This window comes from Blennius ocellaris (assembly GCF_963422515.1).
Source record: "Blennius ocellaris genome assembly, chromosome: 16".
NCBI lineage: Eukaryota > Metazoa > Chordata > Actinopteri > Blenniiformes > Blenniidae > Blennius > Blennius ocellaris.
In genome coordinates, this window is record NC_137665.1 from 18,146,874 (window position 1) to 18,291,052 (window position 144,179).

The 144,179-nt window shown below is 41.6% G+C and overlaps 4 protein-coding genes across 10 annotated transcripts in view; 2 read left to right on the forward strand and 2 right to left on the reverse strand.

Annotated features, from left to right (window-relative positions):
- The first annotated feature begins 16,789 nt into the window (after positions 1–16,789).
- On the forward strand, positions 16,790–102,792 carry rbfox1 (RNA binding fox-1 homolog 1). 7 transcript variants are annotated; one of them, XM_080511527.1, is made up of 12 exons: positions 16,790–16,831; positions 24,491–24,784; positions 39,537–39,683; positions 39,796–39,849; positions 41,807–41,899; positions 47,211–47,271; positions 50,148–50,201; positions 54,914–55,049; positions 61,987–62,026; positions 75,718–75,782; positions 92,766–92,841; positions 100,151–102,792. In XM_080511527.1, exons 1-12 carry the CDS (start codon positions 16,793–16,795, stop codon positions 100,271–100,273), a joined length of 1,182 nt encoding a protein of 393 aa, XP_080367653.1. In that variant the 5' UTR covers positions 16,790–16,792; the 3' UTR covers positions 100,274–102,792. The 7 variants fall into 7 exon arrangements, with proteins under 7 accessions (XP_080367653.1, XP_080367651.1, XP_080367652.1 ...); XM_080511525.1 differs by having other exon boundaries at positions 100,173–102,792; XM_080511526.1 differs by having other exon boundaries at positions 39,540–39,683; positions 100,173–102,792.
- Positions 102,793–120,611: 17,819 nt separating this feature from the next.
- LOC308141922 (pyruvate dehydrogenase (acetyl-transferring) kinase isozyme 2, mitochondrial-like) lies at positions 120,612–128,055 on the forward strand. The gene is made up of 11 exons (XM_080512181.1): positions 120,612–120,789; positions 121,462–121,603; positions 122,677–122,748; positions 122,839–123,026; positions 123,147–123,236; positions 124,150–124,227; positions 124,329–124,405; positions 126,109–126,207; positions 126,874–126,984; positions 127,064–127,177; positions 127,762–128,055. The coding sequence occupies exons 1-11, from the start codon at positions 120,666–120,668 to the stop codon at positions 127,903–127,905; spliced, it is 1,239 nt and encodes a 412-aa protein (XP_080368307.1). The 5' UTR covers positions 120,612–120,665; the 3' UTR covers positions 127,906–128,055.
- A 4,297-nt stretch (positions 128,056–132,352) lies between these two features.
- ube2z (ubiquitin-conjugating enzyme E2Z) lies at positions 132,353–140,759 on the reverse strand. The gene is made up of 7 exons (XM_080512167.1): positions 139,996–140,759; positions 138,457–138,529; positions 137,410–137,597; positions 137,194–137,305; positions 135,067–135,179; positions 134,888–134,978; positions 132,353–133,419 (listed from the first exon to the last, which is right to left on the reverse strand). Exons 1-7 carry the CDS (start codon positions 140,427–140,429, stop codon positions 133,237–133,239), a joined length of 1,194 nt encoding a protein of 397 aa, XP_080368293.1. The 5' UTR covers positions 140,430–140,759; the 3' UTR covers positions 132,353–133,236.
- Positions 140,760–142,802: 2,043 nt separating this feature from the next.
- atp5mc1 (ATP synthase membrane subunit c locus 1) overlaps positions 142,803–144,179 on the reverse strand; it is a 6,073-nt gene continuing 4,696 nt past the window's right edge. The window contains exon 5 of the mRNA XM_080510960.1: positions 142,803–143,221. Within this exon, the coding sequence (XP_080367086.1) occupies positions 143,107–143,221 (115 nt within the window). The 3' untranslated portion in view covers positions 142,803–143,106. The remainder of the gene's footprint in view (positions 143,222–144,179) is intronic.

Genomic DNA, 144,179 nt, shown 5'->3' on the forward strand with positions numbered 1-144,179 from the left:
TTGTTGCACGGTGCCGGGCTCAAGCCTTTGAGTTTATTAAACACCCGCAGCATTAAAACAAACAGCAGGACTTTAGTGTGTCTTTCCCAGCTGAGGAAGTTTTCCACACGAGGCATCGCCCTCCAAAACCTCTAGAATTCATTACATCGTGATTTAAATCAGTCAAGCCCCAACTGAAGACTACATCTTCTCCTAACAACGTGTACTTAGCAGCTGAAATGTCTCCCCCTGGAGTTTCAGCATCAGTGCAGGTGTGTGCTCATTATGCTTTACGAGCATTCGGACCATTCCGGGTTGCAGAATCCAATTCCGTCGGTGTGTTATAATCTCGGCTGTTTTCATCTCCATCCCCTCCTTTGCAAGTGAAGCCCATCTAATAACTCCGCTAGCCTGGTAATTCTGCTAATGCAATGCTAATTGTATTCTCCATTGCATCAGCCAGAGTCAATATTGTGGGCCTGTAATGCCGGCGGAGTTACTTAATAAGAGAGCGTCTGAACGAGCGAATGGACATCGCCGAGCCGAATGCAGGACCTCAGCAGATGTTTGCAGTTCCCAGTGAATCACGCAAACTGCTGATTGAAGCGCAGGCGTCCTCGTCTCACACTTCATTTGCCGATAGGTTTTAGACAGAGCGCGGCCTCGTGCTCGCAGCCTCTCCGAAGACGACCGGGTTTCTTTTCACAGCTTGATTCTCTGAGCCTGTTTGAGCTCGAAAATGCCACGATCAGCAGCCGGTGCGGGAGTTTTCCGTACAGAAGCAGTCATACTAGCACTCGAGTACAACTCAGGTCAATGGATTCAAATCGATGTGTTTATTTGAGGACATTCTCAAGCTGCCAGGCAAAGAACTGAAACCAAGTGTGACTTACCTTGCTGAGGGCTGCTAACCTGCTGCACCGCTGCAGAATATTAAACCGAGCACAAAGATTCTCTCTGAATATTGAATCCCTTTCTTTCCTGCTTATTTTGGGAGATTTGCCTGAGATCTCTGTATTACACATTCTGCTGGTGGCTCGACGAGAGCAACACTTTTCGAACACGATAGCTGCGGCTCGACACAATCAGCCAGCGTTTAACCAGCATTTCTGTATTCACCCGGTGCTTTTTCATGGCTGTACGTTATTCTCATTGGCAAACTGCTGACAGCCGCCTCACAAAGCTCTGTGCACAGCTCAGTGTGTTCGCAGTGTCACCTGAGGAGAAATCATAAAAAATATAATGAAAATGTGTATGATAAAAGTACTTCATATTTCATTAGAGCACATATCTTATTTGATGAACGTAGGCTAAGCTACTTAGCATGAGGCTAAAGCTAGCTGCGGATTTCACACCATTTCACGCAACCGCATCGTTTTTCTTCAACCGACACGGCGCAGCGTTTTAGGAGCCTGAAATTGGAGCTGTTTTGAAAACAGATTCCGGAGTGGAGCAATGTCAAAATGCCACCTCGGTTGTGGGAAAGACACACGTCAGCTGAAAATGATGATGTCATCACCCCACCTCTCGACCCGATCACACCGCCACCCTCTCTGTGGCGTCACTTACCAACAACAATGGAAGCCAGTGATGCTATTTGCTTTAATAATTCTGTGTTTTTGGTGTATTTCTGTGGTAGAGTTACAGTGTCACCTAGAGGCCTGGCATATATATATATATATATATATATATATATATATATATATATATATATATATATAAGTATATAGAGTATTTTAAAATGTGGGGTATTTGGGGGGAAATCGCGTGTATCACACGAGCAGGCAAACACACTGTGGAGTGTAAAATTTAGTGATCAGTCACTAATATGATCAATATAACTCTTTATCGGAACTGATCAAGATTTCCATTTGAGACAGTGTTGTCTTGGTTTTTGTTCAAGCACAAATATTATTTAATTAACTACACTGCACAAAAATACAAATGAGCTGAACTCAAATATCTAAGACTTTTTCCATGTACGCACGCACGCGCGTGTGTGTGTCTGTGTGTTTGTGTGTGTACTAGTTAGAGCCTCGCCTGCACTTCTTGGGAACCCTTCTGTGGGTGTTTGCACATGCACAGCGGGCCGGCTCCATTCGTCGCAGCCGTTGCGTAACGTTAGCGGGTCCCGTGTGTCTGCGGGGCTTCGGCGGCGTGCGGCTAGCGCTGTTCGCTTTCTGCCGCGGTCTGACTCTGTTGGAGGGACACTGTGTGTGCAAGTTAGTATGTGAAGCAGCGAGAGCTTCACATACTTCAAATAGCATTTGACTAAGCATGTCTCCATGATCCATGCACTGGACCTCCTTGATAATATTTGGTATATTTCAAATTAACTTTCAGTTTTAAATTATATTTAAAAATGTTCCTTCACACACCACCAGTTTGACAAATGTTTTCTTTTCTTTTTTTAAAGTGAAACTGTTTCTTGTCATTGCGTTCTCATAAAATCTCAACACATGGGGTCTAATCACTTACTAGAAATTAACATCAATATCACAAGGATTTCACTAAAGAAGGAACCCTGGGGGGGGGCAAAGGGGCCAGATCCCTCAACCTTTAAAAAGCAGAGAATTAGTTGAATCGTAATTGAAACAATTACTGGGAGTAATAAGATGAAAAAATATCTGTTTGTGTGATCGCTGTAGTGACTGAATCATTTCAATTAAGTGTGTTTCTACATAAAAAATGTTGCATGTATAGTTATTTATTTAGTTTTAAAGGCTACAAATCACATGATTACAGCAAACACTGAATAACTGAAGTCATTGGCAGCAATAAAGTGACCAGTGTGTCCTTTTAGAGAGTGAAATCATTTAAAATCGTGCTGAAAACGCCGCCGCCAGTCTTTAAACCGTGCAGACGAAGTCTCAGGTCCTATACACATGAGCCAAAACCATCTTGTTTCCCCTCGTCGTTCTTACAAAGTTTCCTATCCTCGCGGCATCAGTGCAGGAAATATCTTTGTCCACGATGACAACGACTCTAAACAATGTAGTACATAAGCCAGGCATATAGGTGGCGTGTAGCGCTGCCACAGAAAGACACTAAAAACAGAGACACAGAGTATGAAAATTTGGAGAAATTGACAAATATCTGGCCTTATTAAAACAAATAGCATCAGCAGCTTCTGCAGCTCGACCTGGAGCAGGTAGTCCGCCATTGTTGTTGCTAAGCGACGTCATATAGAAGGTCGCGGTGCTTGTCGGGTCGAGAGGCGGGGCGATGACGTCATCGTTTTTTAGCTGACATGCGTCTTGTCCACCCACACGTCCAATTTCTCCACTCTGGAACCCGTTTTCAAAAACAACGTTTTCAGGCTCTGGAAACGCGACGTTTTTATAGTGGATTCTCCCTTCTCTTTTGAGGAATACGAAACATGTTTCTGATATATTTTTCACATACAGTGAAGGGACGGGAGCGTGCGCTCCGAGCGTTCTGTCAGAAAGGGTCCGGGGTGAGTCAGAAAAGCTAATTGGTTGGACGTCTGAGAGGCTTTCTGGGAGAGAGAGAGAGAGGCCTGAACTTCCGCCGTGGCTTCGTGCGGCAGCTCTGGGCTGCGGATGAACTGTACACGAGATGATGTTTTCACACCGCTGGACAAAACCCCGTCCTCACTACGTCTGCAAACACACACACACACACACACACACACACACACACACGCCATGCTCCAGTGAAGGAATATCCCTGGTTTGCATGCCGGAGCGCTGCAGCGGCGAGAAAAGACAGTTTTAGTAGATTATGTAAATGACTGCATGGAGATGCGGTCGCAGTGTTTGTCTGCGTGTGCACGTCGGCGTCGCAGACAAGCCGCGGCGTGTAGACAAAGCGGCTCCCGATGAACTCCATGGTTACACAGCAGTTAGTCGACTGTGCGCAGGAATGTCGGCTCTCGTCGGCGCACACGTGTTTATTTTCGCCAGAAAGACGCCGTGCGCGTGTCACCCGGAGAAATATTTGCATTTTTATTACATCTGTGTTGTTTGCTCCGTTTCGATCTCGCATATATTTGTGCGTTGTTTTCCAAATTGGTTAATTTGCATGCTTTACGTTGAAATCAGTTGATTGTTTGATATTTTGGAGCGTGCCGCATCCTGGCGTGTGACCTTAAATGTTTCGAATATCAGCACCTTAGAGGAAAAAATAACAATGAAAATAGGAGGTCAGGGCGAGGTAGGATATAATTTGTGTGTGAGGGTGGGTATGCATATGTATATGTATGTGTGTGTGTGTGTGTGTGTGTGTGTGTGTGTGTGTGTGTGTGTGTGTGTGTGTGTGTGTGTGTGTGTGTGTGTGTGTGTGTGTGTGTGTGTGTGTAGCATGGATTATGTATAATAGAGAAAAATGCAAATCATGCAATTACAAGCCCCAAAGCCAAGTATTAGAATTAATGCCTACAGCAGATGTGATGGAAATGAAGCAAATTTCTGATGTGGAATTAGCATACTGTACTGTAGGACAACCCCCCACCTCACGCACGCGCTCACACACGCACACAAAGAGGGGCTGTTATCCCTATCACCTTCATCTTATATTACTGTAATATGTACATATATTAAATGTCCTTACCATCTGTATGCACATGTATAAATCAGAGGAAGGCGTACAGGTGTTATATTAAGTGCCACAGGATTGTCTCCTGTGCTTTTGCTACGATACAACTTATTGAAAGTCCAACAGGCTGTAGTGGTGGAGCCCTGAAGGTGAAAACGGGTGCAGAGTGGCCCACTAGATGGAAATAAAATCTAAATCTGCAAACCCAAACCCTGAATACACTAATCAAGCGCTCAGTTTATCTCGACTATCTTAATCTTTTCATTAAACTGTATATGTATGACTCCAAATTCTCACAGTTTTGTTTATCACAAACAAATTATGACTGTATTTCAACTGTAGCCTAAATGATACAATTGTAAAGACAAAATCCACTCATCCTTTGTACTGATACGGAGTCAATCAGCACCAACTCAGGCTGACTGCCGGGATCACCTGGACTGGTCCTGCTCACACACACATATTCACACCTCTACGGCCACTGGTCATCACTGTCCGACGGGAACATGCAAAGTGCACACAGAAATGTACTGGATTCAAACCCACAACCTCCATGAAAGACAGTGCTGACCGTTTCTCCACCATGTGGCCGATTTGACGGCGGATCTGCTCCATGATGGCCAGAACTCACATGCAGTGACTGTTGGTCTGGATTGAATGTCTGTAACTGTAAATTCACTTACAATTGGTGGTGAAGGGGCAGGTAGTGGAACTAAATGCTGGAGGCAGGTTGTGGAGGCAGGTGGTGGAGTAGTGGAGGCAGGTGGTGGAGGCAGGAGGTGGAAACAGGTAGTGGTGGCAGGGAGCAAGAGGTGGAGGCAGGAGGTGGAGACTCATAATGGGCATCATAAGATCAGCTCCTCCAGGTGACACTGTTGAGAGGGCAGCAGGTGATCCAGCAGGTGATCAGCAGGTGATCCAGCAGGTGATGCAGCAGTGATCCAGCAGTGATCCAGCAGTGATCCAGCAGTGATCCAGCAGTGAGGGATGAAGGTCTTCAATGTCCAGGGGAAGAGTCCTGCTCATCCAGGACATTGTAACGACAGAGAGCTGAAGGTTCTCCGGTGGAGGTACAGTAGCTGAAGAGGTGTCTTCTTTCCATGAATGATGGCTGAAGGCTCCGGGTTGTTTGTCCTGTAGGTCGTATAGTTTTCTAGTGTAAAAGTGTTGAGTCAGTCCCTTCAGCTCCCAAGTTTGTTTGTTTTTTTTGACAGAAAAAATCCTTCCACTTGATGTTCTGTTGTTTTATCACATAAAACTCAATAAAATGCTTTTTTTTTTTACTTGTGGTTGTAATATAAAAATGTTCAGTTCAAGAGGTATGAGTACTTTTTGTAAGTCACTGTATGCTGCTGTGGATGACGAGCAATTCTGTTCTTAACTGAGCAACGTTTCTAAGGAGGATGAAGACACATTGTGGAAAAAGTCCTCAACTCGTGAACAGAAAACTACAAAACAATCAGGGACACTTAGTATAATGATATCAGATCACTAAAGTTTTCTTCCTGCATTTGCGACTGACATTTTCTTTGGTCACCAGAGACAAAATGAAAGATTGGTATGTTCGGCAAACCAGTAATACGTTTTGGGTTTCTGAGCTGCATCTACAAAATAAACTCAGCTGGTCACATGTTCAGATATACACACTAACACTTGTAGCAAAAGGGTGGAGGCAGCATTACGATGTCAATGGCATATAAACTTTAGACTTTATGCATGAGTAATGGATGATGTAATACAAAACTTTTCACTGTATTAGCACATTGAATAGGACATCTGATTGTTTGTAAAGTCTTTTTTTTGTATTTTATTTAAAGAGCCAAGAACTGACATCCTGCAGTCTGAGCAGACCAAAACAGGAACCCGATGCTTTGTTTATCACCTCTGTTACACAGAAGAAGGATGTCATGTTGTCAAATGGAGATGTGGTCAGTATTTGTCGACAGACAATGTCTGTATTTTAATGCAGAGCGGTAACTTTCCTACTTTGCCTCAGAATGCAAAACAGCTGTTTCTATGCAAATATGCAGTGGGGATGAATTCCTCCACAACATCATGATATATAAGCTCAGAATGTGCCCTATATAAAAAAAAAAGAAGAAGATATTTTTCATTACATTTTTTGTAGTGCGAGTTCTATTCAAGATGTTCAACCTGCAGTGTGCTACTACAATATATATTTTGTGGGTTTTTTTCATCTGCGAAGCATCTAATGTGATGAATATGTAAAACACACAGATATACCGACGGCTGCGTTTCCCGTGGAGGAGCTCATTCCGAGCGCACTCCCCCTTAATTCCCAAGTTTTCCTGCAACATTTATTAGATTGCACCATCTTCCAGGAATCCGCGTCCGAGGATCCGCAGCAATTTCTTCTGTTCGGCTCCTTCGGCTCATAACGTTTGAATTTATCTATTTTTACTCTGCTGCTCGCTCTCTCTCTCTCTCTCTCTCTCTCTCTCTCTCTCTCTCTCTCTCTCTCTCTCTCTCTCTCTCTCTCTCTCTCTCTCTCTCTCTCTCTGTCACCCACACACACACACACACACACACACACACTAGAGCTGGGTTTTGGATCAGTTTGAAACGTTGGCCACGATACTTTTGAGCAAAGCCAGTGGAAGCTCATCTTCATGTTGCCTTGGAAACGTTGTAGGAAGAAAACGTTTGATATGTCCTTGGGGGACCTAATGTGTGTGTGTGTGTGTGTGTGTGTGTGTGTGTGTGTGTGTGTGTGTGTGTGTGTGTGTGTGTGTGTGTGTGTGTGTGTGTGTGTGTGTGTGTGTGTGTGTGAGTGTGTGTGTGTGTGTGTGTGTGCGCTGTGCTGTTGTGCATGGATTAACATGTATTTGTCTGTTATAGTTTCTATATGTGTTTTAAGTTCTTCCAGACGATTCCCTCTGTTCCCGCTCTCTCCCAGCTCGAAGGGTTCATGGTATGCTTCTGTGTTTCTGGGTTCGTGTCGCCACCCTGGGAATAAGTCGCTCTATCAAAACTCAGGTCTGTCTGATGTAAGAAAACCTCACAAGCTAATTACCATTCACGTTTCCAAAGCACTACATCACCAATACAAATGCAGGCAATCTACATTACATGTCTGCTTCCTATTGAGATTAGAAGAAAAACATTCAAGGCTGTTCTTCCTATAATCTGAATTTCTTTCAGCTAATATAAATATATATGTATAGTTTTGTCCATGACAGTATTCTTTCCATGTGTTAACATAAACATATTGTGAATACAGAAATAGATTATTTATTTGTTACATTGTAAAATAACAGGAAGCATTTCTATATTGCTGGCATGTGAACTATCTTTAATATATCATTAAAGAATACAATGTAAAGCTATATTAAAGATATTTCACATGCCAGCAAACAGTTCATGCTGACCAGCACAAATAAAACAGGATGGAAGCTTTCAGGAGGAAATTAAATAGAATGAAAACCCAAAATTAACCCATATTTAGGATAAGTTGCTGCTACTGAGTTATTATTCGAATGTTACTTATTATTCAAATTGTTGAAACAAGCAGCAACAAACTATTGAGTTGATCTCATCATGCCTGTTGTTGCACTGTTTTTTAACTGTACATAAAATTGTAACCACTAGAGAAAAGTTAAAGCAGTGAAAATATTGTTTATAGAAGTGTAACATCTTTACCTGTTTTACTGTTTTGATATTAGGATGTGCTGACTTTCCTGAAGATTCCTGTTTAATTCGTTATTTCTATTCATGAATCCATTTTATATCATGTTGATAAAATCTTCTTGGTCAATAAGAGACAAATAACAATCTCGCAGATAAGTAAAAGCATATTATGTTTTATAATGTGAAGGCAGACAAACATTGTCAGGTGATGCCAGCTCACAGTGAGAGTGCGAATCCCCCACTACGCCCAGACCACAGTTTTATTATCAAAAGAGCCAAATAAACCACTTTGCACCAAAAACACTGCCAATAAAATTATATGCATAGAATTTCTATTTATTTAAAAAAAAAAAAAAAATGTGTTGCATTCATGACATTTCAGTAGATTTTTGAGGAGACGGGTTTTTAATTTTCACCCTTTTCTTTTTCTTTTAAACCATTTTTTTTTTTTTTTTAGAGTTTTCAGCTCCTCTCGATGGTTTGCTTTTTTTTGTGATCCTTTCCAGCTGTGAGACACGAGTCATTGTGCAAGATAATCTGGTGTGCAAATAAAATAAACAAGAATTAAAATGGTATTTCCATATAAATTTGTGAAAGCTTCAGCATCCGTGTTCAGAGCTTCAGCTTGCGGACCCCTGATGACAAACACAGTAAACCTTAATTAAACCGACTGATCTTCAGCGGTTCCCGTTCTTGTAATTGTAAGAAAATAGCTGGATATTATGAGCCTCAACCGTCCACACTTCACTGAACATGCACTGTGTGGAAAGTACAGTTAACCTTCACTTTTCAGCTGCAGCTCATTGTCGATGTATTTCTCATACTGCACCGCTAACAAAACACTGTCAGTCAATATTTTAGTTTGTTAACATTGCCCTGAAGTCTGAGCTGTCAATCAAACCGGCAGCATGACGCCCACTCGGCAGCCCAGAGGTGAAGGAGCATCTCTGAAGACTCCACAACACTTTCTTTTTTTTTCCCTCTCTCTCTCTCTCTCACTTTCCTCATCAACATTACCAACATAATAACAGCAAATCTGAAAACCTCCTTTGTCAGTTTGACTGCAGTACAGCCCCGACACGGTGTGTGTTTTTGTTTGGACTTGAATGACGTACTGCACACACTCATTCATTCTCACACAGAGTGACAGTGTGATGCCCCCAGTAGGATTTGTGTGACTGGTGAATGAATTAGCGAATAGATTAAATACTTGGTAGGTGAAAACCCTCAAATAACCCTGGCAAAAAGACCCTGAGCTCTCTCTCTCTCTCTCTCTCACACACACACACACATACACACACCAGACAGCCCATTGTGCTGTGTGTGTGTGTGTGTGTGTGTGTGCGTGGGCATGTGCAGGCTCATCTGCATGGCGGTTGGTGTCAGTCAGCCAAGGTCACGTCACAGTTTATGGCGAGGCTCTCTGTCAGAAATCAAATTTTAAACGGGTGAAATGAACCTTGAAAACATGCCCACACAGTTCGAACAGACTGAGAAGAAGCGCACACGAGTCCCGAGGAGTCCACAGCGAAAAACATGTCGACCGCCGAGCGGACGCCGCCGTTGCTCCGTCGTTCTGCTCACGAAGCGGCCGCCATGGAGACGGCGTCGAAGGCTTCGATCGTTCCTGCAGAAAACGACGGTGCTGAGAACTCTTTTTTCCCTGAAGCAGAAGAACTGACTATGACTTAGCGTAGCAGGCTTGACACCAACCTGTTTACAGTTGACAGCCGGTGATCATCCACAATAAGTTATAATTGACACGGAGAAAAGATGTTTTTTTTGTGTTTGGATGGAATTTCAACTGAATTCAATTTACTTCTACTCAAATTGCACCAATTGCAACAGAGTCAAATCATTGGCGACAGAGAAAAGGAGAACAAAAACAACCTCCCTTTTAAAGAGGAGGAAACTCTCAGAACCAGACTGTGGTTGTTGGATGAAGGAGTGTTCATGGGTTTTCTCCAGCTACTCCAGAAATCAGACATTTCAAGTGACACCTCATCTATGAAAGAAAATGTCACGTTTACATGACAGATAAACTAACAACGATGGAGTTAGTCGGGCCAGGAGGGAGCGCTGTTGGCTTTTTTTGGAATGAAACCACACTTACATGTGCATATGTAGAGAATAACCCGCTATAAAGATGAACACAATGGAGAAAACCCGACATTTGTATTGGGAAGATGAGAGATTGGATGCTATTAGTGGTGAATCACAAATATAAAATTAGAACACAGGCTGGGAGTCATGCCACTCCGGAGGCCGCCATGTTTGTTACACGCGCATGAGCTGAAGAACTTTCCTACTGTCGTGGCACGGTTGCAGGGACTCTGAGTACCGCTGTCGTGTAAACAAACCCCCAAATGCAATGAAAGTTTTGCTGCTCCACTCATTTGTCATGTAAACAGGGTTTAAAGTGGTAAATGGATTTCACTCATAGTGCTTCTCCACCGCAAAAGCAGTTGTCAAAGCTCTTTACTCTGTTAATCACACTCACCCACCAATGTGGAGGCGGCTGCCATGCAAGGTTCAGTGTCTTGCTCAAGGACACTGTGACAGGTGGAGATGGGAATCAAACTGGCAACCCTCTGATTGGGAGACAGCTGCTCTACTAAGCGAGCCACGCCACCCCGTCGGTGACTCAGTGTCCACAGTCAGCTGGAGGGAGGCTTCACCCCCCTGCCCCCGACTCTCAGGTGGATGGATTGGTACAGATTAATTTCTATTTGTGATCATGAAAAGCCTGGTTCTAGGATTGTCCATATTCCACCTCAGGTGAGACTCAAATACATCCCAGACTTTGTGCTCACATTTCCCACAATACAATGTGGATATATCATTTTTTGTATTTTTTTGTTTTCTTAACAGCTACATAAACATTCCTCGAAAGCCATGTTGGCTGATAAAACACTTCCAAAACGTGACATGGACATATTGTCCCGCTGTAAAAAAAAAAAATGAAAAGAAAAACTTTGTCATTTTACGAGGCGGTTTTACAGGTTTATTCACAGTTTGGTGTGCGAGATACAAACACCTCCCTGCAACAGCCAACAGATGGGCCCATATTACCACGCCATCATCTGTGTTTTCACAGCCACTTGCTCTCTTTCAGTGGCTGCATGTGCCAGTGTAATGGCTTTCAGTTACAACTAAGTGCAAACATTGATCCTGACAACAGAACAACATCTGTGGACTTGTTAAGCAAATGAACGAGTGTTAAACCCCGGAAGAGACTCGCCGTGACGGGGATGCCAGACTCCCAGCGATACGACGCTTCACGCGCGCATTCATGCACAAGTCGAGGCAAACAAGTGGCTTCCATGAGGACATTTACCAAACTGTATTACCCATGTTTTCACGATCAGTCCTAAAGTTGTGACCACTAATTAATTCTTTATCACGGTGCCTGTCAGCGGGTGTCAAGGGAATATTTTGGTTGAGGTGTTTGAACTCAACTATATTTCTACAGCTCTTTGGAAACAAGCAGAAGGTGCTATCCGGAAGTAATCGTTAAAAACTCAAAGGCAACTATGAAAGCCATGAAGCCTTGACATTGTCACGTGTGGAACATTGATGTAGTGATTAGTCCTCACAGTGAGAAGGTTGTGGGTTCAAATCCAGCCCGGGGAACTGAGTGTGTTGTCCCAAAAAAAAACAAAAAAAACATGCACCTGGGGTCCCTGACCACCAGCTCTGCTATGGGGCTCAGTTTAGTTAAGCAATTTCCCCAAGGGGAGTAATAATTCTTCACTCAACTGGCAAACATCTTGGTCTAAATACTGCTATATTGATGTGGTTGGCCAATTTCACACTGAGGAGAACCTTTGGCGATCCCTGCGTTCAAGGTTGCTTCATTCTCACCAGTTACCCACCTGAATCAAAAGATACTAGCTGACCTCCAGTTGAGCAGAAGTTCTCTCCATCTGTTGAATCGTCCCTCATTAGGACTTGATCCAAAGCAGTTTGAATCAAGTGAGCCGTCTCTCACTTCAAGACAAATGCTGGCTAATAAATGGGGGTAGTTAGAGCAGATTATCTTCCAACCTAAAATCGTTTTTTTTTTTCAGCCCTCCACATCTTCTCCTGTCAATATGTCGGAGTCTCTTTGGGCAAGACACTGAACCAGGAGTTTCACTCCGGGTGTTTGAGCACATTGCATGGAAGTCACTGCCGGTGGAGTGTGTTGGTGCCGGGATGGACTCGGGAGGTTAATTCGCAAAATAACAAGGGTGGCAGGGCAAGAAGGAGGCAAAAACAGAGCAGTCGAAGAGTTTTCAGACAAAAAGACTGAAGGTTTCCATTTGCAGAGCAACAGTCCATGGATGGTGCTCATCCCTCATTATTTACTTCCAGAGATTTCTCAAGGCTCTTCTCTACTTTTCACATTGTGTGTGCGCAGACCGCTTTGGACTTTATACCGACCGCAGATGCGCATACGGTTCAATTCACGTTACATGTCAGGGTTCAGGTCTTCACGCGTTCCACACATTAGTCCCACAGTAGCTTGGCACAGTAAAACTCAGCATAACTTAATCGAGGAATCATTTTCTTTAACGTATATTATATTTTTTATCTCACTCGTGAGCCTGAGGTCCATTGTCTAAATCTGAAGACTGAAAACATTTGTAAATCTGTATTGAAAACAACTTTTTTTTTTAAATAACATTATTCTGTTATATTTCCATCTTCTGTCTCTGCTGCATTCGGTCGTATTGTTTTGAAGTTACATTTTATCTGTTGTACTAATTTTTGACTTCATAACTTTCCATTAAACCTGCCACAAACCCTCAATGATTTTAGAGAACATTACAGCCTCTCCATAAACATGACTTGATTTGGTCCGCAAATACAAGAAACCCCCATTTCTTCCATTGCCTTCTTCATATTCTTCACACAAAAGCACATTTTATTACAACTGGGCATTGAAATTAAGACTTTTGGTGTGTTAGCCACTGGATTGCTAATGCTACTTATGGCACTTTTGCATCACGCAGTTCTCTCACTACTCGACTCAGTTACAGTCATTTTCCATTCCAATACAATTCCACCTCAACTTTTCTCGGTTCTCTGCTTCACAGTCTGGAGGTGATAATCTATCTGTCTGTCTGACCCTCGCTGGTGATTTATGTGCATGCATCTCTGTTTGGCAACGTGATTGGGTTTCTGATCTCCGTACCATCGAGTGACGCCACCTCCTGACCGATCAGTGGCCTGCCGTCAGCAGACAACACATTTCCGGCTCCACTCAGCTCGCTAGAAACCTCTGTCCAATACGTGTTAGAAAAGTACCTGGTCTTAAGTACAACCACAGAATGGAAAAGCCGAAAAAGCTGAGTCCAGCAGGGACGGGTACCTTTCACATTTCAACCGATGTTCAAATCCGACTTGGAAAATCGCCCACTCTTCTTCTCCCTCAGTCACAAAGATGCATTTAGGTACCGAAACATGGTCGCATTAGATTTTACATTGGTCGGTACCTATAAACGTACAGAATTCGGTACCCGTCCCCGGCATCGAGTCGAGCCAGGTCGGTGCTCGTGGCAAAGCCCTATTAGCACGGCTGCTATCTGTCCGTTTCAGGGCTCAGTGGACGGTAGCTGACGAAAAAAAAAAGCGTAAAGTGACGTGTTGGATTTATGATACCCAATCAATCAAAAAAAAACACTAATATCGGCACCGCTTCCATATCCACTGATCCGATCAGGACGTCCTTCTCTTAAAGTTTAGGTGACGTTAAGTTTAAATTCTCTGGTCTATGTGGAAGTGTTGACTTCGAGGCGGATAAATGAAATCGTGTGTGGCTTCTTTCTTCTTCTCCTCTGTGATTTGCCGTCGACTGATGGCGTTTCAGTAGAAGCGGCAGACCCTCGGAGAGGCTGAGGCAGACGGATCCAGTGTTTCACACAGAGAGCGTTTGGCACCACATGAGAGAGGTGGAGGCCACGGACCAGCTACCAAAATAATTATCATCATCAAGAGAGAAGCACAAATTGAGTGGGTTCATTTGATGAGGAAAGTAAAGTGGAGTTCTCTTTGTTGCGTGATTTGGCAAGAATGCGCTGTTCGGTTTCTGCCAATTTGCAAGTATTTTTGATTAAAACGACTAATGTGAACGTGGAAAAACAAAACAAAACAAAAACAAGGCAGAGGCTTTTCACCCAAATTTGCTTCAACTTGTGATCGACACAACAGCCATAATAATCAGCTTGACCAACATGAGAGCAAAACATTTGCAGGAAGGAAATCGGCTTTGAGGCGTTTCGAGCAGCGTTGAGCCTGCGGCTCGCGCGCCGTCACATCAACAGGACTCGTTTCTGTTCAGTCCGTCATCACCGTCCATATTGGAGCACAGCAGGTACTTTAGAACTTCATCTCAATTTAGGAAATTAATTTGCCTTTTTAGCAGTCTCACAAACGTGTTTTATCGAAGCTCTTATCTTGGATTGACCAACATCATTTCATCATTTTATGTTCCGTAAACAGTAAAATGTTAATAATACACATTAAACCAGTGAAACGGTTGGAACCGCGGCTTGTCATTTCTTACTATTTCTCCTCCTGAATCCATCGACTGAGGACATTGTGTGTGTGTTTACATCTAAAGTTGGTGTGCAGTGAGGGGCTGTATCTGTGTTTCTCCCTGAAGGCAGGCACAGATAAGGAGAGCGATGATAATGCCCAGCTCCAGCATGGCACAGCCTTCAGCGCAGGGAGACTCCGCAGGCCCGGCCAGCTGCACTGGATTTGTGCAACCTGAGCACATTTTATGCCAACCGTCCTGATATTAGTCATGGAAAATCCTCCTTCATCGGGAGATGCGCCTTTAAGTGAGGATTTTACCCCTTCAGAACATTCACTCAGAAGCGCCAACAAATATGAAACGTAGTTATATAAAACGGCATTTTTTCGCTCTTGAGTCCACAGTTCATTTCAGTTGTCGCAAAGTCGATGGTTACGTCTCACAACGACACACGTTTCACCAACAGTACATGAAGCAAAAATGATCAGTGACTCAACAAGCAGTGGCTCACAGTGCAGCCGACGGAGAGGCAACATGCGAAACAGGAGGAGCGTGAGTACAGAAAACACTAGGTTTCACATGAATACGAGATACACAGTGGCAAACAGGGGAACCCCTCAGAAAAAACTGCAAACCTAAATAGACTGACTTGTTGCAGTGAGGTCAAATGGCGGTAAAACCAACCTCCAGTCGCTTTTCATCTTGCTGAAAAGAACCATAAGAATAATAATCAGTCGGAAAAAAATACAGAGGTCCAACAAACCCGTTATTCAACCAGAATAATAATAATACAATTGTAAAAATGTCATGACATAGTAGATTAAAGTGTTCTGCAGATTATGTATAAAGCTTGTACAGAAATGTTACCCATCAATGTGCAAAATAAGAGAAAGTAACTGTAACTTAAAAGGAACAGAATTTTTTTTTTCCCAAAAGACCAAAATTTAGGGCGAAAGTAAGAGAACTCTGCATTTCAGTTGAAGTGGTCCAGTAATGGGAACAATCTATACAAGGACTCAAAAACACACATTTAAAATAAGTCATTAAACCAGGTTATCATGACAATACAAAGAAATGACATAGGAGAATCAAAGTGTTTGGTTCTTTTAAGAAACATAAATTATATAAGTGAGAGTGGTTATGCAGGCAGCTTTATTGTAGCTTTATGCTAATTTCCTGTTTGATGTTTGCTATTTGCTTTTAACTGTCAATGGAAAGGATTATTTAAGGTAAAGGGGCAGAGTAGGCGACATGAGTTAATCTTCTATCTACTCCTTTTCAGTCAGGAATTTGTAAAGTTTTGTTTTTGTATTGAATTGTTTGGGTTTTTTTTAATGAATGAAATAGACATAACTAATAATACCATCCTGCAAATGTATTTATTTTACATTTTCTGTGTGAAGTCAACAAATTAAGAGCCAATTCAAGCCAATCCCAGAAGTACTGGGAGTTCGATGGAATCGATAATGTGCTACATTCAATGGAGTTACCAACATCTGAAAATGTTTTAATGTGTCAATCATCACACAAAGCTGTTGTTATTGTGCCGAGAGACATTTCCCCCGCTGGCTCCACACGACTTTTATTTATGGATTTCTTTGTCTAATAGGAGTCTTCTTTGAGGTCTCGGCTGTTACACACCCTGTTATAACTTTCCGTTCAAACTGTGCTGTAGGGTCCACTAAAAGAAAAAAGAAAAAGAAAAAGAAGAACAACAACAACAACAAAAAAAGAAGAAGAAAATCCTCTCCAGATGTACAGAGATGACAGTGATGTTCTCATCCTCCACAATCAATTCTAAAGAGAAAGGACAGAGCGGGAAGGAAGAGTAGGAGAGGACAGCGAGTGGTGAAAACATTTTGGAGAATTCGGCTTTCATTCACAGTGGCACCTCCTCCTCTTCCACCTCCCTCCTCTGCTCATTCCCCTTCCACACACACACACACGCACACACACACACACACACACACACATACACACACACACACACGTACACATACATACACACACTTCCACACAAATTCATCCATAATTGATGCTAGCTGTAGGCAGACGCTGGCGGGCTGGACTTTATAGCGCAGCTGGATGTGCATGGAGGAAGGCAGAGGCGAGATGGTGGAGCAGGTACTTCTGAGAATACACATTTTTACCTCCATCTCTTTCTTTCTTCCTCATTGTTGCTTCAGCACTCTCCCTCTCTCTTTCTCTCTCTCTCTCTCTGCACACTGTGCTGCGATGGCAGAAAGCTGCATGCTGCATGCTCCCTTTGTGGATTGTGTGCGAGCTCGTGTGTGTTTGTGTGTGCAGTAAAATGTGATTGCAGGTCTGCAGGATCTGGGTGTGTGTGGGTGTCGGCAGGCATGCTTCTCTCTCTCTCTCTCTCGCTCTCTCTTTCTCTCTCTCTGTCCACCTCCTTCTTTCATCTTCATCTACGGTCTGAGCCACAAGGAATCAATGAGTTTATATGAGAGAGAGAGAGAGAGAGAGAGAGAGAGAGAGAGAGAGAGAGGAGCTGCAGCACCTCTGATTTATAAATGAAATGGAGAGGGAAGCTGGAAGAGGTTTGGTATGTTGGATCAGCTGTCAGGCGAGGAGGAAGGAGACGAAATGGACTGTCACCATTTTCTTTTTCTTTTCTTTTTTCTTTTTTTCTTTTTTTTTTACAGTTAACTTAAAGTGACCCTGCAAGTTCAGCTGAAGTTTTACTGGTTTTGTCCAATGAGACATTTTCTTCCTGCACCCCCCCCCCCCCCTCCCCCCCTGCTGCTCTGTTGTTGGAACGACAAAGTAACTGTGCTGCCGATATTTTTGTACAATAACACAATAAATCGGTAGCATCACGGTTTTCCTTGGAAACTCTTGAGGGTGCAGAGCTTTTCTCTCTGTGCCTGTTAGCATTAGCATTAGCTGTTGCTGATTTAATAGAGGTTACTAATGAACCATGCTCCTGTTTACAAACACCCACAGTTAGAGCAGCATGGTTTACACAGTATTCTAGAGGAACATTAATCAACCTGTGAGCTCACTTCTGCTGTTTTGCTGATGTTTCTTCTCAACGTGATGAATTGTGCTTCTCACAGGAGTGCTGGAAAAAAAAATTACTAGACACATCAATATGTTGACGACTTAAGGATGGGAATCGAGAACCGGCTCTAGTTGAGGAACCGGTTGCCGGTGTTTCAATTCGTTGGAATCGTTTGCCAAATTTTCCCGATTCTGAGAACGATTCCCTTCTTGATTCCAGCGCCCGTGAGAAAAGACGAAGGAGAGCGAAAGGGCAGGAGGAAGGACGACAATGGGGCAACTTGCAATACTTGCAAAGTGGATGTTTCATCAAAGGGAGGAAATACGACCTGCGTGCAGAAACATTGAATGAAGCGAGAACTTTGAATGAATTAGTGTCATGTTTTCATGCCGCTCCGGAGCAAATCTCAACCCGGCGGCATCGCCAGCGTGAACACGTCCTCCGCTGTTAAAGCTGCAGCTTTTATTTCCAAAAGAGAATCGACAAAGAACCGAATCGTTAAACTAAATCCTAAATGGAATCAGAATCGTAAGAATGTGATCAATTCCCTTCCCTACTATCGACTGAATAATTCCATTAAAGCACAATAACCACAGATCACATCCAGCATGTTTCTCTTGTTTCTGTTGGGAATTGAATATTAAACCCCTGATAGAGAAGAAATTCTCTTTTTCACCCTATTTCCAGACCAAGTAAAATATCTCTTTTTAAAGAAGAAACCTGGAACTGTGATCCAGTAATAATGTTTCATGTCTGCTTATGATGAAGCCCAAAACATGTTTACAAAAGAAGATCAACACATTTAACTATATTATAAACTATATCAAGTATACAAAAAACCTGGTTGCTGGAAAATAAATACTGTTTCCTTGTTTTTCACTGGATTCCTGATTATGCTGTTAAAAGCACCTGCTGAAATAATTCCTCAGTTCTTCTTTGATGCCGACAGCCTTGAGAGCTCATGGCACTCGGGTCATTTTTAAAGCTTTTAAAATTGATCTGCGCGACTCTTTTTCACTTAAGGATGGCACAAGTCCCTCCAGCGGAATATTAGCCATTATACTGCGGATACACAACCCTGACTAAACCTTTGTTTAGTGTGTTGGTCCGGGGTAAAACTCCCGAGGAAGGAGATACACTCGACACACACCCTGTGATCCCATGAAAAAAAAAAACAAAAAAAACAACTTTATGACATCCCTAAACATCAGTGTGAATGCAATTTCTTTAAAAAGAAGGTGAAAGTTTGAAAATCATCGCGAGACCGGGAGACCCGGGGCTGTTTTTAACCCTTCGTCTCCTGTGTTTTCTGCCCTGAATATATCCTCGGATCTGAGAAGTGACTGCCGAGTGGCACGGTTCCCGCCGGCCGTCGGGCCGAGCTTATGAAAATAAAGCACAAGTTGTACCCAAATATAATGCGAGAGTGCATCATCTGGTCAAATGTTCCACCAGGATGCGGTCTGGCGCAGAAACGCTGAGCGTACTAAAAACATACGGTGAGGTCTGTCAGGGGAATCCAGTTAATGTGAGATTCTATGTTGGAGGGAAGATGTAATCAGAGGAAGGAGGGAGCGAGTTAAATGTCAAACCAGAGTACTATTCTGGAGTAAAACAATGCTCCGGTGGAGCATGCTGGGCCACATTTCTATCTGGAGAAGGAGAGAAATTCCTCCCTCCCTCTGTCCCTCCCTCGCTCTCTGTGCTCATACAGAATTTTAATTGTATTCCTTCAGTTTCCTGCGACTGTGTGTGTTGCGTGTGCGGTTGTGTGAGCGCAGGACTCTGCCACGTAAAGCATATTTCTGCCTTTTAAAATGTGGTTCTCATTACACAGCAGAGCATTCAGCCAAGACTCACTGTCTGCATCTCTTTCTCTCCTTCACCCTGCTTCTCTTTCCTACATATGGCTGCACCCCCCCCCCCCCCCCCTTCTCCCCCTCCCTCCCCTTCCTCCCTCCCCCCCTCCTCTGTAATGGCTGAGAGACAAACGTCCCACTGGAGTAACTTTCCTCACACACACACACACACACACACACACACACACACACACACACACACACACACACACGTTCTCTGGCGTCCCTGCAGCGGCTTTTGCAGCACTTTTGTTGGGAGGCACAGCTGCAGCCTTTCCTGAAACTCCCGACTCGCGTTCACTCGTCAGCATTGACCATGTTTGGTGTTGGAGACTCGCGCTTCCTCGCCGTGATTTGCAGAAATACGGGGCATCGACTTGCCCCACTGCCCAAACGTCAGTGCTGTGCGGTTTCCCTCAGTCTGGGGAGTGTTGTATTTACATTCTGAATGAGGCGCTTATGGACCGCAGGAACTTTTCCATACGTCCGGAGACAATAGGATCGGTTACCCTTTCTGTCCCTTTCACTGCATTTGTGGGTGTTTTCACTCTCCCTCATATGGGGTAACTATAACAGGCTACCGTGATTGGGAACGGAGCGTTAGTTGTCTACAAGGTTTGCTTGTATAAAATAAAAACATCATATTTGATATCAGATTTAGATGTTCAGTTCAGGGTTAGATATTTAGATATTAGGCCTTCCCACTTCAAAGTTCCATTTCCTATTATCGGCAGGATCAGTGGCGAGTATTGTGAGGTCAGTGTTTTGTGTTACTTTAGCTTTTGCTTATATTCAATCTAAAGTAAACAAAAACATCAGATTTTTTTTTTTTTTTAAGCCTTGACAGCAAAGTTGGAAGAAAAAAAATGAGATGGACATTAATGGCAAGAAGGAACATGTAAGAATTGGGGTTTTTTTGAAAGCTTCCTGCAGATGTAGAACATCAGGCCCATTCACGAGGATTATTTCTCTGAATCATCAGAACAATTGCAGAAGTTTTCTGGCTGTAGATTTATCACGTTGTCTGAATGTATCTAAGATCTTGTCTGATGCCAGTTTGACCAACCAAACCAGCAACTGTAGTCAATACAGGAAGTCAATATATATATATTTTCTAACAGAATCTGAGCTGATATCTGAAGGATCCTGTATAAAGTGCAATAAACTGTAATCTCATGCATCACAACGAGTGATCAGATGCAAATGGGGGGTATTCAAATGAGGGTTTTGAATGTATTAGATCCTGTTTTGTCGAGAATGTTCTGCTGGGATGATTTCCATTTTCCTGAGCTTGATTCTGCCGTGCAGGGATTGGGCGGAGCTCAGACACAAAATGAAATGAGATTAAATATATTAGAACCTAAATCAAAGCTACGGAATTACACAGAATCTGTCTTGTGATAAAAGTCGAGGGGAGCCGGCTGAGGAAACTCCTCGGCCGCGACGCGTAGATGGACATGAGGGACACTGGAATTTTCTTAAAACGATGATGTCATCGCCCCGCCTCTCCACCTGATAACCCCGCGACCCTCTCGGTGGCGTCACTTAACAACAGCAGTGGTGGATTACCTTCTCTTGCTCGAGCTGCAAAAACTACTTATGCTATTTGGTTCAATGAGATAAGATGTCAGATTGTCGGGTACCGTTTTTGGCGTATTTCTGTTGCAGCGCCACCTATAGGCCTTGCATATGCACTGCATCATTTTGAGTGGTTTTCATTGCGTCATGTGGACGGGAAACTTTTAAAGAACGATGGGGAGGAAAGAAACAACGTGGTTTTAGCTCGTGTGGAGCGCGACCTTGAAATTGTACTTCATGTATGTATGGATGCGCTTAGGCCTGCTGATTTACACTTTTATTTAGAAAGTAAAATTAACAACAAGAATTTTTTTTAAGTGTTTGAATTCACAAGTAATCATATATATATATATATATAAAATATAAATCATGATTTTGAAATGAGTTTCACTGAGCTGCGACTAAAGATTCACACAGTCGGAGAATCAGCCAGCCAATCACTGACTGACATTCGTAGCAACAGGAATTCGTCCAATCAGCTTTGTCAATTCAGAGGTCTTGCGATAAAGATGTTGCTCTGAAGGCATCACAATCTATGGTTCTGTTCACGTTAGTAACATTTAGCTATATCAGTATGCAATGTCTTGACATATGTACATTTTATACAGACACTTTAGTACAATCTATATATAAATATGTTTCTGCCACAAGGGGGCGCTGCTTGTGACACTCAACAGCTTTGTCTGGAAAAATGTCTTAATTTAATAATTTGTTTGTTCAAAAGTTTTGTTCGTGCAATTTTTGTTTCGTATAAGAATGCAACAAGTTATTAACGTTGGCATTAAATAATCTGAGGATGGTTGTTGACGCACCTGGTTTATCAGTTTGTCCACTCATGTAAAACAGGACATAGAGGCTGTGTATTGAATGCAGGAAGTAATGGAGCTTGTGCATCAAGCTCATAAAGCCACTGTCATTCAAATTTTTACAAGCCGTACTTAAAAAAAAATGGCGGTATTAGTAAAACAGATCAAATTGAGTTGATGGGTCGGGGTTATTAAAACCAATGGAGAGCTGCAACAGATTACTCAGAGGCCAGAGAATATTTTTTAAAAGAAAAAAAAAGAAAGAGTGAATAAAAGAATTAAAGAAATTACGAGCGGCATTTCTGAAGCGAACCACGGCTTACCTGACAAATAAATGATCTGCAATGTGTGGTTATTTACAGTCATTAGAGATCTGAACGATACCCAAACCACGGCGAGAGCCAATTTACCACCAGGTATTAACACAGGATTTGTATTGAAATCGTGACATCTGCTGGCAGGACTTCAGTGTTTGTTTTGGATTCTCATCACATCTTCATCTAATCTCAGGATTAGACCTTTGCGTTAAGTTTCCCAGAAGGAAGATGACAGTTTTGTGCCGCGATGTGACATAATCTGCATGTAAAAGTTAATACTAATCCACTGTGTGCTCTATTATAAAGGCTCCTGCTTGTTTCTGTCTCCACCGGAGTTTGTATTCTTAATGGCAGTTTATTTTATTAGTTTCTGTGGAGTTTGAAGCTTTCGGAACTGAAATAATACACAAGAAAATAGAAAATGTATGAAAATAAATGGGTGTTTGCTTAAAACTGTGACTGATTCTTCATGATCTTTACTGTAATCCCATCATTATTGTGGCAGATTTTAAAACTAAATTATTATATTCTGTTCTGGCAGCTGCAGGAAATTGACAAAAATGAACTTTTCTTGAAAAGAAAGTTCATGAATAATTTTTGAATAATCGTATTCTAATAAATAAAGAACAAAATCACTATTCATCCACTGATAACTATCAAGATCAGGATTGAATCTTTGTGTTTGTGACGCGGGATTGTGTGTGGGTTGAATTCAAGGGCAGGGTAAATAGATGCCCAGTGTTCAATGAATTAATCCAATTAATATTTGATTTGAATGTTGAACTTTTGCATGGGGACATGAGCGTATCTGTTATGTGATGAACAAACATCCTTGTTTTCCTGTCCTGGGAGCGTTTATAAATTCATGAAAATGTCATAGTTTATTCTTTCTTGTTGTTGTTATTCATAGAACTGTTCAGCTTGCATCTGAATCGACACTATGAGTGTGCTCATCTCTCCACTAAAAGTTTGGTAAAGTCACGTTATCTGTTTTTATTTTAAACATTAATGTTGAATATCTCAGGCCCAATAAATCACATACAGAAGTGATACTTTGAATAGAATTTAAATGACCTTGCAGTAAAACCTTGAGTGTAATTTAAGTATCTTTTGGAAATTAAAATATGGTCCCACCATATTTTTCAGTTAGTAATAAAATCATCATTACTAGAACATCATCATTATAACCATTTCTTTTATTTCAATGTTCCTGATTCTGGTTGGCATTCGTTCTACTAAAGAGGTGGAAGTGATGTTGTTTCTACTGGTGGGGCTTTCAAAGCTTCACACTGAAGCAGAACAACTGGAAACACAAGAGCATCTGTGGTTTTATTTGGTGACTTTTTCGTTTGTGATCTAAATGTGACATTTATAAAAGTTTAGCTGTGAAGTCTTTGATGAAACGAAGCTGTTTAGTCCGAAGGCTTCAATCGGCTGATAAAACCAATGAAAGAGTGAAAACAGTGCGATATGATAGAAATGTAGTGTAAAGAGATGGAGGGTCGTGTTCATTGGTTCCTCTTGGTGTGTAGAACCTGACCTGCTTGTTTGCGTTCGGATGGCATCCTCCAAACATTTCTCTCACCTTCACTTGCTTAACATTTTACAAATTTAAACCTTGAAGTACTTTATTCTGGGTACCGGTTCTTTAATATTCCCTACTGACTCACTGCTAGAAAACTCACTATTTGTAATATTAAAGGAAATGAATGGATGAAGTGAGCAGAATCCAGTGATAATATTCATTCTGTACCTTGTCTACTTTGTCTCCTTTTTTTTTTTTCATCCAACATGGATTATTCTTTCGTGTCCTTATTTTTGGGTGATTTATTGGGTGATTTCTTGGGGTGATTGTCTTTTTTTCCATTTAGTTTTTATCCATTTCTCAATGGTTTTTCTCATATCGTTGTATCCTTATTTTAAGTTTGTTTGTTAGCTTTATGAATATGAATTGTTTGCGATACTCGGAAGGGGTGGAACTCTTGTACAGCCCATCAGACTTCATTCTTTTGTTCCATCCATTGTGTTAATGTGAGCTAAATAAATAAACTAAGACGTAACTAATCTTCCACACTGAAATGTGTCTAAAATCTTCATCGCATTGTTTATTAATGGGATTTATTGTGTGTATGGGGCGTTTCTGTCAAAGGGTCTCTCCTCTGTTATTCTAATGTGTGACTCCTCTCGGCCCCTTCCAGGGTAACCAGGACACACCGGCGCCCCCGGACCCATCCATGGCCCAGGCTTACCCGTCAGCCCAGTTCGCCCCCCCTCCCCAGAACGGCATCCCAGCGGAGTTCACAGCCTCACACCCACATCCACATCCACACACTCACCCGCATCCGCACCAGCACCCGGCGGCAGCACAGGACTACAGCGGCGTGCAGGCCGCCGTCAGCGACCACCCGCTCAACATGTACCAGACGTCACAGAGCCACAGCGAGCCCAGCGGCTCCGAGGCCGCCAGTCAGACGGTCACCGGCACAGCCACAGTAAGTCCTCGGGACCGGGACCGCTTACATTTATTGTTGACCCAGAAGATCCAGCAAACACAAGTCTGAGACCTGTAACAACCAAAACGCAATCCGCCTGAAACTAACAAACGCACATTTTTAGAACAATTACGAAAATTTTTAGCCATTTCCACCTGATCTTTCTGCCTGCTCAAAATGACGTAGTACATATGCCAGGCATCGAGGTGGCGCCGTGACTCTGCCACAGAAATACACCTAAATTGGAGAAGAAGATACAAAGCATGAGAAATCCATCGTGGGGTGGTTATTGTCAATGCTTACATCAAAATCAGCATTTTCACAGCAAAGAATATGATATTTTATTATTCAATGAAAAGCATGGCTGATATGGAGTTAATCAACATTTTTTTTAAATGGAAACTGAGATCATGGCTCCATAGATATTCTGCAGAAAGAAAAATCCTTCAAATTCCTCCCCTGTGCCCCGGTAATTGAACGCATCGGTATGACTCACCGAATTACAAACCAATCAGAGGCGGCCTTTCAAAACATATAGACCACATGGTATTAATTGGCCAATCGCGTTGCTCGTTACTGGGCGTAATACAAACCGGAAGTCATTCGCAAGTTGTGTAATCGAGCCGATAATTTGGTGAAAAAAGGTGAAATTAGGCAAAATTACACAGTGACAAGGAGTGAAGGACATTAGACACATATTTTAGAGGCTTTGAGCAACACGTCCAATATTTTATCAGGCCGTCTTTTCTTTAAAAGGACCGTCCAAATGACCGCTGGACAGCTGGCTGCTTAAAACTATAGTAGCAGCGTGAGCAGATTTAGAGGTGGGTTGATGACGCCGTTGTTTTCAGCGAACACACGTCTTTCCCATCCACGAGTCAAAGCCAGACATTTAAGGCCCCGTTTAAATGACAATGTTTTGAAAAGATGTAGTTAGTATGCCGGGCCACAAGTTGGCGCTATTGGTTGTTTTTGTAGTGAAACCACACACACATGCGCAATGAGAACAACACCCTACAAACAGTACTAATGGTGAGAAAGCGGACATTCGTATGGACAGACGATAATGTCGGATCGTTGTTACAGTGACTCTCTACTGTAAAAGTCGCAGGAGAATCTGGTGCCATGACACTCTGGAGGAGACGTTGTGGTGACTATTCATCTACTCGCTTACGAACTAAAGAATGGTTTACGACAGCTGAAGTCAACATGGACAGTAGCAGCGTTTCAGGAAAGTCAAGAGTCTGAGTGTTTTTCAAAAAGTTGTGTTTTCAGTGAATGGGAGCACCTCTGGCAGGTAAACGAGGCCGAAGACTCATTGTGAACTAACGAGTCGAGGGCAGTTAAGCTTTGGAGCTAATAGAAAGTGTGGATTACAAACGAGGGAAAGTCAAGTTTTGTAGCGGGAAGAGAGGCTTTTCGTCCTCACAGAGGTTTGACGGACAGCTCACGCCAACCGCAGCCAACGGAAGCAAACAAAGCAAACACACACACAGAGAGTTTATTGTGTGTTTGTACCAAACAGGTTGGATGTCCAGTCCTCCAGAGAAGAGCTCATGTTGGAGTAGTACCACTGTGTCTCTGAGAATACAACCTTCAACTGTCCACTTTCCTGCCTTCAGCGCTTGTGTGCTGCACAACGCTTGTTCACAGACGGGAGGCTGTGGGTTTGCTCCATTGATCGGGTCCTTTTTCGCCACCGATGCGGCTGGCCGAGGCGCCTCCCCGGCAGTACGTCCGTCTCCCTCGTGTTTGTGTGCATCGAGAGCAGAAAGGGAGAAAACCCCCCCCCCCAAAGAACTAAGATTTTTGTTTTTCATGTTTATTTTTGTGCTATCTGATTATCGCTCCGACATTGCAGTCTCCCCAAAGACAATCACCAAGTGATCTCTGGGGCCGTTTCTCTAATAGAATTCATACAGTTTATAATGCGGCGTACGTGAACGCGGCCTCGCGGGCGGCCGCAAACACGCGCTCAGCCATTTGTTCTCCGGATTTATAACTCACTTCATTTTCATAAATATTTATGACACCATTTGCCTTAAATGTCATAAAGATGGGATTTTTTTTTTTCCGCTTCCTTTTTTTCTCCTCTCTAAATAATGCATTCCCTCGGTACTGAGAAAGAAGAGAAAAAAATCCTCAGCTGGACCTTCAAACTTAATCCATGCATTGAATATCAATTTGAATCAAAAAATAATAATCTCTTGATTATAGTAACATAATTAGAAGAAATATTCACTTGACAGCCCTCTAATTAATCCAATTAAATAAATCGCTTACACAAAGAGTATAATTACTTGTACAGCTCTTTTTAAGAGCATGACTGACGTGAGTTTACACTGTGAGTCAAACGCTGGGCGATGTGCTCTTATAGAGGAAACTACAACATTCAGACGCATTCCTGAGCTGTGTGTGTGTGTGTGTGTGTGTGTGTGTGTGTGTGTGTGTGTGTGTGTGTGTGTGTGTGTGTGTGTGTGTGTGTGTGTGTGTGTGTGTGTGTGTGTGTGTGTGTGTGTGCGTGTGTGTGTGTGTTGAGAAGAAATCATGTTGAAATGAAATAAATGAATGTGAAGCATTCATTTCATTTCTTAAACCTGAATTTGTTTTAAATGCAAATGTTCTATTTAAAACAAAGTAAAAAGCTTGAGTGCACAACCATCACTGTAACCATGGATACATGTTTAAGATGACATGAAAAAGGTTCAAACGAGTTTTTCTCTTGACTGGATCTTATGGAGCTATATTTTGAAAATCACCTTAAATGCACATTACAGGAACAATGTTTACAATCGACACCTTATTCTAAATATTGTGGGAGAAACCATCCTCTTCTTAGGTCTAATTATAAAGTCTCAAAGATGTGGTATGAAAAGTTTCTTCACTTCTCAGTCGTCTGGGACTTTCAGGATTTCTGTTAAATGTACGAGGAAATGTTTGAAACTTAATTTACTTGTAATGCTGGATCACATTTATCCAGGAAATACACCCAATACTCTCAGAGCAGCTACTTTAGATCTATTTGTAATGCTATTTCAAAATGTTTCATGCATATTATGATTACTTAGAATATATATAAATAAATAAATACAACTTTCATTAAATGAAAAAAAAAGAGATAAAAGCATGTCGAGCTGCATGGACACCAAATAACATAAATGTGTAACAATATTTGTATAAAAAGACAGATGTTTTGGATTATTCTGATAACAAAGGTTTAAAAACTGTCGTATTTTTTGTATCTTTTTGATATCCACAGTGAATGTTATATTACAAAAATGGGAATACCATGCCTGGATTTTATTTTACAGGTTGATATATGCACTATGTTACATTAGAAACACAAATCAAACTTCCCTCCATACTGAGTTCAATACGTCTGTATTGCTATCAGTCTCCTGGACGTTTGTGAAGTTGCAGTACCACTGGTCTCCACCGGGGGTGCAGTGTTTGAAATCAGAAGTGAAACACAAAAGAAAGACTCCGATTGCGCCTCCTTCTCAATATCAAAGTCATCAAATCATGAACTTTATCATTCAACCTCTTCTTTTTGGAATCTGTCCTGTTTATTGATTGGGGATGGCGCCCCCCGGTGGATTGATCACCAAGCACTTATTCCAAACCAGTGGAAGTATGAAGGTTTTGACACAGTTTGTCTGTTTCTGTCAGTCAACACAACTTTAATGATCTGTTGAGGTCGCCTGTGTGCGTTGAGTCATTTTGGGAACAAAGTACTGTATTGTCTCAGACTCCGCCTCCTTCCAGTTGGACATGGACGACTGCTTTCACTCTTAATAAGAGCGTTTTCTGAGATGATGTGAGTAACGATTCACCAGTATAAATACTTCCAGACTGGTCAGTTAAGCCTGGTGAAAGTTCAGTCTTGGATAAATTTCAATTCACCCTGAGCTGGATGAGTTAGAATCCTTGCAGGTGAGGTTGAAAACAATCTCAGTCAACGTTGCTCCGTCCTCCATGTAGCAGCTCCCGGTTACAGCTTCCAGCTGGTTTCCCGCGGCGGTTTGCAGAGCCGGGAATATGATTTTCCAGCTTTAATCCTTGGTAACTTTGATCATTTGCTTCGCGGGGAACGCAGCAGCTCTTGTTTGTGGCGCTGAAAGTGCTGCCTGATGATTTATCTGCCGCGGCCCCCAAATTACTCCAGCAGAGGAAAGAGTGAGAGAAAGAAGAGATGATGTGGTGTTGTACATCTGGAAGTCTCATCAGCTCCGAACCGACTCCCTTTGGTTTCTCGCTGTGAGGTTCGGGGTCCTCATTTATAAAGGTTGCTGAAGCACAAAACGGGTCCAGGAAGTTGCGTACGTCACTTCTATAGCAAAAGTTTAGATTTTTTTTTTTTATTTACGTTGCGGGAGAATGTACGTACCGGCATGCAAACTTTGAACCTTGCACATGCACATTTTGCAGACAGGAGAACCTGGCAGCACTGACGGTGAGGTGGAGAGTTGAAGCCAGATTCCTCTCGTATATTTAATGTCTCCAAGTATCATACTTATTGATCCACGTGATCATAAAAAGTCAAGCCTGCAGCGCAGTGCTGTACATTGCTTGTTTTTTTTTTTTCTTTTATTAGTGACTCCTCTACTGTGACACCAGATAATATCATTTCCCTGACCTCTACTTCCTCCATCACTATTTCTCTCTCCGTAAAATTCCTTTTCTTGAATCTTTTCTGTCAGGATTTAGCGTCAAATGCTGACGATCAACAGGCTGATTGAGATGGAAAAATATTGACGAGGCACTTTGCATTGACCATTTATGGTAGAAAGTGGGCGTGTCGAGGGCGGGATCTGAAGAGTCAACATTCCAGGTGGACTGTGATTTATTAAAAGAAAGTGTGTGCAGTTGGTTTATAGATGCACATTTTTTTTTTTTGGGGGGGGGGGATGTACATATTTAGTAGGAATCCTATGCAACATTTTATAGACGGTCTTTACCCACCGTTACGTTTTTTTTTTTTTCTTAGTTATTGATAACGTGTGACCTCACCGACCTTTTGCTGGACAGATGTGACATTGTTTAAAAATGGCCATTAAGATCTCCAGCCAAGTTAGCGTTAGCATCCCAGGCTTCATAGTCCCAAACATCCCGTGAACACAAGCAGAGCTCTCACAGCGGCGTTTGGAAAATAAAAAGCCATTGTACAAGCTGTTAGTCACTGTCCATCAGCTCCTCCAAAGGTGTTATTAAACTACAGTACGGTACATAACTTTTACTATACTGGCTTTATCGCGGCAACTCTGTTTCTGAAATATGGAGCGCCAAACAGGAAACACAAATTGGACATCCACAGTCACATTCAGGAGATTCCGGGTCATTTCTGCTCTTTTGTTTTGAATCCCAAAATCCCTGTCTGTTTCGTTTTGCCCCTTTTGTTTGTTTTTTTGTTTTTGTTTTTTTATTAGCTAAAGTTAATCTCTGCAGTTTGAATCCCTCCCCCCGTCCTGTCGTTTTCGCTCCTTCTCTCCTCTCACCCCAACTGCAACAGCACAAAGTCTGGTTCTGCAGGTTTCGTCCTGTTAAAAGAGAGTTTTCCATGTTCCACCGTCTGCCCTGCAGGTTCATGTGTTCAATTGTTTTTCTCTATAAAAGTGTCTTGAATTGAGCACGTTGTATTTGGTGTTTTATAATTAAAATAGAATTAAATTGGAATAATGTGAGCAGCTTAACATTTACTCAGAACTCAAATCACATAAACAGAATTAGACAAAAAGAACTTCTGGTCACACCTTGAAGAGGTATTCAAATCGAAGTATTGAATAGATGAACTGGTAGCTTTGTAAATTTCTGGATCTTTTTAAGACTTGAGCTTCTTCTTGAGAATGACTTCTGTCTGATACTTTTTGTCGTGTTTTTCAGGTTCAACGTCTTTATTTCACTGCATTTGGTGATGTTTTGTACGTGAAGTGACAATCACTATCCTTCAAAGTATTTTCAGAAGACATTGGGACGGATCTCTTCAACAACTGGTTATTCAGTGGACATCTGAATTATGGTCTGTCTGAGCCTACTTTCTTAATCTGATTTGCAGACTAGTTGTTGCTGTTAGTGGACGCCACGATTTGAGCCCAATTGAAGAAAAAAAATCTCCTAAACTAATGTTGGCTGCAGTTAATGACATGAAGCTTCATACAAGGTCTTTCATCAACTCTCAGGACACTCAGTGACCGTCAACAACAAGATCGTGACTTATGAACCACTAAAGTGGTTAAAATCTTAAAGGGTGAACTCCCTCAAAATTCCCTTTCTAATTGTTTTCCAACAGTAATATTCATCCCCATACCTGGAACGACGCCCCAGAAGTTAAAAAAAAAAGTGTGTCCTCTCTCTCCCTGGCTTGTTTCAGGTTTTAAAAAGTGTGTTGCTCCAACCAGCCAATCAGAAATCAAACCCTATATAGTGTCATCAGGGGTCCAGCCAATCACAATCAAGGTAGGCTCCTCCCTTTGACTCCTCCCACAATCAGGCAGCTCTGCTCTGGCACATGGCACCATGAGAGGAAGCACTTCCTCCTCTTCCCAAGATGGACTGTGTGGGCGGAGCCAGTCCAGCTCACACAGACACAGCAGATTCTGAATGCAGCTCCTATAATCCAATATTCAAATGGAGGGTTTGGAGCAATAAACTTTGAATATAATGTTTTTGGACCAATGACACTATGTGAAAGTGTTGAAAATCTGTAGAATATGACTCCTTTAAGGACTTTGTGGGGTGTTGGACCTCCTGATGACTTATAATATTCATATTTCCCAACCCTTTTAAACCAGGGGTTGGGAAACCTGGTCCTTGAGAATCGCAGCCCTGCACGTTTTGCATGTCTCCCTGCTTCACCACAGCTGATTGCAATGAGCAGCCCGTTATCTGGCTTTGTGCTGAACGTGGTGATGAACCATCAGGACGTTCAGTGGAGGGAGACATGGAAATCGTGCAGGATGATGGCCCTCGAGGACCAGGGTTCCCGACCCCCCCTTCTCTAAACATTGGACTCTGAACATACATTTGCTTCCCAGGTGAGTCCAGAGCAGATCATTTGAAATCATCAGACCACGAAGACGCTTTTCACCTCAAACTGGTGAGCTGAAGCGGGTGCACTGTGTTTCTCTAGAAGTCCTCAGGACGGCACACACTTCAGTAACCCGGAGAAGAGCATGGCCTTGATTGTCCTAACAAGGACTTATCGCCTGCCTCTAATCCCCCCGTCTGAAAATTTCAATGTGAATATTATACAAATAGAGAAAGTGTCGTGACTCTGTGACATGATTCCTGTCATTGCAAAGAAAACACTTTGTTTCCTTCAATAGGAAAAACCTTTCTCTAGGGGTGAACTTACTATGATCCTTTATGCATTTAACATTTTGACACAAAGTCCATATATCGATCCACCTGTCATATATCTTCCGTCCATTAGTAGTATTACCCAGCGTCGGGTAACTGGATCCTAATCCAGCCAACGCCGGCTCAACATACACTCTTTCTTTATCAATAAGGCAGAGGAGCGCTTTCACATCCACAGTCAGTTTTTTAATCAAACAGTTAACTCACGACGCCCGCCAGCATCGATCCAAACCTTCTGGCCCTGCAGGAAGAAAGCAAAAGTCATAGTTTCAGAAGAAATGAAAAAACAGGCTCGGTGATCTGGTGACAGTTGATATTTAGAGCAATTTACTGAACAGCGTTGGAGTGACGACGAACTGAACCTTTCTAGGCTCACCGTGCTGTACAAGTTTCAAAAAGTGCTCTCATTATTGAGAAAAGTTTTAAAGAGCGCAGAACTGTAAGCAGTTGGACTTCCTGGCAGAGTGTTCTGTGTAAATCCCTCTCTTTAGTGCCGGAGTGGAACTCCAGCACGAGTTACCTCATCGGATCGGAGTGTTTATGGACGAGCGTCCGCCTCAGTGTGAGCTTACAGTGGCAGAGACAGAAGGGGAAGTACTTTCAAAAATCCAGGCCACCGTACCTCCAGAAGCACTTCTCAGACAGTTCACAGAGGAGTTTTCAGATTTACAATTTAAAATAAGCTCATACAAGGTGACCCAGATGTTTGTTCTGATGATGAAGGGTTAGTTGTTGCGGTGCGGCGCCTCGTTTTAAAAGTGGGGGCTTTCTGTCCGAGGGCGGGTCAGATGGAGTGGACACTGTGTCAGATGAGGTGACTCCAGTCATGAAACCTTGGCGGAGACGCTCTCACCGGAGGGGAGCGTTCAAATCTGGAAAATGACTTGCTCAACAGGTGACTGGGAAGTGGTGAATTCCCAACTTTCCACTTGAGAAAAAAGAAACAAAACAGTGTATCCGTTTATGTAGAAGCAGCTTTGGGCTGCAGAGTGGTGTAGTGTTTAGCCCTCCCCGTTCATAGTGAGGAACACCGGTTCAAGCCCAGGCTGGGACTGTGTGTGTGTGTGTGTATTATGGTCTTTTATATCATGGAAAACTATTGTATCTGTGTAAATTTACATTTCCATTGTATTGGAGTTGGTTGATTGATTGATTGATTGATTGATTGATTGATTGATTGATTGATGCAGAACTATACTCGGTAGAGTGCAGACCTTCGCCAACGCCACACATTATTTGTTTGTGGAACCCAGTTAGCATTGTTAGCATGATAGCCGGTAGCTCATATCAATGTTAACTTCAGTCAGTAGGTCCGGTAGCTTCATCACTGTGTGAGCAGGGAGCGTCTCCATGGCAACAGACGCTGATCTCCTTTGAACCCCTCCATGAGGCGCCTCTCTTAACCACTTTTCCTTTGGAAATTTTTTTGGCAGTTTTTTGTGATATAATCGGAAATAATTAGTCGTTTAACATCCCAAAATCGAATCGACTGGGCGAATGTTGGCAAATCATCTGGGAAAATGTCATGCAATTCGGGTGAGTAGTTCTTTGCATAGAATACAAACGAGTCAATACATGAATACATAAATAAATACACACAGACGAAAACGTAACGTTCTGGGCTCAACTTCACCGGTCGCCCAGCCGTCGGCGGCGAAGGTAATAACCTGTATTCACAGCTCCTGTGAGGCTCTTATTTTCTTTTTTTCCTCCTTCCCATTTGAAAATAATTCCGTATACAATGTGTCTTCAGGTTTCATGTTATTGTCTCCTCCGTCGTGTCGGAGTGCCTGATGTTCGCCGCCGCCTCTGCTGTGATCTCCAATATGTCTGAAAGTGCTCCACATTCAGCCTGGCCTGGCGTCGCACTTGGATTTGTGATGCCAAAGGGATGAGCCGAGCCGCTTGGTCTCACTGTTTGTTTGTTTTGTTCCTGCACAGCGAGTGTAGGCGGATGCTGCCGCAGCCAAGGAGCTCTGCACAGATTGCAGTCGCCGCTTGTGTGTACGTGTGTGTGCACTCCTTTACATATGCGTGCTGGTCTATACGGTACCTAGGCATTGCATGGAAGGCCTGCAATCTGCTGGCCTTATGCTCGCTGCTTTTTCAAGCTCACACGCCCACACACACACACACACACACACACACACACACACACACACACACACACACACACATTGGAGCTGTACTTTCAGCTGAAATCCAGCCTGAAAGTGTCACGAGCTGAAGAAACAAGGAAAATCGAATGGAAAACGTGCGGTGATCATTTCAGCGTGGCAGGATTTTTCCACATTCTCTAGCTTTTATTAACCAACCTATGGAGTAAAATGATGTTGCGTTTTTGTGTTTTTTTTCTTTGCTTTGCGTTGGATTACCAACATCTTCATGAGGTCGCACTCCCTCGCCGCGTCCATTTCGTGAAGGTTGAGCTCCGTTTTTTTCCTTTGTCGCACATCGCACTCGGCGTGATTCAGTATTCTCTGCCCTCCGTGTGCTGCAGGATGCTGCTGGTGACAGAGCTCTCCCCGCAGTGTGGGTATTGCTTTATGAACTAGTCCATAAATAAATTAGCTCAAAAGCCAGAGAAGAGACACTGCAACAGCTTTTGTAACAGACACGCTCGCAGTGTAATAAGAGACTGTGGCGTTCTCTCTTGTGTTTAACAGCCATTGATCTCACTCACACTGAGAGCTAAAGGACAAACACAGACTGCTGATGCTTCCCCGTGTGTGTGTGCGTGTGTGTGTGTGTGTGTGTGTGTGTGTGTGTGTGTGTGTGTGTGTGTGTGTGTGTGTGTGTGTGTGTGTGTGTGTGTGTGTGTGTGTGCGCGCGCGTGTGTTTTTGCATAATTTAACTCTTTGTCTCTTTGGCACCATTTATAGTTCATGTGGCATATTTGTTGTCTGCATTCATGTCCTGAGCTGTGACACTGTTGTTACAACACCGGAGTGTGTGAACCGAGGCGACATTAAAGAGAGATTTCATTTTCTTTTTTTTTCTTTTTCTTTTTTTACCCTTCGGACACGCCTCTTCACATATTCCGACAACAGTCTCTCAGAACCCCAACACCCCGCCCCCCTCCACCCCTCTGTTCAAATTACAGCTTGGAATGAGAGTTACATATGTATAGTTCTATGAATTGTGGATAAGGCGATATGTAATACCTGGATTTCCATTGCCCGTGGCAGTCTGGAGGAATTCATTTGAACTCTGTGCACGGCGCTCGCCTGCAGCCAACTGATGGAGCCTTGTAGTTCAGGGGAGAGCAATACAAAGCAGCGAGACGGATTATTGGGGTTCTGGATGAAAGAATTGTTTGATTTGGTCTTAAAAATAGAACATTAAGGAAAAGTGACAGCGAGCAGATTAGATCAAAACACGACTGAACACATTCATTCACATAGAAATGTATTATTACCATCATTGCCCATAACTTATAATTATTACCAAGCAGAAGTTTTGGGTTCTGTGTGAATAAAGTGTCAAAAAAGTTGAAAACATAGCCATATCAAGTAATAAGATAAGGAGTTATTGGGAGTGCAGTAAATAAAATCCGGAGTCTGAACTGTAAAACATCATTGAGGTACTGTCATGCTGTGGAGCTGCTTTGCCGCCTCTGGTACTGGAGGCACTGGGCGTATCAAAGGAATGATGAAATCTGAAGATTACCAAGACATTTCATGGAGCAATGTGTTCTGCAGCTTCAGAAAAAGAAAAAAAAAACAAGTTTTGAGGTGGAACTCGTTGAGCAGGACAACGACCTGAAGCTCAGGAAAGAGAAGAGTGTAAAGTCACCAGTGAGTCGTGAACGACGCCCAACTGAAACGTGTCGCTGCGCAGAAACAACGCCTTGCAACCTGACGGGAGCTTCGAGGTGAAGAGCAACGGAAGCGTGCGGCGAGGTTTCGCCACTGGGAGCGGCAGCGATACATTTAAAAAGTTTTTATTCCCACGGAAGGCCCGGACCTGCGTTGCGCTTCGTGACGACACACCAGATATTAAAAGGATGAATATTCCTGATGAACTCCCACCATATCTTGTGCCGACCTCGTCTCCGCTGCCGCGCGGCGCGTCGTTATCGTAACAGGTGCAGGGTAATTGCTTTTGTTTTGGAAGGAAACAGAGCCAGACTGTCACGTCGATATCGTCGCTGAAAACACTGTGACCTGCAAGAGAACAGGAAGAGCAGATATACTTCAGTTTATTTGTGCATCGGGCGATTTTTTTTTTTAATGTGTATTCTTTCACGCGAGGACGCATCTTATTGAGGGAATTGGTTAAAATCCACTGAAGGTAGAATTATCTGGCTGTTTTTCTTCCACTGTTGAAGCAGTTCTGGCCTGACTGAGCTGCCGACTCACGATATTTCACTCACTCCAGCTTTTGCTGGACGGTTCATTGGAGATCAGCCCCCGTATAGAAACACTGCAGTGTTTTGTCCTACAATCCTTCACACGGAGGTCTTTCAACACGGCAAGGATCGGTTAATATTCACCGATGTCAAAACTCTTGACACTGAAAGGACATCTGGCTGGGTGCGGAATGAACATAATAAACAACACCACGCTTTCCAAATCGCACCAGAGTATTAGATATGAGTCAGTAAGAGGAAAATAAAGACATTCACAGAGGTGTGAATGAGACACAAGAATACATTTTTTTTTTTTTTAAACCTGTCATAATCTGTAAGACTAGACAAAATAAAGAAAACTCATTCATTCTATCTAAAGATTTTTTTCACTTTATTTTTTTGTCATTGAAATAAAATAAATTGCAAATTTACAAATGTATGAATATAATCGAGCAGAAAGACGATTACACTTTATGTACTCTGCCTCTTTTTTTCCTCAAATAATCACTGTCCTTTGGATGTTAAAATCAAATAACAAACGGTCAAAATGACTATAGATTATTTATTAAAGATATTCTGGCGCAGGGTCAGTTAATGATAATGAAGCAACATTACACACAGTGTCATCTCGAGGTTCCAGACACAAACAAACAACGAACAATAAAGAACTAAAAAAACAGGATGAGAAGACTAATTTGGATTTGGTTCAGTGTTTGTCACTGACTCCTGTCGGCTGGTGAAGGAAGCTCGAATGATCCGTGTGCAGACGGCGTGATGAAAAGACGACGGACGGACTCCGGCGGCGTGACGACCTGCGAACAATCTCATTTCAGCATTTTCATCTGGTGGACGTCCATGTCACCTGCTGCATTCTGACTCATTGAAGACAGAAAGGGGAAATGGAGCTGTCGTCACACTGTGGTACGACCGCTCGTATTCATCCATTCATACACACCAGTCGGGGATTAACCCGGGGTTCACTGTCATCGCCAAAAAACACTTCAACACATGAAGCAGGGGGTCGAACTGCTAACCTTGGGATTGAAAGCCAGCCTGCGCTGCCAGCTAAGCCACAGCCCGAGGTGGTGAATACATGATTTTTTTTTTCTCCTCCCTAGAGGACTTCAGGGGCGCCTGGAGGCTTTTTTTTTTTTTTTTCTTTGTAAATATTTTCTGCCTGCGAGTGAGTCTGTGCCATGTCCGAGCTGGATACGTTTCTGGGTGTCATTTATCCACTGATTGAGGTCATCAAGCCGCGGACGAGAGGGCGACGCCACAGATAGCGGCCCGTTTTACATAGATGCTGTTGTTCGGCTTCTTTGTTGGATTCTTTTTTTTGAATTTTTTTTTTCAAAGTTATTCGCACCGCTGCAGGACGAGCTGCCACATGTCGATCTACATAAATCAGCACATGTCTTCTGCTGGCGTAGATCGAAGCAGCCAAGGCCTCGCTTCTCGCTGAAATACCTGAAGTCAATATGAAAATCCCTCTGGCACTTTATCGACCTCCTATACCGAGGCAACTCGCCGCGCTCGCAGCGTTAGCATACCCGGAAAAACATCCGCTCCCGTCCATCGCTAATAAACATTCAAGAAAGAGAGTAAACAAATGTAACATAAGAAACTGCACATCCTTTTTCACTTTAGAAGCCCCGATTCAGCTGTTGCAAACTTTCACCAGAGAACAAGAAACGCCTGCAGGACAAGCCTGGATTGATCACATTGATAACAATTTTCAAGATGGAGGAAATATTTACTCCGCAACAGGATTTCACTCTAGCTCAATATTCAAGATTACTTTTATTGCTATTTCATGCACACTATGCAAGAGGGACAAAATGACTTGGAAATATGACTCCCCTTAAGCAATAGACAACAAAACAAACAGTTAAAAAAAAGGAAAAAAAAACGTCAAATCTTTTCAGTTTAAATGAAACTCAATACAAGCAGAATATGGAGGCAATAAATTCAAATGCATTTCTTCTGCCAAAAGGTGATTACATCATGCCTCTAGTCTGCATTTTACTGTCGTTTACTTCTAATGATTTTCTGTGTATTTGAATTTACACATTTCTATGCATTTATTGGTCTTTACCAATCTTCTTGTTGGTTCACGTTTTCGAAGAATGAGTGTAACAAGCAAATTCTTAATGATTAATCTATACAATAGTTTGTTATTTGTATCTTTAATTTTTTTATTTTTTTATTCTAATTCTTTTTCTTGATCTATGAGCACTTACTCTGTTTACTTGAGTCCATCCAGATTGGATTTCATTCATTCATTTAATTTATTTAGTGTGGTCATGAACTATGAGCTCAAAAAGAAAAGACAATAAATGACTATATTTACGTGCATGTAGCAGTAATGTTTACTTTGAATTGATCCTCATACAGAGGGAAAACCTTTTATGTGAGTACGAAGCCGAATGTAAACCACGTGCCTCCCTCTCCAGGAGTTGATTCTTTAGTTTCCTTTTAAATATGGATAATGTGGCTGATTACGTAAAGTTACTTTCCAACTCATTCCATAAGTTTGGACCTGTATGACGTACTAAAACTGGTACATTCTAGTTTTCTATATTTCCCCTTGAGAAGGAGCTTATTTCTGGTATCACGTTGGCGAGATTTACAGTTTTATTATTTTGTGTGTGGTTTTATTGCTATTTTATTTACATGTTCTTTATGCAGATACTCTTGTATTGCTGATGGTGGGAGGGAGGGTTTTTGTGAATGTTGTGGTGTTGTGATTGTTGTTCAACGCAAAGACGAAAAAGACAACAAACAAAGTGTGGAGAAAAAACAACAAATCTGTACCACAGAACTCAGAGAAAACCCAAACCGGCTCAGTGAGAACGTGCAGATAATAACGCAGGGAGGACTTCAACCTGAAAACCTCAAACGTAGAAATCACTGAACTGAAATAAGTTACCGACGACCGGTTCTGACCCCGGAGGGCTTGTATTGCCAAGAATCTTGTGAAATTACTCGCTTCCCCGAAGTATTTTATCTTTCATTTGTGTGTCTTTGTTTTTGTTTTCCTCCCAGCAGACAGATGATGCTGCCCAGACAGACAGTCAGCCTCCGACACAGACTGTACCTGAAAGCACAGACAGCAAGGCCCAACCCAAGAGACTCCACGTCTCCAACATCCCCTTCAGGTTCAGAGACCCCGACCTCAGGCAAATGTTCGGCGTGAGTACAGCAACACACGCACACACGCACAGACACACACACACACACACACACACACTGGCACAATCTCACAACATCAGTTCACTGACGAGCTCATGTTGTTTCGTTACAGCAATTCGGCAAAATCTTGGATGTGGAAATCATTTTTAACGAGCGCGGCTCCAAGGTACGTGCTTCCTCTCTGTTCCTGTATTTATCCAATAAGAGTGTAATGAGCTTTTCCTGTACCAGAAATCCAAGCGAGAACAAGTTCCTGTCAGAGATGGTTTTTATTTTGTATTTTTTTGTACTGTATTCTCGGCGTTCCTTTAAAGTTTCCTTATGAATCAGCTGAGGTGATTGATCACGCCTCGCTCGCTGCTTTCACAGAATACATTGGGCCTTTATCAGAGCACTTCCTGCACTTTGAAGTCAAGGTCCTGCGTGTTTGATCTATGGAGGCTGAACTTGGGAACCTCAAGGAGATTAAATTCCACCAGAACTGCGCGGCTAAGCCAAAGTTGGTATTGTGCGCCATAATTCAGCAGCAGTCCTCCTCCTGAGGTGGCGGACGGACGATGTCCTCCACACAAGTCAACAAAGACATCCCTTCTAACTTTTTATTTAGTTTAGAACCTGATTCAACTACTGAACTAAATTGGCCAGCCACACACTCTGGTGAAAAATAACCCAACAAAAACACACAGACAGGAAGATTTATTTCTGAAAAAAAGAGGTTGTGTGTTTGTGGTTAGAAGTACAAATGAGAAACGTCCAGTCAATGAAACATTCAATGATAAACAACATCAATGAGGGACAATATGATTTTGATATTGATGGGAATGTTGTAGACTGACGTTCAAAGTTAATTAGGTATTTTCCCAGTCTATTTCATTAATAAACCAGAGTCATGGCAGATCAATACTGGTATATTGAAATGTCCTCCTGAGAACAGCAGCACGTTGTTTCTGACTCCTTCTCTTTAGACTGCGGCTGCTTTTAAAGTCTGAACTTCTCTGACACGTTGCACACAATGCCTCGCATTTCCAAGCTTTCACTTTTCGTAATGATTCAGTTTGAATTTTATTTCTGATATTATCTCATAAAAGGTTCATTCTTTATGGTTTCCTTTAATTTCCTCTCAAATGAGCTCAGATTAATATATTTACAACACCAGAAAACGGCACTCAGGCTGCATTGTTATTGCTACCATGTTATTAACCTTTGTGGCCTGAGATTGTTGATCTGTGTGAGCAATGAATGAGACACAACAGTAAAATGCTGCAAATCCCTTAAGTTAGATGAAATGTGTGTGTGTGTATACACACACACACACACACACACACACACACACACACACACACACACACACAGAGACATATATATAGAGAGATGTTTCATCTCCTCAGTTTGATGCTCATCAACAATTGGTGATAGAAAGTGTCCAAAGTGAAAAACACACCTGGATCACATGTAGTTTCATTGATTGGACTCATATTGTAAACTGCAGTTTGCTGTTTTTCAGAGGCAAATATGTAAAACTGAACTTTTTGAGTCTTCCTCAGTTCAATCAAAGGGTGATTTAACCTTTCTGAAGGTACCGTAATTTATGGACTATAAGCCACAACATTTTTGCACGCACTTTAAACCCTGCTTATTAAACAATGACTAATCCGTGGATGTTTAGGGGTACGTGGATGATGCGTTCATGTGCATCACGTCACTCTGAATTTGGAAAGTTTGGAAATTACTGTAGTCCTAGAGAATGTTTATGGCTCACGGCTTTATTATAATTGTGGGATTTTGTGTGACGTTTGCATGGAAATGGTGCTTATGGTTCCAAATGAACCTTGAAATAAGTAAATACAATCATATTTTATTCCAAAATAATTCAGAAAAGTAAGACTTTTTTTTTTCCTGGTCTTATTTCTACAAAGCTTCTTGCAGACAGAAAAGTATCTGATTACATTTAAATGTCACACTTCTGGTTTTGTATATGTGTGTACTTCTTACTGACCCCGTCACTCCCACAGGTTTTGAAGCAGCTGTGTGTTGTGTATTGAAGAAAGTCACTGTTCACTGTTAAATGTTTGATTTCTCCTAAACGATGTTCTTGTTCTTTCCTCTTTCCATTCCACACGCAGGGTTTTGGGTTTGTAACGTTTGAGCATAGCATGGACGCCGACAGGGCAAGAGAGAAATTACATGGCACCGTGGTGGAAGGCCGTAAAATAGAGGTGCATGTTCTCTAATATTTTTTATTTTTTTTTTATATATATATCAAAGTCTTTCCTTCTCCCCCGTTTCTCCTTTTTCCTCTTTGTGAGCTTCTCTGTGTGTGTGTGTGTGTGTGTGTATGTGTGTGTGTGTGTGTGTTTGTTTACGAGGGTCGTTGCCGGTGAGTGTTTGGCAGTCCACCGCCACTTCCCACCTCGCCATCTTTCTTAATACATCAAGCTGTCAAGTCATGCAAGCCTCATCAGCTCCCTTTTCTTGTGCAGCTTCATCAATCCAAACCCAAATAAATGTTGACACATAACCAGGCCGACATTTCTGTATGTGAGAGACTTTCCCTGTTTTATTCTTTTGTTAGTTTTGCTCTTTTTGTTCCCTTTTTTTTTTCTTTTTTTTTTTTGTTCCACTTGGTTTTGTCGAGAAAAATGTGACCTTCACTAAAAGGTTTGAAGAAGAAAACTTACAGATGAACATTTGTGTGTTGAAGATGTTGGTGTTGAATCAACCCTGACCTGTTCATATGTTCCCACGTACGTTACTGAAGACAGAAGGCAAACAAGCCAAAACGCCTTTCCGTTCCCACAGAGATTCATTCAGATTTTAAAAAGCAAAGATTTACTGTTCATCTCGGCACATTTGTGACATTTTAATTTCTATGTTAGTCAGGAACAGCCACAAAGCATAACCCTGATCTCCACTTATCAATGTCATAAATAGTCCTTTAACGACAGCTGAAAAGATGTTGAATCAAACAGTGAAGTCAAACTTCTCCACATGTCAAATTAGCTGAACGTTAAACTGTATGCAGGTCGGCGACGACGGTCGTTTAACCAGGATCTCTTTAATTAACCAGCATTTTCAGCCACGTATGGTTTGAACTAGTTCGTCTCCGTGATGCAGCTGATCACTTTGTCCACACCAGAAGTCGTCTTTTCTTCAAGCAGCTCTCCTCGTTCTCTAAATCTGAAATCGCGTGGAGAGATGATCTCAGCCTCGCTGTTAAACGAACTCGACTCAACAGTCAAAATGAACATAGTGGAGGACGTTTCCTCAAAGTTGCCTTTGGGGATGACGGGCTCGGCGTTTGGTCCTGCTGTCAGTGGAAAGCAGATTTCTCCGTGCAGTGGATCGTTCCTGCTCATCAAGAATGGAATATTTAGATCAGTACTTCAGGGGTTAATTCTAAACATTGGTAATTCATTTCATTTTGCGTTTGCATGCAAACCTCCTTCACCTAAATTGTTAATTCCACTGATTCCACGTAATTTCGACCGACGCCTCTCTGCAGTTTGTCAATATTTATTGGAAACTCCATGAACATTCAGGCGCAGAGATGAAACTGCTCATCTTCCTCATCAGGCAAACCTTTGCAGTTGTTCTCCTTCCTGTGTCTCGTGGTCTTTGACTTTTACCACAACGACACGTAATCGACCTCTGAACTATCTGGAAGTACGACTCGTTCTTCTAATTATCTACATACTTTTCTACATGGTTAACCTTTTGTCTTTCACTCAACCCTTATCATTTTCTGACAATACTGTAACGTATGAATATGCCCATAATCTGTTTCAGCACGAAGGGAAGCTATTCTAGTCTTTTGCATCAACGATAATGACTATTTTCCCTCAGCTCGAGCACAGAACAGCCTAATCCCCCTGCGCTCTGTCCAGATTCTGCAGCAAGATCTCATGTCTGCAAGAATCTACCAGCTTATCTGAAAAGTCCCAAATTCTCTGTAGACCAGTGAGAGAGAGAGAGAGAGACTCTCCGGGCGCCGAGAGGTCCTGCCTCCCCGTGCTTTGTGTCGCTGTCTGATCCACGCAGCATCAAAAGCTCTCTGGCTTCCTCTACATTATCTTCAGCGGGCGTTTCGGTTCTGACCTTTTCAGGTCACATCCCAAGCTCCTCTTGAGGTGTTGTCCGTGTATCCTCGTGGAGCGTTTTCAGCTCTCCAAAGATAACTCTGCGTTCACCCCCATGCAAAGAATTCTCATTCTGAATGGGAGTCGAGTCTGAACCCAGCTGAGGATTTCAACGACAGGGATCTGCTTCCACAGCTTCCTAAACCCTACAATTCGGTTTTTTTCCCTTCAGAAATGTTCAATAATAGTCCCGTTTCAAGCGTGCTTTCAATAGATAGTTGACCCTTGCAGAGGAGCTACTAATAAATCACGTAGACTTTCAAATTCGGCACATTTTCTCATACAGATATGTTAAAGGCAGACGTTCCTCCAAGTCGTTTGCACTTTTCTGCCTGAAGCTCTTAGGAACAGACGCATGTAGGACTTCACATAGAGGAGAGGAGAAACTTCTTTCTCTTTGGTTTGCGTGTGTCTTTTAAGAACTGTATAACTTACCAGCCAAACAATGGACGACACAGAGCAGGGTGTTATTATGAAGAATTACAGCCTGAAAGAAAAGCCAGTGTTGAGGAGTTCCAGTGCCTCTTCACACTTCCCCTTTCTTCTTCATTTGAGTTTTGGGGGTGAAATGAGAGTTTATTTGCTTTATTTAGAGGTAAGTTTTTGATTTCTTTTTCAGCCAAAAGCATCAGTTCCAGTCTTTTCTGGCTCCTCAACAACTCCCAGACCCTGGTCAAACATAAGATGCTTCAATAAGACCCTGAAGGTTTTTCAATACAAAGATGCTTCTGTGGCTCTATCAATTCTATTTCCTCTGATTGAAGAAGAAATGTGCTTAAATGTCTACCTAAACAGATTATAGGGCTTTTCTTTCTCAATAATCCCACACCCTTCAGTCTTGCATATTTATTCCTTTAATTTTGGAATTTGTGGCTTTCCTGAATCCCTCATTGGAAAAAAATTCCCCTTTCAAAACAAAATGAAGGTTATTCTGGCTTGAAAAAAGTGAGCAAATCTGAACAAGTGAAATTTGTCTTGGTAAGATTTCTTGAAATAGGACTTGTTATGTAGAATATCAAGGTCAACTTATTTTAAGCTATAGTTTATCTTTTTTTTTTTTTCCAGCCTGTTATCTTAGAATAACCCACGAATGCTCAAAAGAAAAATCAAGATTACTTATCTTGTAAGATTAACACCTCAGCTTGAAAAAGATATATGAAATGTAAAGTAGACCTTCTAAAATACAACTCAAAACAAGACTGTTGAAACATTACTTGCTCTGTGAATTTCTGTCCAAGACTTCGAGGCTTTGCAGCGCAGCGACTGATCCCTAATGCAGTGGTACCTTTGTCTCTTTGTTTATACATGCTTTGCCGAGAACCTGCGGTGAAATGTTTGGTCCCACTTGCAGGCAGTTTGTCAATGTCAATGATTGTTTCTGCCTTGAGGGGAGGTCAAGCTCCCGAATCCCGCCAGCCAAAGGACAGCTCGATTACAAAATGAAAGCAATTAACATTACTGGTGTTAAGGGACTTAAACTAGCCCTCTTGACAAAGGTTTGCCTCTGTTCAGCACGACAATGGATTTGAAGCTTTTATGATTGTGTTGTAGATTGTAATTCAATAAGTAAAAAAAAAAAGAAAAAAAAAAGACTCTTTAACAAGAGATTACAAGCATACCGTATGTCCTTGATTATAATTAGGCGAGAATAAATGGGCACAACAAGCATGATCATGGGAATTGTTTCCAATAGATGTGAAGTCTGCAGAAAACAGCTGAAGTCTTGAACCAGTGGAGATCAATGAGATAGCTTAGCAGGCTTCCCTTGTAGTTTGCATAACATCCTTCTTTATTCACAGACACATTCCTCCTTGTGCTTGTCTGCAGTGCAAGCCTTAACTTCATCCTTCTGCTGTCAAAACGCTACAGAGAAATAAAAGTTGTGTCATGTGTTTTGAAAAATAAGTATTTGGACATTCTTTGTTGGGTTCATACAGATAAAATAGGGCAAATATAATGCAGGAAAGAAAAGATCTTTCTGCTATGTATATATTGTTGTCGCCACGATGCTGGAAAGAAAGAAAAAAATCAAAGAGATTAATGCAAGTCAAATACTGCGGGGATTGTCCAGACAAGACGTTTGGAGTTTGAAGAAAGCAGCTCGGTGCGTGTGTGCAGAGAGCTGAGCGGCTGAGCGAGAGAGTTTGTGCAGTGGAATGATTACAAAAGGTTTACGTGGCCACCTGAGTAAGACGTTACTTATTCCTTTCTCATCCCCTCCTCCCCCACCATCCTTCCAACGGTAGCTTGTGTAGGGCCCCCATCCAACACAGTCACAACGGTAACAGTACACAAACAAGTGGGCGGGGCCAAAAAGTTTGGGAATGGTAAGTGTGGGCGAGCAAGCCATTCTGTCAGCATTCTCTCTCGCTCTCTCTCTCTCTCTCTCTCTCTCTCGCTCTCTCTCTCTCTCTCTCTTTCTCTCTCTGGAACGTTTGCAACGCTGAAACTCACGTGACATTTCTTTTTGGATTGTGGTTGAGTTGATGCTGTATAATGACATACATATTTTCTTGCGTGTCGGCGTGCGTGTTCAAGTGTTTTCCCGATGTTGCGTGTGCGAGCGATACCGACTGAAATATGACTTTGTATGCACATCTATCTGAGATTGTTGGAAACCCCCTTTCCATCCATTTCTTTTCTTTTACTTTGGACGACAATGCACCCTTACGTTGATCCACCCTTTCCGTTTTGGTTTGATTTGGAATGATTTAATCGATTATCGACCGGCTGGTTTATTTCAGTACACCTCCTTTCTTTGGTTGTTTTTTTTTTTGGTTTGTTTGGTTGTTTTTTTTCCAATCTCAATATTTATCTCTGCAATGAATAAGAGAGGCTGTTGTCTGAGTGTGAATGCTCTCTGTTGCTTTGGTCACAACAGTTCTCACATTTTCAAGTTGACTGGATGTTGCATAATGCTCCCATCATAATCTCTCCTTCCTTCCCCTGATGACATCGTCCTCGTCTGTTTCCTTTCTTACTCCTCCTCCTCCTCCTCCTCCTCCTCCTCTTCCTCTTCCTCACCCATCGCATGCATCTGTACATTTTACAAGACACCATGTTGACAGTGCATCTGTTCCTTTTTTTTTTTTATTCTTTGGTCTGTGTATCACTGAAATGTCACTATGTCGGGGAGAGCATGCTGGAAAGACATAAGACAGAATCCATGCAGATGGAAAAGAAGACTGGTTTTGTTTTGGATGTCGTTCTGGGTGTTTCTGAATGCAGTTTTTTGAAAACACAGACATGGCATTGGGTGTTTGCTGTGACACAATGTACTGCCTTCTTTGTCTATGACATGAGGGAATTCTGCATGCAAGTATACTTTAAACGTGTGCAGGGAGTTTGCTGAATATCATGACTCACCGGCGTCTGTCTCCACCTGCTGTAGGTCAACAATGCAACAGCCCGAGTAATGACAAATAAGAAGACTGTCAACCCATATGCAAATGGTAAGTTTAACTCCGCCTTTGTTAGCCTCAGTTAAATTCTTGACGTTTATTTGTTGTGCAGCATTGAATCGACATACCTTTCCACAATTGAAACTCATTAATGTGAAATATTTGCATTATAGACCCAACATTAGTCACTTAGCTGGTATGATATACTTATCTTTTTCTTTCGAGCATTGAAAAGAAAAAAATAATAACAATAGTAATAACCTTTGAAGACAATGAAACAATATGTTCATACCAATGACTATAGAGAAGAGAGAAAAACAGTAAATGAATACAATTTTAATATTATTCACTCTCAGCACAACAATCATAACATAATAATAATATTAATATAACCAATTACTCATCAATCATAATAATAGTGCATACTTCGCTGTTCGAAAAGCAATAGGGAGAAGCAACTTGCTTATGTAGCCCTTCCCCTGTTCTATCCTAATTATCTGTTTTACTATTATAAAATAATCCACCCCTGAAACTAAACTACCCCTCTATCACCATACCACTGCTCTTAATATCACCCTTTCTGTGTATTTCATTAATCTTCTTTATACCTTTTGATACTACCGTCTCTATGTAACCTTTTAAAAGGCCTAATATTTGTGCTGTGTTTGATTTTCTCACGCACTGCATTGCGCAAAGTCACCCCACAAACTGACACACACATACTTCTGTGTGAACTGATAGTTTAAATGGAGACCTTCCAGGTTGGAGAACAAATGAGCAGCGTAATGAGCTCTACCTGGAATGGCCCATTCTTGGGGAGGCAGTATTGCACGAATCGGCCCAACATGTGGAAATACTGCTCAGATAGAGCAAAAAAAACAGATCACATGAAGACCTGTTATATAATGAGGATGGATGGAAAAAGAAATACGTGCAGAAGAAGAAAGAATAAAAAGAGAGAAATTCTGAAGAAGTTTCCAAGCCTCAGATTTTTAGAGGCCATGCAGACATCAACAGTTGGCACGTGGCTTTGCCAGTCGCGGTTTGATGGGGAGAATGACAAAGACACTTTCATCAGCTCCAGTAATGAGGACATGTGGGAGACTGTGAGAGGAGCTTCGACGGTCCCACGGGACCGCCAGTTTTGGCCATCGGACCAAAAAAAACATGTTTCATGCGAGCCAAACACTGCACATGGTGGTAAACAGCAGTCACTACATGAAATATTGTTGGGGGGTGGGGGGGGCCCGGGGCTGGGCGGCTGCCACCGCTCAACCCAGATGCTCCAGCCTGACGGCTTCACTGCGCAGTGACACGGGCGATTCAGACGGCGTTGATGACTTTCAGTGCGGAGGTCGCCATGGCAACCGCTGCACCGGTAGCAGGTAGACGACATCGCGATGTGCGATAAGGTCGTGGAGAATTGTCGTAAGATTCGTGGTCAAAATAAGCACGTGTGCAGACGACGATCACGTCCTTAAGATTCGTTCTTCCAAATCACAGTGCTCTCTCTCTTTGCACCGGCCGAGCCGGGGCGGAGTCAGCTGGTTGGTTTTTAACCTTCGGCCCCCAAACGCCGGAGCAGACTGTTGAATTTGTTGAGTTTTAATCATTGTTTCGAGATCATTGTGCATCTGACGTTCACCCTGTGACCACAAGGTCGAGAATATGAGGGAGTAAAATAACATTCAGTGTCAAGACTATTTCATTTTGATAAATCACGATCACTTCCTGATTCACAATGATTTTTCTTTAAGGAGCAGAACATTAAGATTCTTTCTTTTTTCCCCCAATCATTTTGAATTAACTTTAAAAAATGTATTTATTTATTCAATAATTTATTCATTGATTTATGAATGTGTTTTTATTCTGGCCATTTGATCTTAATCATGAACGTTAGAATATAACATTAGAATATATTAAAAAAATATATTGTTTTGTGGCTGGAGGCATTTATACAAAGTTTATTTCTTCTTTTGCCAAATACAATCTGGGAAATAAATATGGGAATGTATCTATTTATTCAGATTCATGTGAGCTCAACATGCGAATAAAGCTTGAAGTGGATAAAAGTTCAGTCAGAACATAATCAACAAGAAAATATTCAGCATTAACACGGAGGTATTTAACTAGGAATGAGGTCGACCTCGGCCTCGGGTGAAGATTTTTAATTTTTTTTTATCGTTGTGTTGACGGGGTTCACAATAGGTCGTCAGTCCAGTGATGTGAAAAGTGAAGAAAAGGTGAAGCAAGAGGCAAAGAGGAGACGAGGGTTAAAGGGTGAAGACCCAGGCAGGAGAGATGCGATTAGGTTTCGACACGTCACCAGTGTGGTCAGCACAGACCGACGTGGGACCTGGAACAAGAGCAGGCGGGCTGCGTTCACACGCGCAGTGCGGATTGAGTTCAGGACAATGAGATTAAGTCATTTTCACAACAACGTTTCTCTCAATACCTAAAGCCACTAACAGGGTTCAGCTTCCTGTTTCCACAATACGATCACGGTTGAAGGCCCCCATCCACACGAGCCGAAGCAATCTTTTTCTCCCCGTCGCTCTTAAAAAGTTTCCCGTCCACACGGCGCCATGAAAATGACTCAACGTGATGTAGTACTGTGCTTATAGACGGCGCTGTGACGCTGCCACCGAAATACATTGTGTACGTTCTCAAATCGAACAAGCTCCTCAAACTCTGTTACGTGTGGATGAAAAAAAAACAAAAAACCGACGCGGTTGTCATGTGGACGGGGCCGAAAGCTCGTCTCCACCAGCAACAGTCACACTCGCATCCAAAACTCCAGTGAGGTGGACCCGAATGTGGCACACACACACACTGCCTGATTAAAACTCCACTGAAATCATGAGCGCAGATGACGAACCGTACGCCGCCACACTAATCGCTTCTTTCTCCCCTTCTCTTCGTTTCAGGCTGGAAGTTAAATCCAGTGGTCAGCGCTGTCTACAGCCCCGAATTCTATGCAGGTAGGAAGATTTTGCGCTCCTCAATTTGTAACCACCACCTCCTCACTTGTTATCTCCATCCTCCTCTTCACTCTTTTTGTTAGTCACTTTCTTCAGCGGGTCCACGTTGAGCCTCCTCACCTCGCCCTCCTCTGCGCTCGCCGCACACACGGCCAGGCGGCGTCTGTTTTTAGCTCCCGACTCTGCTGAGTCGCACAAAAGCAGCAGCAGCAGCAGCAGCAGCAGCAGCAGCAGCAGCAGCAGGCTGTCGTCTCTGCTGCAAAACAAAAACCCACTTTCTCATCCGTCCACCTCCACACCCACAGGCCGTCTTCAATCTTGGCCGTGCCAGCGCTCGGCTCCTCTCTCCCACTGCCCAGCCCCCGCACGCTGTCATTAACCACAGTCATTAGGGTGAAGAAATACCTGGATCCTGTGATAAGAGGCGTAAAGAGTGCGGCAGAGGAGGGCAGGAGGGAAGCGACGCAAAGGACAAGAGCAAGGGAATCTAATTTGTCCATTTCTGCAAGGACATAAAAGATATTAAATATTATTTTGTAAATTAAAATCAATATTTGCAATTTTTCCAGACAGTCGTTTGCCTAATTCGCCCCCAAGTTCTTTTAATTACAAAATGGCTTTGTATTGATTTACCTTTGTCTCACCTTTCAAGCACCCAAAATGCCATTAGGGCATATCCGTGTGTATTTAGTGTGTGTTTGCTCGTGTACAAAGAGTGCGCATGTTTGTTTTCTGTTTTTTGGGGGGCTTTGTCTATCCTGATCATTTGTGCATGGTTGGTATAAATAGGCTGACTTTGTTGTATTAATTTTCCAATATAATAATAATAATCATAACCATAATAATAATAATAAACTTTACATACTTTAATATTGTTGGTGGGATTTCCAGGTCATTTGGCCTCTTTGGAGTCATTATATTATGCAGAATTATTGAAATAAAATTAAAAAGACTTGCAGCATCCAAACAACTAGGCCAACAAAAGGGAAATTATTTCTGCACCTACACGCCTGGAATCTAATCAGACCTTCTTTCTTTGAGTGCAAACTGCTTCATTATTCATTACTGACAAGTTCCCAAACTTTTACATCCTGGCGGCCGACCTCTGAATCTCAGGCAGTCAACATCGGGGGGGGGGGGGATTGTATTTAATATGAATCCTTAAACACAATCACTCATAAAGGTTGTGTCATGTTGCTGATGGGAGTCCAGGTTATTAATAACTTCTTGACTTGCATTTCCCTTTGGCCTGATTCGGGATGAGCTTCATCACCACCAGTGAGTCTGAAGTTCAAACTGAACAATAAAGGAAACGACACACAATCTGGCCTCTTTGCATGAATAGAATGAAGATATTTCAACAGGAAAAACAAAAGATGTGACCCGAAGACGGAGAATACAGAGCTTCGGTAACCATTTAACTGGAAAACATTTTGAAGGGTATTTAAAGAGGCAAATCCAGCACTTTTCAAAGTTACTAAACTAATCTTGTGTCAACAACTGATGAAAAAAAAAAAAAAACAGCACATATATAATGTTTTTTAGCTTAAAATTGCCTGTAAATGTTTTTTCCATGCGTATAGTTACAAATTCTCATTCAGTCCTACTGCGTGCTATTTACAATACCAGCTGCAAAACTCTGTTATCACTGTGATTAAATACGCTGTCACAGTTCTGCCTATTGTTTCACATTTTCAAAATAAAAGCGTCAATCAGACGCAGTGACTGGAACCAAGAGGTGAAAGAAGCAAAGTGTTGTACCGTTTATGTCGACGTATGAGAAGTTTGAAACACAAAATTCTCATTATTTCCTCAAATTCACACAAATCCTACACATGCATCCGAATCATTGTGTCACATGAAGTGTTTTTCATGTCTTCCGTTATTATTCGGTCATTATTTTAACTTCTAACTCTTGGGTTATAACAAATGGGAAGAAATTCACAATTTACAAAGGTACAATTTTATGATTCATTTACAGATAAAGGGTTAAAGTACATCAGGATTTTCTGTTTTTCACCAAAATAAGCTTTGAACTAAATTGATGTATGTATATTTGTGGTGTCACAAATATATACTCATAGATTATTGAGAATGTATGGATGTATGGAAATGTGAAATTAGAGGTTTATTCTACATTTTTATTGACATTGAGACTGAAACAAATAGGGAGAAATTGCATAATGTGAACGAAACAAGCGCATCTTAAGATACTCAACATCAAAAACCCGAAGGAAAGACAACACATCATCGACTGACATGTTGGATCGATCAAGTTATTTTGATTTGAGCTTCATTTACAGTAGAAGTGAAGTCGCGTCTGGAAGTCATTGATGTGACTTTAAGGGTTGCCGGGCCACTCGGTCCTAAAATCAAGGTGACAAAAGATGAATAGGAACAATTACCAGGCTCACTCTTCTCCTTGTCTCTCTTTGAGAAATTCTTATCCTTTGGCTCAAACCTTCCATTTTTCATCAGGTCAATGAATGATTCACTGTTTCTATTAGCATTTTATTAGATATCCTTTTTGAAGAGATGTATAATTAGGGTTGGAAATGGCACCTCGATCTCCTTCTCAACCTTCACTCACCCCGGCTCTCAAATTAAGCTTTGTGTCAGTCGTCTCCCATTAAGATTAATGATAAGTTAATAACAATACCACTGCAATAGCTCCACTCCCCCCGACACTTTCTTCACTCCCCCCCCCCCCCGCTCCTCACTTCCCTTTCTTCGCACACATTTTCCCACAACAACTGGAAATGAGATAATACTTTACATATCCTCTTCAACACTCAAATATTAATGGCAATTACAGGTATAATAGCTCAATTTTCACCCAAAAAACCCCCAAAAAACATGAACTTCTTTTGGTAATTGTGGCTTTGTTAAATATTATGTCTTCGATGTGTCCAGTGGCTCAGAAAAGACTCCTTCCTAGTAATTGTGACTGGACTGATGAAAAAAGGTGATAAAAGATGACGAAGTCAGCATGGAGCGATGTGCGAGGAGTGCTTAAATACCTCAAAGGTGATATCTGATAAAGAACATGTCAAGTAGCCAAGGTCGTGTAATGCTTCACTGACAGACCCATTTTACGGTTTGACGCCTGATCTCTTTTCTGAACCCAACCCAACTACTTTTAGTTCATCAAGAAACTGATTACTTTTGGTGCTAAAAGCAAATTAACTACTTTTGATGCGTGCCGTGACCAAATCAAGTCTTTGAGTCTGGTACCGATACCTTCTGTTCGTATAGCGCTTTAATTACTTCAACCGGGCTAAACACCTTCAGGAATCCCTTTTGTGAGAAAACCTAACAAAGGAACTTTAATTCCTGGATGAACTCAAGTTATGTGTCAGCTTATAACAAAGCATGTACATTTGGTGTCTACATCTAATCAAGTACTTTGGTTTGTAAACCGAGCACAGCAGCTTTAGTCTGGTTGCCACCGTGCAGTATGTGCCGGTACATCGCGTTGCAGGACAGGTTTTCATACAGACAGTACAAATTCAGTATAAATTACCCAACCATTGCCATTTTTTGTCGCCCCGCCATTGAGATACCTAGCAGAACAGGTGCCAAGGAGGAGTAACAATGTAGTATTTGGTAGTGACGGTCATTAACCTTCAACAAAGTGGCCGTTATAAACTCTCCCGGTGTTGTTTGCATTCGCTGCTTTGCAGAATTATGTCACATAGCTGTGTCATCACGCGGCATTCACAACCCTGCCTACATGTTAGACGTACTCTCTGCAGTGGAGCCGCGCAACGGATTTGGGTCTTGGTGCGCTTTTCCCTACCGTGCCGTACCACACTGCACTGCACGGTGGAAACAAGGCCTTTGAGGACGAGACCAAACCAAGTACTGTTGCTGCTTTAACCAATGTCAAATACTTTTAGTGGCTGATCAACGCAGTCACTTTACGTATTTCAACCTTATGGCCATTGAGCAACATTACCGTATTTTCCTGACTATAAAGCTGCAGTTCTACAGCACTGGAGGAGATTCAACAGGAGCTGGACGCTGCTGTTCACAATGAGAAAGTTTAACCTGAGTCACATGCCTCTGTGATTGATATATATATATATATATATATATATATATATATATGTATATGTACATGTATATATACTAAGCAGAGAATTGTAATCTGGAAAGGCAAGTTCGTCAATCTTTTGGTTTTAAGTGTGAAAATGACCATCGGTGGCCAGTTCGGTCCATCTCTACCACAGTGATGGTCAGTTGTCACCATATTCACTCTTCTCTGCAACACTTCGGTTGCTCACAGCTAACAACTGATTAACAACTAAGCTAACAGCTGATTTATGGCGATGGCTGCGCTAAGGACTGACTGATGAAGTTGGCTTCAGATTCGATCATCTCGGTGGAAAAGAAATGAAGACGCTGTGCGTCCCGGACAGAACAGGGCTCACCCTACTACCAGCTGTGCTATATATTTAGATATATATCAAATTGCTCCTGACTATAAGTCACAGAACCAGCCAAACTATGAAAAAAAAAAGAGTGACTTTTAGTTCAGAAAATACGGTAAGTTTGATATTCCAAACACTCCCAACTTTGCTCTCGCATACATTTTTGAGCTTGGTGTAACGGAGTTACTTATTACCATGAGCTGAAACCATCGCCTTTGTTTTGGGTCAGAAGTCCGTAGACACTGACGGTTTGGACGGTTTTGTGTTCTCTGTCTCCAGTACCAGGTTTCCCCTACCCAGCAGCCAGTGCAGCAGCAGCAGCGTACAGAGGAGCCCACTTACGAGGTCGAGGACGGACCGTGTACAACACGTTCAGGGCAGCTGCGCCTCCTCCCCACATCCCTGCATACGGAGGGTGAGCCTCCCCTACTCCCACTTCTCACCTTCTTTTCCTCCTCCTTCTGTTTAGCCAAGTGGCAGGTCCTCAGTCTCTGCACCCAGAGTCAGCAGAGAGGTGCATGCCAGCCTGGCCTCCCCCCTCCCCCCCCCCCCCCCCCCCCCCCCCTTCACACACACACACACACACTTCCACAGCATGCTGAATCAACCAACGGGCATGCTCCAAAGACATGTGCCTTTGCACGAACTCATGGGAAATGACTTGTCAATTTGGCCTTGTACTGTGGTGTCATTGAGCAAGGCTGTGTTCATGGTGTAACGGGAGGTTTCCCACTTTGTGTTGACTCTTGAAGATTTATTCAGGTGCCAAAAAAAAAAAACCCATCTTCCCAGCCCCTGCAAGTCGCTCTCGCTGACCCTCCATGGCGAAACGCCTGGAGACGCGCTGAGCAGAGCTGTGCATTGTGGGCAGTCCGATCTGATTTGCCATTATTCTGTCGGTTCTTGTTATTTATTTTGCTCTTTATGACTGCGAGTGAATGGACAATAAGGAGGCTGGCTGGGATTCTATTTAGAAAAGAGGAAATACTGAATTTTGTTTCTTCCTCACGCACTCACACTGCGGTCTTCCTTCTCTGTTCGGGTGTTATCGAACTGTGGCAGAAGATGAGGGAACAACACAAACGTCATTGGAAGAATGCTCGCCAAAGAGTAAAAATCGGCAGGAAGAGGCAGAGGAAAAATTGAACATGTTTCCTGCTGTCGTGTGTTAACGTGACGAGTTAGCAAATTTACTAAATAGACATAGTAATGTGACGCGGCAAATATTACAAACATACATAAAACCACTCTGATTGGCTCTTATTCAGCATCCTGAAGAACACAGGGCCTGACTTACTGAGATTCAAATTAAAGCTCTTGTGAACAGACGCAATATTTCTATTGGTGATCAACACGGAATAACAGTCTGAGTGACGCGCATGAAGAGGAAACTTTAAATGAGCGTTTTCCATGTAGGGCTGGATTAGAACTGAAAGTCGCTTCGCACGAAATGATGATTGATCACATGGATTTGGCTGACCTCCCTAAACGTACCGCCGTGAATTTACACAAACCACCATCTTTGTTGAGAAACACTGTTAAATCCAATCCAGACCATTTCCCCGTGTGCCCTCTGTGTGTACACTAACCACGATCGTGCGACGGAGGGGTGAAGGAGTGAAGGAGTGAGGGGGTTTGGGTGAACACTCGGGCATGGTCCTGACAAAGAGATATGTGCGAGAGATTGTACTTTCATTAACGCTGCTGCACCACTTAATTGCCCCGGTGGCAGTCAGATGGTGAATTATTAATGTGGACCGTGATGTATTTTTATTAAAACTGCCTGTCTCGAGAGGCGGCACACCGGCTCCAAATAAATCCTGTGACACCGCTCAGAAAGCCAAGTTCTCTTTGTGTATACGTGCATGTGTGTGTGTGTGTGTGGTCATAAAATGGTCCCTGGTGTGTTTAGGGGGGGGGCTGAACATGACAGTCTATAGTATCAATAAGCCAATATGTGCATGTAGCCGTCCCTCCGAGTACATTTTAATGAGAGCCCCGGCTCTCTGGGCCACCTTGACATTTAGGAAGTTATTGATTATCAGAGAGAGCACAAAAGTGTGAAACCAGTCTAATGGCAAGTGAAACTGGAAGCCGGGTCCTCCGAGGAGTGCTTCATGTTAAAAGGAGCTCCATCATAAGGAAGCACGGGCATCTGCTTCTGCTCCTTTTATTGGACACAAAATAAGTAATGATTCACATCAACAGACGTGCGCTTTGTTTTTCCTCTTTGCGTTACATTAAAGGACACGCGGTCATACGGCGCTTTCATTTCAGGAGATGATGGATTCCACTGCAGTCCACAAGATAATGATGAAGTACAAACAGCAGATACTGTTGGCTGTTTTCTTTTTTTCTTTTTTTCTTGAATTATTTTGGCCATCACATCCCGATCAGTCAGTGAAACACACAATGGTTATTAAAGGACCTGCTTTCCTCAGTCCTCTCAGCAAATGATTCAGCCTATTTTAACAGCATTTGTAGGCACTTATCTGCAGTCAGTAGCTCAGTAGATCCTAATCACCTTTATAATAGAAACACACCATATGTCGGCAACGCAGACTCCTGATTAAGAAGATTTGAATGGAACAACGGGTAATTGTGAAGTCAGCATTTTCAGATTATACTGTCACTCTTCCAGAAATATGGAGCAAATATCTCACCAAATGTAATGTCAAGCAGAGAGTTAAACCTCCAGTTAGTTGTAGGAACAGCACACCGTAATCCTCAACCCCAAAATCAACGCTGGAAAAGAACCTGCAGAACAACTTAAGCGACGGTCACAACCCACCCTGCGTGTTTTAAGTCCCTCCCACTTGTGCATCACACGTTGCACAAGTGGTTAGTTGTAGGTGCTTACAACATAAGATCTCCATGTGATTACCGTGCTATCCTATGGAGGCCGCACTTACTGCTACGTACGTACTGCTCATGTACCGTGTCCTTACTCACCCGCATGTTGTAAGTGGCACAAGTGCGATGAACATGAGTTTTTCCAGATAGAAGACTTAATATAATCAGTGCATTATTTGTAACATTTCAGTGACCGAGGATAAATACTAATATATTTATTACACACTCAGACACATAGTTTAAAATTAAATTTCAAATAAAAAAAGCAGTCATGAATAAATGCGACATATTCCAGAACAGCTTGTGTTGTTTTCATCTTCATGACGCATTTTTTGATACATTTTTTGACCGATGCAATAAATTAATAAATGTAATAAATTTATAATAAATTTGTAGGAATGACTTTTGATGAAGCTGCATTTAACATCATATAAAATATTGGTAGAATGTTTAAACTCTGATTCCAGAATTAGATCAAAATTAACTCAACTTATCTCATCTACTTACTAACCCCACCCTACGCATACACGTTCCACCTGGCAAATGACTATCAGTCATATTTAAAATCATGTCTTTACACCTTTACAGGGATACTTTGAAATCTAACCCTTCAAACCAATAGTTCTGAAAAAGCAGGTAACGTCGCTCTGAACCCTGCATGTCGGTTGTCCGACAGTTTAGCTTATTAAATAAGCTTTGTAAAGCTTGTTTGTTTTCAGAAATGCAAGTTGGTTGTGATCGTCACTTTAATGATCCTGTGTGCTGGGATGTTGATCTGATACTGGTGTGCAACATTTAAACAAGCATCAGACCAACTTCAAACCGATATCTGATCAGTGTCGTCCAGTAAGGAAATCCTGTCTCCCTTCAGCAACAAAAAAAACAACAAAACAACAAAACTCGATTAAACACAATTTAGACTGTTCTGTCATCATTAAAAAAAAACATTGAAAATGTTACTCAGATTTGTCATAAAATTTTATTCCAGTCTGGTTTTATATCAGGATAGAGTAGTGAAGCTACATGATTGTATATTCTAGATGATCTCTGTACTTTCGCAAGATTGTTTTTGCACCGCGTGGAGAAGTGTGTCTGTCGTTTTCACACTGGCTTCGGTTGCCTTCGTTCAAAGCTTAAAAGCAAACTTTCTTTTGCCCGCTGTAGCTGAACATCATTTTAATATAATGATAAAGTATTGTGACGTTCCACTGGGATCAGCACTCGGCCCATTTCTTTTCTCTTTATATGTTCTTCGGCTCGGTCACGTCATTTATTAACTTGGCATTAGCCACCACAGTGGAGCAGAGAACACACAGCTGTATATCACTGTTAAATCAAATAAAACCACCTCATTAAACTAATTAACCATCTGCGTGTTCCATATTATTAACTGGATGACACATTATGCTATGAAATAAAATGAGGAAAACACTGAAAATGTACGATTGGTAATGAAATGGGGAGAGAAAAAGTCAGACTAGAAATCGAGATCAGCAATAAAAGCACAGCATTTCAAAAGAAGTCATTTTTCACCTCAGAAGTATTTGTCATGTTTAACTATTTACAAACAACCGCGATGATAAGAAAAGGATTAACTTGATCAAAAGTCAGCTGCAGGAATAGAAACTTGCACATGAAAGAGAGCAAGAACACGGAACCCCTGTTTAGAATGGATTTTAATAATAATTGTAACTGTCTTTGAATCACTAATAAGATCAGCACCTCTACGGTTCTGACTGTATGTCTGATTATATTCCATCTTTCACTTTAAGATCATAAATATGAATCATAACATTATCAAATCTTCTGAAAATGAAACTGGAAAAACTGGTGGAGCATTTCTGTTTTCGTGACCTGAAAATAAGAACATATTTAAAAGTTGATATTCACCAGGCACGTCTAATATTGGTTCAGAAAAAAGAGGAAAATATTCTGTTCACATTCCCTATGGTTTTAGTGTTTCTTATTAAATATTGTTTTTGTTATTACAGTGTTAAAATAAAACAATTAGCAGTCAGTATATCTGTTTATGCTATTGAAAACGTGCTGAATAGTGAACTATAAATTAAATACACAGCAATCATGTACTTGGCAAACTAATATATTGTCTAAACTCTTGTTGGGATTTACGTTTTGATATTATTAGTAAATTATAGATGCAATAGTTTACTAAAGTAATAAATCACCGGGGGTAATTTACAAACAATGTAAATTATTAATTGGAATAAACAGTTATTTGTTCCTTAATAATTACGGGAAGTGATACATTATTTCAGGGCAATAAATCACTGAAAGCAATTATTAATGATCTGAATTATTATTTGTAATAAATGTATTATTCAGTAATTAATAATTTTGGGGCACCACTGTGGAATAAGAGAGTAATGACCAAACGTCAGTCTCAGTTCAAAGGGTTCACTTAAGCGAAAGAGGAGGTGTGAGACTCAAAAATGTCACAATAAATACGCAACGACCACCGGAAATCATTTAATGTATCTAGCGATATTTTGTTGACAAAACGTATCAATTCATAAATCATTCAATACACCCGATCAGCAAACGTATTGTAATCACACGCAGAGAGAGAGAGAGCGTGAGAGAATGGAGGCAAGATGGCCACCGCCTGTAGAGATCATGTGTTCCAATGCGGCGGCGTGGCAGAGGTGGTTTCCACCATACAGTCAGTGGCCCACGAGGGCGTGAGATCTTGGAGATCCAGTCTTATGGCGAAGAGCGCAAAAAGGTGCATTTATACGAGAGTATATACAGGTGTGTAAGAGAGAGAGAAAGAGAAGAGAGGAATTAAGAGAGGGAGGATTCAATATTCTCTTTACGCACCTCGGCGGCTGATAAGCAGTGACTTATCTTGTGCAGGTTTCTTGATTAGGAGAACAGAGTTTTTTTGTAGCCACATGCAACATTAAACGTTCACACACTGAGAACACAAAGCACGGCAACTCTGCATTACTACAGCAACCGCAGTAAACAAAAGCGTAGACGTCCCGGTTCTTACCTCAATGAAGCACAATAAAACAACAAAGAGCAAAAATAGCTTCACGCTAACTACAATCTCTGCGCGGAACAAAAGCTCTTCTTCTGGGATCGCTTGGAGAGTAGTGTACATCCGTGGCATGTAGTACATATGCCAGGCCTTTAGGGGCACTGTGACTCAGAAACGCAGAAGAAGACACGGAGCACATAGAAATTTTGACGTAGACTCCTGCTCATAGATTTCTATATAATTACCGTCTGGTTACAGCCTATGGCCCCGATCCTCCTCTGGATAGCGTCAGTCGGTTCTGCAGCGCCACCTGGAGGATGTAGTCCGCCACTGTTGTGGTTATGAGACGACATCGCAGACCGCGGTGGGGAGGAGAGGGGGGTGATAATGTCGTCTTTTTTGATGACAGATGATCGTCTTTGCCGTCCATGCCTCACAGCCGAGCCGGGGTTTTAGAATGAACTATAAAAACACTGTATTTACGGAAATATTGACTCCACTGTTTGGACCTGAAGTTCTTCCAGGTTCTGCTCATCAGAGCTTCATAACATTCAGGAGGATTTCAGAGCGTCAACTCAGGCCAGATTCTCAGCAATTCTCTCTGAGCTCATCCCACTGCTGGATTCAAGTCTGGACTCTGACTGGGTCACTCCTAAAGCGGGATTATCTTTGTTTGAAGTCTGTCTGGAGTAAATTTCCCGCCATGTGTTGCCTCATTGCTTGCGTTGCATCATACTTCCACTGATCTTCCTACACTGACATTATCCTGTCGGTTTCTCTGAGGACTCAACAATCAGTTATTGGAAATTACATCGTTTCAGAATGTGCAGATGGTTAACGTTCAGAAAAATACACCTAGAGACAGTAGAAAATGTAGTTTGCAGGACAGATATCTAGTAAAAGGTGTGTGTTTTTCAAATACAACCATCCAGCCGTGCACACAGAGAATATCCAAGCTCCATTAACCAATCTCACTCAGTATCTGTATGGAAGAAAAGTGAACCCATGTATGCAGATGATACTGTAGCAAATGGCAGGAAATGTTCACTCTGAATCTCCCACTGTTACTGGTGAGCAATTCACACGTGAGCAGACAAACTATTTACACTGGATTCATTGGATTTCAGGGTTTCTAACTGCTGGTGATGCAGATTACAACACATTTGTTTGAGCTGGTGTGTTTCAAAAGGAAAAAGGATTATCATTGTAATTGATCTGGTTTCTGTGACACTTGCTTTAAATCAAGTGCGGAATCTCCAGTAGGTTAGTACGATTTATAGGCCAGTGTGAGTGTTTTGGACCCTCCCAGCCTCCTTACTCAGCCATTAAAGAGCAGCAGGGGGTGCCTGCTGTATCCCCCCCCCCCCCCTACTTTTTTTGGATTGTGGAGATGGGGGATGGTAACTGGCCGTGTGCCTGCATGTCAACATGCACTAATATGGATGTTTTGTTTTATTGTGTTTGTTTGTCTGTTTGTTTGTGTTTGCATCCTCTGCAGTGTTGTTTACCAGGATGGATTTTATGGTGCAGATATTTATGTAAGTATTATTTACTGGTATGACATTGCATGCTACACTGCCATCTCCGTGGTTTTCTGCCCCCCACCCCCCCCCAACCCCAACCCCACCCCCCACTCCCAACCCCACCACCCCACCCCCCACCCCCCTCCTCCATCCGTTGCACATGCAAGCCACCCTGACCCTCCATGCTCACACATGGCTTCACCCTCCTCCCCCCCTCAGCGGGGGAGCAGGCAGCTGCTCGTGTCGCCGTCGCAGCAAAAAGACAAATATCCACAGATAGAGGAGCTGCGCTCCAGCAATAGCAACATTATAAAGTCTATATTAGAGGTTAGAACATATCACGCAACACGAAGGATGGGAAGATGCTGAGACTTCGCAATGCGACAAATCGCTTTACATCCATACCGTCATGTTAGACTCTGTCGCTCAGAGCAAAGCTAATTCGTCTCAATGAAGGTCGCCAACGGAAAGATTGCATCTGTTATGTGAAAAAAGGGCAAAGCGACAGCATTATAGTGCACTGACAATACATACTACCATCATATTTGCTATAGAAAAAATTTATATAGTTACAGTTCTAGTTGAAGTCTCTGGCACATTCACATATAAATGATTTAGATATATTTAAAATAAATAATTCAAAAGGTTAAGAAAAACCACCCACAAAAAAAAACCTTTGGTACAGTGAACTGTAAAATAATCATGTGTAAAGCATATTGGAAGCTTTAGACACTGTTTGGAATGCTGGGTATTTTCCTTTTTAATAAAATAAAATACAATTGTTATAGGCTCACACGGCCACTTGAACTTCATGAACCCATAACAGAGCAGTGGGCTTCAATGCTTCTCATTGTTTGAATATAAAAAGGTTTAAGCCTTCACAAGTGTTTGTAGATCATTCAATTTTGAATTATAGAAAAATATTCAAGAAAATGTTCTGAATGTTTCTGAAGGACACAAACAAAAAAAATGCCACTTGAGAAAAATATGAAATATTTAAGAAAACTAAGCATGCCGCTTAATTTTTGCAAGAACTTGTGGTGATGCTGTAAAAAGGACATTAATACACTGATTTTTATTATATTTCTATAGAGACTAAATACTCTATGAATCGTAATTGTAACAATTTTAGGAAACAAGATAATTATAATAATTGTTGGAATGAAAACAAAGCATATATTTATCATTTTCACACAACAGTGCCAAAAATGATCTTTCCACCCAATAACATCATCATTACCTCAAACAGTAATTATATATATGGTGTTATACAATATAGAAATCTAATTTGAGTTTAATTCACAATGTGTTTTTGGATATCTTAGCCCATTTTTGACATTGCTGGTGGAGATAAGATGAAATGTGTAGAATAGTAGCGTCTTCCACTGAAATGAATTGTTGTTAACAAACTTCTCTGAATTGAATATTGATCAAGATGCTTTCAACGAGCATTTAAATGAAGTAATACGACGCCACCACTCATAATATTAACCTCCACCAAACTCTATCCATCTTCCCGCAGTGACCTCTGCAGCTATCAAGGCTATTTATTGGCTAACAATAGTTTGTGCACAAGTTATTTGTAGATATTTCCCTTTTTACATTTTGCATTTTAAGCACGCTCCCTCCATGTGAAAGTTAACTCCTTTAGATTCTCTTGCTGATGTTTTGGCTGCAACCTGCATTGCCTTTAAGTGGCAGAGGATCCTTCTCTCCAAATTATCACATGCACCTTGATATTATTGAAATAGTGTTATTTAATAAGGTGTTTTTTGTCGACTGGAAAGCTTCAACAGTTTGTTCTCAGCAAGTTTCACAGCCGTCGAGATAGAGAGCCGAGACGAAATGTGTGAAGGTTAAACAGCAGGCAGGATGTTTAAAGGGCGTCAGGTTCTTCCTATTAAATTCAGCTGCAAAAGATACAGTGAGGTGTTTCGCAAAGGAATCCAGTGCCGCCATCATACAAGCCAATAGTTTTACTTTCAAGTGAGACTTTCTGAATGAATAAAAGCACATTTTGAAGATTCTTTTGTGTAAATATACACCAATCATAACGAGTTAAATGGAACATATCCCAGATATTCAACAGTAACCCAAACAGGAAGGAGCCGAATCAACACATGAATAGAAAGTGGTTAACGGCTTCAGTTCACTTGTGTCGTTCCATTTGAAGTAGAGGTCGAGTCGGGGCGCTGTGGCTTGGTCGACACGTTACGGTGCTGTAGAGAGAAATCTGCGTAGCGTAGCGGCGCCTGGCAGCGGCGGGGGAGAAAAGGTCCTTTTTAACAGGAAGAAACCCCCGACAGATGATGACTCAGTGGTGGGCGACCATCTGCCTCCGCCAGCCGGGGTGAGAGGAGAGCAGAGACAGAGACAAGTAAGCTGTAAGGCTGCGAGACAAGACTGTCCTCGATCCGCTGTGTGTCCGGCCGGGCCCAAAACACACGTCCACAACCAGGATAATGAGAAATTAAACACAAAAGGAAAAGATATTCACTGTGTAAGTTTGCAAAAGACTTCATATGACTTCTTACGGGTCTATAAAGTCAACGCTCTCTGGATTTTTAGTGGCAACAGACTTTTTTTTTTTTCAAAACTAAGGCTGCACTGAAGGTTCAAAACACACTTTTCTGTTAAGTGTATTACGCAGCATGACATCAAATTCTGGCGTTATGGCATTTTGTTGTTTATTGTACTACATTGTATGAAATACACACTATTTACATTTACATTGTGTTCAAATAACTTAAAAGTTACTGAGTCTCATATATTGTGTAAATATAAATTAACTTATTAACTTATAAATTACTGAAGAAAAGCAAGTCTCCATGAGGAAATATATTATATTTTTATATGATATATATATACATATATATAATAGTTGGAATTAGTTGGACCAACTGAATGGAATCTCTTTAATTATTAACATCTTAATGAATCAAGTTCTTTCCACTTAGATTAATGGATCAGATTAACAAAAAAACCTATCATTTCCAATTTTTTTTCTTTTTTTCAGTGTTGGTAGAGTGGTCGTCCCTCAGTCAGATAAGGTTGCAGGTTGGAATTTTGTTCCCCTTGAGCAAGACACTGATCCCCGAATGGACGGATTGAGAACCTTGGATGGCGGCCGCCTCCACTGGGGTGTGAATGGGTGAATGTAACTAGCAAAGTAAAGCAGGAACGCTCAGGCAGCTGAAAAACAGGAGCCCTCCTGGCCTCCCATTAGCCCTGCTGCTCCTGCCACTAGCATTGATCCGCCATCTTTCAATCACGAACATTTAATATTCATTAGCGACAGGAGCAAGAGCCCCGAAGCTGCGTCCATGTTTACTGAAAGATCTGTGTCTTCAGTCAAAACCAATAAAAGGAAGATAGAAATAAAGTAGAACAAGAGGTCAGCGGAGAAAAATGAAAAAACACGTCAAAGAGCTTCTTGATTTATCCTCAATAAAAGCTTTTATGTCTGATTTAACCAGTTTCCTCCAGAATACAAATCCAGCATGTCTTTCACGCCGCAACACTGAGAGGATGACTTGTTCTTCTTTCCTTTTCGTTTCTTGCAATCAGCGCTGACTATAGGATCATTTCTGCTTCCATATATAATAAAACCTAATCTTTTCAATTTTACACTTTAGTAATTTTATGGCGTCTCAAAGACACAGGAGGCAATAAAAGATACAAAATGATCAACTGATTGCAAAAAAAATTAAAAATAAAATAAATAAGATGGTTACCTCAGCTAAATTGCTGGTTTTATTTTTAAAACAATGGAGGCCATCATGTTTTGGAACATGTTGAGAGGTGACAGGCCTGCGTCACATAGATTTCTAAAACACATTTAATTAAAGATCTCGGTGAAAGATAAAACGAGAAAACGTCGACCCGAGGGAGGGCGTTTCCCCTCGTCCAATCTGATCGTGCCGGTGGATTCGCACCACCTGGACAGAGAATAAAGTCCACTTGATAATTAGTCTACAGGCGTGAAATGTTTAATTTAACCGGCCGTCGTGATGAAGACACCCGGCGAGGCTCAGTCCTGCTCAGATCTGTCCTCTCCTTCCCCTGAATCAGCACATGTGATGGATTAGAGCAGCCAAACCATGACCAGACGCACACACATGCCATCCATTAGTCTCCTTTTGCAAACACAACTCGCACACACCTGGGGGGGGGGGGGGGGGGGGGGGGGGGGCATTAGTCACTCAGTCAGGAGTGACAGTCTCGGTGCGGATGGCGACCAGCGCGGGGCCAACCTGTTCATCTTTCTGTCACGGACCATCATCGCACGCACTGAGTATCACTTACTCGCCTCCTCGGTTTATAGTGGTAATAATACATCGCCGGTGTCAGGACAGGCGCACTTTCCCAGGCGTGGAGCGGGAGAAGGTGCGAGGTGAAGTGATGGCGGGAGTCTGGAAGGTGGAAACATGATGAATTAAAGCCGTGCTGCTTCAACATATTACAGAGAAATGATCTTCACCTCCGCTGTAATGGCTCCATGAAGCTGTCAGCACATTTACTGTTTGAAAAAAGTTTTTATTTTTTTATTTAACTTTTTATATTCAATCTATTTGCAATTTAAAAGAGCTTATCTTACCTTCTGGCTAAAAATAGCAGCAGCCAAACTGGATCAAATTATGATGATGACTAAAATAGTTACGATAGCTCAACAAAAAGAAAAATAGAATCTAAAATGCCTCAAATTAGTTCACATAAAAGAAAAACAGACTATTTTAAATGTCCATCCTTAAACGTTCAAGAGTCAACCCTAAACGTAAACCTAAAACAAAACAAAAAACAATGACGAAATAAAAAATAAAACATCTAAAATAGATTTTTTTTAAGTTAGCTTCAATGAAAACAAATGAGCAGCGACAACAGCTAAACCTGACTGCTAAAACAATTAAAATGGCTTAAAATCGAATTTTAAAAAATGTAATTATGACAACACATTATGTCTGAGGTTCCATATTGTCGCCATGAAATGTCTTTTAAAAGTTAAAAAATTGCAGCACCAGACAGGATTTATTTGGTGTAAAGTTGCAAAAGTGTCACATTTCGGACGTTTGGTGTTGAGAGTGTGAAGCATTGATTTGTGAAAAACCCTTTGAGTCATTAATATTTTCATTTCTTCCCCATGAAAACTGTATTATAGCTGCAGAGCACTGTCAGTCATCAGCTTTAGAATTATCATTAGCATCTGTCCTCACCCATACTTGGTATCTTCATATTTCTCCTTTATCTGATTATCTTAAACTGCTGACCACCACGGTCCTGCTACTGCTTAATACCTCAATGTGAAATCTAATACATAAAACCAAACCGTTGCAACGAGTTTTCAGTCGTATGTCCGATGCTTTTAGTGAACCAGACTTATTGTGTCATATTTATTTAGTACTGAATAGCCTGCAGCTAATCTTTGACAGAAATCCAGCAACAGCTTCATATTTAATAACATTTTAAGTTAAAAAATGGTGAAATGGTTGTGACTGTGGTCAATAAAATAAATATATCTTATAATGGTGTTTTACACGGCCTCTAAAGTACTTAGGTAACCATCGAGTATATTTCTGTCACTAATCTCTTTACTCAAGAAGAAGCTGCTCATTAATCCTGAATTAACTTTGTTTTTCTGACAGCAACATGAACGATGTCGCCCAATAAATCACTTCAGCTTGTTTCCACAGTACCTGGGATTAATGAGCGTTTTCTCTGAGCGGTCGGTCTTCATGCTGCCACTTTATCTCCGCTGCGCCCTTTTCCTCCTTTCAATTACCTTAGAAATCTGTTTTTGTCAAGAAGGGCTGACTTCCAGATTATAGAGCATCTTCCCCCTCTAACATCCAGATTATAGAGCATCTTCCCCCTCTAACATCCAGATTATAGAGCATCTTCCCCCTCTAACATCCAGATTATAGAGCATCTTCCCCCTCTAACATCAGATTATAGAGCATCTTCCTCCTCTAACACCAGATTAAAGAGCATCTTCCTCCTCTAACATCAGATTATAGAGCATCTTCCTCCTCTAACGTCAGATTATAGAGCATCTTCCTCCTCTAACATCAGATTATAGAGCATCTTCCACCTCTAACATCAGATTATAAAGCATCTTCCTCCTCTAACACCAGATTAAAGAGCATCTTCCTTCTGTAACACCTAAACCTTTCATTGGAAAAAATCAACCAAATATCGTCATAGTATGAAAACAATCTATAAATTAAACAAAGAAAGGGTTAGGGTTAAAGGGTTAAGAAAGGTAAACCTTGGCTGACTACCTTTTTACTGATAGAATGCAATACAGACCAAGTGTGTTAATTATTCCTTATATTAGTACTATTTCCATAAAACACAGCTGTATTTATCATTATTATTATTATCGTAGAAAAGAATCACAGACTGATGATCAGGCAAATGTCAAACTGCAGATAAACTAATATAAAACACGACTGTGGACCTTGAAGAAGCGAGATCTTTTAATTCCAGGTGCCTCTGTGGTTGCATGTCATGTGCTGCATGTATAATATGAATGTTGGATGCTTTGTTTGAGGGGTTTCTTTTCTTTTTTTTCTTTTTTTTGAGGTTTGCATCCCATTGAGCCGTCTTCATTGCACGAACTAATGAGACGTTTAAATTTACTGTAATGTGCAAACGTTTCAGACGGTGGTGGCAAATGTTTCCTGGTAAGTGCGCTCCTAAAAATAGAGGTGTCAGTATTTTCTTTTTTTTAAATCATCTATATATCATTAAAACAAGTCTCAAAACAGCGCCTGTTCTTTGAGATGAGCAGTCTTATAATGCAGGAATTGCTTTTTTATTTATTTTTTTATATCTTATCTTCTATTTATTCCTCAAAATGTGACATTTTATTAGAGATATTGTAAAATCTGCTAGAATTATTTTCATTTAATTGATCCTTTCAGTGAACTAACAAAGAGACGTCAGAGACGTTGATGTTTCCTCAGATTTTCTCCATATTTACACATATCTAAAGCGCACACATCCGTTTTTGACTGTGCAAATAGTTTTGCCAAAATCCACTGGCGTTAACACTAAACTTTCATTCAGACATGCCTGAAACTTTTCACCGGAGCTGCATATGCAGTAGAATAATGTCTTATTAAATCAGGGCTAAAAGCACCTTTAAATATTCCGATGAAAACATTCTGCTTCATTTTAAAGCTGGAAAGGCGACATTTAGCACACGGCCTTATGTTAACCCGCTGTTAAAAGCAATATGCCAGCAAATATCAAACAAATATTAAAGCCCAGATAAATTCCAGTCATGTTTGTGTCTCATGAATAAAACTCATGAATCAAAGTCTTGTTTATCTCATCTAAAGATCTAAATTTGCTCTTTAGTGATTTTTTTTTTTCCTTCTTAAATGCCAAACTTTAATACACAAATCAGCCACGGCGTTCAGACCGCTGACCGGTCAAGTGGATAATACTGATCAGCACCTGTGGCATATATCAGCGAACTTTCTGTCCTTAAAGTTGGATTAGAAAAGAATTGGTTAGGCCTCAGACTCTGGATCCTGGTGTCAAATACCAGCCAGAGAAGCACTGGCCCAGTATGAGGCTGGTGGTCAGATTGTCACCTGCTTCCTGTCTGAGAGATTATAGAGGGAAAAGTTTGATTCGTGAAGTGAAAGATTGGCTTGAGTAAAGGATTTCTCACATAAATGTAATTTTATTTCATTCTATTAGTCATAATAGGTTTATTTTTTATTATATATAATAAAAAAAATGTTCAAAGGAATTTTTAAAAGCATTTCGCAAAATAGAAAGAAATCATGGAGGATTTCCTCAGAATTTATTTATTTATTAATTTATGTATTTATTTATTCGTAGATGATTATTATTTAAATGTATTTATTTGTCCATTCATGTACCTGGTCACATTTTTTATTTTGATTAAAAACACAATAAAACAGAAACAATTTGAGCAGAAAGTCGATACTAAACTAAGTGTAGTAAATTATGAAACATTTAAATTATTTTAAAAAAAAACAACAACAACAACAAAACTACAGAAACATGAATGTAACTTTGAATATCCCATGTTCTCCCTGAGCGGCTGCGTCTTTTCTGAACTCACTGCTAGTTTTCACAGTGGCGTTAACTTTAACTGGACCTTGATTCAGAGAGTGCATGAATCTTGGGGAGTCTAATGTGAAACTTGTGATTCTTTAAAGGTCTCATATTATCCAAAATAATGACTTTCTAATGGCTTTCCAGCAGTAATGTGTGTCCCTATCGCCTGTAAGAGGTCCAAGAAGAGAAGAGATTATGCCCTCTCTCTCATTTGCTCGATCCACCTTTTAGTAAACGTGTGCTCATACAGGTCATGCAGAGATTTTCTCTTCATGATGTCATGAGGGGAAATATCCACTCCGTTTGGTAGTGGATACTCACTTTGACCACCCCACCAGTAGATGAGCTCTGCCCGCTAAAATTACAAGCAGGTGCCATTTTTTTCCTCCTGGAAAACAGACGTGGAGTAGACATGGACAGACACAGCTCATTAGCATTTAAAGGTACAGGCACAGAAACAGCCTGTTCTCAGTGGAGCTCACGAGAGGGACTTTTAGACATCAGGACCGGATGACGAATTTGGGGGAAAAACACTTTAAATACAAAGTTGGACCTCTGAACACTGATGTGACATTGTTTAAAAACTGTATAATACGGGACCTTTAATGATTAATGATGCTAATGCTGAGATAAACTGATGCTCAGTGTGGCAATGCCACAATCGTGAAGCTGATCAGCAGCGATTGTTAATGGAGGAAGTGTCGAGTGAAATACAGCACATGTTTTGTATATATTAATGTAGCAGGACTGAGTTCATCCTCTGGTGCCACCATCGGACCCAACATGAAGCTGCTGTGTTACATCACTGCCGCCGCCACCGCCGCGTGTGTTTCGCATGCGTCAAACGCGGGCCCGCTGTCCATTAATTCATTTTTTCTAATGTGTAGAGGATGGCCGGGGTCGGCCTCGCTGTATGAAATGACACTGTGACGCTGACGCTAAGCCACCCTGTCATAAATTATGCAGCATCATGTCTGAACGACGGCGTCGCCCCGGCCCTGACGAACACTGCTGCAGCCCAACTGCCACGCGCACTCAGGGGAAAGTGGCATCAACAGGACACACACAGGCCGCCCCACACACCCACACACTGTAAACATCGCTGAGGAAATGTGAAACTGAAAGCACAGCATCGGGCCAAGCTGCAGTTTAACAAGACATCCGTGGCTGAAAATCTCATTTCGGAAACTCGCTACACATGAGGGATCAGAGTTTTACTGTTAAAAAAAATAATTAAATTGGAGGTAAAACAAATATTTACTGTATGAAAACATACATTTTAAGAACTGGATGAGATTTAAAGGCTGCAAAGCAGATTAAATAGATAAATTGAGGCAACAGGAGAGTGAATGTGCTTCAGCACCCCCGGTTGGTTGGTAGGTGAACTACACGTCTGAAATTTTAAAATGTATAAAATCACTCTGAAAAACAGTACTAGCACAAAATGTTTCTATTATAATTAGTATTGGCAATTACATTTTAATGCTCTGTTTGTCATAATATAACTTATAACAGATATTAAAGTGAAATTTTTTAATTGGTTCAAATTATATTCGATTAGATCAGACCTTATTAATGCCACATGTGGTAATTAGAAATCTTTTTCTATATTAATGTGGAGGAGGAACACTCATCTGCAAGGAGTTTGATTTGTAAATAACAGTTTATTTGTTGGGCTGTGCTGCTCAGTAATGTATTATAAGTAGAGTTCAAGCTCTATTAGAATACATTTATAACTAAAAATGGTGAAATGTGTGTAATTTTGGTCAGTTTTGCACCAATTTGATTGTATAATTAGATTTAAAGGATATTTTTTTAAGTATGAGTAAGTTGTGCAGTATGGAACCTGATACAGAAACTAACATCGTCTTGACGAACGACTTTCAGTGACCCACAAGGGTGAAAATGTTTCATTTACACATATTTGAGTGGATGTTTTGCAAAGGATTAACTGTTTGAAGTAAGTTCCCACAGTTAGAATGCATTTAAATGTGAAAGTACAAAAAGACAAAAGAATAGTCAAATGAGAAAACACAAGAGATGTTTTCAGTGTGTGAGTTCGACCTTTCCTCCACAGAGAGAGGACGTTTCCACACTCGATAAGACCACCTGAACAAACAGCGCCTGTGTAAGATTATAAGATCTGAGGCTGGGAGTGAATTTACACTGATACCAAAAGACAATAAAAAGCAGCAGAATGACCTGAACGTCACCTCCACTCAACCTCCCGACTGTCAGGCTGATTTAGTCTCTTCTATAAAACCCTTTCCACTCTGTGGCACCTTGAAGATTATATGAACTCTTAAATCTGCAAGCAGACAGTTTAATTTGTGATGGTTTATGAAAACAATACGGCTGTAAAGGACTAGCTTGAACCCGACGCGTTGACTTTTAGCCAATAGATAGTAAGCACCTGGTGTGAGACAAATAAAGGCCATAAAGTCATTCTCTCAGCATAGACTTCAGAATAAAGCAAAAGGGCCTCAACATAATGTGATATTGATATCAAATAGAATCAGAGGGAAAAGAAAAACAATAAAGTTTTATAAATTAAAATGAATGACTATAAATACAATGAATTGAATTCAGTTGGTGAATATGAATAAGTACATAAATACAACACAGTCATTCCGGGGGACTTTTACTGTGAAAACTAACAATTCACAAACTTAGTGTTTACTGGATTCCCCTGTTTTCAATAAACATCTTACGGTTTGATTTGAATTGATGGAATCCAATAGTTTTATTGTCACAAATGTATGTGTTATTAGCAGAAAAATACTCATACTGTGACTGGTAACTTAATATTATTCACTCTGAATGTTGTGGTTTTCTCAGATATACTCATGGTAATAGGATTTTTTTATTTATTTTTTGTCTTTTTGACAGTTTTATATAAACTTTATCTTAAAGTCTTGAATATCTATAACTTCCCTTCACTTGTTGGAAATACATGTAAAAATAAATGCTGATAGAACTCTTTAACTGACAGTGGAAAAAGCATCTGTTCAGTAAAGCGTATCACATTTTTAAGAATTTATGCAATTCAAAAGACTTTATTTGCTCCCGTGGGGCTCATAAAGCAGGCAGTGGTGGCGAGAACAATGTGAAAATATTATCATAACCACCAATATGGAAGTTGATGTGTTACCTGTTAGTAAAGCCTGAAATAGCAGCAAACAAACTGAGATACATTAAAAACATCAACAAAGTTCTTTAATGTGCTTTTAAAACGTATTTATACAGTTCAGATATCAAAGAGTTTGGAGCCGACTGGTCTCCTGCAGGTTCACCAGCACTGATGCATGAGGTGACTTCTAAACACACACACACACACACACACACACACACACACACACACACACACACACACACTCCGGTGGCTGTTTGGCTTCACCGTCCTCAGGAACAAAGGGAAGGTGCAGCGGGGACGGCCTGTGGCTTCGTCAGCCTCGCCCTCGGCTCAGTTCACTGGCAGACGCTACACACATATGCGCGCGCACACACACACACACACACACACACACAGGAGGAAGTTGTTCACTCACCTGCACTGCTGCTCTGCACTCTTTATTCTGGCCTGATTCTCACTTGTCTCACATCCTGCTGATGGATTAGAATTAGAAAAAAAAGACTTTACACATTGGAAAGTTATCCTGTAATGTAGCTTTTTTTTTCTTCTTCTAAATAACGTGACGTGACCTTTCCTGCAGCCGCCCACGTTCATCTTGGCCTCCTTTACTTCATTAGGCTGCCGGATTCCTCAGGAGCCGAGCAGAAGCTGTGCAGCAGAAATGTCAAATCATTGTTGTTTAAGTGCTCGTCGAGTAAACGAGAGCAGAATAACGTAGAAATCAAGACGCCGCCAAACGTTTGATTTAGTGTACATTATGGAAAACCTGAAGAAGGTGAGAAGTCTGAAGATAATTAAACACTTTATTAATTCAACATTATATGTTTTCTGATGATAACTGATACTGAAATTCTTTATCAGGTTAAACATACAACTCGTGTCCTTAATTTTTGTATTTGGTTTTGAAATTTCAAACCTTTCAAAGTCGCTTTCATTCTCACTGATCAGACGAGCTCCACTGAATAAAATATGTCAAAGATTGTTTTTCTATCTCTGCTATAATTTGAGGTAAAATGTTAACTTTAAAAAACATCACAGCGGGCAAAACTTTTGGAATGAATTGAAAATTAATTTAAAGCAAAGCTCAAATTTTCATCCATTAAAAAAAAAAAACAGATAGAATATGATATTAAAAAAAAATTATTTAGTAGAACATTATATAACATTTTATATCAATAACTTATGGACAAGAAGTGGGATGTAATATTTAGCTATATTTTTTATTGTATTCATGAGTGTTCAGTCAGGCACTGGACTCATTTTCACAATATCTGATCACTTCAACATTCTTTCCTGTGACTTTAAAGACAATGATAAGTTGATTAGTGCTGCAGGAATGATTTAATCTGTACCTGCTCTCGAAAATTAGCCATAATTTGAAAATAAAGGACAAATCGGCTCCACACTGTAGTGTAATGTAATAACTTTCCCATTGTAAGTTGATGGCCAGCGATGCTGAACGCAGTAAAACACCATGTTATCCCACTGACGATGCATTTCCACATAATCAAACAAAGTTATTGTGGTAATTTAATAGATTTTTACAGGTTGACAGTTCCGTTAGCTTGAGAGAATCGCAGCGACTCTGCAGTCGTCTCCTCCAAACTGTATTTTGCCACCAAATTGCAAATTGTGAACAACAGCGTTCTGTAATCAGACACTTTCCATATGCGTCCGGTAATCTTCATTTTTGCATCCAAAATAAAAAAACAAACAAAACAAAAATGCAATCTGATAGCTCCTTGCATGCACTTGGCGACCAGGCAGAGAAATCCAAGATGGCGGACATCGGGAAGACGGACATTAAAACTTGTAGTATTTTGGCCGTTTTTAGCGTTGCTCCACTTGAGATTTGTTTTGAAAACCCGTCCAGTGTCCACGTTTGGCAGGTCGTCCACTCATCTCGGTGTGTTAACAGTTAAAAACAGTTAGCAGGTCCCCTTCTAACTGTATTTCTACGAGGGTCAATCGTGTTTTACGCCGCTTCCTGAAACATGGCGCGACTTTCAAAATCTAAATCTCAACAGTCTCTCAGTGTCTGTTGCGCTTGTAAAAGCCGTATTATTCACAGGCTGACTCATGAGGGTTGGAATGCACAAAACATTTGTCTGTTGATATTTCTCACACCTGTCTGAAACACCTGCACCGAGGTGTGTGTGTGTTTGGGTGTGTGTGTGTGTTTGGGGGTGGGGGTGGGTGGGGGTGGGGGTCCGTCAGGGTCCGTCATGCATGCACTCCCATATTTCTGTTGCTGTCACTGGAAGAACTGCTAATTACAAACAAAAAACAAATGGCAGTGATTAATATGTGCGGTGTATTCTCACACAGTCAAAAAAAAAAAAAAAAAAAAAATTCCCCATCTGTTGTCGGACTCTGGTGTCGACAGAAAAACAACAGAGAGCAGCTTTTAAAGGAGGGAATCAATTAACGTGACTGTTTTTGTGTGTGTGTGTGTGTGTGTGTGTGTGTGTGTGTGCAGGGTGGTTACGCTGCCTACAGATATGCCCAGCCTGCTGCTGCCACAGCTGCTGCATACAGTGACAGGTGAGCCGGAAACTCTCTCCCACACTTCAGGTGATCCGTTTGATGTTCTGCTTCTTATCCAAACGCCTCTTTAACGCGCTGCGCTCATTTAAATACCACATTCGGAGGGACGTCCAACACTCTGAAAAACCTTCTGCGCACACACGCACACACACGCGCACACACACACAGAAGAGGCACCACATCGGGGAAACATACTGTGGGGAAACAGTGTTGATTAAGATTTATGATAAATACACACTTAACATATTAATGTAACAGTGCTCTCCCTCCCTTCAGTCCTTCTCTGCACAATAAGAAATCACACACACACACACACACACACACACACATCATAGAAAACACACCACGTGATTCATGGACCGCTGCCCGATGTGACCGAGAGGTCACTCCTTTGTCCAGATGTGTTGTCTCTTCCCCCATCAGTCCTCACCAAACTCTCCACACACACTTTCACACCGTCTACCGTGGTGGGCGGGACTTTAGAGAAGCAGGACTCGTCTGATTGGATAATTGGTGATTGGAAACATAATTGATCGTGCGATGTGTGTATTTCTGCAGGATTATCAATGTTCAGTGCTCGTTCTCCGGGGACACCCTCAGATTGTCCCTGATCACGTCTCAAGACTTTAACTGTGATTTTACTTGTTCGGTTTACAAACTGTCCACTTTCGCTATTATCTGAAATATCTTATGAACCTCGTTATAATCTATTAGAAATGACACCTGACGCCTTCAAAATGGATATCAAGGGGTTAGCTGGCTTTCAAAATAAAAGTCCTTATTTATTCAAAATGACAGTTAATACCTTTTAAATTGGATATTAATCGGTTGATTAGAATAGGGGTCAGCTGACATTCAAAATAAAAGCCCACAATGCCTTCAAAATAAAAGTCCATGTTTATTAAAACTTAAAAAATTTATATTTACTCTTGTTTCATCTCTAATTATAATCACTGTACCACACATTAACTACACTGAGCACATTCTTATATTAATGTTTCTATTTTTACTGCAGCCGTTAACGACAGTGAAACATTTCCCATTTCAACCTCCTGAAATAACATGAGAAACACAGTCGGTATTCTGTCTGTGAAGGAATGTCCGTAGGTCACAAATTGAATAATAAAATAGATTTAAAACATTCATTGCGGTGGAATATTAATCAAACTGTACACCCTGAAAGAGAAGTTATTGTTATTGAGAATAGAAGGTGGTATTGGTGAATATCCCACGTCACAATAGAAAGCGAACCTGTGAAACTGAGCTCAGTTTTATTTTCAAGGGGTTTGTCTTGTTTCTTGGGCCACCACCGTTTACCTTCACTGTAATGTGTGAGGCAGAGAGCAGGGGAGATCCACCGCCTTGCTCACAGGGGCTGCAGGGGGGAGTTCAGAAATACTACAATCTTGTTTTGTAAGCAGCTCCCCGCCTTGTCTCGTCTTGTTCGTGAGATTAATCAATGCAAAACAGAAAGACGGCTAAAGATCCAGACAAACGTGAAGGCGGCTGGAGCAAGGCAGTCGTTCAACGCGGGATGTCTTTGTGGACATAGTCGGGAAATACAACGTTCCACACCCTGCCTGTCCGTTATGACGTATATTTTGCACTGTAGTTCACCACACTGCTGCATACTGAGCTAAATCCACACGTGGGACTCTGGCGCTGCTATTTTTACACGCTGTGTAAAAGGAGGCAAAGCAGCAGCAGCAGAAAACTCTTCCTCTGCGACGACACAGAACGACGTGGCCGACGTTTTCTACGCCGGTCACGTCCGGCGTTCGGTCCGATTGAAGCTCTTTGGTCCGTGCTGTGTTCACACTTCAATCAAACTTCAATCAAAACGCAGCAGAGGTCATTTGTAAGCAGGCCGACCCCGCGTCTCACTCAGCCTCGCTTCGGTCGCTTCTGTTGCCGCGGAGCAGGGTTCACATGGCGGCAGAAACACAAACTGCACTACTGCTGCAGAGAGAACTCCTTTCATTCAGAAGAAGACATTTTTTTTTATTTTTTAATAAAATAATCAAACCTGGGCGCTGCGTCCACACACACAAAAGATCCTCTGGACTAAAGGTCCAAACTCTGAAGAAGATCTGACTCACCAGAGAGAGCTGTGAAATATATATTTCTGTCGTACTTATGTTAAAACTCAGAGCTTTTTTTCCATCAGATTATGATACGAACTGCTGGTGAATATCCAAACGGCTGCTCTAACAACACAATAGGTCACTTGGTGCGTGCACATTTTGTCCAAGTTAATCTGTCAATCAGCCCTGAAAATTGTGAAAAGTGAAGTCAGTGTTTCTCAGGCTGCAAATGTAGCGCAGGAAATCACGTACGGACAGAGACATTGCTTTAAATGTTTCAACATTTAATAAACTGAATCAAGTTTCCCCCAGAAAGATTAGCGTTACAGTTACAGATTACTTTATAGCTCACTATTTGCAGCACGAGGAGCTAAAAATCAATATTAATGCATTAAAATTCTGAGGTGAAAAACCTTGACATGGATAGTTTTTTCATTTGAATCAAGCAGTTAATCCATCAGCCAGAGTTTTTAACTGATATTTTAAAGAATAAAGCTCGGACAGTTGTGTAAATTTGCACAAGCTAATGAACGTGAGTCAAATGGGAGGTCCATTTTCTACATCTTATTCAACCTAACATCTGATCCCAGCAAACAAAGATTACGACTGGCGGAGGCACAAATTACTCTCACGCCAAATATTGAGATTCAATCAAAATTTGAATATGAGCTTCATCCACCAAATTAAAAGAAAAAAAAGAAAGAAGAAAAAAAAAAAGGAAAAGTCAGATTACATGATGCACCTGAACGCATCACAAAAATCCATAAAGTCGCTGCGTCATCATTTAAGCTGCAGGGTTCAAAGTAGCGGCTTACAGTACGGTAATTATGGGAGCTGCAACTCATTAATCACGATGCCTCTCTTTAATTAGATTTAATGGGGTATAACAACCAATAATTGAAAAATGGCCAATAATGTCGTAGCTTTCCAATGATGTAATAACATATAAAAAAATATATGCCATCATATATATTATATAATCATTATATCAATTTGTAAGTTGCTTAAAATATTCAACAACAATAAAATATTTCCAAGAAATACACTTTTATTTATGTATTATTACAGTATTGGTTAATGGATTTCTTGAAAGGATTTGTTTTAATGAGGTTAGTTAATACTTATTAGATTACCAACAGAATGCTATTTCAATTATGGCTCAAATATCTTATCCTATGTAAGATGGTTTTAATTGAATCCCACCGCTACTTTAAGAAGACGTCAGCGAAATATGTGACAAAGACGTACTAACGTTACTAATGTGGTTTTAATGACGAGTTTCTGTGCTGTAATGTGACGTTAATGTAACCCGGGTGTCGGTGTCACCATTCACACGTTATCCGGCTGAATCAAGGCTTCTGCGCGACTGCGGGCAGTTTATTACCGAGTTATTGCACTCGATTGCAGCGCAAGTAAAAAGTCGCCCGGGTCTCCAGTAGAGACTTCCCGGGGATGAGAATTCGCTCTGTAAATGATTGAAATACAACAAAGAATTATAGTTCTGTTTAAGCTGTGAAAATGCGATTCATGAATATTGCAAAAGGGTCTTGCAGTTGAAATAGTGGTTTCTAGGACTGAATAGATATTTCAGGGTACTTTATCTCCCATATGCCCATCCCTGTTTTATTAATAATAGATTTATTCATAACACAATGAATAATTTGTGTTAAATTAGTAAGCACTGCCATGTAATTTTAGTTTATAATTGCATGGAACTTGCAGATGTCTTTCCTTTTTGGATTCATTATTCATCTTCCACCTCGCGTTCCCCAACTTCAGTTTTGGTTTGAATGAACAATCATGGAGGGCAGATACGTGATCCATCCGAGTGAGGAGCGAGATGTCCAATTACCATCGACAAGGCCTTGATTTGAGACAATAGAGCAGCAAATATCATCGCAGGCTTACAGTCTGAATGAGAAAACGAACACAGTTATGAATAATGGCGGCATATTTATCAAGGAAGATATTAAAAGAATAGAAGTAAATGATATTTATTCCCCCTGCTTCAGCGGTTTTACCGGAATAGAGGGGAAGAGGCTGAAATGCGAGGCAGTGCTACTTCCTGTATTAAAACACTAACCGGGATATACATCGACGGCACCCGGGAAGCAATAAAAGGCATTTTTGTGGGAAATATGTGTGATTGCTGAGGGAAGTGATAGTGACTGGCTCCAGTGGCGATTCAGAGGACTGATAAAATGAAGAGCCATAATACTCTGCAGCAGTGGTGCTTTCTCTATCGATTCCAGGGAATAAAATGTAACAAGTACTTTACACTTTCATCCAACAACAGCATAGATCAATTTCCACTTATTCCCAAAACAATTCATCAGAGAATAATCTTATTACACCTGCTGAGAGCTTAGTTATATGGTCACATTGGCATAGTTTGCTTTATTCTTTGAAGAAAAAAAAACACTTGCTCGTTGTACTTCCTTGGCCTACATCGGGACTCGGTTCGATCGGGTGGGGATTGTTGAAAAGTTTCACCTGTTGATTTGGTTTATGTCACTTTCACTCTGCAGATTTGAAACATGGACACACAGTTGAAACAGCTGGTGGTGTGTTGGCGCTCTTTCATCCCATTCAGCTCTGAACAGCCCCCCCGAAAACAAAACGTTCTACGAAAACAAAGACGCAGTTCAAAAACACCATGTCAGCATCGACAAGCGGTCGCGTTATAAAGCCACGTGGCTGTGTATTAATAAGTGCTCTACGTCACTCTCAAAGTTCCCACTTCAAACCAGCTGCACCCGAGTTCACGTTTCCCATGATGAGCTTTCACGATTGAAGCAGACTCGGGGCCTGTTCACATTCCCCTGTTTGGTCTAGGACCGGAATTCTCTTCGGGGAAAACCCATTTCGTTTGGGCGTCTCCCCCCGGAACTCTGAACCAGAGCCAACAAGAGACCTCTTTCTCGTGGGCGGGGTGAGAGGACGTGGCATAGATGGCAATGCATTTTGGGTAGTGAACAAACAAAACCAACCGCCAGGGCATTCAAGGCCTTCTCTGCAGGCCTAAGAAAAATATCTGAGTCACAGATTGATATTGATTATATTATGTCCATGAGTACTTTTTAAATAATTCCAAATGGTCTGTCTGCTTCTTCTCAGAGCTTCTCCTCCAGCTGCGCTGCTTCCAGACGTGTATTTCCATGTTAACATTTCCAACCAATCATATTTCAGCCATCCCCTGTTGCCGGGTAAAGAAATCTGCCTCAGGCCTTCAGATTCTATTCTGCAAGCATCTACAGTGTAAAACTAGTATTGGTCATGCTGCTGCTGCTTCAACCAATCAGATTTTGATATTGGCAACTCAGATCCTTCTCGAAGGCCTCGCATGACGTCAGTGTATTCAAGCCCTCTGATTGGATGTCAGAGAGTTTTCACTCTCCAGCGTTAGCGAGCTGCATCTGTAGTGAGCTGCACGAACAAAAATATAGTTCTGTTTATTTAATAGCAGTTTTATCAACCGTCAATGACTAAAGGGGAAGATAAAGACATTTGGTTGCAGATTTATTTTCAAAATAATTTTCAAGAGGGACTTTTCTACGAGGTCATTGAACGCACCGCATCACTGAGCGCAAGGAGGTCCTTGTGCAATTTACTAGCACTCACTACAACTTCCATGGCAGGATTCAGGATTATATTATTTGCCATCATATTATTTTCAAGACCACGAAAAGCTGACGTTTGTCTCCGTCCTCGACCCCCAGAAGCTTGGGGAAAAGCAGCCGCTTTTTTAATGTAGCAGCTGCAGCTGAAGCAGAGTTGTGAACGTAGTAAAGGTATTTATTCTGGCTACACGAGTATCTATCTGTGACGCAATGGCTCTTTAAACTAAGTTTTTGCATGCCATGGTTTTTGTAGCCATCAAAAAGTTATTGAGGGGTGGATTGACCCAGCACTAGCGAAGGCCTGGGTCTGAGATGCCTGGCCCGCCACCGCATTTTCCCATAAAGTTTTGAATTTGATCAGTAAATATACTTCCAGACAAGTCATTTGGCCTATTTTCAATATTACAAAAGACTTAAACAAAAGAACTCAATGGCCCAGACCACACAACATAAAACACTTGGCCAGTACAGGTACACATGCATTTGTAGTTTAAATACATATGCAATGTAGCATTGACATTTGCATAGAAAAGGGATTTAATATTAGTGCATATATATATATTTTAGTTGTCTATAGCCTGACTTCATGCTTTAAGGACATTGTATGCAACCGTTCATTTGTAAATGGTGAGAAGTGAAGTACTTTTCTCCATCGTCCAATTGGTGGTATCTGCTGTCAGTACAACGAGAGTAAATTTCACTATGACACCTCGTATCATTGGGATGCACGGCTGGTTTTGTGCGGGGAAAAACATTCTGACATTTGAATGGTGTCTGACCCACATACATATGCTTAGTTAAATCCACCCGTAGAGGAAGAGAATGGGCTTCAGGAGGCTTTAAAAAAAAAAAAAAAAATGGCGGTCATCCCACCATCGCACACACAATGCGTAGACAGTGGCGTGGCTTTGCACTCCACCGCAGCTGTTCAACAACTGTAGGCCGCGAAGGTGGAGGTCTGCAGGCGCACCTCCACGGGCCATCTGTGCCTCGCCACGCCGTCTCCATGTGGGTCATGTTTGTAGCCACCGGGGTAGCAGGAAGAGAAGCACCGACAGCTGCTCCCGGGAGACATCGGCAGACCGCCGCCCGGATCCCGTGACACACAAATCGGCGTCAATGCGTCGCAGCCACTCGTGCAGATGCACTAATACAAACCCAACTTTTGTGCATTTGGCAAATTGTTATTCTCTCTCACATAAACTAGCAGAGGTTTTTTTTTTTTTTGTTTTTTTTTTGGCCTTTAACATAGACGAGGAACTTTTCTTCACTCGAGCAGTTGAATACAATCTGCAAGTCAACATTTTGTTCTCCTAATATGGTCATTTATTTGGTTGTCCGAGCTCATTAAATGAAGCTCCTGACACGTTGGAGTCTGGACGTCACAGGAAGCGCACGATTCCCCGGTTTTGTCGCACAAAGTGTTACCTCTCCTAAAAATAGTGGGCTGTCAAGTCTCATTCCAAAATATCAGCACGCACACACACACACACACACACAGACACACACACACACGCACACAGACACAAACTTCACTTCAGACCTCGTGGTGACAGCCGTGTGAATATTTCCTGAAAAATGTCAGGCTTTCCTCCCACTCAGTCCACATATTTTAACACGTCTTTAGTGGGGGAGAATAAATTGGGCCAGAAGTAGTGAGATGGAGACTTCAAAATATGACCCGGCTGATTCCACTCTGATTCCCTCTGCTCACAGGAGATAAGCTATTTTTTTTCCCTTTTATGCTCCCTTCAATGGGATACTTCATTGTTTCAGGAAATTCTATCACCGCTCTACTTGCGAGTATCTGATAAGGAGATTAATGTGAACCTGATTTCTAAGTGAGGTCCTACAACCACGTATTACTCATCAAGCTCATATCGGGGGGGGGGGGGGGGGGGGGGGGGGGGGGGGGGCACACACACACACACACACACACAAACACGGATTAACTCATCATACTTCGTTTGTTCAACCTGTTTGCGAAGATAAGTTTGTGGCTGCAGAGGAAGCTAAGTCCATCCATCCATCTTTATAACGCCTTAATCTATTTTCGTGCTGCAGGGCAAACACAGAGAGAAACACAATCTCCAACACACAGTCACACCTGCCGGGGACTCAGAGTCGCCCATTAAACTCATACGACCACACTACACACAACACAACATGGCCCCTCAAACCCAAAACTGAACGGGATCTTCTTGGTAGTGTTTACTTATGAGTACTCATCCAAGATGGAGACTTCACCTGAAATGAAGCCAGGTGGAAGTAGAGATGAGAGTGAATCATTCCGATTCTCTTATCGATTCTCATTTGGAGAAAAGGGCTCGGGAGTTACCTGCAGTATCAACAGCAGGAGACGTGTTAATGTCGCTGCTGGGTTTGAGATTCACTCTCACATGCGAGTATCATTTCCTCCCTTTGATGAAAAATCCACATTATAAATATCGTTTGTTGCGTCTCCGCCGTTTGGACGCCGTGTTTCCTGCTGGCTGCATTGCACCTTTGCATGACTACTCCTGCGAATGACGAGTGATGATGTCATTCGTGCCCACTGTCGTCAACAAGGGAATCGTTTGCTAAATTGGCAAACGATTCCAAGGAATTGAAACCCCGGGGACCGGTTCTCAACGAGTGCGCCCGGCACTGCTTCAAGAGCTGCTGTCACTCATGGTAATATCAACCTCTTGAGCTGTGTGACGTTATTATATACCAATATTCCTTTTCTTTTTTTATTTGTACACTTTTCAGTGCATTAAGAAAACATTTTTTTTTCCTTTTATAACATTTCATGAACTTAAACACCCCCGAGCTCAAACAGGGTCATATTATACAATTTAGTGATGTCATAAATCAGTAAATAGAATTGCATACATGTGAGGCATACCCATATATAAGCATAGTAGTTACAATTGTAAAGGTAGGGACAGAAATACAGTTGTAATGTACTAGAGCTTTACTAGAGAGTAAATATCAATGGCTGTCACTCCTCAATTATCAAATCAAATGTATTGTGCTTGAGTGTTTTTGTGCTTAAGTGTCTTAAGTCAGTAGATTTCGGGGGGGTGGGGGGGGGGGTGGGGGGGGGGGCGTCATGTGCTGCTGGCAAACAGGCACAGAAGGGCAGTTCATACGTAACCATATAGTGTTTATAGGATAACTCCCCAGCTGGGAGTTCATTGAGTTGGTTCAGCAGGGTCTCCAAACCCTTGTAGATGAACATGTCAGTGAGAATTATTATTATTATTATTATTCTATACCAATGTTCTAAACAATAATGAACATCAGGCTGTGTGTACCAGATGTGTACACGCAGCCTGATGTCATTATGAGAGGACTTTGTACTGGTTGTACTTGTTACGTAAATAGAGACATTCATAGAGACATCTCCTCAGCTGGCCTTTTACAGGTTTTATTAGTGATCTTTTTCTAAATGTCTATTTTGTTTCTCAGTTGTTGTTTTTTTTGCAACAGATCATCTCCCATATTTATTTTAAGCTAAATTCAGAGTTTTATTTGCTGTAACGCTCTGATTTGTTTGATACTTTATGTGATCACGGTTCATTTTTGGGCTCAGAGCTCCATGAAACTGTGGAAAACTCAAACCAACATGAAAACAGCATCATGTGCAGCAGATTGATCTCCTGTAAACAAGATCTAAAGCCAACAAAACACTCATCTGAACACCGTTTGCACTCATTTTTCTCAGTTGAACACCTTAAAAAACACAGAAATATTTGCGTGAGCATTGGAACTGAGCACATTTATCCAGAATCTAAAGGGTAAATCAGACCCACACTGGTTTAACTCTCTAATATCTCAGATGCTGAGTGGGTGGACGTGTGATTGTTTAGCTGAGTAATGCTTGCTATGAAGTGAGAGTGAGAACTACTACAGCACTTTGTTTCAGCTGTGGTTGTTTTAAAAAAACAAAAAAAAGTGCGATAGAAATAAAGTTTAAAGAGGATTAGTACACTTTGAGGATTAAAGTGGGTGCGAGTTTTCAAACCTTTCACCGTTTATTTATTACAAATAAACACAAAAAATGAGGACGACTATGAATTTCTTTTCTGTCTGGGATTATCGCTCCCATTTTTACTGTCACCACAACTATTTCTCTGCGTTCTCCGTCCCGTTTGCTGTGCCGGGTCATACAGGGTCGCTCCCTCGCAGGTTGACCGGGTTTTGATCCGGCGGTCCAGCTGACGCAGCGCCGGCGTCTCGGGAAGTGTGAGAGGTCAGCGCGAACTCCTGCGGCGGAAAAACCAAACTGTCATTTCGAACTTCGGTAAAGCAGCGTTCTCTTGTCAGGCCTGCTGGCGGCTGTTGAGAGAGCCGCAGTGACACGGCTGATGTGACTGCTCGGTGGGTGTCGGCTCGTCACCTCCAGCCCAAAGGTTGGAAAAGCTTCAGATTTCAACACCTTCTTAAAAAGTGGGCGTGCGGCGGTTTAGCTCCTTGGTTTCTGGGGAGGATCAGGAACACTATTTATGAGTTTAAACAGTCGGGACATCCCGCCGTTTGTTTGATCGCCGTTCAGACAGGAAATCCACACAATCATTACTCCTCAGCGCATTAAAGCGTCATCAGTTAATGAACCATCATATACAAGATAGACACACCTCTCACATCATCCCTTCTGTCACGTTATTAGAATGAGGTCGGACGAGGAATCCCCCAGGACCAAATCATTACGCACACTTCAACTTGCCAGTGACAACGCGTCATTAGATTTCATGAATATACACAAAAACACATCAGTCACTTGGAGTCTGAAGTTCTACGGTGACTTGGGGTCTCTGCAGGAAAGATCTGCCCTTTGGCTCTGCTGTCAGCGTAAAATCTCTTCGCAGTGGCTTCAGAGGAGCTGCAAGAGGAAGTCAAACTACCACCCACGTCCTGTGTCTGCTCACCTCTGGGCTCCGCTGACAGTGAGGATAATGACTTCACCCCATGAGGAACTCACCAAATCAAAAAGTGCTGCTCAAAATTATAACCACAACAATATGGGTTTTTTTTTTTACATTTATATTCCATCTTTTAGACATAAAACGCCTCTAAAGGCCACAAGAAGCGTGTGCTGGTGAGGATCTATGTAATGATACAAAGAAAATCACTTCCAAAATGAGGATTCATTGCAACGTTCACTGCCGGTCACAGTCGTCCGACTGATAATCAGAAAGTTCAATTAGACTCACGGTGTCACAGCGGCTCCTTCTTTAACGTCATAATGAAAATGTCCTGCTCAAGTCTGTCTTTGAGCGAGATGCAGTTTAAAAGTGAAAATACATCATGTAGCTGACGTTTATTTGCCACAGTCAGTATTTTAGTGCTGAAACTCTCGTATTTAACCTGAAAAAAAAAAATCATCAAATGTTTATCTTTTTACAGGTCACTCATCACAACACTTCAACAATGACATTTTCCAATGCCAGATTGTTAAGATAACAATAATACCATAGCATATTAACTTATCTATAACTTTGTTGTGGATATGCCTTAAATTAAACAAAATCACACATATTTTGTGATTTTTAGATCAAAAGAAACTTCTAAATAGATCATTTCACAACTGGATCTTATAAAATGTCTGCACACTGCGTCGCACCATTGTTTTATCATATATTGTATCATAAAGTACAAATACCAGACTTAGTATCAGGCGTTTATATTCAAGAATTTTTATTTGGTTATGTGCACCAGTTTTTAAAAGCACGAGACAAAACGGACCCGAGAAATGAGTTCGCAAGAGTTTGTTTTCCAAAGTCCGGAGGCGAAGTGTCCGAGAGCTTCAGGCTGCAGGGAATCGAAAGACGAGCTGAGGTTCAAAACTAGAGAAGAAAGGAGTAACACAAGAAACTCTCAGAAAATAACGAGCTGCTGGACGTCTGCAAGAAGAGTAAACGAGACGCTCTGGCAGCGCATGTGAGAGAGGGAGGAGTTTCTACACTCAGGTGAATCACATGAGGGGATTAAGGCCTCGTTCACACTGCAGGGAAAAGAACCGAATTCCGATTTTCTGCTCACAAGTGACTTGTGTCCGACCTGTTCTGTTAACATTGCAATTTCTGATTTTTGCACACCAGACCCTGATCATATGTGATACTAAATCTGATGTATCTGATGTTTACAGCCGTTGTCTAAATGATCCAGTCGCAAATATGCGACTTCCACGTCATTGACATGTGACTGCGAATGAGAATGTTAAAAGATGTTCTCTTTTCTTTTTTTTTCTCAATCTCCTTCTTCGTTCCCTCGTCATTTTGTCTAGATTTTGTCTGCTCCTTTTACACAACCACTTGACAATGGATCTACACGCCCTGACCTGTGTTGCCAGATTGAGTGGGATTATTTGTTTATGTCATGTTCTTTATGACACATATACCAGTTCTAAGATAAGATTCTACAGGTTGAGATTTGTTTTCATATTGAGGTTGGCGTGTTTTACATTGTGCTTAGGCTGGTAACAGTGAGTCAGATCTGGCAACCCTGGCGCTGACCGGTGTAGCATCCAGGTTTACTTCTCTAAACAGGGAACTCGGCGTGACATCACCACGTCTTCTGGGCATGACGGTCACTTTTGGGGTCAGATAACGTTCACACTGCAGTCTGATGGAGGTCGAGTTTGAAATGGAGTGAGAACAATCACGCAAAGAAATCTGAATGAACATAGGCTCGGATACAAATCTGATGAGTTAGCACATATGATCGAGTGACTGTCTGGTTTGATAACATGGTAATTGTAACGTTCACACTGTCGCAGAACAGAAGGATACGGGTCACTTGTAAGCAGACTGTACAACACTAAGTTAAAGAATCTGTACGAGCAGAATCTGCACCGACTCGCGATTACGCAAAAATACAACGTCGTAAGCGTGCGCCAGGAATGTTAAAGGAGCTAAACATGGACAGAACTATCCCCCTTGCTCTATTCTCGTGTTTGGGGGAAAATCCCCCAAAAAAGAAGAGGAGAACATGGACGCAGTCGTGACTCGGATAAAGAGAGACAAACTGACGATGCAAATTTAGCAAAGCGTGTACTGGCATTCCAGTGTCGTGTGGGTAGCTACGTCACGTCACCCTGTATTTCTATTGGTTTGTTCAAGGTGGCGCTGTGACTCTCGGTCGCAGGCTTACAACCGGCACCTCGGCCATCACGTTTAGGAAGAAACGGCAAGAAATTACCAACTCTTGTCTGATACAATAGATAAATATCTTGCTGAGAACACTAAAAGAGTACTAAAGCTGAATTCTGCCGTTGGCTTTTTGTCGATGAAACTGTGTTCTTGTACGACTCTTTCTGTACTTTCGGTGATCCCCTGATTTCTTGCAGCAACATTTCTGTGCGTAACATCAGCAGTGGGGCTTGATGATGACAACATTGTGCCCTAAGTGCAGCTTCAAACAGCCACTGTGAGCTCAGCTCCATTATTAATGCTCCGATGACTGATTCCCATCGTCTCATCTCTATGAGCTTAAAAAAAAAAAAAAATCTGGACTGTGAAGAAAACCAGGGACAGAAACAGCAAGCGGGAGGACGCATAAGGTCATCAGCCTGTAGCGCTTCCGTATGGCTTTAGAGCGGCATGATATACATTTCAAAAATATTTCTGCTTTTCCAAAAACTTTTTCCGACGCGCGTTCAGGACAGTTTAGTGGAGCCGTGGAAAATGTTGTTCGTGTGTTTATCTTTCACCTCGGGGTCACTTTAGAAATGCATTTCAATCTAATTGCGTTTGAATTTCTGTTGTAGTTGGAGCTTACTGCGCCCGCACACACACACGCACACGCACACATACACACGCACACACGCACACACACACAGATGATGGGTTAGCTGCTCTGCACTGTGAGATAAGATAGGTCAGACGCGGTGCTGGGCTGACTGTGGGTGTTGGGGGGACTGCATGGTGAATAGCAATGTCCAAAACTAATCGGGATTAACTTCTAATCGCTTCAACCACTGGGCCGCTATGCAAATCAGCTCAATTATGGGCACAGGCCCTGGCCTCTGATTGGCTCTTATCATGACTGGACTAGGACTGGGAGGGATGGCGATGGGGAGGAGGAGGAGGAGGAGGGGATGGAGGAGGGGGTGGATGTGGCATGGTGGATGCTCACCAGGAATAAAGCTGCTGTCTGTTTCCTCTCTAAAAATAGAAGCCTCGCTCATTGTCTGTTTATGGATTTTTTATTTAATTATTATTTTAATTTTTTTTCAAACTGGAAGCTTTGGGCTTTATTTCTTCCTTGGCGTCATGTGACCTCCTTCACATTTCCTGTGACTGTTTAATCACAATCGCCTTTTGTTTCACGTCCGTATCGGTCTCTGAGGTTGCGGCCTCTTTTGATTTGGTATTATTATCGCCGAGCAAAAGGCAGAATTGATTCTTCTTGATGGTTGTCGTTCCTAATAAAGTGGCTGGTGAGTGGAGAGCAGAACAGGCCCTTGTGACGGTGTGTTCACTCGCCGGTAGTGCTTCTTGTGCCACCATCAGGCCAAACAGGTTAACACAGCACCCTCTCGTCTAAATGTCGGACCATGTTTCCTGCTCCTCAGACCCATTTTGCAGAGAGATAAGAGGGAGAAGAGAGAAAGAAACACTTAGACGGACGGCTACGGGTTTGAAAGATAAAAGTCTGTTCAACCTCCACACCTGAATATATCAGACATCGGTGGCTGCCAGGCTGTATTTTTAGGGATCAGGTCTGGAACGGTTCCTCACCCGGGGTCCGAGGACCCTGTTTCAGGGGTGAGGAGGGAGAGTCTGCATGTTCCTCCTGACTAATTTAGATCTCAGCTTAACAGGAATTTTAAGAGAGACTAATTTAGGACAGAAACATAGGATGAAAACAATAACGATGGTCATATTCATTTCTTGAGAACAAACACTGCACCGCTCTCAGTTATAGTTTAAAACATATCCTAAGACTCCCTTACATAATTGGCTTTAAAATATTCAACATAAAAAAGCTGGTCTTTATTACGTTATTGTTTGCTACAGCATCAAACAGTCTAATAATAATCATTAAGATTTTTTTTTTTTTCTGAAATAATAAAATCTGACAATATGATTTAAAAGCGAGTTTGAGTGGGAGGAGGGTGTTGTGATTGTGTTTCAAGTGGCACCGACGCATGTTTTTCAGACATTTTAAGTAAATCCAGGCACGGATAAACAAGCCGGTTGGAGGCAGAGGAGTTATATTGTTAATTCTAAATAATACGTTTAATTATGCTGCTGCCGCCCTCCCACCTCTCTGCAGTGTTCATGATTATTACTGACACGGCAACAGGAGTCAGAGCAGAAAGGTAATAAATACACACTGTGGGATTATCTTATGAAGCAAAACAAAAAGCTGCTTTACAAGCTCAGTTTGAAGTCTGTCAGTGACGTGCTGCAGAGAACCTTCCACAGTTTGTGTTATTGTTGTGCAGTTATTCATTAAAGATGTCTGTTTTACACAGGCCTTGTTGTGTTTCATCACTTTAAACATAAAAGCTGCAAATGAATACATACAGGAAGATACAGGAAATAATTTATTGTGATCTTTTCCAAGTTTCTTGAGCTGTTGGGTAGTTTTAATCACACAGTGTTAAAAAGAAAGATAATTAGCTCATTTAGATTATTTTAAAGTTACTCTATCAGAATAGAAATCTTTAAAGGAGTCACATTATCCAGCTTTTCAACACTTTCCCACAGTCTTGTTGGTTGCTTTTCCTTGATTCTCCTCCATTAGAACATTGAATCACAGGAGCTGCATTCAGAATCTGTTGTGTCTGTGTGAGCTGGACTGGCTCCGCCCACACATGTCCATCTATGGGAAGAGGAGGAAGTACTTCCTCTCGTGGTGCCATGTGCCAGAGCAGAGCTGCCTGATTGTGGGAGGAGTCAAAGGGGAGGAGCCTAACTTGATTGTGATTGGCTGAACCCCCGATGACACTATATAGGGTTTGATCTCTGATTGGCTGGTTGGAGCAACACACTTTTTAAAACTTGGAACAAGCCAGGGAGAGAGAGGACACACCTTCTACACTTCTGGGGCGTCGGTCCAGGAATGGGTACAAATATTACTGTTGAAGACCTTTAGAAAGTTAGTTTTAAAATCAACTTCCCACAAATGTATCACTTCTGCACAGAGAATAAACCAATACATGAAAACAAGACCATTATCACTAATTTCCACAAATTTCCAACCTGCTGTTTTCCAAATCGATCACATTTGATGACTGATCGATTGATTGATCCTTTATTTATCTCTCAAGGTAAGGAGAGGAGAGAAAAACAAGGCAGGTCCCAAGCTATGCTACTTGCAAATGGACATATTGTGTGATTAGGGGAAGAAAAACAACTCCTCACACAGCACAAAAACAACAACAACAACAACACAATTACACCATAACAAAAGCACATGTGGTGGGAAGGGAGGGGGAAATTTAAATGCTGGAGATACGTGTTTGAATGTATAGACGAATTTCCTTCAGAACAGTATTGACAGCGTATTAACGATGGACGTCAACAACTAAAACCGGCTCCTAAATGTTTTTAATTTTCCCCGTGTGGAGTAACTTTAAAAAAAAAAAATACAGGAACTGCTTCTCAGTATTTAATTACTTGAGAGGAACAGACACAACAAAATAGAATAGAATAGAAATGCAGATCATCAGGAAAAAAAAGCAGTTCAAGTTTGATGCTTTATTAAAGCAATATTATGGAAGTTAGTTTGTGAAAAGAGGGTTAAAGCTGCAGGAAATAAAAATAGTGCAGGACTTAACTTGTGGACATTTGACTTTGTATCTGGAGGCTTAAGCACAAACTTTGGGAGGGTGAAATTATATTTGTCCTTTGAAATGGTTCAGGTTTTGTGGAAAATAGATTCCATTAAAATAAACTTTTCCTAATGTGTTTGCACTAAAACAAAGATTTGAGGCGTCATTGTTATTCAGAGGATTATTTTAACTGAAATGAACTTGGCTGTCGCAGGGAGAAATGCTCAAACAGCTGTGAGTAGGAAGGATGAATAGACTCTTCGTTCTGTCACAAATACACCAGTTTATTGTTATTCAGCCAAGAAGAAGAAGATTGTTCTCCGATCGGTCGATGATAATATTTAATCCACTTTTGCGCAGCCTTGTGCCTTTTCTTGCTTTCTTTTTCTTTTTTTTTCTTTTTTTTAAATTCAGATTGGGGTCGTGACACTAATATATGCACTTACTCCGTCTCCCTCTGAATGACGGACTGAGTTTCACTGAAACGTCTCTCATTGTGTCTCTGCAGTTACGGACGAGTATATGCTGCCGACCCCTACAACCACACACTCACTCCAGCAGCCACATACAGCGTTGGTGCCATGGTAAGCCTGTCAGTCTCACTGCCCCCACCCCCCACCCTCCCCCTCCCCCTCCGCCTCACATCGCCCACCATCCCATTCCACACGTGGACATTTCATTCTTCTCGCTCATGCTTCACGAGGGATCGGTGGGAAACAATACAAGTTTCTTCTGCGTTTGCATTTTAAGCGTGAATCTGGAAACTGTTTGAAATTTAGGGCGTCGTTGAATTAGTTGCTGATTGGAAATTCGATCAAATAATAAAATGTGTTTTTGGAGCTTCCACTCACACTCAACCACTTGGGATCATTAATCCTTCAGATATGAGGCCAGTGAGATGATGCTTTATAGGAACTGTGCAGAAAGGTTCACTTACAAACACACACACACCTGGAATGGAGTTTGAATATTCACAATCATAAACAAGATGGAAGCTCATTTCATTTCGTGAATATATCGGCATAGAATTAAAGCTTTTACCTCGTCGGGTTTTACAGTTCAAATCGCCTCGACATCAGGAGCCTAGTGGCAAGGCGCCAAATTACTATCCCACTATCCGTATCATTTTATTAATTTTATTATTACCATTATTCAGCCATTATTTGCTGCAAGTAACTCATCCTGTACCGTGGGGATCACACACACAAAAAGCATATCAAAACCTGCAGAATACTCAGGGTATGTTGTTATGACTTATGTTAATGATTCAGCCAACCTTTTCCAAATAAATACCCAAAAAACTGCAAAAAAAATAAACAAATAATTCCCATACAAAGCAGATGGGAGAGGCACCATCATGGAGGAGTTGAAACGAGATCAGCATCTGTTGCCATGGAGACGCTGAGATCAAGGGAGAGAGAGGCAGGTGCTCAGAATTTCCTCTGAAACGTTCTGGGTTTTTTTATTTAGTATTGTGTCTGAGGGTTAAACCATCAACCTGTTTTAGTAACTGAAGCTCTCGTCACCTTATGTCAAACATAAACATCGGGCCCGTGGAGCCAAAACTGGAAAATTGCAGGACAATTGCAGACAAAAAAAAAGACATTGAGAGCAGTTTTCAATTAAAGTAGCAGCTCTAACTGACGGGACTCAGAATGAGAGGAGATGGCATCAATGTAGTGTCATTCATTCTAATCCCACATTTTAAAAATGTCACTTATCCCATACATGTTTATGAAGACGTGCTCAATTGTTCTGCCGTGAAAATATTTAACCCCCCCCCCCCCCCCCCCCCCCCCCCCCCAAAAAAAAAAACGAACAAATGGCTCGGGTTCAGGATAGAAATTCTGTAATGTGAAAGGATTTTGAAGTGTTTAAAACCCGCCCATCATCCAACACTAGCTGTGTTTACATTCTTACTAATTCCAGGATCAGATTGTCCCGTTTACATAAAAGCGGAATAAACTCGAGCTGCTGGTTGCTTTGCAATGACACATACATATGTGTAGAGAATCTCCAAATTCTTCAGACTATAGTGGGGGGAGGCGGAGCTGAAGAGGAGGAGGACTGAAGACTTGGTTTTTAAAGACGTTAAAAGTCTACTTCTTCTTCCCCAATTCAGTACTGCTGTTGACGTGTGTTTGCGATGCACTGCCCCCTGCAGTTTGGGAGTCGGAACCGCGTGTAGTATAAATGACAAACACGTTCTCTCATGCTGATTCCGCACAACACGCCGGTGCGGGAATAATAATTCAGCCTTGACGGCGCTCCGTAGCCTCCGGCTGTCTCTGCATGTGGAAATCGGGAGCGTGAAAGATAAGATCCACCTTGGGAGCTGGCATGAAAAAATGGTTTACACGTACCCGAGTTTTAAGAAAAAAGAACAAAACAGATATTTCCCTTCTATGTTTACAAAAAACAAAATCTTCATTTACACAGACCCACGTATGCAGCTGGTTCAGAACTGCTATGAGCATGCCAAACCTGTAGGGGGCGGTGTAACAAGAAATATGAAGCCATGATAGCCTGTCAGAATCCTTGAAAAAAGGATGAAAGATGAAAGGTTTCCTTATTGTTTCAACACATCTCCAGCATTCAAACTGCTCCTTCGTGTTTCCAGGAACCTGAAATGAACTTTGTTTAGAAGCAGTGAGAGATTCGAATACAATGACGAATACAACTTCCTCTCAAACGTCCATTTCCTGAAAATAAATCATCTCTCAACCTGAGGCCAGCTGGGTTAATCCATCCTTAAGATGAGGTCTGATCCAAATCCAAATCCAGGAAAGAAAAAAAAACAAAAAACTCAATAAAGTGTCACATGAGGGACATTTAATGGTAACTTCATATTCAGAACAAGACTTAATTTGTCGACTGAGGCTTTTTTTCAAATTCAAATTCAAAAGAAGGCAGAAGTCTGAGCATACGAATGGTTGAAGTCTGGTTTTGGGCAGATTCTCATTGGACTTGCTGGTTTTTGATCTCAGGATCGTCACATGATGTTTGAACAGATGAATAAAAAAAACTTTTTTAAAAATACAGTTTGAACTGTTGTGGTGAAATTGTAAACGCAGGTGAAACATCAATTAATTTGTATCTAACGATGGGATACAGAGATCCCCAGAGATATTTTACCAGCAAGAAAACTGAAAAGACTCTTTTTTTTAAATACAAAGTAAAAAAAATGGAGACATGAAAGGAGATATTTCATCGATAAAAACACACACACACAATTAAAAAGTACCTGAGATAGAATACGTTATGAAATCCTGCTGCGAAGGTGTCATACATGATGATAAATAAATAAATAAAACTGAGAATAAATGAGCTAAAACAGAATGAACTGGACGTTATTACACATACAGTATTTACATATTTACCATCATTGTGTTTTTAGCTGAGATGAAATACAAAGAAACTACAAACAGAAATAATAAAATATGTTATCGATAAATTAAAGACGAAATCTGAGTGACCGTGTCTTCTGTTGTTATAATATACTTAGGTTACTGTTCTTTCATTCAAAGATCGAGGAACCTAAATACAGTGTGGTCGCCGGAACAGTCGTGAAGTTGTTTTAAATTTGCTGACGGTTGAAATGAACTTCTTCGACAAAATGCAAACATGCAGTGAGACTGGAAGGAGTAAGAAGTCGAGTCTCTCTTCGCCGTCTGAAAACAGAAAAGTGCTGATCAGACTTGGTATCGAAGGCTTGAAGGATCCGAGTCGCAGTGAAAACTGAGATCAGCAGCAAAACATTATGGAAATTTGCTGGAATGTGATTTCAGTAATAACCCCGCTAATGAAATTTGAATTCTTCTGAATCACTCCTCGGATCTAATTTGGTTTTTTGGTGGGGGGGGGGTTTTTGTGTGTTTTTTTTTTTTTTTTAAGATTTGCAAGTTAAAGTTTGTAATTACCCGGAGAATCAGCTGGTGTTACCTGAGCAGGCGGGGAAATGGCGTCAGTGTTTCATTTATATTCACAACCTGCCAGAAGAGCAGCCGGAATATTGAGTGTTCATTAAACGCATGTGGCACTTTTGAAATAACAGCTTTTTTTTTTTTTTTTTTTTTTTCCCCACCACTAAGTGCTGACTCCTGCAATTTCAAAACAAAATCTCCAAAACTTTTTTTTTTTAAATTGAATCTACTGCTTCAACTAAAATCAGCCACATCACACACACACACACACACCCTCCTCTACCCATCATTCCATTTCTGGTCCTCGGTGTTCATGAGCTTTCCAGCAGCGCTGACATCCCCTCACTTAAACTTAATTGAATTTGTCTGTGTTGCTAACGGCAGTCCAAATGCCACATTAATCCCGCCTGCAAAAGGTGATGAATGTCTTCATGCCTTGGCAGCCGAGTCCATGTTAGTTATTATGTTTCTAATTTGGTGGATCCCACCTCGCCCCACACTCCCTGGTAATGAAATAATTACTCATTTTGATAATTAAAATCCCTGGTGGTGCCACAGCTGCGGGCTGCCGGGGAAGTAGTGATCAGAAAAGACGAGACCAACTCGGGCAAAACACGCGGCCGCCATTCGTCAAAACCGCCGCGTCGGGAAGCTTTTCCATTGGCTCCCGTCAGGATCGGTTCAGAGTGTCGGTCAGGTGAGGGTCAGGCTACATTAATCCTCTTTACTACACCTGTTGTGAACGGAACGTCTTGTTGTATTTCAGCTTTCATTCATATTTAAATACACACGTGCATTAGGATTATTAACAATTTATATAGTTGTTGCATTATTTTAATGCCAAACTAAAGCATTAGTGTCCAAAAAAGTAATAAATCAGAATTACTGACGACCTCTTTGGTGTTAAATAATATACAATAACATGTATTATTATTATTATTATTATTATTATTATTATTATTATTATTATTATTATTATTATTATTATTATTATTATTATAAACAAAGTAATTAAAATAATAATAATAATTATTGTTGTTGTTGTTGTTGTTATTGTTATTATTCTTATTAATAATAGTAATAAAAATAACAATAATAATCTATTGTTTCTTGTTATTGTGCTGTATTTTTTGCACTGGACCAACTTCACATGATCATTAAACCAGTTATAGCAAAAAAAATGTAAGAATTAAAAAAATAATCAAGAAATAACAAATACAAAGTGAACATAAATGATAACAAATGCTATGCGAAACAAGGGTCAATCAAATTAGTGCGATTAAACTAGATTAAGATACCTTGTGAGAAGACAACATAAAATGGTTTGATGGAAAAGGATTTAAAATACAAATCAAAAGTAATGTATTAAGAATCGAATAAGGAGAACTACATAGTGAAATATGCACAAAGATAAAATGAAAAATCGAAATAAATACACTTTAGAGTCAAGGGATCAATTTGCTGTTTTTAACTAATTTTGCTTTTATCTCTATATTTTAGCATTAATTTCTTTCCAGCACAACCTCACCTATGTGATTTTACAATTATTTACTCATTTTTAAGTGCTGGTTGAACACACTGGACCTAAAACTAGAAAAAAAAAAAAGAAAACACAAAATTTGATTAGGAAAAATTTAGATTTTACAAATGTGTAATGAAAAATATTCACAACTTAGAAAGAAAATCCAATTAGTTTATGTACAAACTCATCATACCTGCATTATTGTTATTATCATAGTTGTTCAGGTCTGGAACACATTTCACCGCAGGGGGCCGGGGACACAGAGGGTGTGTCTTAATAGTCCTCTCCTTTCCTATCCACTTTTCCTTTACCCACGAAGAGTTTGATAAGGAGTGTTGGAATTCTCAATAAGCTCGGGAAAGGAGGTTCTACCTTGAACAACTTTAAATAATCTAAAACCCAGATCCCAACTATGATTGTTATGGATGTTGCAAAACAAAACAGTAAAGTCAGCTTTGTGTGCCGCCTCGTCTCAGTTTGATTGGTTATTTATTCACCTGGCAGCCTCTCTTCCTTTGATTTCAATTCAAACCTTGTGGTATTTGAGATCATATCAGTGGTTAGAGACACAGGGGAAAGTCATAGAAATGTGCTTTTTGTGGTTCATTTTCGGAAATTTGTAGTTTTTTCTCCACGGCAGACGTCACTAAGCTGCGCCGCCGTCCGATTATTAGTACGTCACCTAGTGGAAGTGTGGCGCAACTGTCACAACGTGATCACCTTTCCTTGACGCCTTAAGGAAGTTTCCTAACACCTTTCCTTAATGCCTTAAGGGAGTTTCCTAGCACCTTTCCTTAACGCCTTTAGGAATTTTCCTAACACCTTTCATTAACGCATTTAAGAAGTTTCCTAACACCTTTCATTAACGCCTTTAGGAAGTTTCCTAACACCTTTCCTTAACACCTTTAGGAAGTTTCCTAACACCTTTCCTTAACCCTGTGACATCACCCACAGGGTTAAGGAAGAGTGGATAGGAAAGGAGAAAGGAGGGACTATTAGGAAGCACCCATGGACTGCCAGGCAAGCCGTTGTTGTCTGCCCATTCCATCATAGCAACACCTATGCAATTTCCTGATTGGCTGGTTGGGGTGGACTTTCAACCAATAGAAAAGGTCAATTTTCTCTTTTTTTTTTCTGCTCCACCAACTCACACAGGATCAGCTGTTTTACCACAAATCCGGAGAAAATGTGCACATAAGGTTTTTATTATTATCATAACTCTGGTTTTATTTGACCTATCAACAACATTTTAAAAAAGTTTTAAAGCTTAAAATGCACACTTTGACTGGGGCTGCTGCTTCCTGCTGCGTCACGCAAATTAGCCATGTGTCATGTTGTGTAAGGGGATTAAATATAGACAAAGATGCATGTAAATACCATTTTTATTGAAAGCCAAATTGAAGAAGTTTTTTTTGAGGCATTCATTTAAATGTTTCACACTTGAAAAATCTTAAAATCGCTGCTTTAGGTGGTAATGTCCCTCAGTGTTTGTTTCAAAGTTCCAGACCCAGTAGTTTTCTTCTGTCTTTGGACTTGCAGGACGTTGGTAAACTGACTCCCTGCACCACCCAGTGGCACAAAGTGGTATTGCAGTGACTGACGAGCTGTGGCTCACTGGTTCTGTCATGTCACGAGAGCTACGTTCAGATATGACATGTAATTTCCCCCCCAAAAAATCCATTTTATTGTTTGAAATTAGTATTTTTACTTCTCGTTGTGAAACAGTTAAAATTGGAGTGAATATTCCATCGCGCCCCTTACATCTGAAGTAAATCCAGTGAAGATGTTGAGACTTGCTCTCCGGTTTGAAGCCGGATGAGAAGCGGCGTCCTCTCCGCTTCATTAGGAGACCAGTCGATGGCGGCGGATTCGTCTGGAGACGCACAGATCAAACTTCTATTGATGTTTCCTTTCAACTGCGACCCGCGGAGACTGGCGCGCGTTTTTTTTTTTTTTTTTTTTCTCAGACTCTCCTAAAGTCCACTGTTGCATCACCTCCATTCAGCGTAAAGCGGCATGATCCACGCAGACGATCCTGGACTCACCGCCTCCGATTCATCTCCTCTTCCCTCCCATGTCTTCATAGTTGTATTGACTGGATTTCTTTCACATAGCGGTTGGCATGCGCCCCCGGCATGAAGCGTCTCGCTGTGCTTGCTGCATGACGATTGCTCCGGTCATGGGTCTTTTCATCCCCCATGGGTTTGCACTGGAAACGTAACCACGGTAACGTAACGCTGAACCTCCGGCCGTGTTTGATGCAGGAGTCGGTGGAGCTAACGAGGCTTTATGTGTGTGTGTGTGTGTGTGTGTGTGCGTGCGTGCGTGTGTTCCCTTGTCTTTGTGTTTCCGTGTGAGCGTGTGCGTGTGTGTGTGTTTGCGTTCTGTCCTTGGCGTGCGTCTCCGTGTTCGTCCATGCATGTACGTGTGTGTGTGTGTGTGTTTCAGAATGCATTCGCGCCACTGACAGATGCCAAAACTCGGAGCCATGCCGACGACGTGGGGCTGGTGCTGTCCTCTCTCCAGGCTAGTATATACCGGGGAGGCTACAGCCGCTTCGCACCCTATTAGCAACACCTCCGACCTGTACGCCAACCTTCCAACGGGACAGAAAGAAAGTGTGTGTGCGCGCGAGTGTGTGAGCGAATGAGTTTTGCGACAGAGCGAGGAGAGAGACGTTACTGAGGCCTGGGTATTGCAATACATGCAGTTTGTGCATCATTTCAGCATCTCCTAAGAGAGAGGTACACAACAACAACAAACAAACAAAAACAAAAAAAAAAATTAAAAAAAAAAAAAAACTAATTCAAAATAAAATAAAATAAAATGACAGCTGATATTTTTCATCTATACCTCAGATATTTTGTGCTGTGTATTTTGATATTGTGGGTTTTTAATTTCTAAAGATTTAAACATAGTTTATCAGCTGTAGAAGTTTTTTCCATGGTACTAATAGAGAGCTGCTAGAGTTACGATTAGGACACAAAGGAAATATTTATCAGATTCAAATTGTAAAGGCTTGTATAGAAATCCAACCTGTAAGATACGTCATAGTCACACTTTTGTTTTGTTTTTTTTTTGTTTTTTTTATGTTTTGTAAGAGTGTTACGGTGACCATGCTCGTCAAGTGTCGTTGTTTTTTCTCTCTCTCTGCTTCTTTTGGCGCTTCCTCTGTCAGTCGACGATAGATTTCCTTTCTGTTGTTTTGTTTTGCTTTGTTTTGTTTTTCTTAATACTTGTTTTGGTTGGAGGGACGTGGAGAAGCTTTGGACTCGTGGAGACGCAGACTAAAGCAGCATGAGAGCTCTTTTTCAGGCCTAAAGTGAAAAAAAAAAGAAAAAAAAGAAAAGAAAAGAAAAAAAAAGAAAACTTGTCTCTTGTTACAACGAGAACAAACCTTTTACATGTAACTACAACTCTGCTTCCACATGCTTGACTTGACCAAACCAGTGTAGCCGTGCGCTCTCGAGACGAAGGCATACAAAAAGTGTAGTGCGATTACCAAAACAGTTATTGAATTATTGTGAAAAGTCAAGGAAGACTTAGCGACTTTCCCTCGGTCACTTCATTTGATGTCGTTGTTCTGTACTTGTTGAAAGAAAATGTGAATTGTCGTCGGGTTTTATTCCGTTACTTTCAGTCACACCAGGCTAATGTGGGTATTTACGTTTCTGCAAACGTCTCAAGCTCTTCCGTTTCATCCAAACGCTCCGGCATTCACTGGACAGCTGGCGGGGTTTAGCGCTAGCCCACGCTTCTGCCTCACGGTTACTATCAAGATAATCTCACTGGGAAAGCGGCTCATCGATCGAATCGGTTCCCCTGACGTTCATCACCACGGCTACCATTAGCATTAGCGTTAGCATGTGTCAACACTGCCTGGGATTCATCAGCAGCCTGGAATATAAATCATCTTCCTTTTTCTGTTTTGTCGCTGCTTCTGTTTATTGCCAGGCGCTAATGTCCAGATTATAGAGCATCTTCCACCTCTAACATCAGATTATAGAGCATCTTCCGCCTCTAACATCAGATTATAGAGCATCTTCCTCTTCTAACATCCAGATTGTAGAGCATCTTCCTCTTATAACACCAGATTATAGAGCATCTTCCTCCTATAACATCAGATTATAAAGCATCTTCCTCCTCTAACATCAGATTATAGAGCATCTTCCTCCTCTAACATCCAGGTTATAGAGCATCTTCCCCCTCTAACACCCAGATTATAGAGCATCTTCCCCCTCTAACACCCAGATTATAGAGCATCTTCCCCCTCTAACACCCAGATTATAGAGCATCTTCCCCCTCTAACACCCAGATTATAGAGCATCTTCCTCCTCTAACATCCAGATTATAGAGCATCTTCCTCCTCTAACATCCAGATTATAGAGCATCTTCCCCCTCTAACACCCAGATTATAGAGCATCTTCCCCCTCTAACACCCAGATTATAGAGCATCTTCCTCCCACTAACTGATGTAACTCAAGTAACGTCTCTACTTTTTCAATAAGTAACTATTAACTGTAATCAAGTTGTAATTTTCACTGACTTGCAGAGTGAAACTGTTGAATTGACTTGTTAATCCAGTGAATCAGTTATGAAAGAAGAAGCGAAGCGGACATGTGATTTTTGCAGAAACGTACAATGCCAGCGTTGTTCTGGACTGACTGGACGATATATTTGTGTAATTTTTTTTTTTTGATGCAGAGCAGCACAATGATGGAAACTGATGCACGCCACACGTCCGTCTCCAAGGATGCAATCCTCACCTCCGTCACTGAGCATATAAATACACCGTTTCATTTAGAGTAGAAGAAGAAAAACTGTTCCACGGCTGAGAATAATTACAAATAATCCCAAGATAAACATCGACTAATTACAGGTCATTACTAGATGATGTCTCTGGTTCTTTATTTTCCCCCCTTCTCATCGGTGAATGCAATGCATTTTGGAAATAATGTTTTTTCTATTTATGATGACAGAAATATTACTTTGTTTTTCTTTTTTTTCCTCTGTAATGATGGCATCTCTGCACTTTTGTAAATGATCTTGAGACTGCGAGGTAATTAATCTCTAAATGAACTAACGCTACAACAATTAGTGGCGACCGCAGCTGCTCGCAGCTTCCACAGGGGACACCGGGGGGGCGCCGGGTGGGGGTGGGGGTGGGGGTGGGGGGGTCCACATGTTGTTCAGGCTGTACATTTACTGACTAAATTATGTGGTTATTACTTACATTACTACAAGCCAAAGGTTCCTGGTAGACATATCCGGCGTGTTTTTGTGTATAGTCAAGATTCTACATAGAAGTATGAGATTATGGTTAAAAAAAGAAAAGGAAAAAAAAAAAAAAAGGAAAAAAGAATTGCCATGGCAACTAAAACTGTTTCACCATTTAATAGCTTCACACACAAGCTGAGAAATGGAAAAGAATTAGAGCCACGTTGAGGAAGTATTAACGTTGCATGTCCAGCAGGAAAAGGGCGGAAACACGAGCAGGAGCTGAAACTTTCTGAATTCCAGGCGTCAAGTTTTGGGCCAAGTGTTTAATTAATCTGCATTTTCATTACTTGCAGTATTAAATTGTGGGGTGAGTTTATTTTTGCCGCTTCCTTGCTTTGAAAGGTGTAAAAAAAAAAAATTTTAAAAAGCAAAAAGTCTCTCATGTTCAATCTGGAACTCCCAAAGTGTGAAACACCAGATTTCCTCATAAGGTTTTATTCGATAAAAAGTAAATGTTTCTCGTCTTGCCATGCTTGTTGTTGAATATCTGCTAAACTTTTATAAATCGCCTGTTATTATTGTTACACTCACGGATTGCGATGAATAGTTGATCATTTTCACTCAACGGAAGTGCACAAACAACAAGTTTCATCATAAAAAAAATGTGTGTTTGAATCACATGACCCAAAGTTATAATGTCCTTTCATCTGTTCTCATCAACTGAAAAGTAGAAATCCTGCGAGAAAAAAAGGCTTTTTAAGGCCCCAGATTTCCCACCAGCCACACTTTGAGAACCGCTGCTTTACATAAAGATACAGATTGTAACTAACCGTTAGTCCGATTAAATCGTGTTCGGTCATTTTCTTTCACTGAACATGTTTTGTGAGTTTTCTCACACTCTGTAACAGCTGGTTTGACAAAGAAAAACCATTATTGAAGCACTTTTGCATTGTGGAATACTGAAAGAAAAACCCAACTTTCCCCAGACTTGAATCCACGTTTGGTTACTTTAGGTCTGGAGTGTGGAGCAAAGTGGGCTTTTGATTATTTAGATATTTGTTGTTGTTTTTGTTGTTGTTGTTGTTGTTGTTGGCTACGGTTTCGTGGCGTCGGTAGAAACGTGGTGTCGGATTTTAGTTTACAAAACTGCTCCTGACAGCTGCTCCGTGGCTCTAATCCTCTTCCACACTGATTTATGTAGATGTCTTTTATATAAACTTCCAATATATTCATTGGTATAATTGATGACTTTTATATTAAGGGACAGATTTAAAAAAATATATATATCAGCGGCCTCAGGCGCTGTGTCTATTTTATGCTTTGGTTCTGTTTATTTTGCCTTATTTTTTTGTTTGTTTTTGTTTTTGTTGTTTTGATTTGGGGTTTGTTTTTTTTCATAGTTAAAATTGAAGGTGGGAGGGGTTAAGTATAGTAATCCAACAATGTATTATATTTGAACTGTGCAGTGAAGATGTTCTCTTATATGAAATACACAATGGTATAATGTTTTAGATTTAGAAGAGTAGATCAGTTGTTAGGGTGACCTATCTATTTTTTTTTTCTTTTTAAATCAAATCATATTCTGATTTTTATCAAATCTTTTTGGAATAATGTAATCACAGTGTACATACTCTCCATCAGCTGTTTCTCTTTTGTTTACTGGACCATTTTCAACACGCAAAACTTGTAATTTTCACATGAACTTGAGACATATCAGTGCTGTAATTGTAATTTTTATTAACTTTTTTTTTTTCCCCTTTTTTTTCTTTTTTCTTTTTCTTTTTTAAAAATGAGTTCTGCTGTTTAAGATACTTTGTCCTTCCTGTCATGGCCATCCTTAACGAGACATGTTTTTCTGTTGTATTTTATAGAACTCAACCTTTAATCTTTGAAAATTAACTGTTTGAATATTACAATACTAAATAAATATGAGAACTAAATGATTTGTGAACAGGCTATTCTACGATGTAAATAGAGTTAATGGAATAAATCTGTAGTGTATTTGAAAAGCGCTACACGGGCGGCGGGAGACGGGCTGTGGCTGCACTGCAAGCCAGCCGGCAGGCCTCTCCCGGGCCACATTCTGTTTACAACTACTCCCAATTAGTGGTGTCGTTACATATCTCCCTTTTTTTGTATTTATAACGAATTAGATAGGACAAACTCTCAGATGCATCACATGATGAAAAAAGGCAGCAGTCAGAGCCTCGGGGGGGCTCGAACCTTTGTCTGTGTGCTGTGTGTGAGGACAGAACCTGGGCCTCCTCCTGTACGTCCTCACTATGCTGAATGTCTGGCTCCGCAACTACTTTATACAAGCTCTGCTTCCAGTAGGTGTTGTGGTTCAAAAACAAGGCTTCCTACCCCATCATTGTATGTGCATGTACTATGGTTCTTCCACTAATCAATAACCATCAATAAAGTTTTGTTTTCTCAACATCCTCTTCATTGGGTTTTTTTTGTTGTTGTTTTTTTTAAATCATTTCAAATGCGGTATGTACTGACCAGTGTTGTACATGGTAATGTAAATTGATAAACCACTCGTGACGGCCAAAGGAAGCTTCATGAACCCACTGGAGGCACTTATTTATCGTGGCCTGTAAATAACGCAATTTCTAAACTTTAACATTTGATTGGCTTTGCGGTGATGAAAGTCGTGTCAGCAGCCGCGGTTTTGATCTGTGTCGTTATGTCAGAGGTGACAGTTTGGCACGGCTGTAGTGAAGACAGCCTCGTTAGCAACGACCCAACATGTCAAATATAATGTAATAAAACACGGAATGTAATAACTGGCTGATAATGTAATAAGATTGAACACAAATTCAAATATGATCTTAATATGTTTAATGCTCATACATTATTTTTGTACCGATGATTGGAGAGCTCGATAACAGATTGTAGAGAAGAGAAAACTAGAAATGACTTGGGGATACAGCGATCATATATTAATACCATAAACTGCTATATGTATAAACAAATAGTCCAAACTTTTAGAACTTAATTTCAGCCTCATTCAAATTGAAGCAAGTCTAAACCATAAATCACTGACTCACTTTGTGATGTAATAACATTATTACACTATTAGGGGGAAAATATTTTACCTGCCCCATAATGTAATATTATGTTTTTAACTTTTAACTATTATTGACCATTTCAGGTTTTATTACATTATATTCGGGTCGTTGTTCCATATGGACCTCTAACAAGCAAACATCTATAATGTGCACCAGGCAACCCTGACACAATGATACTCTCACTTTATCGACACACTATTTAGTTTAGTTCATTTATTTAATTGAAAGAAAAAAAAAAAATAATAATAATATGTATATATATATATATATATATATATAAATATATATATATATATATATATATGTGTGTGTGTGTATATAAACAACTATCCAATACAATACAGAACAAACGTTTTCAAATTCTGAAAAGAAAGGACACAAAAAGAAGACTTATATACTCTGCCAGTTTAGTGTAATCAATTGTTTCCATTGAAAATTAAATGATACACATCTTTAAAAAAAAAAACAACCCAAAACAACACTTTGATTCTCTGATGTCACTTTGTTCTATTTTAATAATAACCCAGATTGTAATCGTTGTTTTGAATCTAGTGTGTGTTATAGACTTGTTTTGTGACCTTGTTCAGATTATTCCTAACTGGACATGCAGCGCTCCATTACCGTGGTCCTGAAGGTGTTTGGGTTGGATCGAAAATAAACTTAATTGTATTCAATCCATCTGGAGCTCATTCAGAGCTTTAGTTTTTCTCTGTGTGGATTGTGTAGAGGTGAACTCCACTACAGTTTAAACATTCATACAACATTGAGTTCATTTTATAACTTGCTTCTGGATTTTGTCCAGGTGAGTGTTGGATTCCATCGTGGCCACTAGGGGGCGTCTCTGATCTTTGGAGACAATGGGTTTGTCCGAAATGTCCCTGCCATGATAAGGACTGTCCGGATTCTGACTAAACAAAAGAAAGTGGGCTCGTTGCTTCCTTTAGAGCTTCCTTTAGCCTAGGAAACACTGATGCTTCCTTTAGAGCTTCCTTTAGCCTAGGAAACACTGATGCTTCCTTTAGAGCTTCCTTTAGCCTAGGAAACACTGATGCTTCCTTTAGAACCTCCTTTAGCCTAGGAAACACTGATGCTTCCTTTAGAGCCTCCTTTAGCCTAGGAAACACTGATGCTTCCTTTAGAGCCTCCTTTAGCCTAGGAAACACTGATGCTTCCTTTAGAGCCTCCTTTAGCCTAGGAAACACTGATGCTTCCTTTAGAGCCTCCTTTAGCCTAGGAAACACTGATGCTTCCTTTAGAGCTTCCTTTAGCCTAGGAAACACTGATGCTTCCTTTAGAGCCTCCTTTAGCCTAGGAAACACTGATGCTTCCTTTAGAGCTTCCTTTAGCCTAGGAAACACTGATGCTTCCTTTAGAGCCTCCTTTAGCCTAGGAAACACTGATGCTTCCTTTAGAGCTTCCTTTAGCCTAGGAAACACTGATGCTTCCTTTAGAGCCTCCTTTAGCCTAGGAAACACTGATGCTTCCTTTAGAGCCTCCTTTAGCCTCGGAAACACTGATGCTTCCTTTAGAGCTTCCTTTAGCCTAGGAAACACTGATGCTTCCTTTAGAGCCTCCTTTAGCCTAGGAAACACTGATGCTTCCTTTAGAGCTTCCTTTAGCCTAGGAAACACTGATGCTTCCTTTAGAGCTTCCTTTAGCCTAGGAAACACTGATGCTTCCTTTACCAAAGGAGACCAGCTCATGTTGCCCCACAATGCCTTGCGGCGACAACATGTAAAGAGCCGGTTCATCGGAGCGTTCAGGGAAACTCAGGATGGCAGAAAAAGGAGCAGATCATGTAAGTTACCAAAGAAATAATCTGCTAAAACAACTTGAAATCATCTAAAACCCAAATGTGCTTTTTATCGTCCATTTTTAGAAACTTGTAGTTCTTTTCCCCGCCACGGCAGACGTCACTAACTTGCGACGCCGTCGCACTAGTATGATGTCACTAAGTGAAAGTGCGGACCGACTGCCACATCAACGTGATCGCCTTTCACTAACTCCTTTAGGAAGCCTGCTCACACCTTTCCTAACCACTTTAGTAAGCCTTCCAACAACTTTCCTGAACCCCGTGACGTCATCCGGGGGGTTAAGGTAAAGTCGATAGATAAGGGTAAAGGACGGACCATTTGGATGTACCCAATGTAATTTCTTCACCATAGTCTGCATGTGAAAGAGTTCCATTCCACGCAGGATGTACCTCGGGTGGAGGATTTCAGGGATCGAGCAGCACGACAGGGTGGACCTGAACGGTAAATCAACTCTCTGTTCACCAGTCGGTCGACATCCACCCTCACCTGTGCTCGTGAACTTTGATCACCAGGAGGATGAGACTGGCTTTTTGGACTGAGCTCCCAAAACACACATCCAGAGACACAGCTGGAAACACCTGGAGGGGAGAGTACCAGGACAGACATGAAGTCAAACAACATATTAATACACAACACACAACAGGCTGACTCCAGAGAATAAGAGTTCAAAGAGTTTATTTAAGATCTGTGTAAAGATGCAGGCGAAGGAAAATCCAGACGTACAAACAAAGTCTGTACACCCGAAGGTCACGAGATGATCTGGCACTGACAACGGTTTAATACACCGGGGAAACACAGGTGAAACATGTCCACTCAATCAGACACAGAGGGAAGGCAAACAGGAAGAAGAGACGAAAAGAAAACAGGTGAGTCAAAATAAAACAGGAAGTGGCGACTAGATTAATACATGAGGCGAGACAGAAACTACAAATAAAGACCAAGACATGAATATTAGACGAAGGACAGGACAGAGTAATCAGATCCAAGCCATCAAACTGCAGCCAAGTTTGTTTGTTTTTTGTTGTTTGTTTTTTTTTTCACCACAAAATAAATAAAACATTTTAACAAAACATTTTCCACAAAAAAATAAGTAACTTAAATAAAACAAACACCATTATGATGGCAGATTTCACAGTGGGTTCACACTCAAGTCTGTGTGTGTGTGTGTGTGTGTGTGTGTGTGTGTGTGTGTGTGTGTGTGTGTGTGTGTGTGTGTGTGTGTGTGTGTGTGTGTGTGTGTGTGTGTGTGTGTGTGTGTGTGTGTGTGTGTGTGTGTGTGTGTGTGTATGTGTGTGTGTGTGCAGCCAGTGCTGAGGAGACACCATGTGAGGGGTCCATACATCCATACATCCATACATCCATACATCCATTCATCCACCCATCTAGTCATCAAACATCTATCCCTCCATATGTCCATCCATCCATTTATCTACCCATCATCCAACCATTATCCATACATTCATCCATCTAACCTTCCATCATCCATCCATCTATACATACATATATACACATCCATCTATCATCCCTCCAACAATCCACTGATCTATCCATCCATCATTAATCCATCCATCATCCATCCATCCACACACCAATCATTAATCCATACATCCATATATTACCCACTCATTCATCATCCATCCATCCATCCATCCATCCATCCATCCATCCATCCATCCATCCATTAATAATCGACTAACCTCACATGTCTTTACTGTGAAAGAACCCAACAGAAATTCTACATTCCACATTCTCTTTACAGGAAGTTTCCAGTCGATGGTCGTCTCTGTGTGCTGAGTCTTTTACCACTTTACCTCTGCTTGGCTCCACAGAAATATTTTCAGCAAAATAATAAAAAAAAAAAAACCCCAACATAACTCATCACAGACTTTCTTCCATTGGTCCACGGTCCACTGGTGATTCCTGTTGGTTGTAAATGAACTGCAGTGAACACGTTTTCTGTGAAGCAGCCAGATTCTCAGCAGGTTGGGTTTTGCTGTTGGATCAGAACTCTGGATTCAGGCCTGACGCCCCACAGACATCAGCGGGGATTCAACTGTTTCTGTGCGACGGCTCAAAAGAGGTGGCATCATTCTGTCTGCGGGCTCATATTGATACCATGATGACACTGCTGCCACATGAATGTGCTCTGGAGATGAATGTGGTGAAGGTATTGCATAAACTATTTTTTTTTTTTTTTTTGGTGGGGAGGGGGGGTTCCAAGTGCCTTTTTATCCTGAATAAACCAGCAGAGCCTTTTAGGATCAACACACTCGTGGTCAGATGGCAAAATCTGGACCTCAACCCTGCAAAACAGCACCATTCCGAAAGAGGGGAACCACAATGAAGGCTTCTGAGAGCTGAGATCAGTTGGTAGAATCCCTGTCGCTGCCTGGATGTGTGTCAAAGTCTCACTGTTCTGGATGCTTGAACCAAATGGTGTAAAACTGAGCTGTTGTAGTGACGCAAATAGAATGTTACTATAAGATCAAAGAAGTCTGTGCCAATAGTTTCCCCCCCCCCTACAACTGTAATGTAGGTGTGGATGTAAACTTTTAATCCGATGTGCTGACATGAAGGTCATTGAGTGAGGGGCTGAATAATGTGAAATGTGAAAATCCACCGTACTCAGTCCACAGTATAAAAAAAATAATTATTTACATTATTAATAGATATTCAGAAAAAGTTAAATTAAAAAAAAGAAGAAAATTCCTCTCCAGCTCTCCAGAAAAGTATTTCACATTGATTATTCTAGACAATAAGTCATAATCTAGGTAAACATGATCGGTGTAATTCATCCAGAGGAACATTATCAGTTTCGGCCTTTAGCATCACGTAAACTGATTACTTTTTTTTTAACATCTTATAATGTCTTTTATACTACCCGTGTTTTATCCTTTTATTTGGTTTAACTTTTATTTTATTTGTATCATCTGTATTTTTTAACTAGTCGATAATGTGTGGATTTTGCACTGTGGATCTCTACAACTTCTACATTCTATTGTAAAGCACTTTGGAGTCCTGCTGAAGTACTGAATAAATAAAAGTTTAAACATGATCGTGATCAGATAACTGGAATATACAGCAGGAGAAGTAAGAAAATGGCTTATCAAAGGTTTGAAACCGGACCTGGAAACGTCGTGTTAATTCACAAATAATGTTTCAACACCATGATGACTAATAACATTATCATATATTAAATACCGTAATTACCGGACTATAAGCCGCTACTTTTTTCACACCAATTGCGCGACTTGTAAAATGACTCCACTAATTTATAGATTTTTACACGTTAACGGGCTTCATGCCGCCAGATTCTACTTCCGCATGTAGATACATGTTGTTTTGAGACTCTGCTTCTCCAAAACATGCCCTAAAAGTGACATTTCTTGCTCTTCATGACCTCGTCTTGTGCTACTTTCTGTGGTCCGGAGTGCCAGCAGCCAAGACACGGCCGTCCACCTAAACGTCCAGGCCGAACAAGGAGAGCACTGACAAGAGATGCAGCCAAGAGGCCCATGGTGACTCTGGATGAACTGCAGAGATCCACAGCTCAGTTGGGGGAATCTGTCCACAGGACAGCTATTGGGCGTGCTCCCCACAAATCTTGCCTTTATGGAAGAGTGGCAAGAAGAACGCCATTGTTAAAAGAAAGCCATAAGAAGTCCCGTTTGCAGTTTGCCAGAAACCATGTGGGGGACACGGCAAACACGTGGAAGAAGGTGCTCTGGTCAGATGAGACCAAAATTGAACTTTTTGGTCTAAATGCAAAACGTTATGTGTGGCGGAAACCGAACACTGCACATCACCCTGAACACACTGTCCCCACTGTCAAACATGGTGGTGGTAGCATCATGCTCTGGGGGCGCTGCTCTTCAGCAGGGACAGGGAAGTTGGTCAGAGTTGATGGGAAGATGGATGGAGCCAAATACAGGGCAATCTAGGAAGAAAACCTGTTGGAGTCGGCAAAAGACTTGAGACTGGGGCGGAGGTTCACCTTCCAGCAGGACAACCATCCTAAACATGAAGCCAGGGCTACAATGGAATGGTTTAAAACAAAACATATTCATGTGTTAGAATGGCCCAGTCAAAGTCCCGACCTAAATCCCATCGAGAATCTGTGGCAAGATCTGAAAACCGCCGATCACAAACGCTCTCCATCGAATTTAACTGAGCTTGAGCTGTTTTGCAAAGAAGAATGGGCAAAAATCTGTCTCCAGATGTGCAAAGCTGGTAGAGACATACCCCAAAAGACTTGCAGCTGTAATTGCAGCAAAAGGCAGTTCCACAAAGTATTGACTCAGGGGGGAGGAATACTTTTGCACGCTGCACTTTACAGTTTTTTATTTGTGAAAAAAAAAAGTAATGTATAATTTTCTTTGTACTTCACAATTGTGTGACACTTTGTGTTGGTCTTTCACATAAAATTCCAATCAAATATATTTATGTTTGTGGCGTGTAATGTGACAAAATGTGGAAAAGTTCAAGGGGTATGAATACTTTTGCAAGCCACTATATATACTTTTTATCATTTTGCAAATGGCTTATATCCAGGAGCGCTCAATAGTCCGAAAAATACGGTAGTTGTATTTCAAAGCCAGAATAACGACGGAAGAATGTTTTAATATGGCTTCAGGGGGCGGGGGGGGGGCATCGATTGAGGGAGCCAGTACCTGATCCCAGTCGTGTAAATGTCAGAGTACTCAGAGTAGTTGTAACACAACTCTCTTTATGATGTCTTAAACTTCCCCGCTTGAAGGGTGACTTCAGGACTTTGTGCTGACTCGGTTTGTATTTGTCAGAATGGAAGTGATTGGTTGTAACCAATGAGTTATAAACAAACAAATGAAAACACAGAATATTATTGCACAGGAATCTTTTTTCTATATGACCTCAATGTATTTTAGGTTCAATCATCATAAACACACACACACACACACACACACACACACGCACACAGACACACACATACACACATACTGTACATACACACATACATACATACGTACATATTCTAATCACGTTTCTACTTTAGAAACATGCTGCTCACTCAGTGCCGTCATGAAACTTCCAGACATTATTCAGTCACATTTTTTTATTTCTTGAATACTCGGATTTCCTCATCACGGTGCTTTTGAATAGATTTATTGGGGGAATGCTCCTCCAACCTGCCGTACATCACGAGACAAAACGAAGGCAGGACCCCGGCCATTATTCATCATTCCACCTCGCTCAGAAGTGCAGCTCTCTGGGATCACGTGAAATATGCATGTCATCCCTGCCTTCTAATTGAAGCAAAGAGAAGAATTACTCTCCAGCTCAGTTTGATTAGTGTAATTAGAAAAATTTAGCCAGGAGGGTTAGGCAGAAAGATAAGCAATATAAATGTTTAAATTTGATGAAGGGTTCACATTACAGAAGGTAATTATGTCTCGCTGGCGTAGAAACAGGTGATCAATAATTAATGCATAGCAGGTCACATGTGGGGGAGATATAATTCAACTGCTTATTAATTCTGCAATTCAGGAGAGAAATGTTAAGAGGAAAAGAGACAATTTTTCTTCAATTTCTCCTCTGTGATAAGAGCCGCCGAGCCTTGCTGCTAACTGACTCCACTGTAGCCTCTCAGGTGTGCACGCACAATACGCAGGTTAGAACAACAGCCGACGGGGCTGCACTCCACCGAGAGGGAGAAACGGGATCTATTATCACAAGAGCATCACCCAATATCGCCAATCCATGCACATCTCTGAATAATTAGTAAAGCATTAGCAAGGATTATAGAACAAATTCCACCCAGCATCATACAAGCACACTGGATTCATTAAAGTCTGACACCAACAATGCATGCAGATTGATAAATCTTACAGACCTGCTGATAAAGACTTTCATTGGGTGAGCTGAAAATCCCTACCTGCTACAGAAATTTGGGTTCGTGAAAAAAAATTCCTCTTCCGGATCGAGGTGTTGTTGTGTTGAAGCAAATGATGAAACTTCTTTTGAGAGAGGCACCAGGTGTCCACTCTCTCCATCTCTCTTTACAATTTTTATCGAGCCACTCGCGGACAGAACAACGACATAAGAGGAAAACCAACAGCAAATATAACCCATAAAATATGCCTTTATGCAGATGATGTGTTACTCATCCTGCAAAATGCATAGACCTCTCTTCCAGAAACAATAGAGTTTATAGACACTATTCCTGATTATTCTACAAATTAGAATAAATCAGTCGTCTTGCTGATTAACTCTATTTTTCACCAAATACTCCACTAAAACCAGGGAACATCAAATACCTCGGCATAAACATCTCAGCCAAGTTGTCAGACTTGGTGCACTTAAACTACACCCCCCTTATTAAAACAACAGAAGAGGACCTCACTCGATGGAGGACACTTCCTGTATCACTTATGTGGAGAGTAGCAACAATTAAAATGATGGTCCTGCCTAAAATTAACTACATCTTTTCAATGATTCCAACAAAACCACCAAAAACATGGTTTAACACGCTGGATTCCCATATCTCAAAATTCTTATGGAAAAACAAACCATCACATATAAGTTTAAACACACTACAGAACACCAAAGACCAAGGTGGCTGAGAGTTTCCAAACTTTTATAATTATTATCTTGCCAATCAATTACGTTATGTTGTAAAATGGATTAATCAAACCTTAGATGAAGGCTGGCTACACATTGAAAATACATTCTGTGAAGATCTCCATATCAGAGATCTTCCTTTCTTCAGTCCTGTCATCAAAAAACACAGCTGCTTTAAAAGCATCAATATAAACACATCTCTGACAATAAACTTCACAAGATGGCAAAACAAAGGAAAAAGAAACCTGTAATAACTTTTCTTCAATAACTCTTTTATTCCACTTAATTTATCCAAACATATGGTATCAGTCAAAACAATTATCTGGAATAGCTTCAGCTCACGTCAATAATACAAACAAAGTTCAAACTAGAAGAGATGAACCTAAACTTACCTCAGACAGTGTCAAACCTCCTGAAGATCTCAGCACCAAAACCACTTTCTAAAATCGTTTCAATCCTGTCCTGTCCAAATACCACAATATCCCTTCAACCTCCAAATGGGAAGGAGATCTCATCATTAACATAGACCCAACGCTTTGGTCACAAATCTGTAGAAATACATTCAAAATGAGCAAAAACACCAATATACAGCTCATACAACACAAGGTCCTTCACAGAGTTTATTACACAGGACAAAGGATGTTCAAGATGGGTCTCACTTCCACTAACATATGTTCAAACTGCACAGCTGATCTCCCTGATACCTACCTACACACTATGACCTCCCTGATACCTGTCTACACTATGACCTCCCTGATACCTGTCTACACACTATGACCTCCCTGATACCTGTCTACATGCACTTTGGCAGTTCAAACATTTTGGCAGAGGATCTGTGAAGACTTATCGTTATGCCTATTGGTCTCACTTGCAAAAAAGTCGAGAAAAACAAATCCTGCTTTCCTCTTGTAACCTTAAGCATCGCAAAAAAGACTATCCTCATGACCTGGAAATCCAAAGATTGTCTCATGAACTTATATCAAAACCTCCTTCTGGACCACATCACATTGACTGTCTGTCTATCTATCTATCTATCTATCTATCTATCTATCTATCTATCCGTCACACTGTGGTTTTTCGTTGTCACTTAATTTTACAGTTTGTTGATCTGAGTTGTAAGAAGAGGAGTTTTACCTTGAGTTTCTTCACACACACACACACACACACACACACACACACACACACACACACACACACACACACACACACACACACACACACACACACACACACACACACACACACACACACACACACACACACACACACACACACACACACACACACGCACTATCCTAGCTTTGGTTTATTGATTTGTTTATGTTGGATAATCAGTTTGTTTATGTCTGGAAAGTGCTGCTCAGGCTCGTCTGGTTGCGCAACTGTTGTTGGTTTGGAACCGTGTGGTAACTGTCTGTTGTTGTTGTCCCTCCCCTCGCTTGTTTATAGAGATAAACACATAAAACAAGTAACAAAAAAAGATCCTGAGGGGATTCATCCATCCGTCCCTCCATCCATCCATCCAGGGAATGTGAGTTTGGTTGTGGGACTATCCTTTTGCATTTAAAGTGTGTGCCATATATTAGTCGGAAGCATTTGTGGACCCGTGGAGAACGTTGTGCTTGTTGACTGAGGTCTCGCTCGGTGTTTTGCAGTGAGAGTTTGCAGGACGATACTGAGCAGACTGCAGGTCTCATGAGGCGTCCAGGATTTCTGCCATGGCCGCCCTGCGCCACCAGGCCTGCTGGCGTTGGCACCGCGTGCACTGGAACCTGACGATTGTCTTGTGTGGCAACGAGTCCAGATTTCTGCCTTGCATCAGATGGATCGAAGGTTCAGACTGTGGCGTCTGTGCCGGTTCTGCACCGAGGGAGCATCCTGTGGTGGAGGCAGAGACATGGTGGGAATGTGAGGCTTCTCATCGTTGGAGGCGATGCAAATAATTATATAGAATTAAAATCTGCATTCAGTTGCAATCCCAGAACTCCAGTCATTTCCAGTGTCAATATAAGATCAGATAAGCCTTTATTGATCTCACAGTGGAGAAATGTACTTGTTACATTCTGCTCTTAAGGACACTCATGAGTAGGAAAGACAAAAAATGTGCAAACAGTTAGGTAAGAATAGAGGTATCTTTTATACAATGACTATCAAGAACCCTAAGGACCAAAAATATTTACAGTAAGAGTTAGTAGTAGTAATAAGTAATAAGTAGTCATAGTAGTAATAAGTAGTAATAAGTAGTTAAAAAAAAGAAAAAGAAATCAGAGCCTACAAGAAACAAATAATGTTTTTGTCACACAGGTTTTAATCAATGACTCATCACAACTTTACAATTCACAGATTTATCACTAAAGAAAACTCATTTCCAAACATTTCCTGTAGTGACAGCAACTCTATTCATTATTGTTCCTGTTCCTTTTTCATGTTACAAATGAAAATGGATGAATTATTGAACGGATGAATGAATGAATGCATGAATGAATGGAATGAACTGGCATTATCCATCATATCTTCAGATCATCAGGAAAACAGGTCATAATTCTCTCTTCTATTCATATTATTCATATTATTATTCATATTATAATTGTATTTACTTTGTGAAAATGTGGCTCCATCCCATCTTGTTTTCATTCATGCCTTCAGCCTCATGCTGTCATGTTCAGTGTTACATCGCCACCTGTTGGTCCAACTGTATCATCACAAGCTGGATGGAGACTCGTTCAAGATCCTGATTGTGGCACATTTCGTGCCACCGAGTGTGTCTGTGCAGGGTCGCCAGTTCTGACAAATCAAATCCACCCCAAGAAATCACAATGTTCCTTGTTTGGTACAAAAACTGCATCAAATAAATAAGAAGTGTGATAATCACAAATTTTCTTGCTGATCAATCTGCCACAGCATCTGGGATGTGGGATAATCCGTCATCATCCAAGGATGGTCCCGTTAAATATTGAGAGTGGTTGGGTCAAAGGTCAAGTTGTAGGTCACGAAAAGGTCAAAAGGGTATTTTTGCCACAATGCGATCAATTTTGCACACACAGAAATGGTCAAATGTGTCAAACAGTGATAGCATGAAGTAATTTAAACCACCATGACATATAATGGAAGGAGTAGTGTAGTGGATCAAACAACCTTGTAATCCATTGGTTTCCATGGTGACAAATGTGGCATTGGTGAATATATGTCCTTTACCGAGTGCCGGCTCTTGTTATAAATGCAATTATTTCATGAAAGTGAAGAACATGAAATAATTTCAGTGAATTAGTTCAACTGATCGGATACATTTTGGGCGCTTTTGGACAGGTTATAAACTGAATGCTGTTCTGATTCTTCTGGTTGAATTTGAAGCTGAAAATCTAAATAATAAATAATTCAACCCCCAAACAATCTCACAGATTACACTGGCTCTAAGAAAATCAATAAAACTCAGTGTCAAATACACTATATGATAGTAATGCCAATAATTAGGTAATGAAATGACCCTTTTCCGAAGAAAACATCAGATTTGTTCATATGTTTGTCTTTATGTTTGTTTCATCAGTTTAAAATGAGGTTTTGTGGTAAAGCTGCGGAAAAAGTCAGATGCTGGGACTTTAAATCTCCATGGTCATTGACTATAAAAGAGCACTTTGTGTTGAAATGATACATGGCTTCCCTCCAGTGGAGCTTTTACGTGTTTAAAAAGCAGTTTGCAACAAGGATGACGACACCTTGATCCTGAAACTTCCTGAAAATAGTCCAGTACGAATGTGAACTGAGAAATCAGCTAAAATAATTCCTTTAAGATGTGAGGATCCCGGCTCGTTAAATTCTGACAGCCAATAACTGCAACTCATCTCAAGGTGTTTAAACGACTTGGCTGAACCAGGTTTCTGTGTGAATTCAAATCCTCTGTCTGAGGAGAAAAGTGACGACAGACAAATTTCACTGGGAAATCATAAGTTTGAGGAATTTTGGGAAAAACGGATGATTGTACGTCGGTAAAAAAAAAAAAGAAAAGATTTTTACCATGTGGTGTGATGACCTTTTTACATCCAAAATAGACATAATAAATCATCAGTGTATATTTTATATTGAAAAATTAACAACGAAAAAAGTGAAATTATTATTATTATTATTATTAATAATAATCATAATCATAATCATAATCATAATCTTAATCATAATCAGAAGAAGAAGAAGAAGAAGAAGAATATATTTTAATTTTAAAAAGTGTTGTTTTTTTTCATTTACCTTTTTTAATAGGTTTTAACCTTCTTCCACTAAGTAGCGTGACGTCTCTTCGAGCCATAAAATAATCTTTTCTCATGAAATGTACTCCTTTTTTCCACATTATTTTGATGATAAGATGTGAGTAATAAGTTTGCCCAGTCGGTGAATAATTATTATTATTATTATTTAATATTATTATTATTATCATCATTAATTTGATACTTTGGTACTTTTTGATACATGTTGTGACACTTGAGAACCGCACCTTCAATTTTGTTTGTTTATAATACAATTACACATCAAATAACACATCAAAAAGACAGAAAGTAAACATGTGCACAAAGGAAGAACATGTGTCAGTTTACTGAGTCATGATGTTGGATGAGTCCATCTTTATCTTCATTTATGGTTTCCACAGGATTTGAAACCAGTTTTGTTCTTTTTACATGTTTTACTCAATCACGGAACTCCTCCAAAAGTCTCACTTCCTCCATCATCAAGTCTCTTCAAGAGACAGAAAGAAACGTTCCAGTCACTGCATCAGGAAACTTCCCAACATCCCATCCCAGAAAATATTTGGAGTTATTGTTCAACAATTGTTTGTAAATTAGATTGAACGTAACACTGACATTTGACCAAAAAGTCCCACACATTGTGTTTTATTTATTTAATAAAGATTTTTTATTTTTTTTTTTTGAAAAATCAGGAATAACATCCAATCAGATCCATCAGTGTTGATCAATACTTGGTGTACTTGCCGCAACTGTACTTGCCGAGGGGCAACTGTACACAAGCTATATTAGGAGCAGTATGAGGGTGTGTGTGTGTGGGGGGGGGGGGGGTACCAGTATTATTCGGATGTTATTTTTAACATTGACGCAGAGAACTTCAGCTGGTGTGTGACGCTTCTGAGCAAGTGACACACACACGCCCGGGAGAAACAGGCTCCGAGAACATAAAGTACAGCACGGACAGTAACTGTGATGGAATTAAAGCAGCACCTTTGCTTGACCCTGATTCGTCCCACTGACCTTATGTTTGATCGTCATGAGACTTTTAATAGAAGTGACTGTTCTTACTGCTGGGAACATAAAAAAAAAAAGTCTTTCCTGCTCATTGATCCACCTTTTCTTAAAAGAATGAAAAACATCAAGCTGACATTTTTTTTATTACTCCACTCAATACAGTGTGAATTCAAAATAACTTTTTTATATATCGTGTGACAGATTTAGGAAGTGTTATGATTTAAATCACTAATCAGTCAACTGCTGAGCCTCTATAACATTTCCTGGGAATATATTTACATGTGAAACATTTTCTACAAAGGAGCAGTGTACAATCTGACCTGTCAGTGATTCACTTCAAAAACAACAAAGCAGGACTGACAAGAAACTCGGGGTTGTTTCATCATGTGGGAAAAGTTACAGTTAATAACTTTGTTGTTACAGTTCTACCAGGACATTGAGTCGTCTTGAGGGACCGCATGTAGGTTTCACAACAGCCTTGGTTTGAAAGTATCGAATACCAGAAGGACCAGAAACATATGAAGAGTCCTGAACTCGTCTTCTATCAGGAGCGGGACCACGCCTGGTTTCAACAACAAATCAGGGCTGATATGAAGGAAGATCAGCACATGATCCGTGGGCTCTTATCTTATCACTGTATTAGCTGAGACAGTGTGTGTGTGCGTGTGTGCGCGTGTGTGTGCGTGTGTGATTCATATTTACACACAGAGTTTATGTAATTGATATGATGACAGGAGACGTAGCAACACTTTTCCATGCAGGTTGTTTATCAGACATTATGAAGTTGCATAAGTCTTGGTGTGACCCCACCACTTGTTTACTGTATTGACTCCAGTCCAGGAGGCTGGGCCTGCTGGGCTCCTATTGGCCGGCTGCCATCCCACCGCGCCCTCTCATTGGCTGAGCTCCTCTCTTAAATAACACTCCATGTGTGGACACACACACACACACACACATACGCACTGACTGAGAATTGCACGCCGTGGTTTCTCTCCTTGTGGAGTTGGATTCTTCCACCATGAGCAGTAAAATGAAGTTTGTGGGCTCGCTGCTGAGGACCGCTGCTCTGGTCAACAAGCACGTCGACCACTTCTCCAAGTTCTCCCCCTCGCCTCTGTCCATGAAGCAGTTCCTGGACTTTGGTGAGTACTCTCACTTCAACCACTGGCATATTTGTCGTCGTCAGATGTGTACCTGGATACGATCCTCACACTGACGTTACGTCACTCCTCATGTTAATTCAGTGTCTCTACGTGTCGTCATGCAGTCCCCTTTAGAACACACCGAAGCAACGACAGAACATCTTTGGTTTTTGATTGAAAGAAAAAAAAAAGATACAAACGTCATTCATTCATAAAAGAGACGAAATGTAACATGAGACTAATTCCTTTCCCATCAGAATGGAAATAAAGTGCAACTAAAGAGGGAAATGACCAAGAAAACATTGTTATAATAATTTAAAAAAAGGATCCAAAAATACTACAAAAGGTCAAGACATCATTCACGCAACTTAATTTTAATTCAATATTACCATTTGCATGTACTAATTGATATTATTTACAATCTATACGACTGAGGCCTAAATACAGAGATCAAGTGAAAATACCACTAGAGTGCCTCTCAAGCAACAAGCAACGTCATCATTCATGTCTTGAAATAAGACTTTAAATCTTGCATTTCTCCGTCGGCCTCTTTTGCGACGTCGTTATGTACCGTCATGCGACAAATGTCAAATCCACTTAAATCTGTCGGAACGAACAGGTAGTTTTCTTTTGAGGCGCGTCACAGATCAGTGAATGACTCTCCTCCTTCAGGCTCCACCAACGCCTGCGAGCGCACCTCCTTCGCCTTCCTCCGACAGGAGCTCCCCGTCCGCCTGTCCAACGTCATGAAGGAGCTCCGCCTGCTGCCGGAGCGACTCCTGGCCACGCCGTCCATCCAGCTGGTGGAGACCTGGTGAGCTCTCGGCTCCACCTCCGGGCCTCAAACGCACCTCCAGTCAACACACCTGTAGTCAATATTCAATCGTAGCAACAAAAACAAACAACAAAAAGGGTCGAGGCAAAAGTCGATACTGGAGCGTTGTTTTGTTATTCTGAAGATTTTTTTTGTGCTGAATGGCTGTGTGACATCAATTCTGGTGACAGATGTTTCCCCTCAGTTTAGTGTGAAATGAAGGAGTTGTTACAGCTGTCGGCTCGCGGCTGCTCCTCTGTTCAGAGGCTCGGGTGAACAAACCGTGAGAGGAAAGTCGTGATGCACAAACTGTAATGGAGCCAATGACTAAACGAAGAAAACGCCCAGCCAAGAGATGTGCACCTTTCTCAAGTCTGAGTCCATTCATCCGTCCATCAGTCGCTCACCAGCACAATACAGAACATTATACTGTCTTTAAAATAGTAATAATAATAATAATAATAATAATAATAATAATAATTAATAAAATAAAATGTGCACAACTGGTTTATTTTAATGAAGATTATCTGCATTAAAATTGTTTTAAAAAAATTACATACATACATACATAAATAAATAAATAAATAAATAAATAAATAAATAAATACAAAACTGTAAAAAGTGTTAGGAAGATGGACTAAATAAAATTGTCCAAAATGTTTGAAACAGTCAAGAATGAAGCAGAAACAGGTCGAATGCTTCAAATGGCTGAATCAGTGAGATAAAGGAGATTAAAACTGGTAGAAATGGCTCCAAAGGCTAAAATTCTAAGTTATGGTCATGAATGCACGTTTACATAAATTACTTTATTGTGATCTGTGTTAGATTTTATGATTTAAAGTGTTTTGAGCTGCAGAAGAACCTTATTTGGTGGAGAGTGAGGAGAAAAGGGTTGCAGAGCGCTGGTCTAATCGAAGGAGAAGTTCTTTTCCTATACTTTGGGCTCTCGGGATCCTTGGGACTGCTCTCCATGTCCGTCTCACTGGGCCCGGAGCGTCGTGGACGCTGCCGTCAGGCTGCATGACGGGGCGGAGGTGTTGGAGCGTCCGTGACTCTGCTGCGTTTGTGTTCAGGTACATCCAGAGTCTGACCGAACTGCTGGACTTTCTGGACAAGAGCCCCGACGACCACAGAGTCCTGGAGACGTGAGTGCGACACACTGCTCCTGATCCGGCCCGTGACGGCGTGTGGCCTGGTCGTCGGGCTGACCTCTCTGGCCGCCTCCTCCGTCGCAGGTTCGTGGAGGTGCTGGAGGGAATCAGGAACCGGCACAACGACGTGGTGCCCACCGTGGCTCAGGGCGTCATCGAGTACAAGGACGCCTTCGGTCAGCAGGACCCCGTCACCGACCACAACCTCCAGTACTTCATGGACCGCTTCTACACCAGCCGCATCTCCATCCGCATGCTCATCAACCAGCACAGTGAGGAGGAGGCGCACACACACACACACACACACACACACACACACACACACACACCCGGGGGCGACCGCGGCCAGCGTGTGGCGCTCTCAACACCTCCCAATCTCGGCTCCCCTGCAGGTCTGGTCTTCAACGGGAACTCGAACCCCGCCCACCCCAACACCATCGGCTGCATCGACTCCCAGTGTGACGTGACGGAGGTGCTGCGAGGTGAGAGTGGGCAAACATCTTTAGGGCCACTTATATATATATAGTATATATATTACCAGAGTAAGTTACAAGGAAACGATCAAAATGAGGTCTGTGGGAAAAGTAAAGCAAATAGCATGAGAAATTATTATTTTATGGCTCAAAGAGACGCTGCATTACTTGGTGGAAGAAGGTTTAACAACTAAAATCCGATTCAAACAGATATAATAATAATAATAATAATGATAATAATAATAATGTCTAATCAAATATCAAAAGAGAAGTGATGTGTATCAGAGCAAAGAAATAATTTTCCCATTTATTAACCGAAGTAAAGCTTTATTTGTTTAACCAGTTTATTTGTGAGGCTGTTTTATTGACATCAACCATTCCATATAAATACAGTACCTTAGTCACACTGGACCATCTGATGCTGAATCCAATATCCAGAAGATTATTTCAAGGGAGCTGATATTTTGTTGCTATTCTGCTTTTCTTCACACAGAAGGAGTTGGTTTCGCCGTTTTTATTCTCATTGAAGCGAGACTATTTCAGACACAATAAAACACGAGCAGTTTTGTCTCATACCTGTAATTTCTATTCATACGGAAGAACCATATTTTGAATCTATTTCAATTCGCGAGGCGTCTTTAAACCGGATTCTCAGGAATCGCCTTCATAGTCTCGCGAAGGACGGGAATGTGTAGCTTCCTTCTGCTCCGATAGAGAAAGGAAGGGTTTGCGTTTAAAGGGGCTTTTCGGACGTTACATAATAAACTCAGTCCAGTGTGGTCCAGTTCCAGTGTTTGCTCACTGACAGTCAGATGTGCTGACTCGACCCAGACACTTATCAGCAGCGATATTTACTGTGTGTGTGTGTGTGTGTGTGTGTGTGTGTGTGTGTGTGTGTGTGTGCGTGTGTGTGTGTCCTCAGATGCCTACGAGAGTGCAAAGTTGCTGTGTGAGCAGTACTACCTGGGAGCACCTGAACTGGAGCTGACTCAGATGAACGGTGAGACGCACGCCAGCGTCAAAACACACATTTACCACTTCCCAGTATTCATTCACTCATTCATTCATTCACCGTGTGTGGGTTTGTTGTTCTTCCTCCAGCCAACGACCTCAGAGAGCCCATCCGGATTTCATACGTGCCGTCGCACCTCTTCCACATGCTCTTTGAACTCTTCAAGGTAACCGTCGCTACATTCATCACGTCTCCTGCTTTATATCCTGGAAGCTGAGCAATACATGGGAGAAGGGGGTGGGGGTGGGGGAGAGAGAAAATAGCTTTTACTCTTTTCCCATATCAGATAAGCTTAAACCAGCAGGTTGCATCATTTATAACCAGAAGAGGCATTACTGTGATTTTCAAACTAATCAAATTCACCTGGAGCTGAAAAACACGTTTAACTTTCAAAACAAGAAGAAGACAGCTTCAAAAGTTTCATATATACAGGAGTTTTGCAACAAAAGCTATCTTATGTTGCTTTTGTAACTATTTAGGATGGTGAACATTTCATTACACTTTCAGTCGTTTTTGTACCTGATTATAGTGGTTTCATCCTTCTTTTCCAGCATTTTTCAGACAATTTTGACATTTTAGAATACAATACAATACAATACAATACAATACAATACAATACAATATAAATGCATTAATAATCACAGAGGGAAATTTATTTAAGCTTTGCTCCACTCAATAGGAAGAAAGTTGAATATCAAATAACACAAAATAAAAATTGAATAAGTAATTTTAAACAACATGTACAAGACTTACCAGTAACAAATATAATCACAGAAAGGACGAACATGATGAAGCGTCTTATGGCCACAGGAGTTGGTTTTGTTTTGTTAGTTTTTTCAAAATTTTTCAGCTTTTTTCACTTTTTACAAATTCTAGTCATTTTACCCCCCCCCCCCATTTTAGTTCTTGTGCCGTTTTTAATCCAATATATAAAAGTCATCTTGAAAATGACTCTGGTATGTAAATAAAATACAAATAAGACAAAATGTCCATTTAGGTATAATTTACTGAAAGCTTCATGGAGCCGCTACAGAATAGCTGAATGTTTCAGAGCCGTGGTTTATTGTCACATATCAGGCTACTTTTCAAAACAAAATATCAGTGTTGGTGAAAACAGCTTCACTTTGTATCCAATCAGAATGGCGAGCAGTCTTCATGTACTGTTAGTTAATAACCAAACGAGGTCAAGGTGACTAAAACGTTCATTACGTAAAAGAAAAACATCAAACAAAGTTTGTTTTCTTAGATCAGTGGCGATGATAACAAATAGAAATTAAATATTTAGCTTAGTCTATTTGATTCGCTGTAAAAAAAACAAAAAAATTCAAAACATTACAATACAGAACAAAAATTTTAAAGAAAAATGTGTTTTAGTTTTACAATTACTCACAAGCCTACATAGCCACTCTCGCATATATCAGCATTTTATTGGAGGAAAAACAACCTACAATAAAAACACTTTTATTCTCCTTCGGTATTTCTTTACATTTCAGTAAAATGGACACTACTTAGAGCAGGGACAGTAAAAAAAATCACTTTTAAATGAAAATGAAGGGACAACAGATGGAGAGGAGAAACATGCTGGCTGCTGTTGATATTAGGTAAATGTCTGAATTTAACAGAAGAAAAGAGAGACTATTTAAAAAGCCCTGAATTGAACATGGCGTTAATGTGTTGTTTAACATCAGCAGCGTGAAGTGACTCTAAATCTACTGTAAATTTGCAAAAAAAAAGACGAATTCATTGATTCATTGTGGGTTTTATAGAGGACTTGCGCCACATGTAGGTTTTTTTGTTTTTGTTTTTATAGTGTCTTATGTAAACGATTGATTTGCTCTTAAAAAAAACCCGTCTGTTTCCTGCATGCAGAATTCCATGAGGGCGACCATCGAGACCCACGAGGCCAGCAGGAGCCTCCCGCCCATCAGAGTCCTGGTCGCCCTCGCTGAGGAGGACCTGTCCATCAAAGTGAGCGAATCTTCGTCATCAATACGAGTCCGTTGTGCTGCGGGAGCAGAGTGAACCACCTGTGATCCTTCCTGAGTCTGATTCTCTGAAAAACCTTATCAAATCACTCCGTTTCCTTGTTCTTGCATTAAAAAGAAGAAGAAGTAGGGCAGAAATCCCACAACGCTTCCGCATGAGCAACAAAATGTCGTAACGTTCTCACTTGTCACAAGTTGAAAGAGCGTGATTGTTTGATTGTCCTAAATTCTGAGAGTAAAAATAGAAGTGGATTTGCCTCAACCGGCGGCTCCGGAGGAAAACCTGCAGTAATCCGGCCGGCGTCGTGCTGCGCTGACATGATTGTGTAACGACTGCTTGCCGCCTTTTCTTCTCGCTCTCCCGTTCTGAAGCGACGTGTTTGGTATGGGTTTTTTTTTTTTTTTTTTTTTTCTTTTTCCTCCGGTTCCCCGGCCTCACCTCCGCTCCGCTGCGTAATGAGCTTACGTAAACCTCATAAACCCTCATTATCATCAAACACCCGGACGTGGAGCCCGATCGCCCCGCATCGCCGGCTCAGAGTCCATCGCCATCCGCATTTAGAGCCGATGAAGGATTTCCTTGTGCCGGCGACCTTTAACCCCGTTGGGGGGAGGAAAAAAAATAAAAACAATCTCCCTCCTTTTCCAGATGAGCGACAGAGGGGGTGGTGTTCCCTTCAGGAAGATGGAGCGTGTGTTCAGCTACATGTACAGCACCGCGCCACGGCCCTACATGGACCACACACACAGAGCGCCACTGGTGAGACAGCAACACACACACCCTGCTGCACACACCAATGAAGACACGCGTTAATGTGTGTGTGTGTGTGTGTGTGCAGGCGGGGTTCGGCTACGGTCTGCCCATCTCCCGCCTCTACGCCCGCTACTTCCAGGGAGACTTACAGCTGTACTCCATGGAGGGCTTCGGTACCGACGCCGTCATACACCTGAAGGTACACACACACACACACACACACACACACACTTTACTCCTTCACACTTTCAGATTTTTGGTCATTTGGCTCATGGAGTTAGGAGCTAAGCTCAGTGCTGCCATCTTGGTACGCGCTCCTCAGGAGAGCCAGTCTATTCCTTGTAAACAAACATGGCGGCCCCACTCGCGGTCCGTAATCGAGTTTTATCGTCCATGTCAGCAGTTTTATAGCAGAGACTCTCTCCTGATAGCATCCGATGCGTCATCGGTTCATTACGGATGTCGGGTGCTCTCCATTTTGCATATTTGTTCTCTGCACCTGCCCGTGTGGTTCCATTACAAAACCAAGTGCACGATTGTCCTAAAGATCACACATTTGGTTGCTAATCAGCCACAATCTTGTTTTTTTGAAACCAACAAGAGAAGAAATAGCATTCCAGTTCGTGCAACCATGAACACATCAGCCATTCTGGCCAAGAGAAAAGGTTTCGATTTCAAAGTATTTGAGGTGTTTTACATGTCGTCTGCAAGCTGTTCTTGTTTTTCCACTGAGACTCGTGTCATCATCTGTCTTGGCTGCGCCCCGCTGCGGTCCGTCTCCAGGCTCTGTCCACCGACTCTGTGGAGAGGCTGCCGGTTTTCAACAAGACGGCTCTGCGTCACTACAAGCTCAGCCTGGAGGCGGACGACTGGTGCGTTCCCTCCAGGGAGCCGCTGGATCTCGCCGCGCGCCGCGCCGACAAGTGACCCGGAGCTCACGCGCATCGTGACGGACGATCGGGGCGTCGCTGGCGGGCGTGACACCGGGACCAGACGTGTCATTCCAGGAGCAGGAAGTTGGAAGGACAGCGGAGCTCAACGCAGCTTTTACGAGACGGAGGAGTCGCGAGATCAGACTGGAGGAATGAGCGAATCCCGAAAAGTCCAATCGAACCGCCAACAACTGATCCAAAGGGGAGGGGGGGGGGGGGGGGGGGGGGTTTGGGTGTGAAGTGTAAAGAAAGTTTCTGAGCTCTTGGAGCCACTGGAGGAGGTTTTTTAAAGGTTTTCTGGGAAGTTGTTATAGTAGGGTCGGTCCGTTTGGGGCCTGCCGACACTGAAGGTAAAAATCAGCATGAAAAAAAAAAGAAAAAAAAGGCTTTTGTCACAGAAAGATGAGATCAAATTGAAGAGAAGGGGTCAGGAGTTCACTGGACTTTTATTTTCCTCTGCAGACGTCGTCCCCTTGCTTCCATTCTCCACAAATTAGAACGGATCTACTTTGTAGTGGGATCAGATTAAATAGCGGTGCAGTAATGAAACGTCACAGTTTCTAGGTTCATGGAATGAAGGCAATGTGAAAGTTTAAAAAAAAAGAAAAGAAAAGAAGAATCTGACATTACAGAAAAACTGTTAAAAGTCTAAACAAAACAAAAAAGAGGTTTTTCAGTGGAAGAAGCCAAAAAGTGTCCAAATGTGGATCGTCTCTTCATCTCCTCCACAGAATCTGATCAAACTCGGTGTTAAAACACTGAACAGCAGCAGAAATAAGTTTGTTCCAGCGAAACCTGAGAATAAATGCCGAGACTGCAGCGGATCATGAAAGGTTTTGGAATATGTGAAGTTTTTGTAAAAACAGAAATAGTTTTTAATGAGTATCGTCTTGAACGTCTTTCAGACTGAAGGCGTCACAGGAGTGAAAATATTTGTACATAAATGACGGCCTGTCGGCCATGACGTCACGGGACCGCCGTGAGTGTGTGACGCTGCCGCGTGTTGAAGTGTTCATGTCAAAGTTTTATATTTTTTTATTAAAATTTATTAAAACATTCAGTCTTTTTGTCTGTTTCCCTCATTGGTTTATATCACAGAAGACGACGTGGAACCAGCACCTTTACCATCCAATTCTAAATATCTTTTACTTAAATTCACCCTGAATAAATAAAAGATTTAAAGATTTAGAATTTGAAAGCGCCACTAATTCTTTTCTATCCAGCATTCTGAGTCAGAACAAGAGAGATTGTTCATACTTGACACTCAGCTGTAGTTAATATTTCAAAAATTCTAAATATTCCAATCTTTGTGTAACTTGGGAGACTTTGAGAAAAGTCATGGAATTTCAGGGTAACGCCGCAACACTGAAGCTTTTAGGTCAATTAGCTGGTGGAGTTTTCTCCGAGTCCTCGACAGAAGCCACTGAGACGACATGTTGTGTTGGCGATGAAGACTCTCCGTGTGTTTCTGCTCAGTGCTGCAGATTCGGGGTTTGTGACAGCGGGCTACTGGCAGACTTCCTGTGTGTGTGTGTGTGTGTGTGTGTGTGTGTCAGGTCACACAGTGGCAGAGGAAACTAATTCCGACCTTTCAGACACTTATGTAACATATCCGTGTGTAAACAGGTACTGTGATCTGTGCGTGGCCTTGGGCATGTTTTTGATTATGCTGTAGGATTACAAATTAAATGTAATTCAGTGCAGTTTCATTGAATGCGGTGCCACCTGCCATGTAGCCATATCATAGCGCTACTCCAGTCTTGGGTTTATTGTACACCCGTGCATACCTCCCCTTTGTGGATTAAATACAGAAAATCAAGCCTGCAATGGCTCAATGTTGCCTACAATCATGCTATGAGGATCCTGCTGGAAACAAACCCTTGCTGGGGAAGAACAATTGTTCTGTCAAGCAGGTGTTTCTGCTTTTCAGGCTCTCATGACAAATCTGATGTATAAATGTATACGCAAGCTAGAGGACTCTCAGAATACCATTATAATGCTGTTGACTAATCCCAGTCATAGCAACGTTAAATACCAGTCGTCCTCGTGGAGGCCTTGGTATGGATATGTGTTTTATAAAAAGACACCCATAACTATTTTTTGGGGGGACCATTGCCACAGTCGGGATATAAGAGATGATCACATAATTTTATTGTGGCTGTCTTAGATACAAGACAGTTTGGATGGTACATCAAACTTTGCTCAAAAAAGTATACGACTATATATTAATAATTACCGGGGGAAGTGTCAATTGCTGGGAATTCACATAATTCATGTTTTATTTCATTTTTCCATTAAGACACTGTGGCTCTCCAGACAAAATTATATTGATTTCAGCTAAATTTAGCTGCATGGAAATATTCACTGCCAATGATATGACAAGAAAATGGATTCTTGACTTTTTCCAGATGTTACTGTTTTTTTAAAACTGAAATCAACCTTTGTTCAGGAGAAATGGTCATTGTGGGAACTCTACTGCCAAGAAAACACTGAGATTACCGTAGTTCAATGTGGGGTTTTATACTGGACATCAACACACTGAAGTTACGTCAAGCTTGCAGTTTTCAGCATCAGGTAAACAACAAAAACACATTTAGAGATGATTTCAGTCAAGTCTATTCAACCTCTTCATGTATGTTTGGAGTTCTAAGGCCAATAAATCATCTTTGTACTGAGATCAAATAGTTCTGTTTGTGGCCACAGAGTAGAAATGAGTTTAACCCTCTGACGTGAAGAAAAGAAAATGTGATTTAAGTGTAAAGTCCAACAGATCCTCAGCTTCAGTGAACCCAAAATACTGATATCATTCCAGCAATTTCTCCTCAGAATTACAACATTAAAGTCAGAAATGTGTGGAAAAAGAGGCCAGAATTGTGAATTTAATTCCAAAAATCCATGGAAAAAAAGTTGTTTATAGTGCCAGAAATTCGTGGATCCTGTTTCATAGTTGTTAACATTCAAATGAATACAATATATATTCCTATAAAACGCAAAGATTTGGAGCTCAATTCTGTTTGAATTATCTTGAAATGTTTCCTTAGTGCATTTATGCTTTATATTTAATCAGATGAATCTGCTGTGTCTGTGTGAGCTGGACTGGCTCCGCCCACACATGCCCATCTATGGGAAGAGGAGGAAGTACTTCCTCTCGTGGTGCCATGCGCCAGAGTAGAGCTGCATAATTGTGGGAGGAGTCAAAGGGGAGGAGCCTACCTTGATTGTGATTGGCTGAACCCCCTGATGATACTATATAGGGTTTGATTTCTGATTGGCTGGTTGGAGCAACACATTTTTTAAAACCTGGAACAAGCCAGGGAGAGGAGACACTTTCTTCTCTTCTGAGGCGTCGGTCCAGGTCTGTCTTCAGTTTGAACTCGTGTTTTTTAGCAAAGAGCAGAAATTCAAATGAACACAGTGACAAAACAAACCGCTAAAGTGAGTCGGGACAACAACTATTCTGGATGTTTATTTGTTGACATTTCTGACATTTAGATTAAGCACTTCAGATTTTCTTCCTCTGCCACATGAGCAGATGATCCTATCAGTGATAAGCTTGAAACAGAGTGCAAAAAAAAAAAAAAAACCCAAAGATTTTTTATTTTTTTTTAAACTGAACATGGAGAACATGGCTAAAAATAATAAAAAATAATAATCACCCACTGAGATCCACCAGATCACTAAGAATTGGAAGAATTTATCTGCACACCTTGGGAAATGGGGGGGGGGGGGGGACAAAAACCCCCCAAAAAACCTGCCTATGGATTTGCTTTCTAAGAGGAAACTGCTTTCTGCGTTTCCACTGGGCTGGACGAGTCTGCCCCCTGGTGGTCAGAGCAGGAAAAACAAGAGGGAGAAACTCAAAAGGAATTAAGTTCAACAAAACCTTCGTAAATCAGCAAAACTCTCCCCGTGGAGAGCCGGATCAAACACCAGCAGATGTGCTGAGCGAGCGCTCCTCCGCCCGCTTCCTTTTACGGCCCCCCCGGATGCTTCGCCTTGTGTCTGGGTGCATTATTCACACACACTCAAACCAAAAAGAATTTAAAAGAAAAAAAAACAACAACCCCCCCCCCAAAAAAAAAGACAGCAGAAGATCAGAGAAATGCCCCGGTATACAAGCTTCAGCACGACACGGAGAGAACGGCGTGACGGGGTAACAAAGGTGGGACGTCGCTCAAACTGACAGCGTCTCACCCGGTAAACAGATCAAACTTAAAATGGTTAGGATGCTTGTCTTCCTCTGTACAGCACACACAGTCACTGTGTGGGGAAACATCTGCTGGTGTGTGTGTGTGTGTGTGTGTGTTTTTGATGGAGAGGCTCTTCAACAAGGCACTGACAGCCTGAGCTCAGCTCCACCCCCCCACCCCCCCTCGGTAACCCCGCCCCCTTGTTGACTTCACAAACCCACGAGAAAATATCAAGTGGCGTCTCCACAAAAAAAAAAAAAAAAAAAAAAAATCAACAGGAGAAAAAACACTTTGAACACGAAATACATGTATTCACATATATATATTACACTAAAGCTTCTAAAACGTACATCTCGTCTCTTCTTGTGATTTTTTTTCTTCTTTCTTTTCTTTTCCCGGTTTCACCGTTTGACATTTTCAAGCGACGTTCACGCCGAGTCGTCGTTTCTAATGACCTGAAAGCAACGGGGGGGGGGGAGGAAACTGAAAGGAACCTGAACAAGACGGCCAGGCAAAGAGTCGCGATCGGCTCTTCTGGATAAACGTTGGGAGTTGGACGATAGAGCTGCACGACATGTTCGCTCGTCGTCTCGTCGCGGGACGTTTAAGGCAAACTGAGGAAACTTTTACTTTTAACCTCCTCCTCCTCCTCCTGCTGCTCCTCCTCCTCCCCTTCTCTTACCACCAAATCAAAGCTTCTTCAATATTGCAAATTCAGAAAACCATCCTGTCATTCTTAAAAAAAAAAAAAAGATTGGTTCTCTACAAACGACAGACAAAAGACAGAAGAAAAAAAAAAAAAAGACGAAGACATCGTGCAGCTCTACCTGCTCTTTCAGCACGAAACAATCCGAAACATCCGTAGCGTTTGTCCGGACGACCTGACGTTCCGGCGCCGGGGCGGGGGGGGAGGGGCCACTGAACCCACCTTCGAGTCCTCGAGGCGAAACCCCGACTGGCTACGATCGTAGCGCGAACTCGGGACTGGCCTTTATTCCTCCTCACCAAACTTAAACTAAACAGAACGACTGTCTTGAAGTCCAGCAGGGCTGTTCCAGCGGGAGGAGAAGGAAGAGGAGGAGGAGGAGGAAGAGGAAGAGGAGGAGGAGGGGGGTGGTGGTGGGGGGGAGGGGTCGTCAGGGGTGGGAGCTGCCCTGGCTGTCCGGGTCCGTTCCCGACGAGCTGGTGTCTGAGTCCGAGTCGTCCTCGTCGTGCTCGTCCTCCGCCAGAGCCTTCTCCCGCACCCTGCGGTGCGTGGCGCCCAGCCGGGCCAGCAGGCCCTGGTAGTCGAAGCGGCCGCGCTTCTCCCCGAACGGGTCCTGTGGAGAGACGGCGGCGCGTCGGAGGGTTTTAGTAGTCCGTCGTCCGACGCTCCCCGCGAGAACAAGAAGGAAAGTCGGGCTCACGGGCCACGCCCCCTCGCCGCACGCACACTTCTGTGAAAGCGGCGCCGCTTATTTCTCGCTTCAAATGGACTCAGACACACTTAGCTGAACTGCTTCAGTCATAAAAGAGAACGTACCCCCCCTCCCGCCCTCCCCCGAGCCGCCATGTTGGTCTGGTGTTAACAGCAGGAGCTGAAAGCCCCGAGCGCTGCGTTCAGGTGCATCATGTAAATCCGTCCTTCGACGTGATGAGGAACTCATACAGGAGCGACGTTACACGCTAAACACGATTAAAATATGACTGATAGTCATTAGCGGGCTGGAAGGTGCACGAGGCGCAGCGCATGGCAGGGCCGAAGTTTCGTCTTGTTCTTACGACGGATTAATCCGCCTTAAAAATTAAACCTTTAAAATGAGGCAATTGTTTGTGGTAGATTAAACTACAATTTATTAAATTTCTTAAGTTTTTTTTTTTTTTTTAAACCATGTCTAAGTTATTTCATTGGATTCAAATTGTACGCTGTTTTAGTGTTGCGTGTTTGTTTTTACATTTAAACTCATTCAATTGTACCATTTTAGCAGTTTCCGACATTTTTTGCGATTTTAGTTCATTTTGACTCTTAAACATTTTGGCTATTTTTCCTTTTCACATTTTGTCATGGTCTTAAGGTTTTGAGCTGCTTTTAGCCACTTTAGCTATTATATATTTCTTCTTTTTTTTTTCAAATTTAGGCCATTTAAAGAGTTTTGCACAATTTTTAGCTGTTGAATTGACTTTTTTTTGTACAGTATATTATTGCAACTTTATTAATTTATTATGCAAGTTTATCTCGACGCATCAAACTTCTTAAAGCGCTGGATCTGCAGTCACAAGTCTGGGTTCCGTTAGTTGATATAAGGAAGATGTTTGTATGTTTATTTATTTATTGCCGAACTTGGAGAGAAACGACAGGTCATCCAATCAAACCTAAAAGGCCGTTAGTCCTTGAATAGTCTTTGAATTAAACCTGTGAGTTGACGCTACATGTATTCCACGGTGTTCCCATTACAAGCTCCAGTCTTAAGTAGGAAAAAAAAAAATGTAATAGCAATTCATTACAGAAAATTGTGAGATTAATTATTTAAATGTGTTTCTTTTAATCGATTGACAGCACTAATAGTAATACCAAAAAAATGAACCGCACTTCCTGTAAAGAAAAGCTTTATCTGCAGCTTTAGAGCAGTTTGCTTATGAAGCAGACGGGACGGTCGACGTATTAATTCCTTGAGGAAACCAACGGCAAAACTCATCTTATTAACTCCTGGTTGTTTCAGGGAGGTTTTTGTTTTTTTTCCTTCACTGTCCTCTAAAGTTTGCTCCTGTCGAACTCATCGCTCCTTCGATGGGTAAAACGACACTGACCTGCATGTTCTGGCCCTGCAGATGCAGCCTCTCTTTGCAGACGCCCTCGTAGAAGTCGTAGTATTCCAGGAAGGACTTCTCCATCACGCTCCTGAAACGCAACGCTTGAAACGTCACCGCGCAGTTCAAGAAAACGACGAGTGAAGCAAACAAGAAGTGAGGATGGGTTTTCTTCTCACCACAGAGCTTCGGGACAGGGGACTTTCCCCTCCAGCATGTCGCACACGGCCACTCGCATGGTTTCGTGGCGGATGCACTCGTTGTAGTTCTTGCTGTCCCCCGGGTGGCGCTCCTGAGGGACCGAACGCAACACCGCCGCCTTTTAGCAGTCTCGTCTCGCAAACACAGAAGACCTTTCAGGATGAGTCTTATCTCACGGGGTCAAGGAGACAAATGTGACGCCGCCGTCGGTCCGTTCAGCGGTCTGTCAGAGGGAATCTCAATCACCCGCCTCTCGGGAGGACGAGATAAATATTGGAATGCTAACATGAGATAAGTCCAGACCAGAGTTGGGCAATAATAAGGTTTCCCACAGTATCTAAAGATAGCAGCAGCTTCGGTTTCATTACAGCCATTAAAAATCAATCTGCTGCACATACATATAGGGGTGTAAAATACCATAAAACATGTAATGTCAGTGAGGCCCTGGCGACAATCGTTGAGTCAAGTATGCACTAAAAATGTGTTTTCAACTAAGACCCAAAACTATGTGTACAGCTCTACAACTCTATATTTATAGAGTTACAACTGATTGTTTATAGAATTAAAACTCTGTTTGTAGTTCTGCAACTCTACCTTTGTTGTTCTACAACTCTATGTTTATAGTTCAACAACTATGTTTATAGTTCCATTACTCTACGTTTATCGTTCTACAACTCATACAAGAGCCAGTGAAGAATGTTGGGTCTGGGCAGTCCAGCTCGTTTCAGCCTGCAGGTCAACCTCCACTTCTCTTTGCTCTCGTCTAGTATTTATGCTAAATATAATTTGACCTCAGGCCGCACCGGGAAAATATTGCCAGAAGAGCCTCTAACGTTACACGTGACAGTGTTTCTTTGTTGTGTCGTACATTATACGTGAGACAATTGACTTCATTTCACTTCAAGATCAAACAATTGCTCGTGAAAATAAGTACGATCTCAACATAAAGTGAATTTTAATGAAACATTGTGGTGCAAAATGTCAACAAAAAAAAAACCTACTATAAATCCTCTATAACCATCTTATTTGGTGGTTTGTGAGGCTGGACTGAAGACTTTCGCGGGCCGTTTTGTCCCACAGGCCTTTCGTTTGACTCCCCCGGTGTCTTAAAGTGAAGGTGACACTTAAGCTGAAGTCACAGCTCAGCGCCGCGCTATCGAGATATTCATTTTTGGTCATATTGTGCAGTCTTAACTTAATCCAGACAAAGAAAAGACTCATTTACTTTTAAAGTTACAGTAGTACAGCGATGAAATGGTTAAAAAAAAAAAAAGAGTTAAATAGTTGTGACTAAAAAAGTTAAACCTAAAGAACTGTTGGGTTTTTTTTTTAATAAAGCAGAAAAAGTTTCAACGTGTGCTGAAACTATAAAATGACGAAATGTAAAGTCTTCCTCAGATCTCGATTCAACTTCCTGAATTTCATCAGCTGCAGTTCTGATGCAGAAAATATCTCGACGCAACTTTAAAATAAAGAGAATGCAGATTTTTAGGTTAAACGTGTTATTTAAAATGGAGAGTGGACTAGTAAAATATGGAGGGCGATTGTGCCAATATTGAACAAATAAATACACCATTAAATAATTGTGTTATTAATTGATTAAAATTGGAATAAAATATATAACTGTTCTTAATTAATTAAAATACAAATTCATTTGATCTAAAATACATAATTATTTCAATAATCCATTGCCTAGATGTGCCAAAAATAAACACACCATTCAATAATTAATTAAACAAAATTGGAATTAAATATATAAAGGCATCATTAAATTTAAATATGAATAATTTTTATGTCAAAAAAACATTTAATTATGTCACTACTTCATTATTTTATGGCCCGGTGTTGCACGGCTTCATGAATATTAAATTATTATTAGATTTAATATTCATTTCATTTTGGCACATTCAGTCCGCCATAGTAAAAAAAAAAAAAACCTTTGCGTTTGAAGGGAAGGCAGATTTTTTTTGGGGGATTCCGATTACAGCTACAGGGGAGGGCTCCGACCGCTTTCTAGCCCCGCCCACAATCTGCAGGACAAGGCGCGTAGATCGGCACGAATCTGTTCACGTCAGGCTCAAGTTAAAAAAACAAACACGGGTCACCTGCTCGAAGCCCGGCTCGTTGTGGTAGGGGTTCTCCGTCATCAGAGACTGGATGGAGATGAGGACCGAGGAGATGCTCTGAGCTGGGCTCCAGGCCGGTCCGGTCCAGGTCCTGAAGACACCCCGGGGGGGGGGGGGGGTCAGCGTGAGGGGAAAACAATGGGTACAAGGAACGCTGGCTGGGAGACGTCTGCCGGGGCCGACGCCCGGACTCACCCCAGGATGCTGAGGCACACTTTGCCGTTGCGGTAGAAGTTGGGGTTGAAGCGCACGGTGTTGTGTCCCGTGGTGATGAGCTTGACCCGCGGGGGGTGGATGGGGTAGTCGGGTGGGCAGCGGAACAGGAAGAGGAAGAAGCCGCCCTCGTACGGCGTGTCAAACGGACCCGTGATCAGGGCGTGGATCTGGGGAGGGCAAGCAAATGTGGCGTTGGCGAAGGTATGCCGCTTTAGTCCTTTTACACGTCCAACTACCAGAGTCACAAAGTAACCGGCAATGATCGGGAAGTCATTTTGGGACTTTACTCAACTGACTTGATAGTTTTAAGAATCATCAAGTTTTTACTGAAGGAATACTGCGGGGTATGTGCATTGCTCGAAGGCGGACTGATCTCAAGGTCCTGCTGATTGACATCACCTCTGCACAGCAGGTTAAACATCTACCACTGATTGTAGCCCTCCGGTTTGCCAAACGAGGGCGTGTTCATGTTGTTAAGATACGGAAAGAATAAGATAGACAATACCTCTCGGGCAGACGTGGCGTCGGGAGGAAGAGGTAGGGAGGAAGACTCTCATAGATATCTGGTCTGAAGACTTTATATCGTGGTTGTTAGCTACCCATTAGCCACGAGCTAACTGGCCTAGCCAGCATGGGCTAAAGCGACGGGACCTCCAGTTTCATTCTGGTCCAATCAATAAACCGTGTATTTTCTTGACTTCCTCTCTGGTCAGGGTTCCTTTCGGGCGACGGCGCCCCGGAAAAGCAGCAGCTGGTGTAACTGCGTGACATTTTACAGGTTTGATTCGGTCTCCAAAGTGAACATCAACCGAACCAAATCTGTCCCACTGAAAATGTCCTATAAATCTTCTAAATCGCCTAAAACCTCAAGAGGTTTGCCCGTGAAGTTTCCCCGTCTTGAATTTGGGCCCAGTACGGTTGATACCGACCCTACACCCACCGACACGGCTCAGTGTAGAGTCGGGACAGACAAAGATTGTGAAAGAAAGAGACGCTCTTTTTGAAAGCTTCAGAGAGAGTGTGAACCTTGGTCATGTCCTGAGGGTCGGGGACGACAAACATCCCCGGAGGCGGCTCCTTGTAGATGGACATGATGTCTCTGCAGGGGACAGGAAAACAAACGCCACTTCACACTTCAACCAAGTTTACTGAAGGTGCTGCCACGTTCACACCAGTTGATAAACTGCGCGGTGAGCAGCTCCAACCTTTCGCAGCCAGCGGCATAAAACCTCATGTCTGGTTACTAGTTAAATATGCACAGCATGTGGTCAATGGATCGTACTTCAGTCTACATGCTTTATACTATAAACTCTGATGAGGCACTTTCTTTTGACTTGGGTTCACTTCTGAGACATGGGAGGAAGAAAAACCAAAGCTGTGGAGTAAAGTGTTGGTAGTAAAGTATTGGTAGCAAAGTGTTGGTAGTAAAGTATTGGTAGCAAAGTGTTGGTAGTAAAGTATTGGTAGCAAAGTGTTGGTAGTAAAGTATTGGTAGCAAAGTGTTGGTAGTAAAGTATTGGTAGCAAAGTGTTGGTAGTAAAGTGTTGGTAGTAAAGTATTGGTAGTAAAGTGTTGATAGTCAAGTGTTGGTAGTAAAGTGTTGGTAGTAAAGTATTGGTAGTAAAGTGTTGATAGTCAAGTGTTGGTAGTAAAGTGTTGGTAGTTTGGTAGAGTAAAATTCTTGTCGTAAAATATTGGCAGTTGAGTAAAGTTCTTGAGGTAAAGTATTGGTAGTAAACTGTTGGTAGTATTAGTACTACTAGCACAGTGTTGGCAGTATAGTACGAGTAGTAGTGTTGGTAATCTAGTACTACTAGTAAAGTGTTGGAAGTATAGTACTAGTAGTAGAGAACATTGTAGGTAGTCTAGTACTACTAGTAAAGTGTTGGTAGTATAGTACTAGTAGTCGAGTACAGTGTTGGTAGTATAGTACTACTAGTAAAGTGTTGGCAGTATAGTACTACTAGTAAAGTGTTGGTAGTATAGTACCAATAGTAGTGTTGGCAGTATAGTACGAGTAGTACCGTGTTGGTAGTATAGTACTAGTAGTAGAGTACAGTGTTGGTAGTGCAGTACTACTAGTAAAGTGTTGGTAGTATAGTACTAGTAGTAGTGTTGGTAGTAGAGTACTAGTAGTAGAGTACAGTGTTGGTAGTATAGTACTACTAGTAAAGTGTTGGTAGTATAGTACTAGTAGTAGAGTACAGTGTTGGTAGTGTAGTACAACTAGCAAAGTGTTGGTAGTATAGTACTAGTAGTAGAGTACAGTGTTGGTAGTGTAGTACTAGTAGTAGTGTTGGCAGTAGAGTACTAGTAGTACCGTGTTGGTAGTGTAGTACTACTAGTAAAGTGTTGGTAGTATAGTACGAGTAGTAGTGTTGGCAGTAGAGGACTAGTAGTACCGTGTTGGTAGTGTAGTACTACTAGTAAAGTGTTGGTAGTATAGTACGAGTAGTAGTGTTGGCAGTAGAGGACTAGTAGTACCGTGTTGGTAGTGTAGTACTACTAGTAAAGTGTTGGTATAGTACTCGTCGTGCAGTGTCGCTGGGTGGAGGTGTGTGGTACCTCTTGATCCTCAGGATACACTGCTGGGAAGCCTTCTCGTTGTCCCAGTCGGTGCTCAGAGTTGGATCCCAGGAAGTGGCGTGGATCTGGGACAGGAGGCCCGCTCCTGCTACCCCGGCCACCCCGAGCCCCACACCGGGGAGAACCGAGGAGGTGTGTACGGTGGGAGAAACGGCCACGACCGGAGAAGATCCGGGGCTAAACGTGTTCCCAAAGCCCAGCGGGGAGGCGGTGACCGCGGACATGGGAGCGACCACGGAGGTGAGGCCACTCTGCGCGGCCGCGGCGTGCGGCGGGGAGGCCGGTTTGGAGTCGGAGTGAGCCCCGCTGGCCGCGGAGTGTCCCCCCGGCAGGGAACTGGACAGAGGCGGCAGCAACGGACCTCCGCCGCCCGGTGCGGTGACGGTGGGCTCTTCCGCGAAGCTGTCCGCCATGTCTTGGTCAGGGGATCCCCCGCTGGGGCAGAAGACCGGGTGAGAGCCGCGGGGCGGGAGCGGCACGGAGGGTGCGGGGGAAGCGGCCTCAGAGAGCAGGAGAGGCCGCGGAGCGAGCCACTACTTCCCGCGACATGGTGGCTAAAGAGTCGTTAGCTTCTCCCCGGGCCTCCGCTGGATGTCCAGCCCGCGGCACCGTGACAGCGGTCTCTTTGACGCGGCTTGACGACGGGCGGATCGTCCGGCTGTTATCGCTTCATCAGAAACGCGATGAAAGTTAATCTGAATTCAAATCAACAAACACCAGAAGTTCACAATCTGCTCTTCTTTTCCTTCTTCTGCTGTTTCTTCTTCTAAAGCCAAAACACGAACTTCAGCGCGCATCACCGCCTCCTGGCGGAGGACCTGTGAACAGCGCCAGCCCCTCTGGAGGCTGCCTGCAGCTTCATAGTTATCATTACTCTCATGTTGTTTACATTTTCCATAGAAATAAATTTTTTTAAAGATATTTTATCTCGCAGCTCAGGGTGACAAATGTGACATTACTTTAAATAGTTCAATAGTTCAATCATGGAAATCCGTGTCACTGCAGCTGATAAATGCTGACTTTCAAAACTGCACCTCCTGGAAACCCTACTATTGATAAATCTAAATGGTGAAAAAGAAAACTGCTTAAAAGTGCTAAAGAAGAAGTTGAAGAAGTTCCTCCAGTAAATCTAACTATGATATGCTCAGGTCAATTTATCTTTGGTGTAAAATCAGTGTCTTTAAATACCATGTGTCCGACTTGACATTCCAAATTGTACAAACTGAATTATATTGCCAGCCTGGAACAATGAGCGTAAACTAAAAATGTAATGATGTTAGGATGGAAATACGATCAATCTAACTCCTGTGCAACTTCTCCCAATGAGTTCAGTGTGATAATGCATTGAGGAGCAGTATTGTAGATATAAATACACTGTTGCTTTGAATTCTACTGAAAATTCCTCACAAAGTTAAGATTTCAAAAATTCAAATGCACCATTTTTTGAACATATATTTTTTTTTTAGTTGCGCTTTTTGTCTTACGGAGCCTGACTCCTCTTTGGACTTATGAGAAAACGGTGTGAAACTCCTTCAAACTCATTGTGGGATTCAATTAAAAAACAAAAACAAAAACTTAGCAGCTATCATTACTTCTACTGTGACTCTACCTTTTTAGACTTCCTGTGAAACTGAGCAGTGAAGTATCAAGGCCATTGCAAAACCAACTCTAAATCTTCCCACTTACCCACTGAGGACATTACCAGTTTTGACTACTCTGTCAAATGTCAGTCGTTCCATTTCATGTCTCCACCTTCCTTGACCTATAGAGCCTCTTGGTTCAGTGTTTGTTGAAATCGCAGCCTCAGACTCTTCCAGGTTTTCCTCCGTGTCTTTAGATGTTTGACACGTTTTGTTCCACCAACCTTCAATATTTCAATAAAGTGCCATCTATCCATCTATCAAGTCTTATTGTTGTCTTCCTCTCACATCCAGGGAGGTTCTCCAGTTTCATCCTTGGAAAACTTCCAACTTTACATAATTGATGGATCTTCTGTTGGCTAAAGGCAGCTTCCACAGAGTTGCACCTAAACATTTCTATTTTATTTATCACCCGAGTTGGTTTCAAAGGGACTTTTTGTAAATCCCCTTTTTCACCAAAGGGTTAACAAAAAGGCACAATGACTAAAATGGGGGGAAAAAAGCTAAAATGACAAGACTTTTTAAAGAAAAGCTTTGGTGGGAGGATATATTTCACTCTTGTGGCCAGAAGACTCATTTACAGGAATAACACCCTCCTGTATAAAGCACTATGTCATCCTGTCACCATTAAGCTTTGTACATATTTATCCCATTTTATTTCCAACAGTTATTCTAAGTGGAGCAATGCTTAAAAGGAATTTCCCTCCAGGATTAATAAAGTTGTAATTCTAAAACACCAAAATTGTTTAAAACTACTAAAATGGGCATAAAACAGCTGAAAATGCTTTTTTTAAATTGAGTTTCAAAATTAGTGTCTACATAAAAGCTGCAAAGCCTCATTTTAAAGGTGAAACATGTTTTGCGGCTCCAGGTAAATTTGATTTGGTGGGACAATTTATTTATTTTTTAATCACACAAAGACACTGAAGTCAAAATTCACTTCACATGGACACAGAAAAGTTACGGCAGGCGAGTCGACAGGTTTCCTAATAAAGGGAGACAATATAAGCAACAACAAGCTGCATGTTTGTATACAGTCCAAACTGTTTATTTGTGAGAATATTGAATACCTGGCTGAGAAACCCTAAAGTAAAATCATATCCACACAGTACAAACGTCACATAACGAGTTAAAAGATCCAGACAGTTTTGTTTAGTTATTCCAACCATTTATTCTGGACAGATTATTTCAACTGAAGTGAGATCTTACATAAAACAAAAAAGTGGAGGAACATAAAATGTAGAATTGGAGGAGTCGGTACCCTCATGTAAATATTTTTCTTCCGTTAATATTCGTTTCTGTTGACTGGAATGGCCTCTCAGCTCGTTCAGAGTTCCCAATTCATGACCCCCCCCCACCTCATGGTGGATGGGAGGGAGGGAGGGGGCGAGGAGAGAGAGAGAGAGAGAGAGAGAGAAAGAGCGGGTGGAAGTGGAGGGAGGAGGCGCGTTTACATGGCGAACAGGATGAGGAAAGCCACCATCAGACAGAACAGACCCATGGCCTCGGACAGGGCGAAGCCCAGGATGGCGTAGGAGAAGAGCTGCTGCTTCAGGGAGGGGTTCCTGTGGGAGGACCACACCAGCGTTAGTCACAGAGAGATGGACCTTCTGGATCCACTGCAGCTTTAAAACATCACGTCCTGAGAAACTCTTTAGACTGGCTCTCATCATGTTGAATGTGGCCGGTCTGTACAGTGGCAAACATCCCACAGCAGAGCTCTGCTTCAGCCACTAGTAAATGAGCTCAGCCGCATGAGAAATGGCAGGAAGTTCAAATCCAATAAGCATAATTCACTTTACACGGCACACTGTGTTGAAGAAAGGCGTATCGGTACAGGAAGCCCCCGGATCGGTCGACACGCGTTCCCTTCCCCTCGACTGTCAGGAACCGTTTTGGGGGTCCAAACGGAGATTTGCTTTTTACGTTGGGGACATTATTCAACCAACGTTTGCAGAGGGTGAAACTTCTGTTCACTGTTTCTCCACCAATCGCTTGTCGTTGAACAAGCAAAACCGAAACAATCCCAGACCGGAGCTTCGTATGTTCTTCCCCTTCAGCGGAGATCTGTTGACTCCTCTGGTACTTTGATGAAGCAGTTAAAAACATTTGTATTCAGGCAGATTTTTTTTATCCTGTGGTGGCTCAATTTTACATAGTGTACAACGATGCTTTTCTTGCTTCTATATTTAACGATCTTATCCCTTTTTAGTGCCGTAAAGCACCTTGTGCCGGTCTGTGGGAGGTGCTATAGAAATAAAGTTACGGTATGAAGCTGGTCGTCCTTCAAACTTTTGTCTTTCAACTCCTCCACTTCACATGGCTGCCATAGTTTATGATCCCCTTTTTAAAAGATGGCGGCCGCTTCCCTGTTCCTCACTAGCATACCATCTTCAACATGGCCTCTTTGGAGAACAAGTAGCGAGAGCGTTGAACGTTTTGGTGGGCGGATTCATGTTCGACACCTCTGCTCTGCATCATCCAATCACTCAGACGCGTTTAAGCCATTTGGAGCAACGACAG

Bases quoted from the DNA above. Each gene is read 5' to 3' on its own strand.
- ube2z (XM_080512167.1), bottom strand. From the start codon at position 140,429: ATGGCGGACAGCTTCGCGGAAGAGCCCACCGTCACCGCACCGGGCGGC. The intron at 138,530-139,995 runs GTACCACACACC...TGTCCCCTGCAG, and splicing joins TGTATCCTGAGGATCAAGAG to AGACATCATGTCCATCTACA. The intron at 137,306-137,409 runs GTGAGTCCGGGC...GGGTGTCTTCAG, and splicing joins GTGTGCCTCAGCATCCTGGG to GACCTGGACCGGACCGGCCT.
- rbfox1 (XM_080511525.1), top strand. From the start codon at position 16,793: ATGTGCATGGAGGAAGGCAGAGGCGAGATGGTGGAGCAG. The intron at 41,900-47,210 runs GTGCATGTTCTC...CACCTGCTGTAG, and splicing joins TGGAAGGCCGTAAAATAGAG to GTCAACAATGCAACAGCCCG. The intron at 50,202-54,913 runs GTAGGAAGATTT...CTCTGTCTCCAG, and splicing joins CAGCCCCGAATTCTATGCAG to TACCAGGTTTCCCCTACCCA.
- LOC308141922 (XM_080512181.1), top strand. From the start codon at position 120,666: ATGAGCAGTAAAATGAAGTTTGTGGGCTCGCTGCTGAGGACCGCTGCT. The intron at 120,790-121,461 runs GTGAGTACTCTC...CTCCTCCTTCAG, and splicing joins GAAGCAGTTCCTGGACTTTG to GCTCCACCAACGCCTGCGAG. The intron at 122,749-122,838 runs GTGAGTGCGACA...CCTCCGTCGCAG, and splicing joins GACCACAGAGTCCTGGAGAC to GTTCGTGGAGGTGCTGGAGG.